Source organism: Populus nigra, chromosome 13 (assembly GCF_951802175.1).
Source record: "Populus nigra chromosome 13, ddPopNigr1.1, whole genome shotgun sequence".
Classification (NCBI taxonomy): Eukaryota; Viridiplantae; Streptophyta; class Magnoliopsida; order Malpighiales; family Salicaceae; genus Populus; species Populus nigra.
In genome coordinates this window covers 8,640,841-8,782,136 of record NC_084864.1, presented here as the reverse complement: position 1 = coordinate 8,782,136, position 141,296 = coordinate 8,640,841, and the positions used below count along the sequence as shown (strand labels likewise).

The following is a 141,296-nucleotide window of genomic DNA, read 5'->3' as shown; positions in this document are numbered from 1 at the left end:
GATTGAGAATTGAACTTTATAATTTGTTCAAATTGATGATTCGAGTCTAATGACCCAGGTCACGGATTTGAAAAGTTGACATAAGTTTTTTTTTTAAAAAAAGGTTGTATAATTGTTTTTATTTTTTTATCTGCTTATTCCAATCTCATGGATTAGACCGCGAGTTTGATGAGGTATCTTGTGTTGGCTTGACTTTGATTACTATGGTTACAAGTTTTTCATAACCATTTTTTTTAATATTATTTTTCTATCTCATTTCGACATCGGAACATTAAATTTTTGCAATGTAAAAAAATAAAATAAAATAATCAGATCATATGGCGAAACGCGGGCGCCGAGGCTACTTAACATCTAATGAAATTAAATTTGTTGGTAGTCATTTTTTTTCTTGTTTCAAATAATAAATAATAAATAAATAAAATCTTGATACTAAATTATAGAGAGTCCTCTCTTGCTCCTATTTTTGAGGCCGAAGGAGTGGTTTAACTTATTATTATATCATGGGTTATAATTTATTTAATAATATCTTATGTTTAACAGGGTAAATAGAGCTCCAGTATAATTTTTTTAAAAAAGAATCAAATAACTTGCGTTGAACACATGATCAATCAACTTTTTTCTTTATTAAAATATAAGAGAAACAATCTTTATTCCAAAATCTAATTCCTAATTTATTCTCTAAACTAATTTGAAATCTTAATTAATCAAATCATGATACACCTTGAATATGTACACATTAGAAGTATCTTAATTAATCTAATTCCTAATTTGAAATCATTGATATCAAATCCTAGAACTAAGACAAACACCAAACAATACATAAGAGTGTAAATTAGAAGCAAATAGTGAAAGACATGAATAAGACAACATTTAAAAATAAAAATAATGAGTTGGCATCTATATTGTTCCTAACCTTTTACTATGCTAACCTATTTTGATTTAACTAGAGTAAAAAAACAGCTAGTCCAATCTAGTTTTTATTAAAAAAAAAAAAGTAAAAACAATCTGCATTTCACTATGTCTCTAGATTCATTGTACTTTGATTGGAATAATACAATAACTATTTTATCATTTTCAAACAAAATTATTTAATTAGCTATTAGGGGCATTTCATATTTTCTTAGGATCCATTTGTCATTCTTATATTGATTGAGAATAAATATATCTTTTAACATTTTAGATGCAAAATAAAATAACTTAAATATCATTTGTCTTAGATTTCACATCAACATTTTTAAAAATTAAATATGTCATGTCAATTTATATTTGTATCAATTTTTATCTTTATTTTTTAATTACTATTTGTTTTGCTTTCAATGCCATTTAAAGTTGATTTTTTTTTTAATTTCATTCCTCAACATTTTATTTCATTTAATATTTTTATCTCATTTGGTCCCCATTATTTTGATTGTTATTTTATTATTTATTTTATTTTTCAATTTAGTCCCTCATTATTTTCTTTCATTTAGTTTTTATAGGTCTTCATTGTTTCTATTGCTATTTGTTTTGTTTTTAATTTTTTTAATGTTTAATAATTTTGCTTCGTGATTTTTTAATGTTTTCCTTCTATGAGATAATCTGGGTCTCATGACCCGTGTCATTGGTCTAAAAAATTAGCCCGGTTTAACTTCAGTCTTTTTTAGGTTCTCTTTTTAAATTGATTTTTTTTTCAATTTTATCATTTGACATTAGGTTACTGGGCCTTGAGTTTTATGATTTTTTTTATTTTTCTTTCTATGAGGTTATCTCGATTTCATGTCATGGGTCATGGGTTAGTCGAGTTAACTTGAGTTTTTTTCTCTCTGGACATTTCTTCTTTTAAAATTAATTTTTTTTAATTTCATCCTTCTACATAAGGTTATTGGGTCTTGAGCTTCATAGATTTTTTTACTTTCTTTTCTTTGGGGTTATCCTGATCTTATATCTTGGGTCGTGAGTTAGTCAAGTTAATCTAGGTTGCTCATGTTTTTTTTTATATTTTTTTAATTGATTTTTTTTCAGTTTCGCATTTCATCATTTAGTTTGCTTGAGAGTTGACATTTATTTTTATTCAATTTTTTTTATACACTATTATCTCGATCTCATGATCAGGCCGTGAACTTGTCATGTTGACTTGAATCAAGCTTTTTTGTTCCTTTTCAAAATTGAATTTTTTTAGTGTGTTCTTCAACGTTTGATTTACTAGTAATTAAATTTTATTTTTTTTATTTTTCACTTTATAAAGTTATTCCATTCTCATTTAATTTTTACTTTGTTATCAAATAAGATCATTGAGGTATTTTTAAAATATTTAGAGTGTATTTTTTTATAATATTGGCAAGCGTTTATTTTTCTCGATTAGTTATTGGTTTTTTTTGTTGTTGTTTATTTTTTTAATCATATTATTTAATTAACTAAAATTATTAAACCTATTTGAATCAATGATAAAGATCTCAAATTTTTCTTACTCATTTAAAAATACTATCATTGCTCCGAGTATCCTTTTAATACATTAGAAAGAATTTGACCTGATTTGTAATGTAGTGAATACAGCCTATTTAGTCATTGACTAAAAAGTTTCCTTGAGGATTTATATGAAAATAGCAATCCTTTAATAATAATATTGTCTATCATCCTTATTCCAAATTAATAACAAATTAAAAACTAAATAAAATATCTATAAACTATAGTATTACATACCCACATTAGATGAGGGCACAAATATCAAATTTCATATGCCCACATCACAAAAAAAAAGTTTGAAACTTTTTTATATATCAAAACAAATCAAGATCACTAAATCAAATTTATTCAATTAAGACTAAAAAACAATTAATCAATTTGAATTTATTAAATCATCCAAACTATATATTAATCACATAATAAATATTAATAGATCGATTATAAAATATAATAAAATTATCATGTAACATATACGACATTTATAAATATTAAACCAAAAATAATAATTTTGTCTCTTTATATTTCTAGAGTTGATAGGTGAATCCAGCTGACATTCTTCAGACGAATATTAATTTCAAAATCAAAGTAAGTTTATAGGGTATTGATTCATGTTTAAATTTGACCTTTGCAATTTTGGCCTTTTAGTTTTCCATGCGTCTGGAGTTATTATTTTAAGCTAACAGATGGAGTTCTTGCTTCTTAATTGTTATATATTATTGTTTTTCTGCTCAACTTGATGTATACTTTCTTGTAATACGATTTGTTAATGTTTTTGAGAGTCAACCAAGCTTATATATCTGCACAAAATAACATGATTTTGTTAAGTGTCTGCTTGAGCCAGACAAATATCTTGGTTTTATAATTGAGTGTGAAGGTTCTTCAAAGAATTGTTAATAACCAGAAATCTTTTGCGTGGGTTTTTAAGTATTTATTCTGTCTGAATCTGGATGTTCAATTGTCTACAATATTTGACTACAGTGCTGGTATATAGTTTTTTCAACTCCTTGGTAATGTTGAAATCCAAAAGAATAGAGGACAGAGTTTGCTCATTGGTGATGTGATTTTCTTTCTACTCTCTATGATCTGAGAGATGGATGGTATTCCTTCAATCATCTTCTTGTTCTGTAACATGCTGCTTCTTACTCGTTATGGTTCTTCATATCCGTTGTGCACTGATTTAAGTGAGTGTTTCTTGTGTCTTATTTACTCTTCTTTTTTCTTTTTTCATTTTGGTTTACTTCTGAATTCCAATGATTTTGCTTGATAATGATTATTTTTATTCTATTCTTTGATTCGGACCTTTTCCTTCTGCTGAATCAGGGTCTCCCTTTATCCCGAAATCACCTCTCGCTTTCTGTCAATACAGTGGAAGCGTTTGCTGTAACTCCACTGAAGATGTAGAATTGCAGAAACAGTTTAAATCATTGAACGTTTCTGGTTATGGCTGTGCTTCTTTTCTGAAATCAACACTCTGCTCAGTAAGTTTGTCAACCTGATAGTTGTTATGTTCTCATCTTTTTTTCGCACTTGATGCGTGAAGAAACCTTGGCTGGTGCCTAATTTTTGTTTTTGTCGAATGAAAGAATGATTGACTAAATGTATTACAAGCTTATCGGACTTTCAATTAATTAGTCAGTTAACAATGTTTGAAAACTGCATCGTATAGAGATATCCAAGTACAGGATTTTTTTTATTCATTGATCTGTTCTTGAAACTCGTAGAGTTGCCCTTATCTTGACACCCCATGTCATTGTCAGCCCGAGGCTGACTAATCTCTTAAGCTCTAGTCATATGAGGCCTGAGATAAAAACCAAACATGTAGCATCTTTGAACTGCCTTTCATGCTTTGAATCATTGATTTTGGCAGAGATGTGATCCGTTTTCAGCTGAGCTTTATAGAATTGTATCGGCTCCTCGAGTAGTTCCTGTCCTTTGCAATTCCACAGTTTCTGTAAACTCATCCCAGTCCCAACTTGCTGCTACAGACTTTTGCTCAAGAGTTTGGGATGAATGCCATAATTTATCCATATCAAATTCTCCTTTCGCAATAGACAAAGGTGGATCTGTGGTTAATTCTTCTTCCAAACTGACGGAATTATGGGAGTCAAAGGGTGCTTTCTGTAATGAGTTTGGAGGAGCTTCTGATGATGGTTCGGTATGTTTCGATGGTGGACCAGTTTCACTAAACAGTTCTGAAAGTCCAAGTCTCCCTAGTGGTATCTGCCTTGAGAAGATTGCGAACGGATCCTACCTTAATATGGTAGCTCATCCGGATGGTTCAAACCGTGTCTTCATAGCAAACCAACCGGGTAAGATTTGGTTGGCTACGGTTCCTGCTGAGGGATCAGGAGAAACTCTAGGGATTGATGAATCAAACCCTTTTCTTGATTTGACCGACGAAGTATATTATGATACTGCATTGGGGATGATGGGAATAGCTTTTCATCCAAAATTTCAACAAAATGGACGTTTCTTTGCTTCTTTTAACTGTGATAAGGTAAAATGGCCGGAATGTTCAGGAAGATGTTCATGTAACTCTGATATGGGATGTGATCCTTCAAAGCTTCCGTCTGAGAATGGAGCGCAACCTTGTCAGTATTACAGCATCATAGCAGAGTTCAGTGCAAATGGCACCTCATCGCAACTTTCCTTGGTAAAGATCTGAAAGGTTTTTTTTTCCCTCTCTCTCTTGGATATCAATTACTACAGTTCACATAATCATTTTGACCTCAATTGCAGGCAACGAGTGTGCAACCACAGGAAGTCAGAAGAATATTTACCATGGGCTTGCCATTTACTGCCCATCATGGTGGTCAGATACTTTTTGGACCTGAAGATGGATATTTGTACTTTATGATGGGAGATGGTGGAAGTATTGGTGATCCTTACAATTTTTCACAAAACAAGAAATCATTGCTTGGAAAAATTATGAGGCTGGACATAGACAACATTCCAAGTAAGTATAAACGCTCATTATTGGGATTATAGCCCCAAATAGTTTTCAACACAATATAGGCTCTTTTTTGGATACGTGAGGAAAAATCTACTCAAAAATCTTTCTATATCTGGTATTCATAACCATAAAGTATTTGTTTTTGTGGAAAAATAAAAACATGCTTGCGAAGAAATATGAGAAGCACTGTCAGTTCAAGGGCGTAGAGGTATTAAACTGCTAGTATATTGACTAATGATAATGGACACGCTGACTTGTGATAATGCCAAATACAAATGAAAAGAAATGGGTTGATTTCTTTCAATGTGCAAACAAACAATCAATTTTTACGATTTGTACAGTTCAGGTGTCAGAACTATATTTTTCTGATGAAAGGGTGCAGGAACTTGACAGAATTAAGTTTATATTAGCTTTTGTTGCTGGAGATTTTCTCCTAGTGGGGTAAGTTGAACAAAGTTGTCATACGGAGGTTTCCCCATGGACACGGGGGAGCTTCAGGTTGAATTTTATGTTAGTGGAAATACTTCATCCACTGGTTTGTTGATTAGAGTTAGGAAGTTGTTTAAACTTTGGAAACCCCAGAAAAACTTAATACCGTACTAGAAGAGCTCAGCACTGCCATTCATGGTTTATCTTCAGTCCTTTCTTGGTTACAAATCTTCTACTCCATGCTCTTGTGAAAACCTTTATGAAAAAGGATTTAAGGCTTCCGAATGGAGATATGTTAATGGTCCATCAAGGGGATATGTCTCTTTATGATCCATTTGGAATTCTGAGCTGATAGGGGGAGATGAGAATAGAGTTGTGGAAACACTTGAGATCCCAACTTGTTCAGCTCTTAAAACAATCTGTTGTCTTGTATGCAGTTTGAACTTGTTCAACATTAGTGGATGCAAGTGACTTCTCTTTCCATGAAAAATTTGGTTTCTTACATTATACTTTTTTCTGCTTCATGTTTGTTTCTGATCATATGACCATGGAAAAATTGTCTGAGCTACTGACAGTACATCTCTTTACTGCTGCAATCATTTCGCATAGATGCATTGCATTTTGATATCTTGGTTGCCATTCCACCATATTTTTCTTATTAATCTACCATCGCATCACCTCCTCTTTTTTTGTAACTTTTCAGGTGGCCAAATGATCACTGACCTAGGCCTGTGGGGAAATTACTCTGTCCCTGGAGATAATGCATTTTCTGAAGACAAGGGATTGGAGCCTGAAATCTGGGCACTAGGATTAAGAAATCCTTGGCGATGCTCTTTTGATGCAGAGAGGCCTTCCTACTTTCTCTGTGCAGATGTTGGCCAGGTTAGCCTGGCCTCCTCCCAGTTAGAATAGGTTTGAAATAAGATTTTTGATGGTTGATAATGCTGCCTACTGGAAGCTGTCTTTCATCTTTATTTTTTCTAATCGTACACTACAAGCTTTCCTGCATTTTTTTTGTTGATATCATTTTCTTTTTCCTGAGATTACTAATGAAGGGAGAAGGGTCTTAATCTTATAGGATCAATATGAAGAGGTAGATCTCATCACCAAGGGTGGTAACTACGGATGGCGTGTTTATGAGGGTCAATTTCTGTACCATCCCCCAACTGCTCCAGGGGGGAATACATCTGTGAGTTCCATAAATCCAATTTTTCCTGTAATGGGATACAACCACTCAGAAGTAAACAATGAAGAAGGATCTGCATCAATTACAGGAGGCTATTTCTATCGATCGATGACTGATCCATGCATGTATGGAAGGTGAGTAAGCTTGATTCTTATTACTTTAGTTTGACCAATTTGGAATCTGGAATTACTTCTTAAACTTGAACTGCTTCTTATCGTTCCGTTTGGCGTCTTGCAAATCAATAGCATTAGCAATTGAATAAAAATGATGGTGATGATGATTATACCATCTCTTCCTTGTAATCTTAATATATAATCTATGCCATATCTGTAGTCACCCTGGAACTCTTTCTGCGAATAAAAGTCAGAACATGGGGATTGATCCAAGTTAATGAGCTCTTTCCTCTTCTCCTCCTGACAAACCATGGTGGGTTTCAGATACCTTTTTTCAGATCTGTACGCTGGAGCAATATGGGCTGGAACGGAGAACCCGAAAGATAGCGGGAACTTCACAAGCACTAAGCTTCCTGTTAGTTGTGCCCATGACACTCCTATCCCATGCACGACGGCAGCAGGGAGTTCTTTCCCTTCACTGGGATTCATATTCTCTTTTGGTCAGGATAACAGGAAGGACATGTTCATTTTAGCCAGCAGTGGTGTATACAGAATAGCTCGTCCTAGCAGATGCAGTTACGTTTGCTCAATGGAGAATGTCACAGCTCCTGTTCCCTCCTCCCCTTCCCCTTCCCCTTCTGCCGGAAAACGTCTCAGAAAGCCACTAACAGTGCTGCTAAATATTCTTTTCTCTGCTTCGTTGTTGATATTATTAAACTTTCAACATATACAATATCTGTAATCAGAGGTGCTTCGTAGATTCATGCATGACATGAAATTATTTATATATAAAAAAACAGAAGCAACTGATAATTATCTCTATTCAAATTTTCTGGCGATGAATAAAGCATGTGTTATGTAACACGGATGTTAATCAGAATTGAGATGAGAAGTTCAATAAATTATTAATATATTTTTTTAATTGTTTAAATGGGGGGCCTAAAGAGAAAGACACATAATCATTGCAAGTCTGAAACCAAAGCCAAAATTCATCAAAATCAGATGGTGTCTGGAGCAAAAGCTCTTTCTGATTAGTAATGTACTGTACAAGGAAATGGGTGCTTTTGGATCCATTATTAAAAGGAGCAATTTTTTTTATTGGAAATATTTTAAAATAATAATATTTTATTTTTTAAAATTTATTTTTAATATTAACATAATATAAAATATGAAAAATAAATTTAAAATAAAAAATACAAATAAATTTTTTTAAAAAATATTTTTAAAACATGAAAATAAATAAATTTTTCTTATAGTGTTGTTTGTCATTGTCCCATTCAAATTAACATATAATTGCATCTTTTTTATTCTCTAAATTTTAAAAGTACCCTTTAGCAACTTCAATTCTTTTTAAAATTAAAGATTTAGAATTTATTTGTTTTTAAGTTTTAAAAATATTTTTGAAAAAAATTGATATTTTTTATTTTAAATTAATTTTTTTATATATTTTTATATTATTTTGATATATTAATGTTAAAAATAACTTTTAAAATATAAAATATTTTAAAAAATAACTATTATTATATTCTCAAACAAGTGAACTCGAGTCAAATTAGGAAATATATTCTCAAACTTGAAGGACTAAGTTTTTAATACATTCAACATGGAAGGAGTAAAGTATAATTTACTGCAACTGCTTTAACTATAAACAGAAACGAAACCACCTTCACTGCATCAAAAAACTCTCACAAATGTCTCCCCTCTCGTTACCTGCTACTTCCATGCAAGTACTAGATCCCCTCCCATCTTCCAACATCTTCCTCCCACTTTTACCCCTAATCAAGATCCATATTTACACCACCATCTCAAGAAAACCCAGAAGAAGAGCCCGCTCTCTCCTCCTGTATGCAGCCAGAAAAGATATCTGGACAAGAAACACAACGACAGTACCTTACCGTAGAAAACAAAGACAAGAACCGGTTTATTTAGACCACAGTGTAGATATGACTGAGCTATTACTCTCAATTAGCCAAACCCAAAACGAGCAACAACTATACTCTTTATTATCGCCTTATAAAGACAGGCAACTCTCAATTCGATTCATGGTTTCAGTTATCTCTCGCGAATCTGACTGGCAAAGATCCCTTGCCCTTCTTGATTGGATTAATGATATCGCACGGTATTCCCCATCTGTGTTTGCATACAATGTTGTTCTGCGTAATGTTTTAAGGGCTAAGCAATGGGACCATGCCCATGGCCTGTTTGACGAAATGCGTAACCGAGCTCTTGCACCGGATAGATATACGTATTCCACTTTGATAACCCATTTTGGGAAAGCGGGCATGTTTGATGCTTCCCTATTTTGGCTTCAACAAATGGAACAAGACCGTGTTTCGGGTGATCTTGTTTTGTATAGTAATTTGATTGAGCTTTCAAGGAAGTTGTGTGATTATTCTAAGGCTATTTCGATATTTATGAGGCTGAAAAGGAGTGGGATCATGCCGGATTTAGTTGCATATAATTCGATGATTAATGTATTTGGAAAAGCTAAGTTGTTTAGAGAGGCAAAGTTGTTGATGAAGGAGATGAGGGAAGTGGGGGTTATGCCTGATACAGTTAGTTATTCTACACTGTTAAGTGTTTATGTTGAGAATGAGAAGTTTGTTGAGGCCTTGTCTGTTTTTGCAGAGATGAATGAGGCCAAGTGCCCGCTTGATCTCACGACGTGTAATGTCATGATTGATGTTTATGGGCAGCTTGATATGGCTAAGGAAGCGGATAGGTTGTTTTGGAGCATGAGAAAGATGGGAATTGAACCAAATGTTGTTAGTTATAATACCCTCTTGAGAGTTTATGGAGAGACCGAGCTTTTTGGTGAAGCTATTCATTTATTTAGGTTGATGCAGAAGAAGGATATTGAGCAGAATGTTGTCACTTATAATACCATGATTAAGGTTTATGGGAAATCACTTGAGCATGAAAAGGCCACAAATCTTATGCAGGAAATGCAGAATAGAGGAATTGAACCAAATGCCATTACATACTCAACAATCATTTCTATTTGGGGTAAGGCAGGGAAATTGGACAGGGCAGCAATGTTGTTTCAAAAGCTGAGAAGTTCAGGGGTTGAGATCGATCAAGTCCTTTATCAGACAATGATTGTGGCTTATGAACGTTCAGGTTTGGTTGCTCATGCTAAGCGACTGCTTCACGAGCTCAAACACCCAGACAGTATCCCTAGGGAAACTGCTATTAAAATTCTTGCCAGAGCTGGTAGAATAGAAGAGGCCACATGGGTTTTTCGTCAGGCTTTTGATGCTGGGGAGGTGAAGGATATATCTGTGTTTGGATGCATGGTTGATCTTTTTTCAAGGAACAGAAAACCTGCAAATGTGATTGAGGTGTTTGAAAAGATGAGGGGAGCTGGATACTTTCCTGATTCTAATGTGATTGCTCTTGTTCTGAATGCTTACGGGAAGTTGCATGAATTTGAGAAGGCGGATGCTTTATATAAAGAAATGCAGGAAGAAGAATGTGTTTTTCCAGATGAAGTTCATTTCCAGATGCTGAGTTTATACGGTGCAAGAAAAGACTTTATGATGATTGAGGCCTTGTTCGAGAGGCTGGATTCTGATCCTAACATTAACAAGAAAGAGTTGCATCTTGTTGTTGCCAGCATTTATGAAAGAAAAAATAGATTAAATGATGCATCACGGATTATGAACAGGATGAGTAAAGGAGGCGTTTTGAGATCACCAGCATAGAAGTAGGAACATGCCCTTGGCCTTGTAGATTTTGCCAACTGTTGTAGATTGCCTTTTGCTGTGCTGATTATTTTGTAAATATTTTATCTGGGCCTCTTGCTTTCCTACCTTCTCAGTTCTCTTATGTGAAGATGGTAATGGTGCCTAAACTTGGCTTTTTCCCTGATGATACATTTACACTTTCGATATCTTTTGCCTTCAGTTTCTAACGCCTAATTGAGACGAGAGGCAGGATCAGGAAGACTTGTTTGCATCTGGATGGAGACGAAGTGACTTGAATGGTTTCCCATTTCTTGGCCTACTGTTGCAATTGGACATAGAAAGATACGGATATCAATTTGAATTCACCATGTTTTTGTTGTTCGAGTCTTCTTGTTTGCCATATCAAATCGTAGAGCTTTGATGAAAGTGGCGATGGTGGAATCCGTTGCCCCACCTAATCTGTTGGAATTTAAAATAACATCAACAGAATATAACGGCAGCAATTTTATATATATATATATATATATATATATATATATATATTCAATTATTTTATTTTATTTTTAATGTATATTGGAAAGAGGTGCCTCTTCGCCACAAGATCAGCCAATTTTTCTTTTGCACAAAAAATTACATTCAACTATTATAAGCGTGTTTTCTTTTAAAAAAATAAATTATTAACCCGACTGGATCAAATAAGTTGGTTTTAATTCAATTAAATTAAAAAAAATATTATAAATCAAATTTAAAAAAGAAGTGATTAGGATTAAACTATTTTTCTTTTGCACAAAAAATAACATTCAACTATTGTAAGCGTGTTTTTTTAAAAAGAAATATATAACTTGAGTTATTGACCCGACTGAATCAAATAAGTTGGCTTTAATTCAATTAGACGAGAAAAAAAACATTATGAATCAAATTTAAAAAGAAAAGTGATTAGGAGAAATAGAGTAATTTATTTTCTCTAAAAAAAAACAAACGATGTATCTCAATTCGTAATCCATTAAATACAAAAGAACAAAAAGGGTTAAAAAAGAACAAAAAAAGCTAGTCTTGGTTAACTCAAGTTAGCATAACAAACTTATAACCTCGATAATCAGGGCTGATCCAACCCGAGATATCCCGCCAAACTCGTAGCCTAGATCATGAGATTGGAATAACCCGATAGAGAAAAAATTTTTAAAAGCTTTTTTAACTTTTCAAGTTAAAATCATGAAGTATTCGATTTGGAAAAATCATGAAGTCCAATTTCTAATCAATCAAATATTAAAAGATGAAATTGAAATTTTTTTAATTATATAAAATGATTTAAAAAATAGCAATTAAAATGATAAAGATTAAAATTCAAATACCAAATAAATTTTATATTTGATTGAAGGGTGAAATTGAAAAGAAAAATTAATTTAGCAAAAGAAAAAAATCAAAAGAATAAGAATCAAAATTGACATAAAAATAAATAAAAATTAAGATTGAATGATGAAATTGAAAAGAATTATAATTTTTTTTAAAAAAAACCAAGAAAACAATTAGAAATATGATCAAATTGAAAAACATAATATCATCAATTTGGATTGAATGATGGAATTAAAAACTAATAAAACTTTTATTAAAGAACTAAGAAAAAACAAATAAGAAATCAAAAGAATAAGTATCAAATTAAAAAATATAATATTTATAAATTTAAATTGAAAGATGAAAATGAAAACAAATAAAACTTCTACAAAAAGATCAAGAATAAAAATTAAAAATTAAAAGAATAAAGATTAAAGTTGAGATACCAATAACAAAAAGGGTTAAACTATAATTTTTAAGCGAGGAGAGAGAAAAAAGTAAAAAAAATAGAAAAAATAAAGCTCATTGGTAACAAACAAAACCACAATAAAAAACATGTGTCACATCAACAAGAAGAGAACACAATAATGCTTCTAATAACATGATAAAAAAGTATTTTTAGACACAGGAAGACACTACACACACTATCCTAAGACGTGTTGTCTATTGTAGTACACAAACACATTTTTTTTATTTAGTTAAATACAAAATTATTCATGAGCTGACTTAATAATAACAGAAAAACCATTGTGATAAGCTGAAATGTTCCTTAATTCAAAGTTTAATTTTTCATTTATTTTAAGGGCATTGTAATTGTTACACTTTATATTTTAATTATTTATTATTTTTTATATTTGAAAAAATATCAAATTGCCTCTTAGTTGATATTATATTGATGAAAAAACCATTTTGTGAGTATTCATGGATGAACGAGGGTAACACTTGTGCTCGAGGAGATTATTAAAATTATTTAATGTTTTTAATGAATTTATATGTTTTTTTGTTTGAATTTTATTATAAATATTAAAAAAATTATCATATAAAATAAAAATGATTTGATGTATTTAGTGAATATCGAGTATTTTACTTTTTAACACAATTTAACAATAATAAAAAATACTACTCAAGTGGTATCTTTTTCATTGGAGGGAGGGAGCTTCTCTACGTATTTGACTTGGCTTCTCATCTTCTACACATTTATCTAAGTGGAAATTCCACTAACTAACATCATCTTCTAAATGTATGTAAGTGGAAAATTCCCTGACCAAATTCATTTGATGGTCCCAACAACATTCAATTTTTTCAATTTATTGAAAACATAAGATCACATCAAATCCCTAAACCATGGACCAAACCCACCAATTTAGCACCTAACACTCATAAATAAATAAATAAAAATATTCATGTACCAACAACATGGAACCAAAACTTAACTACTAAGTGAATGTTTGGAAACGCGATTGTATTTTTTTTTTATAAAATTTATTTATTTTTTGCTAAAAATTATATTTTTTTATATGTTTTGTATCGTTTTGATGCACTGATCTAAAAATTAATTTTTAAATAATAAAAAAATATTATTTTAATATATTTCAGGACAATAAATATTTTAAAAAACAACCGCAGCCAACTTTTTTTTAAAAAATTAAGGTTTATACATGAAAACAAAAAACAAACCTAATTTTTATAGACGGTTTGTACATAGTTAAGTTATACCTAACCTCAAGTGTTTTTTTACTGCCTTTTTTTGAAAAAAAGGTTCTTAGGAAATATTTTGTTGCAAAACAAGTAATTTTAACTTTTTTTTTAAAATAAAAATAAAATAAAAATAAAACGGGTCAACCTACTAGTAGTAAATGAGTAATAAAAACATTAAATATAGCTTCGCCGATGCTCATTAATAATAATAATAATAACAGCAACAACTGCAATGATAAAAAACTCCCCTGGTCATTCTTTTGTCTCTCAGCACCTTACCACAACCAAATTTGGCCTTGTGTCACGGCGAGGATCGAAGTCACCCCTCCTGTCCCTTTCACTCTCCACCTCCCCTCACCTAAAAATAACCCCCCAAACTCCACTCCTCACCAGACAGAAAGCCTCAAGAATCACTGCTCTCAACAAAACCTCCTCTTGCCCGTTTTGTTTTCGATACAACTCAGATTAGGAGAGATGAAGAGATTGAAAAGCTACTACATGCACCTACGCCACCACCAAAACATGGAAAGGAAATGGATCTTTCCGTTAGCTATTGGCTCTATAGTCTCCCTTTTCCTCCTCTTCCTTACAGCAATCACCACCTCAGACGGCATGTCTCTGTTTCCTTTCTACCGTTCCTTCTCTTCTTTCAGCTCTAAATTTGTTGAAACTAAAATCCACCCGATACCCACTTCAAATCTCCCTCCACCCCCTCGATTTGCCTACTTAATCTCTGGCTCTGCCGGTGATGGCAGCATGTTGAAGCGGACCTTACAAGCTCTCTACCATCCCAACAACCAATACGTTGTTCATTTGGACAGGGAATCCTCGGACGAGGAGAGATTAGATCTAAGCAATTTTGTTAAAGACCATCCTGTTTTTCTCAGGTTTGGTAACGTAAGAATGATTACTAAAGCTAATCTTGTTACCTATAGAGGACCCACTATGGTGGCTAATACATTACATGCTGCTGCTATCTTGTTGAGAGAAGGTGGGGATTGGGATTGGTTTATTAATCTTAGTGCATCTGATTATCCACTTGTTACACAGGATGGTAAGTTTAGTGACCGATTTTCTCTTTTGGCTTGTTTTTTAGGTGGGATTTTTTTTTGTTTTTCAAGTTCGGATTTTGATCTTGGTTCTTTATTACTCGTTTTGGTAGATCTGTTGCACACATTTTCATATCTGCCAAGGGATCTTAATTTTATTGATCATACAAGTAACATTGGATGGAAAGAGTGAGTATAGTTTGTTTCTTGTTGAAAATCTTGTTGCTTTGGTGATTTTGGTTTTGGTTTTTAAGTCTTGGGTATAATTGTTAATTGGATGTTGATAATTTTTGTAGGTTTCAAAGGGCAAAGCCGGTAATTATAGATCCGGGGTTGTATATGACAAAGAAGGCTGATGTTTTTTGGATTACGCAGAGGAGGAGTGTCCCAACAGCATTTAAATTATTTACAGGTATGAGCTTTCGAACCTTGAATTTAACGAATGTCAGTTGCTACCTGCTTTGCTTTGATTTCTCAGATGTGGTAAGTGCAAGTTCCATTGTGGAGCCTTGTCTTCCGCGTGTCATTTTTGTTACTTACATCTTGTTGACTATGAACGCCATTATGTCTTGTACCCTTGAATTGCCGTATTTCAAACAAACAAAAGAGTTGACTGAGTCCAATTTGCATTGAGATTCTTGTTCTCATGTTCACAAATTTTGGAAGTTTTCACTCCCTACGTCCTAGATTCAAGATTTCCCTTTATTTTTTCACTGCTTTTCTACCATATTGGCACAACTTAGTTGGAAACGCTGTGTTGTATGATTAGACCAGTCCTAATAACAAGCAATCATGAGATACATGTTCTAAATGCCAGTTTTTGACATGCAATTGCTGACTACTGTATCAATAATGCTATAAATAGATGACCTGCTTGCAATCAGCTTTGTATTAAAATTGAGACTGAGAAATTCTTCTATATGCACCTTGTCATCAATATCTTGGAGTTCACAGGTACAGGGTATGTACATGTTGTGAACTCTGAGTGCAGTGTTTGCCTCTTCTTCCTTCTATATTTTTCTTTCTATCTCACCATTTAGTTGATGTTGTATCAAAATTATATTACTGGAAGAGAGGTCAGGAAGATAATCTATTCAGCACAGGGATCTGAGTTATACGGATACCTGTGAAGCGTTCTAGTGTCTGTTGGCTTAGTTTTTGTTTAGTCAGGTTAAAAGAGAGTGAAATTGGGATCCTGTGGGTTTTCTACAAAATAAATAAATTATAATAATTATAGTAAATAAATAGATGAGGGTCCTGGGTTTATTGAACCCTCCAGCCTGGTTTTGGGATTTCTGTTATCCTGAAATTGTGAAATCATTCTCTCTCCTGTTTGGATCCTGTTAAAATCCAGCTGCATTTCTAATCAGTTCATTGGCTGGAACTTGAGACGGAACATGGGCTGCCTGATGGGTTTTCTGTTTTGGATTTCTTTGGTCCAAAATTATGTCCATTGAAATTTTCCAGAAGTGTTTGATATGCACTTAAGCGAGTATAGAATTCCGAACTAGAACCAGCTTCCTTTGCTTAAGTCGATTTAGTTAGTATTAGGAGGAGCCTTAGCTTGACTAGCTGTACCTATTCCACTTGGTTGGCTGGAGCAACTTCTGGTCTCACTATGCACAGGCTTCTAGGGATCTTTCCATTTCCAAGCAAAGATTGAAACAGGGGTACAGTGGAAAAGGTGCTGTTTATTAAGGGAAAGGGAGCCAAGCCTTACTTTTCTCAAGGTAGATAGAAAGGGGAGAGTAGGCATATTTAGAAAAGTTGACTTCTCTTTAGGTGTAGGCCATCTTTAGCTTTCAATAACAAACAAGAGCAAGGAAGATCTACAATGTTTCGATATTACTACTTTTCATCTGGTATTCTGTTGCACAAAGAAATAATGATACTGACATCTGTAGTGCCTTAACAATGGAAACATTTGTAAGCAGCCAAGGTCAAGTTGTTGCAAAACAAAGTTGATAATAAGCATCTGCTTTTAAATGTCTGGTTTACATATGAGTGAGCACATTTTGCAGTCTAAGTCTAGTGATTTCTTTGAACAGCTCTACTATTCTGTTAAAAATAAATGAACTATTGCAGCCTACAGGAGTTTTGCTGACCTCTTGTTTTCCCCTGCTGCATGGTGGAAAGAATGTGAAGCATGTAGTATACAGGGTTGTAGGCTGTGATGACCACATCAGTTTATTTCTAAACTGTTGGACCACACTGTAACACCAATCTTGACCCTAATTTCTTTAGAAGCACAGCAAACTGTCGTTTGATCTCTTTGGAGTTTTTGGAGTGTGCAAATATTTTTCTTTGAGTGCTTCTGTTTTATATCACACCTGAACCAATCATGCAATTGTTGAAGTTTTCAGATGATTACCTTCAATGAGGTAAATTCCGGCATGTAGTTGTTTCCATGGGCCCCATTATGATTCAGTTTTGGCATTCTGTTTTAGGTTCTGCCTGGATGGCGCTGTCTCGGCCTTTTATTGATTATACCATATGGGGATGGGACAATTTACCTCGAACAGTGCTAATGTACTATGCAAACTTTATATCTTCCCCAGAAGGTTACTTCCACACTGTCATTTGCAATGCTCAAGAATTTCTAAACACCACTGTGAACAGCGACCTGCATTTCATATCTTGGGACAACCCACCGAAGCAGCATCCACATCACCTCAACCTTGCTGACATGCAAAGGATGATTGACAGCAATGCTCCATTTGCTAGAAAGTTCCCCCAAGACGATCCTGTGCTTGACAAGATTGATTCTGAGCTCCTGTCTCGTAGTCCAGGCATGTTTACTCCTGGTGGTTGGTGTGTAGGAAGCAGGGAGAATGGGACCGATCCATGCTCTGCTATCGGTAATACAACTGTCCTGAGACCTGGCCCTGGAGCTAAAAGGTTGGAGACAATGATCAGCACTCTGCTATCAAATGAAAATTTTCGACCAAGGCAGTGCAAATAGCAAACATGTAAAGCAAAGAGATATTTCTGATGCCATTGAGTTGCTTTCTTCAGAAGAGCAGAGAGCCTTAACTCAGGTAATTTGTATTGCTTCTAGCGGGGACGAAAGGCGCTAGTATACACAGTCTATCACTTGTAGAGCGATATTGGAGATGAATTGTGTGGAGGGTATAGAGCTGGGTTTCCTTCACCACAGTAGTATCATGGTATAGATGACACAACTGCTCATCCTTGTGACCAGGCAGCCCAATTTACTTGTTTTTTTATTTTACCCTTTTTCTAATCCCTGTATTTCCCATGGTTGAATCACTCCTCACCTTTCCCAGTATCTCGTGCTGGGGTTGAAGTGCATCTGGCCATATTAATGTTAGATAAAAAGGGAAAAATTCAATGAAATTTCATTGAATGATTTCCTTGTATCGAACTGCTTTATGTGTAACAGCAGCAGCAATTTGGTAAAAGAGTGGCGACTCTCGGGCAAGAAAACTGTTGGATTCATTTTGATGCCTTCATTGATTCATTCTAAGTTATGTCTAGGCAGTTTTTTTGGAAAAAAAAGTACCAATAATTTTATAAGTTTATGAAAATTTCATATTTAATTAATTATACTATCTATGCTATTCTATTTATACATTTAAAAATTACCATTAAAATTCCTGACTCTGGGTTCCATTTAGCAGTATTAACGTTCATGTAGCCTTTTTCATATGCCTTTTCTAGATGTTTGTGACCATGGCCTGCGAAATTAATGCAAGAAAATCCACTCTAACGCTGAACATCTTCTACCTTTTCTAGATGTTTGTTCTCTCTACTCGTTGATTTTTATGCCTGGACTTGCAAATTTTTAATTAAATTTTTTAATTTTAGCCAGGTCATTGAGGTTTCTAGATTGATTTTTGGATGCTTTTAGATAAAAAATTGTTAAAATTAGGGTTTTGACCTATAATATGATTTTCCAGGTGTGATGGCGATATATTATTTGCCCAAGTCTTAAAAACATTACTATATAAATAATTATACATGAACATATTTTTAAATATTACTCATGAATAATGAATGGGAATAAAATATTTACTTTATTATTTTTATAGTAATGTTTTTATATAATTTTTACACTATTTATTTTCTTATTTTCCCCATACATTCACGTAAAAATAATAAAGACATGATGTATTTATTTTTTGTTTTGCTTGAAACTTCTGATAAAGTTTTATTTAAAATATCATGTTTCTAATAAAAAAAGGATATGTTTTGAAAAAAAAATATTTTAATAAGAAAATGCTGTTTGATAGAAGAAATATATTTTTTTATCCATAATTTAATTCATTAAAATTCTTATGAATATTTATTTTAATTGTCTAAGTTTTTTTTATATTAAAAACCTATAATGTTGACAAAACAAATATTTTTTATATAAGAATAAATATAAATAAAAATATGAAAGTTTGATTAAGAAAAAAATATTTTTTTTATAATTTAAATCATTATTTTTTTATATATAAATATCAATGATCATATAATAAAATAAAACTAGAAATTTAAAAGCTAGCGACATCGCACGGTCAAGTGGATACTGTAAAACTAAACAAAAGAGTTGACCCTTTATTGTTATGATCTAAATTCAGCTTTGTTTTTTTTTTTTTTGTTAATAGTTGTTGAATCAATAAAATCATATTAAAATAAATTTTATATAGTTTAAATCCAGGTTAGGTAAGGATTCGAGGTTTTTTAAGTCAATTTTATCATTTTATTTTTTAATTATTTTCATATTTTTTTTACTAATTGAACAGGTTGTTTTTGAACTAGTCAAGTTTACTGAATCACTTTAGGGTAAATTCAAAAATTTAGGGTAGATAAAAAGTTGAATTGAGTTTTTCTATTGATTTTATTATTTTTTTTAATTTTATCAATAAATTTTTATTTACTGGTCGGTCATATTATTTTGAGACCTGGTATATTAACCGAGTCATATAAAAACAATTTTTATATATTTTAATTCTAAATCTGAACGAAATAAAAAATGGAATTAAGAAATTTTAAGATTCATTCGTTCGTTGTGTTAAGTTATGACCTGAATGTTTTTTGTTCTGTTAAAAAAAAATGATCCGATAATGCAGGCCTATAAATTAATACATGCTGAATTTTTATTCTTTATTTTCTTTAAAATGAAATTGTTTTCCCTATTAAAATTAATTTGAAAAGATTCCAAGAAAAACAAAAGAGCCTCCAAGTGTGGAAGCAAGACTAATTTTATATGACACGCGCATAGATACTGGCAGGTGGCTGAGGTGACAGAGAATGCCATTGCCGCCTCTGGCCCCACAGAAATTTCACATGCATTGAGTTGAAGTCTGATTGGTGAAGAGATCCTGGAAGTTTTTGTCAAATCCCAGCCCATTTGTATCTCATGTTATTTAGAGCTCGGAAATCTAAATAATCTTAAACATAATTCAATTAATCAAAATTATAAAATTAAAAGTAGATGTACTTTGACTTGATCATGCTCTAATTGAAAATGTGAAATAAATCTTGTTTTTAAAATTTAAATTAATCAAAATTATAAAATTAAAAGTAGATGTACTTTAGGTCAAATTGAACACTCCAAAATTAAAATTAAACACATCGACTACGTTATCATTAAATTAGGTCAAATTGTACCCTTCTGCACCTTCCACTTCCACCGGCACTTCATCATTTTCTGTGCTACTATTTTCTTGAAAACCTGACAGAAAAGATAAAAAAAAAACAGTAAAAATTAAAAGCCAATATAAGATTTTGAATAAACATTTCTTCATGAAGTGACAATTAAAGACAGAGGCACATTGTTGTTTTGTTAATGGGGTGACATTGAAAAAGAATCAGAAGATGGCGGTGTTGAAAAGAGAGGGTTTGGTTATTGAAGATCATAAGCTCAATTTCATGAAGCTGCAACGATATATATATATATATATATATATATATATATATATATATATATATATATATATATAATTTTTTAAAAACTTTTAAGTTGAAAACACCATGCTAGGGTTCCTAAAAATAATAGAGTCGTTGACCTAACATTAAAATCAAAGTTTAATTAATGCATGATGATAAAAAAACTTATTCACATGTTTTTGAACTTGTTTTAACATTAAAACATTACGCTAGGTCTATATCGGTCCCTAAAAACTCAGAGATACATTGGCGTAACTATTTTAAAACCAAGTTTCGATCAAAACATGATGCAAATTTAACGAAACTCGTTAACATAATTTTTAGTTTTATTTGAATAATAAATATTTACACTCACGTACATGCATTAAAAAGAAACAAAACAATTTTATGAAATGATACTAACATAATTTCAAAGCAAATAAAAGTAAAATAAAATAAAATAAAATAAAATATGCATGAGTGAAAAGTTATTGATTTTCAAAAATGAATTCTTTTCACTCATATGCATACATAGAAAGATGACAAAATGATTTTATGAAGTGATAATAATGTTATTGCAAAGCCATTAAATATAAAATAAAATAAAAATAAAATAAACAATGCATGAGTGAAAAGTTATCGATTTTAAAAAATGAATTTTTTTCACTCATATGCATATGCATATGTAGAAAGATGACAAAATAATTTCATGAAGTGATAATAATGCTATTGCAAAGCTATTAAATAAAAATAAAATAAAAAATGCATGAGTCAAAAGTTGCGATTTTCAAAAACAATTTTTTTTCACACACATGCGTACTTATAAAGATGACAACACAATTTTAAGTGATAATAATGTTATTAAGAAGATACTACAAATAAAATAAAATAAAATAAAAATACATGAGTGAAAAGTTATCAATTTTCAAAAATGAATTTTCCAAACACACATGCATACATAGAAAGATGAAAACATAGTTTTATGAGGTCCTAATAACATTTTTGCAAAGCCATTAAAAATAAAATAAAATAAAATAAAAAATACATGAGTGGTTAGTGATCATGACCAAATCCCACATATCCTAAATTTTAAGGTATGTGCTCTTAAAGTGATGCATGACAATAGGGATGCGTGCTAAAGCAGTAAAGACAAGAAAATAAACAAATAAGGACAACAAATAAGATAGTAATAATAAGTTAAAAATAAAAGTTTTGTCTTAAAATTCCTAGTTGAATCACCATTCTGTCGCACCTAACATCACGACAACCTTAAAATTTCTAGGAAAAGGAACGATACCTGACATCTTGTTTTTTAAGGGAAAAAGGTCTAGTTTAAGAAGTTACCACCTAATATTATGGTCACTAGGAACCCTAATTAGTCAACATAGATTTTAGTATCAATATTCCTAACTCTAACATTAGTGAATACCGAGAGTATTCCTAATTTTGAAATTAATGAATATGAATATTCCTGATTCTAGCACCAGTGAATAAACTAGTAAAATTTGAATTGAAAGTGAAACATATATTTTTTTAATTTTTCTTAAAATAAAAAAGAAGAAGAAAAGACAAATATGTATTGCATACTAGATTTGCATTTCACAATATAAGGCTACAACCTAATACTAAGTAAAGTCATAAAAAAAAAGTTCGAGGGACACATAAATAAATCCAAAGGGTCCCTAATTTTTTTTGAAATTTTATGATATTTTAAAAGGTCTGTTTGGCTAGATATCAAAATAAAGAAGAGTTAAAAAAAAGGCATAAGGGTGTGTTTTTTCAAATACATCCTTTGCTAAAATAAAAAATAAAAAATGAGCTAGCTGGGCCTGAGGTTAGGCTCGACCTGGTTTCAACAATTCTTTTTTTTTTTGGGCTAAATCTGGCCTATCAAGCTTGGTCATTGGCCCAAGCTAGTGATGAAGTCTTACAGTAGTGGGCACGTGTGTAATCCATGCGTGCTTGCATAATGAACATCTAATTAAAATTGCAAAACAGGGGAAATAAGAGCTTACATGCTTCAGTTGCTGTTGGAGATGAAGACGTGAGGCGATGCTCGTTGGACAATGCTCCTTTCTTCCCCTTTGTTTTTGTTTTGTTTTTTTCTCTCTGGTCGTCCTTCTCTCTGGCTTTGAGTTTGTTACTCTTCTACTCTTTGGATCTTCTCTAACTCTCCCTTTATTTTTTATGGCTTTTTTTGTTCGTCTCTCTTGGTTTTGGCCTTTCGTTTGGCTTTTATAAGGCTAGACTCCTATTCTTCTAGGATGATAATCTTGTAGATGAAGATGCCCACTACTTGGGTTTGCTCCATGTTTGGTGGAGCGAAAACACCAACAATCCTGCCATTGTTGGACTATTGGTGATTAAATTTATCCTTGCTTCAGAGGCCTATCGTGGGGATGAAAGGAACTGAAACACCTATGTGATTTATGGTAGACAACCTCATATGTGATTTTGGCTTGGATTTGGTGAGATTGGTGAGGGGATTGGGTCTAGTCGAAGCCATTTTTGGTGGCATCGCCAAACGACCTTCCCTTATTCTCTAGAGAAGAGAATGAATAGTGCTTGGAATGACGATGTTTTAGGCTGTGGGGTCATCTTCAATTTGCCCCATGAAGTTCTGAAATCTTGCAATCAAGCCCTTATCTTTGAAAATATATATTTTTAAATTTTGCCCTTGAATTTTTGCATCATTTACAAAATCATCATTGGCTTCAAATTTAATCAATTCAAACCTTAATTGAGTTCTCAAACTTTTAATTATTTTAAAATTACCCTTGAAAAAATTAATTAACCCCCCTATAGCATCAACGTCTATTCACTTCGGTCCCTGTAATTTAATTTCTTGTAATTTTGACCTAAAATGCCCCTAAACTTTGATATTTCTTCAATTAAGCCCCTTATTACATTAATTAAAACAATTTAAAGTTTAATTAAGTCCATAAACTTATCAATTCTTCTAATTTTTGGCTAAATTGACTTCCAACTTTATAATTTCATCCTTATTAGTTCTCAAACTTTCAATTTGTATTGTTTTGACCCAATTCTCAAATTATGTTTCATTCATTTTTTTATTATATTTTTTAAAAATTCAAAATTGGGTTATGAAAATAGTAACACGTTGAGAGTGATTTTAGGGCTAATTTAGCAACGTATTGAAGTGAGTTTGATATTGTTTTTGGATAGTAACTTGTATGATTTGAGGGTTGTTTGGACAATGTATTGTGGTGAATTGGAGAGTTGGTTTGATAGTGAGTTTGATGGTGATTGGTGGATGTTTTGAACAACATGTTTCGGGTGCATATAAAAGCTTAGTTGACAACACAATTGTTAATGAATTGTGGTTGTTTTAACATCGTACTTGTGAGCAAAAGGATTACTATTATGATAGTGTGCAAATGTGTGAGTATAGGTCGATTCAGGTATTGTATGAATAGGAAATTTAAGGACTATCTCGACAGCTCAATTTGGTAAGAATATGGATATCAATATGGGTAAGTTTATTGATGTACGTGTGTTTCAATGTACACAACGTATTGAAACACAAATGGCTAATGATGCGTTGGCTTATACTAGATTAAGCTAAACCAAATTCTAAAGGATCAATATGGGTAATGGAAATAAATGAAGTTTTGACCATATTTGTATAGAATTGTATACCATAAATCACATAGGTGTTTCAGTTCTTTCCTCATGTGGGGAGCCACTATAGCAATCCACAATGTTTTGTGAGGAAAGCTACAATACTTTCCTCACATGATTTTATTTTATTGTAATTGTAATTCCCAACCAATTCAATATTCAAAAAATAAAATCAACAAAGACAATTTTAAAAATAATCATAACAAAAAAACTATGTGAGGAAACACTATAACAATCTGCAATGTTTTAAATAAAAAAATTACAAAGCTAAATTCTAACCAACTCAATATTAAAAAAATAAAATTGTCAAAGATAATTTTGGAAAAAATCATATAAAAAAGAAAACACAAAAAAACCAAGTGGGGAAACACTATAGCAATCCACAATGTTTTAAGGAAAAAAAATTATAAAGCTAAATTCTCAACCAGTTCATTATTAAAAAAATAAAATCGACAGATACAATTTTGAAAAAAAATCATACAAAAAAGAAAACAAAAAAAAAACAAATCATGTGGGGAAACACTGTAGCAATCCACAATATTTTAAAGAAAAAAATTACAAAGATAAATTCTCAACCAGCTCAATATCAAAAAAATAAAATCGACAAATATAATTTTAGAAAAAATCATAAAAGAACAAAAAAAACCATGTGGTGAAACACTATAGTAACCCATAGTGTTTTATGAGAAAAGTCACAGCTGTAATTCTTAACCAGCTCAATATCAAAAAATTAAAATCAGCAAACAATTTTGAAAAAAATCATAACAAAAAAAAAACTATGTGGGAAAACACTATAGTAATTTACAGTGTTTTAAAGAAAAAAATTATCAAGCTAAATTTTTAACCAGCTCAAAATTAAAAAAATAAAATCGACAAAGATAATTTTGAAAAAAACCAAAAAAAAAAGAAAAAAAAAAGAAAAACACTGTAGCAATCAACAGAAAAATGTAAGGAAAGCTACAATGATTTAAATAAATAGAATTTATATGACAAAGACCAATTAATTCATTATGAAGAGCAAAATAATTTTGAAGTAAATTTATTATTGAACCAAAAGATAATTTTAAAAAATACTATAGATATTAGAAACTAAAGCCACCCTTGAAATAAGCGCGTGTATTACACTGAATGCAAGATAATTGGACATGCTGATAATATGCTGGTACGTGCTAAGGTAAAGCGTGAAAAGCATAGAAGTCTTAAAAGGTCCTTGCTGGGTTTTTGTGGAAATTAATACAGGGTCAAAGTCAAAGAAAGGAGATTTAATTCAATTCGGCAACGCTCTCCCTCCTTGGGAAAAAAAATGAAAAAAAAAAAAAAACAAAGGAAAGCATGGTAGCAATCCACAATAAAATGTGAGGAAAGCTAAAGTGCTTTCCCCATACCTTTTAGTTATATTGTAATATATATATTGAACATGAGTATTTCAAGATCAAGTATATACAAATCTTTCATATATATACAAGATCTATAATAAACATCATTATTATGAAATGAAAAAAAGTTGCCTTCAATAATAAATTTGAATTTATTAAAATTTAAATAAGAATCGGATACAATATTTCTAAAAAATACTAGAATAAAATAACAATTATTAAGTTTTAATATTAGTCCACTTGACAAAGTTAAATAATAAATTTCTACAACTAATATAATAATCCTTGTTCTATTGCTAGCTCATAGGTCCATTTCGTCTTTACACAATTTTCTACTTCTTAGTTCCTTCATATTCTTATAAATATGAAATCCATATTAGATATCTAATGCCAAAGAACTACTATGTGAACTAGAAAGATATTTTCCAATTATAAATAGATCCTTGTCATCTTGTAATGAAACAATTTCCTAGAAGTCACATACCTTTCAACCCTACTAGAGATATCAAACTTTTTGAGATGTATGATTATAGTAACCCTACTAGAGATATCAAACAACTTTTTGAGATGTATGATTATAGTAGGAGCATTTATATTCTCATATTGTCTTTGAAGTGTAAGTGATATGCTAGCTAACATCACACATATATTTTGCTCATTGTCATCAATTTGATATTGATATTTATTCATAACTTCTTCATTAGTGACATCATCAAGGACGAAAAGAATTGGATTTTGAAGAACATATAACCTTCTTTCTTATTTGAGAATAATCCTCACATTTCAATATCGGTCTAAGATGTATGATCTAGTCATTTTGTTAGCATCAAGTATGTTATGTAATGATATATTGCTAGTCATGATGATCTATCAACTTATTTATGGAAAGATAGTGAGTTATTGGTTTCATGCATGCATATTTATAACCAAATCCAGATAAGATCTTTAATTAAAATTTGGTATTCTACTATTTTCTTGCAAATTAATAGTCGTCCCTATAGGAAATCTTGTTTAGATCTTCTAGTGAGTTAGGATCATATTTAATTTATATGACCTTAAGTAACTTAATAAATCAAAATAAATTAAATTAGATAGATAACACAACTTATCAATTACATCTCTATATGGCTTATAGATAAGTTAGATGACAACTCTTTGTCTACATATATTATATATGTTTCTCCTAACTGTTGTTTCTAATCTTATATGATCATAAGTGACTTATCTAAATCATATAAGTTTAGTTAAGTAGGACTCAATTTTATAGTATTAAACATATTTGATTAATGGTAACCTTAATAGCTCAAAAAGTTATAATGTATATAAAATTAGAAGGTAACAAATCATGTTACCAACATGTACTTAATATATTAACGAGGAATTTTTTATATTAATCTAGTCTCATTAATTACATGGCATAATTGATAAATTATATATAACAATTATATATAAACATACACCTCTAGCATGTCATTTTAATTGGATGATTATTGACATATTTAAACTACTTTTCTTAAGCCATTGAAAGGAATTAAATGGTCAAAACCTAGGTAGACACTACAAATCTTTATAAATTTTTGTGAGCACCATAATTGTATGCTTATATGTCATTTTTTTTTGTCTTAGATTATAAAATATTTTTTCATATCTAAATTCCTACATTTCTAAATTACATAAAATTTATATATTTGAATGATAAACCTTAAGTTATATTTGATGGAAATTAGATGAGAAAAGAATCTTACAACTCAAAAGAAAAATGTAGAAAATGCATGACACACGTGCCTTATTTAACATTATAGCCATTTAACCATAAAAAAAACATAATTACATTGGCATTTTAATGTCAATAATCATCCATTATACATAAGAACACATTAATATACATAATAAAATATATTACAAGCTTTAATTTCAATTATTGACTTTATATGTTATTTTTAAAACAATATTTCTAAAAATTAGAAATATTAAATCAAACTCAATTTGATAATTTTACAAACTTTATAAACTTTACTTAATGATAATCATTTACATATTAGTTCTAGATATCTCTTATACCTCACGTTATGAGAACATCTACTTCATTTCATAAAGGAAAGAACATAACATGTACTAGTATCTACAACTAATGTCTAGTATTAATATAACATTGATCTTGAATATTTAAGAACAATGCTCTAATACAATATAAATATCATAATTATAACAACTTTATAATTTGTTTTATAAATTATATTTATCCCAAGAGATTTATATTTATTCTAGACTCATTAATCAAATATAAATAAATATTAAAAATAAAAAAAGCCTTTATTAGTAATAAATATGTTTTACACGAATAAAATCAATGTCACGTGTAATTAACCAATTAGCAACAAGACATATACAATAACATTTTCATGGTATCAAAGCAATATCTAATGGCTTGAATTTATTTTTTTCTTTCTTTCAAGATTTTGTTTTTTTGGCTAATTACATTAGTTATTTGCAACTTTGAGGGTGTTAGGTGCTACCACCCTCACTTAGCATCTTTAGTTTGTACACCTTCTCGATCGTTAGATTCCTTATCTTCCAAAGAACACTTTGGTCAAGTTTTACTTTCATCAAAGTTTCTATGCACCCTTATGCTACATCGAAAGTCTCTACAACAACGCGTGTGATTTGTATGTCTAAGGTATCCTACCTAAGGGAACTTGCTCTGTGCTTCTTCCTTCTTCTTTTTTAATGACAAAGCTACCTATTGTGTCTACATGCTAAAGGTTTGCTTAAATTAGAATATGTATTTGTTATTAAAGGTAAAAGACTATTATAAACTAAGACAATGATTTTGGGATCTAGGTTTTGTAACAAGCCTTAATCTTCACTTTTAAAATACAGGTATTAGATCTAAGAGGATAGTGAATGGTTAATTAGGCTTTGACCCATTATATTTGATTATATCCAAATAAACTTGAATGTTACCACTTATTCTCAATGGGCTTATATGAGATCATGTTAATCTAGCCCATGTTTACTCACTTTAACAGGGAAGAATGTATCTCGAGACCTAATAAATTCACAAGCACTTCACTTATTGAAGAAGTTAAAAAAAATCAAATAATATTTATAATATATTATTAAAAAAATATTTACACGACAATGATCACTTCACTTTTAGAATTTGAAATTAATGTCATGTCGATCATCTTCAATATGTTTCAACTTTTAAGGGACTTGACCTTTTTAAGGATCATACATCCATGGGTTAATAATTTGATAAAAATAAAAAAGATATACTTTTTATTATCTTATAAAAAAATAACAAAGTCTGTAGTTCCAAATAATAGGACTGTTTAAAAATTATACTAATTACAAGTTGATTCTTTGGTACCAAGCAAAAATACTTTTTTTTTATATATGAAAATAACAAAGTCTCAACTTTTAAAGGACAAGACCTGTTTAAGGATCTTGTTGTCCCCATGTTATTTCTTTCACAAAAAAAAAAATTTATTTTTATGGGAGAAATTATTGTGAGTCTTACAAGGTTTTCTCACTATTACACTTTACCTTTGTATGACATTGTAATTTGTGAATCTAAAGAGACAAAGTGTAATTGCGAGTAAATCTTGGGAATCTCAAAGTAATTTTTTTTCCCATATGAATATAAAAAATCTCAAGTTTTATAGGGTAAAACCTGTTTAAAGATTATAATATCCTAAAGTTGATTCTTTAATAAAACAAAAATAAACTTTTTTATTTGTATAAAAATAATCATATTATTTATTTAAGTATAGATTTTATAATAAGCAAACATATAGATTTATACATAACATTCAACTCCTAATTCAATCAATATCATATTATAACTCATCCTTCTAGCTCTATCACCTCCTAACTCTATCACTATACGTAGTGCATTGAATCTAACTTTATCAAATCTCAAAAAATAAATATCAATAGCTTTATATCCTTGAATTACCGAAATTCAAAGTAAAAATGCAAACTCCATCACTTTAAATATTTCATTACAATTCATATAAAAATTAATAATACATCAAAATTTAATCTAAAAAAAAAACAATAAAATACAAAAACTGGTCTTCAAGAGCTCTTAATGTCGGTTGAGGTACAGGAGAGACGTGGGCCCACACGCGACCATGTCGGGTGGCACATGCATCATGAGCCAATGAGGATTGGGGTAGTGTGACCCACTGGATCAGGTGTGCCCTTCTTCTCCCATTCCTTCATATACTAGCGGTGAAGGCCACTGAGACTTGAGGAGAAGGATCGGTGTAGGAGAGGTTCCGGTTTGTTTTCTATGCCGGAGTGAGAAGGGAAGTGCTGTTGCGAGGGGGAGAGAGGTTAGTATCAGGTAGTGATAAGTTGTTGATCTGACCGTGTGGTCTATCGTTGACGTGTGACTGATAAGTGGAAGGCTGGTGAGGCTGGTTGTTCCGTTTCGTATGGAGGGGCTGATTTGGCCGGAAATAGATGTGAAAGAGGAGGTGTAGGCTGCGGGTTTGTTTAGCGGCTAGTGGGAAGATGCCCGCTTCATCCTCTACTAGAACATTCACTGTCTTGATCTACTTTAATATACAAGAAAGGAAGTTCGAAGTGATTTTGGAAAGGGAGCCATATGCTAGTTGCACCCAGAAGGCATCAGTTAAAGGATCTCTCTAATTGCATCCATGCAGTTTACCTTTCTTGTTTCTGGTGTTCTGAATTTCCTTCGGATCTCCCTTTGTATTTCTTCGCCTTGTCAGGTTTTCATAGCCTCTTGGTGTCATTAATCGAGGTCTTTAGCTTGTAAGAAAAACGATGGAGATAGTAAATGAAAGGGAGCAATAATGCCGAGCACTCGGCATAATCAATATATACGACCTTGAAATTAATCGAAAAAGTATTCACCTATCAAGCCAAATTAACTTAATGATATTCGACAGGCATCCTACAAATCTGCAAAACTGAAAAAGATTAGAATCAGCTTTAGGGTTCTTACCTTGCCAAATCACCAAGCGTAATCCTAATAATTCGCTTACAGAACCACAAACCATGAAAAAAGAAACTCGGGTTCCATCAGGGTATGTAGGGACAGGATCTTGCCGGCTTAAGTTCAATTATAGTGAAGAAATGATTAAGGAGATCATGTCATGAGAGTGAGAATGGTACCTGGGACTTTCTTCAACTTTGAGGGCTGATGCTGGAGTTATTCAACCAAAAAAAAGAAGAAGATCTGGGAGACATAATATTTTCAAATTTATTCACAACTCACCTCTTATAAAAAAAGCACAATCTCATATGATCAACTAAATTTATGGCATGGCACAGGAATAACATCATGAGCACTAAATATTGAATGATGAGGGTACCATCATAATTGAAGAACGAAAGAGAAGTTGGTATGTTGACCAAACAATTCCAGCACTAGATGCAGACTGGTAGAGGTTAGAGGGGAGTTCTGTCGCGGAAGATGGTACCTATTGCTTGCTATACACATTAATTTGAGCCCTAGGTACCATCTTTCCAGCGACAGAACTCCCCTCCCCAAACCTTGTCTTTCATTTGCACTCAATATTGTTCTGCACTAAACTATATCACTCTGTGATGCCCACATCTATCTTTGCCAAGGCTCCTACATGTATATATAGGAGATTTACAAGACGAGGATGTATAATTGTCCGAGAGATCAGAGATGATGACTGTCTTTCTGAGTAATAGGGAAACTTGATAGGGTCTTTCGTGGGTCCTCAATCTTCTGTTAATTTTGTTGACCTGGAGAGGGAACTTGCCACTTCTTTTCCAAAACACATAAGAAAAATCATACTAATATAAATTATTTATTATAACTTATCTAGTAATTTAAATGTTAAGGTAAGATAATGCTTAGATACTGATGGTGTCACCTCCTTCTCGAATACATATACGAGACATTTCCTGAAATATTATTGACTATGAACAGGACTAAAGCTAACTTTTTGCATGCTCATGCCGGAAGAGAACCAATACAATCACTTATTCACATGGAAGATGCATGATAGGCTTGTTTTTACCGTCCCGGCCCCTCTTCGTGTGTGTATATATATAAAGAAAAAACAGAAAAGAGAAAAGGAAGTAGAGGATGAACATGCTCTTGCTCTTTTTCTGTGTGGTAGAATTGCATTTTGTTTGGTTTAAACCCATAAGATACCTTCTCGATGTATTTTCCAAGAAATTTAATTATGTGTACATCTGAAAGTTTCAAAACAAGTTCAAAATCATCTGCACAAAATGACTTTTTGAGAGCTGTATGTTAGCTGTGTTGTTTCATGCTTTTTATCTCTTGTGCTAGTGGGGTTGGCTGAAATTATAGCATAAATTTCTCATTGGTGCCATTTGATCAGTGTGATTATTACGATAAAAAAGAAAGAGAAAATCATCTGATTATTAGATTCCATGAGAAAGAGAGGTTAACTGTAACTTGGGCAGGCAAAAATTCAGATTCTAGAGCTTATATGATATTGAGTACCAGCATTACCATCAGGAACACTGTTAGGGTTTCTTGTTGTTGTTGTTGTTGTTTTTTTTTTTTTTTTTTTGGGGGTGGGGGGTGGTAGAAAGGAGCACTTTTGATTAACGAACGAGCATATTTATTAAATCCTTGCTGAATATTAGAGAATTAGTCCCTAAATTTTCAAATCCATTCTATATAGTAAGACTATAGTAGGTTTTTTTGAATGCACAAAAGTGGATATATATTTCATCCATTTTATTTTACGCCAAGTGGAATTTTTTTGTATTCTCCTTCTCTTTAAATGCCCGTATAAAATATTTATATAGTGTTTTTATGTGTCAATATATTTAAGTTTTAACTAATAATATTTTTACATTTTAAGAAAATTAAACTAACAAATGAGGTCCATCTTGTCACGTATATATGTTGATAAAAAACAAAAAATCAAAATATATATTGATATTAAGTTGAAAACAAAGAAAATAGGAGAAATTAAAGTTTTTCAACTTGCAATTTCTTAATATAAGTTTATAGTTATTTTTCAATGAAGTCCTTTTTCTTGATAAAATTACAAAATTAAATGATATATACAGTATTATTTTTAAAAAAAACTAGGAATAATTAAAAATTTAAATTTGATATCCATGGAGAAATAAATATACTATATGGTTCTTAAAAAACTCTAGATCTCATTATCTTTTAATTTTAGTTTATGGATAAAAACTTGCTAAATCGAACGTCAGTCAACAAGAAAGTTAAGAAATTGATATCAAAGCTGAGAGAAATAAAACGCTATAAAAGTCACATAAAGAATAAAACAGGACTACTGTACATGAAATTTCCACGCAATTGCTCTCTTCCTTGAGCACCTGAGCAATGTGAAAACAAAGATTCAAGGAAGTTACGAAGGAGGAAGAACATGTAGTCTGCAGTCAAGATCAAATGGAATACAAGGAGAAAAGTCTTTAGTTCTAGCTAGGGAGCATGCTGGGAAACCCACTAAACACAGTTAAAAACTGGAATAAAGAGACCCAACTTAATTTCATGTTTGATTTCACACATGGAAGCTTGCTGGAAATTTATATGGCTGCTATCAAATTAATATTCCAACGGTTGTTGAGCTTGCCAGGCATGGATGAAGTTTCATGACTTTCGCATCGCTTTTTTAAATATCAGTCAATTTAAGTAAACTTCCAGCCAAGAGAGGTTTCCTTGACAAACGTTTTCAGTATCAGAAAAATAAAAGATTAATCTGCTGCTATATATCTCAGGTATATTCTATCTATAATTAATGATGAGTAATGCTAAAATAAGAAAACAAATATTCAAAATACAATAGATCTTTGGATTAAATTATCATTCAAGGATCTATCCATGTGTATATTCTTAAGGTTTTTACTTTAATATTTAGCATTTCTTGACGATAATAATTGGTATCGCAATAATATGTTTTGGAGATGCTTGAGGGTGTCGTAGCGGTTACAAAGTGTTTTTTGTCTATATAAGTTTATCAAGATAATTTTTTTTTAATTTTTAAAATTTATTTTTGATATTAATACATTAAAATAATTTGAAAAATAAAAAAATATTAATTAATTAAAAATAAAAAATAATAAAAATTTAATTTTTTTTTAAAACTTTTAGCCAGACCCTTCGACGGGAACAGCACCATTAGGTCGGTGTTCAAAGAGGGTTTTTTTTTATATATATTTTTTCTAGTATTTAAAATTTAGGGTTACTATCAACGTTTAGTCATGATTGTTCAGTGTTTAAGGAGAATTTATTAAAGTTTCCTTAATGTATCACATCAACGTGGAAGGTTTGTCTTTGATATTGTTTAGAAAGAAAGTTAAGTCATGATTAACACGCAAATTAATCCGAAAATATCCTCTACTATTGAATAAAAAGAATTATTTGCAAACATGGTCGCACATTGCTCCAAAAATCACTTTCATGGCTTGTCTACAATTTCAAAAAGATTATTATAAAATTAAATTGAAGTAAAAATTAATGCTCAAGACTTAAATAAATAATTGAAGGTCATATATATCCCATAAAAAGAATTATTTACATTTAATATCTAAAGTGTTCCTGAACCCAATAAATAAAAACAATTATTGTTGGGGCTTTTTTTCACAGAATAGTCGTTACTCCCACTTCCAATAATTATAACAATGCCCTACTAACAATTATTTTAGAAATAAAACATCATTTCATTCTCAAAACACCCCCAAAATTAATGAAGCATAATTATAAATTTTCTAATTATCATAAAACTAGGTAATGACTTTCCCCCCCTAATTTTATCCCTATCAATCTTATTAGTTTATCGAGTACCCTTTACATCACCAACTCATAAATCCATGAATTTTGATATTTGAAATGTAAATTTCAAATTGATAATCAGTGTATCATATGTTTAAAGAAATTATTTATCATCTATTATGATTTGATAGGTTGATTATTCAATTACAAATATGATTAATTGGTATCTTAAAATGTTTTTTTTTTTTTGCAATTATAGCTTTCATCTAAAATGCCCTTTGTGGTATTTTGTTGATTCAATATATGTGTAATATGTATTGATAAAAATTAATTGATACCTCCAATTGATAAAAATTAGCCTCTCGAGTCTATTAGAGGTAATTAGGACCTATAAAGTGGCTGAAGAAGCTGGGTTGAGCTTCAAGTAGCTAGGTATAGGTTTCGGAAATTAATTGAATGATTTGTTGTTTAAATGAGTATTAAAATAGATAACATTTACTAAGGTATTTAGTATTGTTTTAAGGTGATTTTATTTTAAAACAACTAAAAATAACTTTTGATGGAGAAAATCTAGTCATCATGACTCTCTAATTTTAAGAAAATCACATAAAATAAAGATGAAATGAATAACATGTTATTTACCTATTATTGTAGACAACTTGTCACCTCATGTTTCTCCTTTTTTTTTTAAAAAAAAAATATAAGTTTGAGTTATTTTGATGTGCTCAAGTGAGGTCCACTTCATCACACTTTGTGTTCTTTAAAAATTATTCTTTTTTATTTTTTAAAACTCTTTCCTTATACTCATATTAAAAAGAATATTTATATTATTTCAAGTATTGATAAAATTAAGTTGTTTTTTAAAAAATAAATCTTAACATTGTGTTTGATAATAAAAAAAATAAAATCAGGCACATTCAAGTTTTATTTGCCTTGATAAACTTTAAATACATAAAAATATGAGATTTTCAAGAGGATTGAAAATTGTATATAATAAATATTTTTTTAATATTAATAATTTTTGTAATGTAACGTGTATTTGTTACTATTTTATTTTATTTTTTCATTACAAATTACTTTATTCTTGAAGAAACTTTACATTTTTTTTAAAAAATTCTAGCCGGAACCAAACCAAATCCAGCTAAAATCGTTCAATTTTAGTTCATTTATATATAAAAAAATTAGTTAAAACCGGCAAAGTATTTTATAGTGCCAATCAAAAAACAAGTTCTCAGGCCCTTGCGGGTACAATGCTGGGAACTGCAGAGTGAAGAAACAACATTATTATCATGGCAGAGATAACTGGTAAATGGCAGGGTGAAAAGGCTGTGAATGCCTCAAAGTTCAAAAGTGTAAAACTTGAGAGGGATAGTTCATCTTATCACTTTTGGATTTAGATATTTTATTTAAAAATTACAGATTTGAATTTTATAAATTTTAAAGTTATTAAAAATTTATATAATTATTTATTTTAAAATTTATAAAATTAATGACGCTTAAATAAACCAGAACATCTACATTAATAATAAAAAAAAATTAAGGCCGAATGCTATATTTTTGTAGAAAAAATAGCAAATCTAAAAGCAAAAGAACCCACCTAATGAAACGACAAAAAGAGAATAACCAAGCATGTGGAGCACACGTGTCTGTGCAGTGGATACAAGCATACAAATGATAAAGGGAATCATGAGATAGATAGTCTCTTGATAATTCCAATCTGGGCATCTCTCAAGTAGCAGTGTCCACTGTCCATGGACTCGTAAAAGTCTTTCAAGAAACTGAAACTGGGAAACAGAAAAATCACTTTCCATCACAGCCTGTAAATTGACAGAGTCATTCTGAGACAGACAGATTGATTTAGATTGAACAAAAAACACGTTGTTGCTCCAGCCAACGTAAATGGTTGGGTCCGGTTATTTTAGTTTTAGCCAGCCTTGTAAAACCGAAATGGAACCAAATCCAGTGAGTTAATTCCTCATACCCTGTCGTCTTTCTTCTCCCTACATCGTTTTTTCCACATCTTTACGCACGAATGTGACAGACAAACATCCCATCTCTCTACCTCACACTCCTTCTGGTCTGCACAATCAAACAAAACACCACAGATCCCTTCACTCTTCTTACACTGCTACGACCTCAGCTTCAAAGGCCTCGTTGCAGACCCACTGAGCCAGCTGCAAAGCTTCGACAAGATACAGCTCACACCACTCCCACCCTCGCCGCTACAAAGAAATCAAGGGAAAAGATTAGAGGATGCAGGTTGAAGGGTTGGGATTTAGCCACAATAGGGAGCTATAGAATTAGAAGTTGAGGTTATAGGTTTAAATATGAAGAGTTAAAAGAGAATCGTGTGTCAAATTGAAATTTACAAGAAGAAGAAGCAGAGAGAGTTCTCTTAGACGTACGTCAATCCACAATCCCATTGTTTAAATCAGGATTAAAGACACAAGCAAGTATGCATCCTGGTTTTTAATCTACGCCCAACTCTTGGCTTGAGAGTAACTGCTAGGAACGCAAAATAGCCCTCTTAATAATATCTAGAAGGGCGGTTAAGGTGCGATTTTTCATATTTTAGAGACTCACGTTCCAATCGCAGTCCTCCCACCACCCGTAATTGTTCCATCAGGAGCTGCTCTTTCTTATAGAAGTAACCGGTGTCGAAACTGGCTTGTGGAGCTTGATAGTTGTAATTTATGTTGTGCTTTCCAGTTGATTATTTCGGAAGTGTTGAGAGTGTCCTGTTTCCTTGCTTAGCTTGCTAAGTGGAGGGTACATGCTTGTTCGATCATGTCTACGTTTTTATGGTTTTCACTACAAGACACGACACCTGTTAGTTAAACATGGGTTAACAGTGTAGCATTACATGGTATAAAAAGAGGAGCTGATTTTTAAAGTCGACGTCCAAATTTATTCGAGAACATCTCTTACCCTCTGAGTAGCAAACATGAAATTAAGGAATTAAAAGAAACCATTGTTGTTCGCAAGGTCAAAAGAGGCTGCTGCAGAGATCCGCCTCGAGTGTCGTTGCCTTCTGCCGTTGCTTAGCTATATAGCTGCATGCTTGTGGTCTTATCTGAAAGAGGAAACAACAAAAAAGGGGATCATACTCCGTCCATATCGATAGAGAAATCAAGAAAAGGGTGCCTATCCGTAACCAAGAAATTAATGAAGAAGTAGTTAATCAAAGTTGAAGGGTAAGGTGTGATATCGTAGCCAAGATCAGGATGGCCAATTGTGATTTTTGTTCTCAGGTGAAACGCCGGCGAGCAAAGAAGTTGCAGGGTGTCGTGTCGCGGGAGGATGGCGTTAGCTGAGCTATCTTTACAGCTTATACAAAGAGCAAGTAATACTTGCCATATGATATGATATGACCATGGTTAGCTAGCGCCATCTCTCCTGCGACAAGAAACCCCCAACCCCTCTAATATTTTGTCTTGCTTTATTCTCCATGCCTTGCATTTATGCCTTCCACGCCCGCTTTTTATAGCTTAGAAAGAGTCCGGCACACCCTTGTCTTAAATTTCATCAAATTTATTGAATTTTCTACGAGCCGAGCCAGTACTATCTTGGAGGGTCTTAAGCTTTCAACACTCGAAGAAATTAAAGTGTAAGCAATTTCTTTGAAGTTTTTTATTTCACACACTTGAACATTCACTAAAGTTCACGTCTAAAATGGCACTCGAAAGTGATCAACTAGTTTTTCATCAATCAGTGTGGACAGTACGTGGTAATTATAAGGGAGATCCAAGCATAATTACCTACCACTAATAAACATGAAAATTAATTATGTTTTAATTTGGGCATGTAAATTAATTAGACGAAGTCCACATCATGTTGGGTCAATGGTCATATGGGGTGTTCTACTTTTAGTTCGAAAGAATTGCAAGCAAGGATTACGTTAGAATTGATTTAAAATTAACTAGAGAGCAAGTAATGAGAAACTATATTATATATGTGAACATAGAACAAAATAATACCGGATCATATAATAATAAAAAATACTTGAGGTCCAAATATTTTTCTACCACACAACTCTTGAATTTAAGATGTGATTAAGAAATTGTATAACGTTTCCAAATGAAAATAATATTCTCATAAATTTATATTTACGAGTGCCAATGTGTCCTAGATCTCATTTAGAAATATATCAAAATAATATATATATTTTTTATTTTTTAAAAATTATTTTTAATATCAGCGCATCAAAATAATATAAAAGCATCAAAAAAATATTAATTTAAATCAAATAAAAAAATAATTTTTTTTTAAAATACTTTTAAAGTATAAAAACAAACAGGAATGATTTCAACACCTTTCTGCTTCTGATTGCAGGTAATAATTAAATTAACAGTGGTGGTAAGTAGCTTGTAGTAATAATATTGGCACCGATATTATCTCTGTCCAAAACGTCTTTGGTTTCATGAAAAAAGAAAGAAGAAAGAGAACTGAAAGGGTCCATGTCTACCGGCAGATGTCGTTGGACAGCAGCGCAGGCAATTATTGTGACTGGTTTCGTTTCGGTCGAGCCTTCCAAATCATTTCATTTCAAGGTCAATTCCCTGCCTTGATACAAAGAAATTTCAATACAAATCCATGGACTGGTTTCCTAGAGTCTTTTTCATCAATAAGTTAAAACGATTTGAAATTATTATTTACATGAAAAATAAATATTCATGGGTAATTAATAATAAAAAAACAATTATTTTTCCCAACAGAACAAAAAGAAGAAGTCAACATCGAGTTTGAGTAATCAATATTGTTTGAGTAAAGTAAAATCAATGCATTAAAAAAATCTTGATTGACTAAGAATTTTAAAAAAGTAATTGATTAAGAGTCATGATCGATTAAAAAAAATGATAAATCATAACAGTTTTAAGCATGCGTAAAAAATCAAACAATTTAATTTTATTTAGAACTAGAGTTCTTAGTATAATAACTAATTAAAATCATAAAACTAACTTTAAATTCACATGTTATTAAGGGAAAATGAGTTTAGTTTGAATTAAAATACAATAAAATTTCACTTGAAATTAACATTTGTATAAAATTAGAATTTATATAAAACTCAAACTTTGCTCTAATCAACAAAGGGCATATATATATTCACTATAAACAATGCTTAGCCTTGCATTTGCAATTTCAATACAATTTTATTTATTTTCCTACACTTTAATTCCTGTAATTTATTTCTCTCCATCTTTATAAACCTGTAATTTTTTTTTAAATGATGTTATTGTAGAGCAAATAACCTTTTTTTAAGGTTCGAGGTCTTAAAGTTTCACACTCTACTTGATTTTGCAAGGTTTTTTTTACCTGCCTCCTCTCAAGTTCTTATTATATAGTTTATTCTTTTTAAAACAATTATAATAATATTCTTGTAATATTTTTAAAACTTTTCATTGACTGACTGGATTCATGCATGTCTAATTCAATATATAAAATGCTATCAACTATATAAATAATATGATGCAAATTCTAATTCTAATTCTAAAAAAAACACAGACACAAAGTGTTGCCGTGATCAAATGGTGGGAGAGTCACAGTAATTTTTCTATAAGAAAATAAAACTCAAGTAAGCCTAATTAAAGAGTAAATTGCAATATTAATCTCTCTGTTTTTTTTATCTTTTTTTTCCATGACATGTGGCATTAGGAAATGGAAAGAAATATAGTTGACATCTCTTCTTTACAAGAAATGGGTGACGAGCATAAAATGAATTGCAAAATATTGGATATAAAAGATATTAAACTATTTTTATTAAGAGTGAATCAGAGGTTGATGTAGAACTATAAATGCGTTATCAACTGTCAATTTAAAAAAAATATAAATTAATTATTCGGAACCTGAATGTTGTTATTAGATAGAGAAATTGTGATAATTTCCTAAAATCAATTGATTTTTTAGTGATTTCAAAATAAAAAAATTATCAATATGTTTGATTACTAATGAATTTTTTATTGAAATTAAATAACCACTCACCAATATGATAAAACAAACTATAAAGCTTAGAATTGAAGAAATTCAAATCATAAAAAATGAGGAATATGTACCGCTCCACAAGAAAAATATTCAAATTTTTGGTAAATTAAAAAAATTTGGTAAATGAGAATTGAAGAATGAAATTACAAACAAATAAAATTTCTACAAAAGGACCAAGAAAAAAAATTAAAAATAAAAAAAAATAAGAACTAAAGTTAAAAAACCCAACAATAAAAAAGGTCAAACTGTAATTTTTTTAGGAATAAGAGAGAAAAGAAGGGAAAACAAAAAAAAAATCTCGCAAACAATAAACCGGATTATTAATGCTGAAATGTACCGCTCCACAAGAAAAATGACATAACGATGCTTCCAATAACATGATATACAAATATTTTTGGATGCCGGAAGGTGCCGCACACGCTACCTAAAATGCACGGAAACCTTCCACGCATCTTCTGGTGTCGTTCACATGTTTGTCTTTTATATATATATATATATATATATATATATATATATATATATAATTACATTTGAGCTGACTTAATAATAACAATAAAAAAATTCATGGTAAAAAGTAAAAAAAAAAGCACCCTAGACTCTAATTTTAAAATTTTGATTTTCAAGGATATTATGATTATTTTACTATAATTTTTAATTATTTATTATATTTTATATTTAATCAAATACTAAATTGCTTATCAGCTAACTTTATAATAATAAAAATATTATTGTGAAAATATAAAAATACAATTTGAGGTTAATTTTAATTTTATTAAATTTTTAAAAGTATTTAATCATTTTACCATGCAACATGTAACTGAGATGAGAAAAAACTTTTTTATTTTTTATTGATTAAATAATAACTAATGATCCTGTTAAAAGAGTTTAATGCCTATGGAAGCTAATATTCAACTTTTTGAGTGGAAAGACAATCATCTTTACATTGTTATAGTAAATATATCATCAGTCTCGAGCTACGGCTAATTAAATTCAATTTAATATTATGAGTTATTTTTTCTTTAATAAAAAAATTCAGGTTTAGAAATTTTTTTGATATTGTCATTCAATCTCAAATACAATATTTTAATTTTTTTTATAAAAATAAAATTTTTTTATTAACATATTTATCTTAACCAACACAATATTTTTAACTAAAATTATTATTTCTATCTAAAAAGGATATTTTATTATTGTTAAAGGAAATTCATAAAAAAATATCAAAATAATATGTCTATATTCTATGTGATTGAAAGTTAAAAAAAACATAAATGTAATAAAATTACGTTCATAATCTATTTAAAAATTTTATCAATAAAAAACTGATTTCAATCTAACTTTCATGAACAATTTGTTATAAGTATTATTATTTTTATATTAGACACATAATAAGTGAAAAAACAATTATTAAAACTCAAATAAAAATTTATAATAGTATTCAAAAATTATATAAAAACTGAAGAGTCGATGAAGTGATGAAACTAATAATTGTTTTTGGAGTGTAAAAAAACCCCAAAAAAATAAAAATAAGAAAAAAAAATAAAAATTCAACAAAGAATCAAGCCAATGCATGATCCATTGTAGTAGGTCAAATACGCGGAGACTTGACTTTGCTTTTTTTTTATTAAAAGGGCAAAAGAAATGTTGTATACCTTTTTTTTTTAATAAAAAAATTGATTGACTTATTATGTCATATTTGAAGAAATAAATATGTTTTTTAGTGCTCAAACTCGTGATCTATAGACTATTATATACACTAAGTGGCTAATCAACTACATAAATTTGTTATAAATAATTAAATAAATATATTAAAGATTTTATTATTTGTATACACAGGAACAGGGACAGAGCAAGAAAAAAAATTAATAAGGGCTAAATTAAAAGAATTATTTTAAAAAAATTAAAATTTCAGTTATTTTACTACTAAAATGATAAACATTAACAAGAAAGGAGTTGAAAAAACATTTTTTTATAAAGGCCGAGCCCCTACAACCCGGCCACTGCACAGTAAAATACCATAAATAATCTTAGTTATTTTAATTTTTAATTACTATTTTTTTTTTCTTCTAAATGCGTCAACCTAAATCTAAACCTAGATTCACCTAAATCTAAAGAACCCTATTTATTTTAAAAAATATATATGTTTCTTTAGACACAACCGGTCAGCTGCCCGTGCTCTACCACGAGACGAAGAACAAAGTATGACAAAGGACGAAAGCAAAATGCGAGACTAAAATATATGTCGAGCAGAAATGGCTTTTTGAAAAGGTCATAGCTACAAATGATCAATTTTAATAACTAATAAATCCAACAGCTCAAGCGTGGATTAATAAACCTTAGGAAAGTTCCAAAGCTCAAGCACGGGAGTCGCTGCTTGACCTGCTCCCTCTCTCCCTCTCTCTCTCTCTCTCTCTCTCTCTCTCTCTCTCTCTCTCTCTCTCTCTCTCTCTCTCTCTTTTCTTTATGGGTTTTATTTCACATTTGAATGATTAATATTCAAAGAAAAGAAGATGGGAAATTAATTTGACTATTTTCAAGATTCATAGGCAAAGACATGTGCGGCGAACTTGCGAAGCATTGCTTAAGTAGTTGATTTTCAAAAAGCAATTAAAGAAGAAAAGCAAGAAACTTGACCATGTTTCTCTCAGTTTCTTCGTCACCTTCCCTGTGAATCTCTCTTAATTTATACTTTCAGGTTCTTCTGCAACCTTGAATATTAGAGACAAATCATTACGTGCTATGGACTCCATTCTTAACAAATCAGTGTGTTAAGATCGAGCAGCCTGGCTATGTTACTTCTTCCTTCCTCTTGATTTTAAGCAGATTGTGTGTGGCTTCAAGCAGTCATTCTTGATTTTCCTTCTTGTGCTCTGGATTTGTCGATTACATGCTCTAACCAGAAGGTTGTTAAGAGTTTACATGCATTCAGTGGTCATCTCTTGCCGAAAATTTGTTTAAAACATGTTCAATGAATTAAAAGTGAAACATTAAATTAAACTCCTTTTTAGAGATAAAACTTTATTAAAATTTAATCTTTAATATAAGTTCTTTAACATTAACATGATTTAAATAAATTATAGGTAAATAAACAAATAATCTCAATGAGCTTTTAGCTAGCATAGAAAAGAAACTAGTTTCATGTCAAAAAAACCATCTTAACCTAGTAATTTTATATACTCTAAAAACTTCTATCACACACATGAAAGAAATAGAGCTTTACTTGTTTATATAGTATGGTAATGACAATAATTAATTCGATATCAATTTTGATTCCAAAATCATCTATAAATAAAAGGATAATAAAAAGTGTTAGGGGTTGCTTTTTTTTCATAAATTTTGCTTAATTTTTTACACTCTTCTACACTTAGTTTTTTAGTACAGTCTCTATATTATAAGTTCTAGTTTTCCTTATTATTTTTCTCATAATCTGAAAATTTACCTTGAGTTATAATTATTATGTTAAATTAAACATTAATGCTCACTTGTCTAATCATCTAGTATAATTTGATTAATAATCTTAAAGCTTTATTTTAATTAGTCTTTATTTAGTTTAGAATTCTTTGTGAAAACTATATTAATGGCTAAAGAGTATATTAGCAATTCTTTTTTTTTTTGAAGTTAAGTTCATCTACTACCTAGTTTATTATATTCATGCATGTATTATTTCTTTTTAACTAAACATTTGAAAACTATGTTTGAATCTATTTTCTTATCTTCGTTTAGATTATATAAGTAATTTTTCAATCTTACATGGCATGTTCATGCTAATTATTTAATTTGTTTGTAAAAATTTATATTGGTATGCTATTTGTTTAAACAAATAGTATGATACATGTTAATAGGATAATACTTTAAAATATTCTTGCTTAATTGGAATATTTTTTTTGTTTTGCTTTTTATAATTGTTATGAAATTTTAAAAAACTCTTGTTTGTTCAAATTTTGATTTTGTCTCATATATTTTTATAATTGTTGGATAACCAATTTTATTTCTATAATTTTGACTATTGTTTTACAAATTTTAATCATGATATCAACTCGAGAATTAGTTGTCCCAACCAATATTGTTTTAGCAACTACCATTTCGATAAGAAGGATTCCACCATCACCTTTAATGGTACATGGTGATAAACTTGAAAAGTTTAATGAGTTGAACTTTAAGATGTTGCAACATAAAATATTATTCTATTTAATCATCTTGAACTTAAATAAGTTCTTATTGGAAAAAAGCATCAAAACTATTAGATATTAAATTTAGTTTCATTATTGTGGTAGCTTTAGACACATGGAATCATAGTAATTTCATATGTAAACTCTTCTAGTATAACTTCTAAAGCAAACTTTCTAGACAAGTGGTGAGATTCCACATTAAAAACAAAAGGTAAAAGATTGCTGGGAAGGGAAAAATATTGCTAAAACATTTAACAAAAAATGCTTTATCTTTAACAAGATAGGCCACTTAGCTAAGGTTTGTAGAAATAGAGCTCAACAATGTAACCTAAGAGAGGGAATGACTATTGAAGCCAATATCAACGAGGTTGATCACTTAATGATAAAGTTTTGAAAATGAATATGTTTGTTGTTATTTTTAAAGTCAATTTAATAAAAAAAATCTTGAGTCATAGTAGGTTGACACTGGTGTAAATGACATATATACAATGAAAAGAGGATGTTCTCTTCTCATAAAAAAATGGACAGTAAATACTTATACATGGATAATTTATCAACCTTTAAGATACTAGGTGTTGGGAAAGTTATATTAAAGATGACTTTTGAAAAACTTTTAACCTTTAATAATGTGCTTTACTGGTATTTGGATGAACTTAATGTTTGATTCATTGTTAAGTGAAAATTGTTTTAAATTGGTATTTGAGAGATAAATTTGCAGTATCTAAAAATAGAATGTCCATAAGAGAAGGGTATATTAGAGATGATTTCTTCAAAATAAATGTTATGAACATTGTAACCATGGATGAGAAGAAAATAATAATATTAATAATAATCCATATTCTTCTTATCTACTTAAGTCTTATGGCATGTGGTGTTGTTACTTATTTTTGGACCCCACGTGCTGAAGATGGTGTGTGCCCCTTTTGAACCAAGTGCAAGAGTGTAGCTCATGTTTGCTGGAAAATTGACCAAAGCGGAGGAGGAAGAAATATTTTTTCGAACCCTGTTTGAGATGTTTTCTACTCTTTTTATCCTTCTCCTTTGCTGCCAAAAACGTCAGGTTTTTTAAGCAGATAAGGAGTTTTCATATAAATCCCTTAGAATTTGCATTTTAAAAAAACTGATTCTGCTGCTGTCGTAATTTTTGTTCCAACTTAGGCTCTGATTCTGACTTAGTTTCATATGATATCTAACCATCCTAACTATATTTTGTCACTCATGACATGTTGAAGAATTGACCTACAGCTTCATTGGGTCCTAGGGGTCACTGTTCTTACGGTAGACTCTCAGTCAGATTTGGATGCTCGACATTGTTAGATTAAGAAAACCTTTTTGACCAACCAAATCCCTGCCAGATTCTGTTATCTAAAAAGATTTTATCTCACTTTGAATCCTTCATCAAAGTTGTAGTCCAGGACACGTAGATGAATTTAGGCTTTTGAATATCTTGATTTTGATATCAGAAACTCAAGATATTCCTGTTTGAAATCTAGCGTGAAAGTATAGAATCTTGCCATGAGAAAGTTTCCAGCCGAGTTTGATTGCAATTCTGTTATTCAAAACGAATTTATCTCATTTTTTATCCTTCATGAAAGTTGTAGCTTTACAAGTGTAGATGAATTTGGGACTTTTGAATCGCTTGATTTCGATATCAAAAGCTCATAATAGTCCCGTTTGAATATCTAACGTGAAATTAGAGAATTCTACCGTCAGAAGGATCCTGGCCCGAATTTTGCACTAAAGACTCTATTTGTGTCACAAATTTTATTGATTTGTTCTTAGGTCATACTCTTAGTCATATCGGGATGCTGGACATTGTCAATTTCTGAATTAGATCAGGAGACCTTTTTTGACCAACCAGATTACTGTCAGATTCTGTTCTCTAAAACGATTTCATCTCACTTCGAATCCTTCATCAAAGTTGTAGTTCTGGATGTGTAGATGAATTTAGGCTTTTGAATCGCATGATTTTGATACCAGAAGCTCAAGATATTCCCATTTGAATGTGTAAGCAGATAATCTTACTACGAGAAGGGTTTAGCCCAAGTTCGCAGGCCTGATTCAAAGGATTTTTTTTGGGACCAAAGATTGAATTGAAAAGTGCTAAAATGAGGGATTTAATTGAAGAAGGATATTGGAAGCTGGAGAGGGGGGCTGGATCATCATAAATGACAGGATTTCTACCACACTGAATAAGGAAAATAAGACTTTGCAGCATGCACCCTTACCCATCTGATTTCTTTCTTTTTTCTTTGAAAATTTCTTACTAGATTGGAGAGCTGCAGACCATATTTTTATTGCCTTATTTTAAAGGAAACAGTTGGTGCCTCATGGTCCGAACTATGGAAGGAAAGAAGGGAGTTGTACCACCTTTTAATCAATGGAAACTAATTATTAAAATCAGAATAGGAATCAGGATATTTCAGTTTCTTTTTTTACTGCAGATCAGCAGGGATTTGCATCCTGAAATTCATGCATTGAATCTTTCTTAATAAAGAGCTCTGATTAGGCTATATAAACCCTTTACTGACTTAGAAAAGAGGGACAGAAAAAAGATGAAAAAAGATAGAAGAAGGACAGAAAAGAGGAGAAAGGAAGGAGGAGTAATGAGAGAGAGAGAGAGAGTCGACAACAACACTGTTGAAAGCAGAAAAAAACATAGAGGCAGGGGCGTGAACTCAACCAGCATAACACGTTCTCATCGCCATCTACCTCATCATCTCCACCGAGAGGCAGGCAATAGGAGAAGGAAAAGAGGGAGCAGCAGAAAAATAAAAAAGAGAAAAGAAGGAGCAGCAGATAAAACACAAAGAACGGAAGGAATTTCTGTTCGTTACTGTGAAAAGAAAAAAAGGAAAAAGAAAGCAGAACAGAGAAGGAGGGAAAGAGAAGAGAAGAAAACAGGAAGAAGAAAGAAAAAGAGGCCAAAACCAGTGTGGCCATTTCAGTGCCATCTCCTTCGCCTGTTTTAGCGCCAGGGAAGTCCATGCATTCTCTTCGCTTTCCATTTTAATTATATATGTTACTGTGTATCCTTTTGTGGTTACTGTTTAAGTGAATTATAATTCACTTGAACAGTTGTTGAAATTTTGTGTCCAGCTAGGTCCCTTGCTGAGACAAGTGACCCGGCTGAACCTATTATTTTTTTCTTAAAAAAAATAAAAGAAAGAGAAAGAGATTTATGATTTTCTAGCATAGTTATTTTAAGGTCTTATTTTTTTTATTTTGTAAAAAAATATCAATCTCGTATTTAGAATACCCAGTTTTCGACGCAATGTGACAAATATACATATATATCAAAAAAATATTTTCTTGTATGTTGCATATGGCCAATACCCTAACATGTTTTGAATGCTCTTTTTTATATAAAAAATATTGCAAGTTTCGAAAATGTGTTTTCGCATGGATTTCTTAAACACAACAACAATTATTTTCTTGCATTTTTGGATTTTACAACATGTTTGTAAAACTCCAAAGGGTATTGGTCAATATTCCAAAAAAATAAAAAAATCTTATTTTGGGGGGAATTCATATATTATTCACCGTTAATGTTTGGATAAAAAAATCCTAAAGGGATGAATATCCAAAATATTTTTAGGAATAACTTGTTATTATTCACTGTTAATATTTAGAAAAAAGAACCCTAAGTGGTAAATATCCAAAATAATTTTCTAGGAGTAATAAGTCATTACACATCCTTTAAAGAAGTCTTGATGATAATCAAGGACATTTCAATTTTTTACTCCATGGTTTACAAGCCGTGAGAGTATGAAATACTAAGGCAAAAATAGGCTTTTAAAGCGCCCTGAATTTCCTTAGATTTTTGTCCCTCCTCCTTACGATTTACGAGTCGCAAACTCTTGAAATACTAAGCGAAAAATGAGCTTTTAAAACACATGGAATCTCCTTGGATTTCTATCTTAATAAATTTAGTTTGAATCAAACTTAGAAAAACTAATGGGATTAGAAAACATTATCACCATAGCAATTATAAGGCAAACCAAACACCAAACAGCTTACATTAGGTAAGGCGTACTAGGGGTGCTAATACTTTCCATTTACGCAACCAGTCCCTTGCTTTAGAACCTCTAAAAGACAAGTTAGGGTTTTTAGTTACCATAATATTAAGTGGCGACTCCCTTTTACACAATAAATAAAAACCCTAAAATCAATTGAGGGTCGCCGCGATGTCATGCACCGCCGCGAGGGTGTGACATGTGGTATGACTGGTTAAGCCATGTGAATCATAATTCTATATAAAAGTTAATAAATCTTGATTTATTACCAAGTATGATTTTTTAGAAAAATTATAAGTATGATGTTTGAGTCATAAAATCTTGTTTTCATCCAGTTGAAAATAGTAGAAAATCTCTAGGTTTAATTTATTCAGATATCAGTGATTTAAAGTTTATGTAGACTAGAGGATAGAAAAAATTTTACATTACTTTTATACATTATTTCACAAGGTATTATTATACCTATCTTAAAGTTTATGCAAACTAGAGGATAGAAAAATTTTTACATTACTTTTATACATTATTTCACAAGGTATTATTATACCTATCTACTTTGAAGCAAATATGAGGCTCTTGAAATATTTAAACATTACAAGAATGAAGTTGAAAATCAACTTGATAAAAAGATAAAAGCAATAAGAAGTAATAAAAGTGGATAACATGAAACACTTTTTGGTAATTTTTATTCTCAAAATAGTATTATTCACCAAACTATCACTCTATATTCACCTCAACAAAATATTATTGTGGAACCTAAGAACCAAACATTAAAAAAATGATGAATGCCATATTGATAAATTTAAGAGCACCTTAGAACTTGTACAAATACCCTATAAAAATAAAACACCATATGAATTATGAAAAATATAGAAGACCTTCCTACAATACCTTAAAGTGTAGGGACGTTTTACAAATATAGGAGTATCTAATCCTAAAAAGCTCAAGATATGACCAAAATTTATGGATTATGTATTTATTAAATATGCTTACAACAGTAGTGGAGATCAATTTCTTATACACAAGTCAAGTATTAAGGATATGCATTATAATACTATAATGGAATAAAAAAACTGCCACATTCATTAGAGATGTGATTTCATTTTAGGAAACACTTGAAAATCATTCATATAAGAGAATGATAGAGACCCATTTAAGCAATCATCATCAATTAGAAGATGATGAAGTTGAGCCAATGACTAAAAGTACCAAAATGACTAAAATATTCAGTCTGGATTTTCTAACATACGTTTTAGAAAATGAACAAGTATGGTTTGTACTTAAAACGTCTTAAAGAGACTTTAGAGGGAAAATCAGGTCACCGAAGTTATAACTCTACCTCCCACTGTTGGATTAGGCTAGTGTTTTAGTATGTTGTGCACCTTGGTAGGATCTACAATTAGACTATTTGGATTTTGATAATCTAATTATGTTTGAGAGATATTATTATTGATATATTACTAGAAAAACTGATTTTACGGTAGCCATAGTCGCGGGATCAGTGCTCCTCTGGTCACCGTTAGGTCTACCCCATATTGCTCGGGGTGGTTCGCTTGGGTATTCTCTTAGTTCTTAATGGTGGAGATCAGATTTGCATAACCCTGGAATCTTGTAATTTTTGTTGAAAGTGTTGCTCAAGCATGAACACCAATGACCTAAAAACTAGTTGATGATACAAAAAAACTAGAAACCGATTAACTGGTTCACCAATTAAACCATTTCCTACACCACCACAACCATTAAATTAGTCACCAACATTGCCCCTAAACCAACACAACACCTTGAGACAGCCATAAACAACCCATTAACAACTCCACAAACACAAAAATTAAACCTCTTCCTAGAACTTGGGCTGAGAGAGTTGGAGTCATTGATGCTAATACTCATTTTACGCTTGACCTCATACCTAAATTGCATGTTAGAAACTGCTTAAAGATCTTTGAGGAGATACCAAGACAAAATTCTCAACAATGGAATCGATGCATGATTGGTTTCTTCCCTTGATTTTAAATTCCATAAATTGTTGTTAACACTATCGCCAACAAAGTATGGTAGAATTATGGTCTAAAGAAAGTAATGACCACTACTAATGGGTTTATGATTTTTTTTTTAGATGGAGACATAGATCCTGGTATTTGAGAAAAGCCCTTAGATGTTTGGAGGCAAAGTCATTATCCTTCAACAATGGCACCCTCATTTTATTTTTGATAAAACAAGATCTAAAAAATATTGTTTGGATATACCTTCATTCTTAACCTTTTCCTCTATGGTACAAGACAAGCTTGAGCTTGACGGCTAATATTGTAAGTAAGCCATTACTTTGCGATGAACAAACATATAGTTGCACTTGCTTGCAATATACAAGAGTTTGTATAGACACAATGAATAATCATCTTCATTTTAAATTTCACTCATTAACATTTATCAGCACCTTGTACATGTCTGTTAACTAACACCTCGACCATTTAAAATCACTAAATCACCTTTCCCTAAATGGTACAATAAAAATTCTAAATGTGAATATCATTAAGGAGTCATGGGTCATTCCACATGAACAAACATATGAAAGGGCTTCAACCACATTGAGAAGATACTATATTATCTTTTTAAGTTAAAGTATTTAAACCAAAAGGTTTTCTTTATCTCACATTGAAAAAACATGGCTTTTTTCACGGGAACATAGAGTATATATACTAATGGGTTTCAAATCCCACATTTAAAAAACATAATTTTTTTCATGGGAACATGGAGTATATATACTAAAGGGTTTCAAATCCCACATTGAAAAGATACTATGTTATCCTTTTAAGTTGAAGTATTTAAACCAAAAGGTTTTTTTATCCCACATTGAAAAAACATGGCTTTTTTCTCGGGAACATAGAGTATATATACTAATGGGTTTCAAATCCCACATTGAAAAAACATAATTTTTTTCATGGGAACATGAAGTATATAAACTAAAGGGCTTCAAATCCCGCATTGAAAAGATACTATGTTATACTTTTAAGTTGAAGTATTTAAACCAAAAGGTTTTTTTATCCCACATTGAAAAGGCATGATTTTTTTCTTGGGAACATAGAGTATATATACTAATGGGTTTCAAATCCCACCTTAAAAAAACATAATTTTTTTCATGTGAATATGGAGTATATATACGAAAGGGCTTCAAATCTCACATTGAAAAGATATTATGTAATCCTTTTAAGTTGAAATATTTAAACCAAAAGGTTTTTTATCCCACATTGAAAAAACATGATTTTTTTCTTTGGACCATAAAGTATATATACTAATGGGTTTCAAATCCCACAATGAAAATACATAATTTTTTTCATGGGAACATAGAGTATATATATATGAAAGGGCTTCAAATCCCACATTGAAAAGATATTATGTTATCCTTTTAAGTTGAAATATTTAAACCAAAAGGTTTTTTTATCCCACATTGAAAATACATAATTTTTTTCATGTGAACATAGAGTATATATATACGAAAGGGCTTCAAATCCGTTTTTTATCCCACATTGAAAAAACATGATTTTTTTCTTGGGAACATAGAGTATATATATGAAAGGGCTTCATATCCCACATTGAAAAGATACTATGTTATCTTTTTATGTTGAAGTATTTAAACCAAAAGATATTTTATCCCATATTGAAAAAACATGACTTTTTTCTTGGAAACATAGAGTATATATACTAATGGTTTCAAATCTCATATTTTTTTTTAAAAAAAAAACCAGGTCTCGTCCGGGTTTGCTGGGGTCGACCGGGTCATAGGTCGACCTGCCAGGTCGCTCGGGTTTGGCCGGGCTATTTCCTCAACTTGTCTTTTATTAAACCCAGACCGGTCCAGCCACCGGGTAGACCGGGTCTCGGGTCAACCCACCAGGCCGGGTCGAATTTAATAACACGAATCCCATCTCTTCTTCTTTGAGGTGAACCTCGTGACCTAATTAAGAATGATTTTAATAAGGCTAAGATTTATCAACCTAATCAAATTTAATTTGAGATAAAGAAAGGCTATCTTTGGTATACCCTTCACATATAAAAATTTATCCCTTAATGTCCTCCTTTATGCCTTAAATATTTTTCTTGGATAATAATCTGAATTAGGATCACCCTTCATAGTAAAGACATGTTTTGGAATTTCTTATACAATTGATGAGATTCTCTAAATAAAAATAAATAAATAAATAAAATGTGAAAGGGATAAAAGTGTTACAAAATAAAGCTAACGAACAAAGAAAGAGATTGAAAAAAAAAGGACAAAAAACTCTCCAAAGCATCCCCAATGATAGTATGAAGTCAAAATTAAAGACAAAAGTTTAATGACAAAGCACAAGATAAAACTTGAAGAATTGAGATTGTAGTAAGATCAATCATGAAAAAGTAAAAATTAAAATGGTAAGCCTAAAAGATCTCTGTAGATGAATAAGTGTTCCTATGTCTTTAAGCCTTTAGACACCTTTTGAACCTTATATATCTCATCTTTTATAAACACAAATCTTATCCTATATTATGTGTTTTCTGAAAACCCTTTTTGATAAAAAAAAATAATTTGACTTGTGTTGTTAAATTTTAGCCTCTAAAATGATAAGAAAAATATTTTCGAACAAAACCATGACTTGCCTATGTGATGTATATCATTTAATCATGGGTATTCATAATTAAAAAAAATGATAGGATCACATAACATAAGTAAGATGCTTTTTAAAAAATATATAAAAAAAGTCAAAACTCTCCTTTTGGAATCCAACCTTTTCTTTCTAAAATTATCATCCATCTATCAAACAATTAATTTAAGCCATTAATAGAGAAAAAAAATTTTGCAATAAACAATCTTTCTAATAATTCAACGACACTCATTTTGCCACATGCCCACAAAAACATCCCAAATTACATCATAAAACTTGAATGACATGTTTTGGCTTTTAATAAATTTTCTATTTGATAAAAAAAAACTTTCAAATTTACATATTAATGATTTTATTTCAATAATTGAACATGAACAAACACCATTATTAAAATTTATGGGTCCCAAACTAAGAAAGATGGTTGCATGAAAACATGTTGTTCATGGAAAGAATGATGATGATGCATGTATATCATTTTATGTCTATTAGAAAGATGAACACAAATAGATTAGCTAGGGGTAATTCTATTTAAAAGAATCCATGGAAATTATGATAATCAAATGATGAGCTGATGAAATCATTCAAAAGTTATGAGTAATAGATCATAACTTATTCATTTATGATGATGAAAAGCAAGTAATGATCAACAAGTACCCTCATACTATATTTGGGGGACAAGTCACAAATTAGAAACAATTAATCATTCACAAGTCATAAATAATATAAGGTTTCTCATAATAGTAGGCAAACAAGGTTATTAAGAGCTAACAATATAACTATCCATAATGCTGGAATGAGATGGTTTTGTAAAGCTATCACAATAACATAAACATCCAATTTGATATTGTAACCAATAAAACTTAAGCATAATAATGAATCAAGTGTCATAATATTAGCAAAAATTAGATAAGTTAGTTTCAATTGTCAATAAAAAAGTTGAACAATGAAAAGAAATATCTATCATAAGTAAGTAACCAATTTCTTTTATGTATAATTGTTGTAATATTTCAACTAATTTAATCCTTTCAAAACCCCTGTAATGTTTATTTTTCTTTGTGAGATTGAGAAGGCTCCATTAAATTTGAGTCTAGCAAGACTCCTATAAGTTTGGATATGGTAAGGTTGCTTTTTTATTTTTGAGCTAAGCAACGCTCCTCCAAACTTTTATTTTTTAGCCTAGTATAGCTCTGGAAAATTTGAGTCTAATGAAACTTCAATTAATATGAGTCCAACAAGACTTTAAAGAATTCAAACCTAGTAAGGTTTGTTTATTTTTTAGTCGCATATAACTTATGTATTTTCTTTTACGATTAAGTTTTAGAGGACTCTCATAAAGCTCTTAATGTTTTAGTCTTAAAGAACTCCCACATCTTCCTTTATGAATAAGTCTCAAAGCACTTTTACAGGGCACTTCAAGTTTGTAACTCTATAAAATAAAATGTTGAAAAACACTTTAAGTTTGTCACTATATTAAATGAGTATTTTGAAAAGCACCTCTAGTTTGTCTCTCTATAAAATGAGAAGCTGAAAATCACTTCGAGTATGTCACTTTATAAAATGACAAGTTGAAAAACACTTTAAGTTCATCACTCAATAAAATGACATGTTACAAAGCATTGTGCTCCTCCCTCTATAAAATGACTATTTTAAAAATAGCTTCAAGTTTGTCACTTTATAAAATGACATGTTAAAAAGCACTTCAAGTTCATCACTCTATAAAATTAGTATTCTAGAAAGTACTTTGAGTTCGTCACTCTATAAAATGACAAGTTAAACATCAATTCAAGTTCATCACTCTAGAAAATGACTATTTTAAAAATCACTTTAAGTTCATCACTCTATAAAATAAGAGGTTGAAATGCACTTTGAGTTCGTAACTCTATAAAGTAACTATTTTGAACATTATTTTGAGTTTGTAACTCTATAAAATGATAGGTTGAAGATCAATTCGAACTAGTCACTCTATAAAATTACTATTTTGAGAATCATTATAAGTTCATCACTTAATAAAATGACAAGTTAAATCTTTTTACGATATTGAGCCTAAAAGGGCTCTCACTAATCTTTTTTATACTTTTGAGCCTTTATGAATATTGCAAATATTTCCGCGATATTGATTTTATGATGGCTATTGCAAATATTTCTTTACTTTTGAGTCTGAGAGAACTCTTGCAAATCTTTCTATGATATTGAGTTGAGAGCTCTAACAAATATTACTTTACCTTTGTGTTATAGAGAACTCTTGCAAATCTTTTTATGATATAGAACCTGTAAAGGCTCTCATGATTATTTTTTTCTTTACTTTTAAGTCTCAAAAGACTCTTGTATTTTTTTTCTTTATTTTTTTTATTCTTAGATGATTCATGCAAATTGAAGCCTCAAGAATCGCTCTTTTAAATTTGGATCTCATATGATTCTTTCAATCTCAATTCTTTTGGGTTTTTTTTTCTCTCTCTAATTCACTATTTTTCAATATTTTTCATGTCAGCTTTATTTTCTTTACAACCTTACTAAACAAAGTGTAGAAAAAAACTTTTTATAGATTTTTTATCATAAGTATTGTAAAGAAATGGCAGTTATTGTAACTCAATTTTGACCTCTTGTTTCGAGCACAATTTCAAAAACAATTATAAAACAAAAACTTTTAAATATGTGTTTTTGATGCAATTTGGATAATTATGCTCATTTCATAAATTTTTACCTTTTTCTTGTCATTTTTATATCAATAAATTTTAAAAAAATCCAAAGAGAAAAGAAAATCAAAGACAAAGAAAGAAAGAGCTTAGTGAGTATGGTGATAACCCTTTCCCTAAACAAATAAAGATAAAGATAAAAGAAAAAAATAATAATCAAAATAAAATATAAAAGAAAGGAAAAAGTTAGTAGAAGATTCTAGAGAATGAAAGGATAAGAAAGAATAAGAAATAAAGAATAAGAGTAGATAAGATAATATGAAAGATAGGTGAATTGTAGAGAAAAAAAATGAGGGGATAAAAAAACCAATATGAAAGAAAAAGGGTTACAAAAAAAAAGACAAGGAGGAGAAACCTTTTAAAATGAGCAAAAGAAATGGAGTGAAAGAAAATATAGAGAATCAAGAGAGAAAAAGGAGTGCAAAATACAGAATAAAGAAAAAAACCAAAAGAAGAACAATTAAAAGAAAACCCTAGCCCGCATATCTCTCTCACCCTCACCAATTACCACTCTCTCCTTCATCACCAATAACACTAGCACCCAACAGACCATACTAGCTCTTTCTCCACCTCAATGACATTGACAATAATCCATCACCTTTCTCTCTTTAAATTGACACCAAGCAACCTTTAAGCTCTTTCACGCCTATGGATGATGACATCTCATCCCTTATTATTGACCATCATAGTAGTCACCAACAATAACAATAGTTGATGCTAAACCTTTAATGGATAAGATGTTGAGAGAGAGGAAAAATAGAGGAACTGGTAAATAGAGAAAGAATAAGAAAAGGGTCAACTTTTTCCTGATGTTTATCTCCTTTCTTAAGTAGCAGTGAAGCTCATTGCATATGTAGGAAGAAAGAGAAAAAAGAGATTCTTTAAATCTAATAAGATATATAGTCCAATAGCAAAGACATGCGGTCCCACATGTTAGCAATAATGGCAACATTTGAATCCACGCGCCAACACTATCTAGAGCTATCACTTATTATTTTTAATATTTTTTAATTGATTGTTCATTTCTTGTGAATGATTATGAAATATTTAAATTCTTAGGGTCCACACCGTTGTCTGGTAACCTCGAGGTATGAAGCCATTGATATTTATTTTTAAGGTGGAATAAGGTTGGAATCAATATCTTGTAAAGGGGTTAGAAGGATTGTAGTTGCCATAGATTTATTTGAGGCATGATGGTTTTGTCTCAAAAGACTCTTACAAATCATTCTTTACCTTTGATTCTAAGAGGACATTTGCAATCGAGTCTTCAAGGATTCTTGTAAAATTTGAGCATAACCTAGCAATCAAGAGGCTCTTGCAATTAAGTCTTAAATAACTCTCACAAATCTCTCTTTTATTTTTTAGCCCTAGAAGAGTAACTCTCACAAATCTCTTTTTTATTTTTGAGCCCTAGAAGAGTCTAGAAAATTTTTCTTTACTTTTGAGTTTCATATGATTTTTGCAAACTTACGTTCAAAGTATCACACATACGAACTTTAATCCCACATGATTCTTTTAAATTTAAATTCTTGAGGTTGTTCACCTCTTGATTTGATCACGTTTCAAAATTTTCTCATGTATGCTATTTTTTCTTTACGAGCTTACTAAAAAAAGACTATGAAAAAGTGTTTTTTGTAGACTTTGTATTGTAAACATTGTAAAAAAAAAAGTAGTTACATAATTCAATTTTGACTCCTCTCAAATATCATAAAAATAGGGGGGGAATATATTTCAATAAAATTGAAAAGAAATGTTGAGAAAAAAATTAAAATTGTTTGAAAATAATATATATATATATATATATATATATATATATATATCAAAATTGAAAGACTTCTTTAAAATAAATAAAATAAATAAATAAATTTAATGAAACAACATTGTTTTATTTTAAGTGAAATGGTGCATGTCACTTTTAATGAAACAGAACATTTCACAGCACACAAGAATAAAAATAAAATGCACAGAAAATGTTATTTTTGCATATAAGCCAAATTTGTCCTTTTTCTTACTCGTATACTGTTTGTAGAAGTCCTATTTCACTCGTTTTTTTTCTATGGTATAGCTGAACTCTAGCCACCATTTTTCTCTCCCCTACAACTCCCTAAGATGCCATGAAACATAATACTCTACTCCGCTACATGTGTGCTATATGCCTTGTAAAAAAACACTTTAAACCATAAATAATTGTTATGAAGATGTCAACACAAGCATGCTTGGATAAAGTGTGCAACAATGATAAAAGGTTGAGATAAACCCAAGAAAATAATGAGCATGATTATTCCATCAAGAAAAGTTCAGGAGTTTTATTATTGCCTATAAGTAGGGGAAGAATGAAACAAAGGGTGCCAAGCTAGAAAAAAAAGATGGTAAGAGATAAAGAAAAAAGAAAAAAAGAGTTTGAGCCAAGAAGAGGGCACGATTGAGCCAGAAAAGGAAACAAAAAGTAGAAGAAGCAAAAGAAAAAAAAAAGAAAAAAAAAGGAACTCGAATGTAATGAAAAAAAAGAAAAAAAGAAGAAGATTGAGTTGAGAGAATGGAGTTAATTGATTAAGGGATAAAAAGAAGAGAGATAAAAAAAGAGATAAAAAAAATACAACAAGAAGAAGTGAATCAAAGAAAACCATAAATAGAGAGAGAAACGATCGAGAGAGCGAAAAAAACCCATCAGCACCGACACCATTACCATCTCCACCACCAGCAACCACCACAATAGCTCCTCCTTAATTTGAAACCAACCCTAAGCTGAGCCAACACCTTCTTCCTTCTCTTTTCTTATTAAAGTAGGGTTTTTTTGCATGTGTTTACTATTCAAGTGAAAAAATAATAAACATGTTAATATTCATACATAGACATTATTCATTCATGTATTTTTATTTTATTTTATTTTAACTGACTTTACATTTGTGCTAGCTTCATTTTGTAAAACTGCATTCTTGCCTTTTACATATGCATGTGTGAAAAGAATATAATTATCCACACATGTATTTTTTTTTATTATATAAAATTATGCTTTCGAATATATATGTGTATGTAAATATTTATTTTTGAAAAAGAATAATAAAAACAATGTTGCAGAATTTTCGTCAAGTTAATGTCATTTTGTCATTTTTTTATTAAGTTTGAGTTTTAACAACTAGGTTAACATGTTTCTCAGTGTTAGGGACTGATATAGACCTAGCAAAATATTTTTAACCCTGAGATGAGTTTAATAATAAGTCAACATGTTTTCATCATGTTAACGTTATGTTTTAAAAACTTGGATTTTAAAGGTTAGGTCGATATCGATCCTAGTTTTAGAGATCAACATAAGCAGAGCATGACATTTTTAAACCAAATATAAGGTTAATAATAAGGTCCACAAGTCTTTTTCGAGTTATGACCAACTTGGAATGAATGTAGCATGCTTTCAAAAAAAATTGTTTGTTTTTAATAAATAAATAATAATGATTAAAATGTCAAGAGATATTCTAAAAGGCGTGGGAAAAGTATTGTAACTTTTCCTATGCCTTTCATTTTCATTGTAAATACATCAGTGTTTCACTGTGTATTGCACAGTTCAGTCCACAGTAAAACTCTGAGCTGTCTTTTTTTTTCATTTTTATTTAATTTTTTTTTCTTTTTTTATGCCTTTATGAGGTTTTTTTTTTTTGCTTTTTTCTTTGTGTTTTTTTCTTTTAATGAATTTTTTTTTTGTTTCATTTAGTTTGTCAATGTTAAAATTTTTTTATTTTTATTTAATTTTTTTTCTTTTTTATGCCTTTATGGGGTTTTTTTTTTGCTTTTTTCTTTGTGTTTTTTTCTTTTAATGAATTTTTTTTTTGTTTCATTTAGTTTGTCAATGTTAAAAAATTTTTATTTAGTTATCAGAATTTATGACACGGATCCTGGGTATGACAGGTAAACCTACTTTAACGAGTTAACTCGGAATTTTTTTTCTTTGTAATTAATTGTTTTCATTTAGTTTAGTTTGTTACTGTTAGATTTCTTTCTATTTAATTATCAGACTTTCATGACACGTATCCCAAACTTGACAGGTTAACCTGGTTTGACGAGTTAACCTCGTTAATTTTAGTTTAACCCGACAATTTTGTTTTTCTATTTAGTTATCAAACTTTCATGACGTGAATCTCAGATTTGACGGGTTAACCTGGTTTGAAGGGTTAAACTAGTTAATTCAGATTTTTTTCTTTTTCTTCATTAGTTTTTTTTTCCTGTTGGTTTTTTTCTTTGTTTTTTATTTTTAATTAATCTATTTAATTATTATACTTTTATAACACAACCTTATAGCCAAACCCACATCCAAGGCTCTTGGGTCCGGTGTTGCAGCCAGACTCACATAAACTTGAGTCATATAAGTTTAATATTATTATTAATATTATAAATATTACTCTTAAGTCAAGCGTTGCTACTAGCCTCAAGACTTTTAGGTATATCTTTATAGAAAGACCTAACACTCTTAGATCTTAACTTTTTTTGATATTTTTTATGCAAGAAAAAAAATTAACATGTGGCATATGCCTTTGTTTTCTTTTCCCTTTTAAGTTTTTTAATGTGGACTGCATCTTGCAGTCCATAGTGAAAAAACTGAAGCCTTTAATTTTTTTTTTCTATAGTTTCTTAATATTAAATTTTTTTTATTTAATTATCAAACTTTCATGACACAGATCTTAGGTTTGACGGGTTAACCTGGTTTGACAGGTTAACCTAGTTGATTCATATTTTTTTTCTTTTTCTTCATTAGTTTTTTTCATCTTGTAGGTTTTTTTTTCTCTTTGCTTTTTCCTTCTTTTTTTTAATTTAGTTCATTAATATTAAATATTTTTTCTATTTAGTTATCACACTTTCATGACACGAATCCCAGGTTTGACCAGTTAAACTGATTTGGCGGGCTAACCCAGTTGATTCAGATTTTTTTTCTTTTTCCTCATTAGTAAAAGGCTAATGCCTTTTGTTTGTTTTTGTTTTTTTTTCCTTTTTAATTAATTTTTTGTTTAATTTAGTTTGTTAATGTTCAATTTTTTTCTATTTAGTTATCGAACTTTCACGACAAGAATCCAAGATTTGACAGGTTAACCCAGTTAATTCAGATTTTTTTTTCTTCATTAGTTTTTTTTATTTCTGTTGGTTTTTTTCTTTTTAATTAATTTATTTGATTATTATACTTTTATAACACGACCTTGCAGTCAGACCCACATCCAAGGATATTGGGTCTGATATTACAGTCAGACCCACTTAAACTTTAGATCATGCAGGTTTCATGTTATTATTAATATTATAAATATTACTCTTGGGTCAGGCGTTATAGTCAAACCCAAGACTCTTGAGTATAGTTTTACAAAAAGACCTAGTACTTTTAGATCTTAGTTTTTTATATATTTTTTATGCAAAAAAAAATTTGACTTTATAATTGAATAACTAAAATAAAAACTATCAAGTTGTGTGACTCTTTATTTAAAGTTTGATGCTAACATAACAAATATCTACTAATAATAAATAACTTGTGAATAAAAACATAAAATAATTTGAATAATTAACGTTATAAGTAAATAAATTTAAGAGAAAAGACAGAAAATATATATGGTAAGGATGATTTGTATTTTCCCTTAGGTATAAACAACTCTTTACTTAAATTTCTACAACTATTTGTAGTATTTTAGAATTTTTAATTTCTTTAATGATCTGGCTCTATTTTCTATTAATTCTAGAGATCCCATTTTTATACTGGGTGTGAAAATTCAAATGTTAAAGCCTTCAGAATACCCAGAATATTATTTCTAGTACCAATGATGACCTAATAAATAAGAAATTATGCTTACTTCTATGTTATTAACATTATTTCTTCATTCTTCAACAAATTAACATGATCTCCTATTAGTTAAAACCAGTCGGTGTACCTTGTGATATCGTAGGGGTACTTTTCAAAAAAAAAAATTTTAATTCAATAAAAATTAAAATAAATACTTTATTTTCATTAAATATTCATAAGTAATTTTAAAAAAACAATTTTACTATTTAGGTTAATATATAATCGTACATAAAATAATTACTAATATTACCCTAAAAAGCTCTAACATATCTTGTTTAAAAATTATGATATATTTAAATAATTTTTAAATATAAATAATGTTATTTAAAACTAACATTATTTTGAAATAAAAAGTACAAAATAAATAAATAAAAACTAAAAGACTACTTAAAAAAGGGCATGCACACTTATCCTTTGAAGAAAGGCCCACATGTTTGTCCTGATAGAAAAATCTCAAGCACGCAAGTAACTTTTTTTTTAACAAAATAAGTGCACATCATATCATTTACCTAGATAGTGATTACAACCACGTGGTTAAAAAATTAAGATTCAAGTTATTAAATATTTAAAATATAAATTTTAATTTTTTTTCATTTAATTCTTTTAAAAAACATTATAGAAACTTTAATAAAATTATTTTCAACTCCAAAATACTTATTATAGGGTTTATAAATAAAACATTAAATAGATAAAAAAAATATTTATTATAGAGTTTATAAATAAAACATTAAATAGATAAAAAAAAAAAAACCCTTCAAATTCAAATTTACTTTTATGAGCATGGTTAAAGGTCAAAACCACATACATCAAGCTCTCCTTTTTAAGAAAAACTCATTAACATTAAGACTAATCTTTTTTATGACTCTAATATTGCCAACCTAAAGCTTTTTCTTTCCTTTTTTTTTTTCATTGATTTTTTCACTCTTTTCCCAACTTATAAGAACATTGATTATGAAAATTTAAAAAAAATATAAGGATCAAAATGTTTCTTTTTTAGTGGTCCAAACAAAAAAATAACTAAAACTACATGAACCAAATGTGAAAAACTTCTACAAAGTAAAGGTCAAAAAGTATTGATTAAAAAGAAATCAGATGTTGTTTATAAAAGAGAATGAACAATGAAATCCCATCCTGTTTTAGTTAAGGGATTTCATTTTTCAAATAATAGTTAAATGCAATCTTGTTTTAGTATAAGCTACTAGATTATTTGTCCATGCTACAATGTGGGTCAGATTATTATTATTTTTAAATAGTTGAAAAAAATATTTAGGAATTGCTAAAATGTTTTCAAAAAGTAAAAAAATTTAAAATGTATAGATATCGATCTAATGTGACACGGTTAACTTGACAAGTTCAAAGGTAACATGGACAACTGGAAAAAAACATAGTTTGACTAAAAAAATTCAATACAATATCTGTTTTTAAATAATATAAAACCTGAGTTAACCCCCCAAACTTGGATCATGAGACTGAGATAACCCAATAGAATACAAATCAAAACAAATTATGGAGTTCAACAATCAATACAACATTGAATGATGAATTTGAAAAAAAAATCAATTTAAAAAGGATAAAACTATTATGAAGTTTATTTCTTAATCAACCCAGGTGGTGAAGGATGAAATTGAAAAAACATCAATTACAAAAAATAACTCTAAAAAATACTCGAGTCAATTAAGTTAACTCTCAAAACTCGTGACTCGGGTTATGAGAATGAAATAACCTCATACAAAGTAAACCGAAATATATTATGGAAGTCAACCCCCACTAAATTTAATGTTAAAGAATAAAATTAAAAAAAAATCAAATTACTATTCTGGGAGATTTCCTGTCCTTGGATAATGTAATATGTAATTAGTTATAATAATCATGTTACAAGCCTATAAAAATAAATATTGAGTGGATTGTAGTCAATAGCAAAAGATATAATCAATTATAGTCAATTACCACTTCATAAACTCCAATAAATGCCATATCAGCATATTCAACCAATAAAAAATATAAAAAAATAGTTAAAATGCAATATTGTTGCTTGCAATTAATGAGAATTAATAGAATGAATATAGAAACTATTCCGTTTTCAAGATATTAACTACAAAAATTGTATCTTCTAATTAATGTATATAATTACTTGAAATAAAATAAAAATAAATGAATTAAACAATCTTCTACTTTAAAATACTTTATTTTTTTAATATTATTTTTAAGGACGGACTAAAATGATGCTTTGATTTTCTTTATATATATAGTTGATCATGGGAGGTTTGAATCTAATTAGACTAGTTTGATCAAATCAATTGGTTTTTTTTATCAAATTTTCTGGGTTGATTGTCTTAACTTCTTGGTTGGGTAAATTTTAAACCTAATTTGCATTAGGTTTTAATTTATATAGTTTTTGGATATTTTACATTACTTTTAACTTAATTTTTTAATGGATATTCTACATGACCTTTCACTGTATAATACAATTTATTCAATGCTTAATGCAATTGATTTTATCTAATGTCATTTTAATACAATTGGATTATAAGTCTATGGAATGTATCTAATTTATTGATTTAACCATCATTTTCTAATTTATTGGTTTTATTTTATATTATTAATGAAAAATGATAAGAAAATGATCTAAACAAGTGGGAATAAAAATCAAGCATAAATCAAATAAATGGAACACCCGTATATATGTGCGCGGATAACACTAGTTAATTATTGAATCAAAGTAACAAAGGATCAATACATCAATTGGGTGTAATTATGCACACAATTTTATATCGAAGAGCGGTCTCCTCCCCATGACGAAGGGCAGAAGGTGACAATATACTCTTTGGATGCACAGTTCACCAGCGGTGCAGGCGAATCAAAAGCATAGCTATAATAATAAGGGCATGCATCTTTAAACATCTTCGAGTACACGCTTGGCTTGCATTTCTCAGGGCTTCCATATTCATTACTGCAGCAAAATGAGTCAAGATTGAAAGCCAAGCAAGCGCTTTTGCACGCCACAATTTCCCCATTTTTGTTGAGGACCTGGAGCTCCATCGGGCACGAATTTTTCAAATTTTTTGAGCACCCTCCGATGGTACATTTAGATGAGATTTGCTTCGTTGTTACCGAAACAGGAAGGTTATATCCATCAACCAAGCTCACATCATAAAAATTTGGCTTGGTTCCATCTGCTTGGAGTGATATTTGCATAAGTGTAACTGGAGGTGTGCCTATTAGACCATTACATGCTAGACGCCCATCGCAATCACCAGTTTCACAGGCAGGTTGCCCATTGGAGGTGAAATTGCAGCCAGTTCGAGCCCAAATTCGGCCTTTCCAATCCCATGGAGCGTAGATGCGTTGAGTTTCACCGGAGGTGAGATGGAATCCACCGTCGGCAATCACTGGATGGCCTGTGTTGGGGGCTGTCGCCGGCCATATGGCAAAGGGGCACTTGTTGTGAACATAAAATGCAACTTGGTGTCCTAATGATCGCCCTGCAATAGTAGCTAGCAATTAGACTCTTATTACAACATTCACGCAAACTCATTACGTATATGGCCACTCATGTTTAGTGCTAAATGCATGTAAGAAACAATATTACTATGAATAAAAAAACAGCAATGCCATCATTGTGATGAATTACCTGATAACAACGAATGGCATATCAAGAAGAGAAAGAAACCATAAGTATTCCACTTTGGCAACTTCATTTTTAATGCAATTGATGAAGGGAAAAGGTTGTAGAAATACTATTTATAGTTCAAGAACTAAGAATTTGATACGGGACCGGCCCTCCCTGCTTCTTCAATTGTACTCCAAGTTATTGATGGAAAACAAACTTTAGAGACAAGAAAGTGATATGTCTGTGATTTTTTTATTATCAATTATCCTCCCTTGAAAGCAAACCAAAGCAAGTATTAGTTAAGTGAGAGTTAGAAGCAGACATCTGTAAAAAAAGTTCAAACACTAAACAATGCGTACTTGCGAGTGGAGAATCATCCCCATGGACCATGCGTAGAACATTTTACATTAATTAATCACTCTTGTTGTACTTGTGAATAATACCTGGATGTTTTGTTTTTTTTTTCCCCTCATGTTTTCGAACTGGTAGAAGGATTTTGGCTTTGGAGAGAGCTCTGTTCTTTTTTTTCTCTTCTCCTTCACTTTCCCTCTTTCTTGTTGTGACCCACCACGAAACACCCACCCATAAAACGCGACACCACCCCTCCCTCTTTCTTCATAGCAAAAAAAGACGAACTCTATCTCCTCTCACCTGCGACCCTTTCTTGGATTTCAGCTGCCACCACCACTTAAATTCAACACTTGGAGGAATATTACACCCGTTTTCTTAATCAATTTCAAAGGGTTTGTTATAATTTGCTATTTATTGATTTTAATTATTTTAGGGTTTGGAATTAAGAATTATGGATTTTTTAATTAGGTTTAAATTATGTTAATTCGTTATAAAATACATTAATTCAAGTTGTTAATTTTGTTATTTATGATGATTTTGGGTTGTTGTCAATTCCGAATTAGATTTAGGGTTAGAATTTTTTAGGTTAAATATGAGATTTAATTGAATTAGGTATAAAATATGATGATTAACTTTGAAATATGTTGGACTTGACATTGCGACAAACCCATAAAAACAAATACTTTTTTGTTTGAAAATGGAGTAATAATAAAAGAAGAAGTTGTCACCTAATATTATGGTAACTAAAAAACACTAATTGGTTTATAAAGTTTTTAGATAAATGACTGGTTATGCTAAAGGGAATATATTACTACCCTAAAACATCCTACTTAAGATATGTTGCATTGCAATTTATATTTATTCCTAATAGTTTGTTGTGTCTAATCTACCAATGATCTTTTACATGGGTCCACTATGATGAGTTGGACCCGAGGTATGTTTTATTATGTCTATCCGTTCTAAAATTCTGGTTATTTTTGTTACTCCCAATTTATTTAGTGAATTGACATTTTTATGATCGTTTACTCCATTTCTTGACTTGTGACTATAAATATTTTATCAAGACATGTCGGTGAATAACTGAATGAGCTTTTATTGAGCTCGTTGAACCTAACCTAGATCCTAAGAGGAGGTGTTCCTAAATATTTTGTTTATGCATGTTGGTAGGATAATGATTTACTATATGATGGAAAAATGTATCGAGAGGGTATTGTTGAGGCATCGTTTAACTCATTGTTTCACATTCATGTTTAAAAAACATAAGTTTTGAAAGCAAAGCCTCAACTAATAAAAATAAACAAATTAATTAAATTTTTTATATATAAAAATGCTCAGACCGTAATTTTTTTGAAAACACATTCATATACCAAATGCATCATGTTGAAAATTAAACACAAGAAAATTCAAATGTTTGCATACAAATTTTATAAGTCACAAAGAAATATTGAGACATTAAAAATTCACACCAAGACCAAACCATTATGTCTCGGATAAACCTTTTGCAACCCAATCCTCCTAACTCCTTTGCGGGATATTGATTTTCATCTTTACTCAACCTCAAAAATAAATTACTTGGTGGCATCATACCCTTGAGGTTATCAAACAACGGGAATGAACCCATAATACTTCAAATATTTGACAATCGTGAAAATTTGCAATCAATTTGAATCAACAAACACTTCATCATAATATAGGAAGCATGTTACTTCAATTATTATATAGGAAGTAGTTTTCAATGTTTTGTGCCACCAAGGAATTCAGGCTTGGATATGAAAAAATTCAAGCTTTTTTACCAGGAAATTTTGTTGTGCTTTTCAGCTAGTGGTGATCAGTATTTAGAGTTAAGGAGTGGTAGAAAATAATGATTTGGTGGTCAAGAAAGAAGAGGAATACCTGGGTTTTAATCTAGGATAACAATCATAAAAGAAAGATGAAGATACAAAAATTATAAAGGGTGTTTTAGATATTAAATCAATTATAATAGCAAACTTGTAACATTTCAAAACTTCAAAACTTTTTGTTGATTGAGTTCAATGGTAATTAACTTTGTCATACATATACGGCATCACGGATCATCCTCCTGAATCATGATTTTAATGGTGTGGAAAGAATAAGAAACTCCTTTTTCTTTTATGGTTTAAAAGACTTGGAGTCATCACCTAATATTTTGATCTCTAAAAACCCTAATTGATCTTTAGAGTCTGAATAAGAAAACTAGTTGTGTAGAGGGAGGACACTATCACTCTTATTACACCCTATTTAAGAAAAGTTGTATTACTCATTTTTCTTATTATTAAGGTTCCATTATGTTTTTCTAACCACCAGTATATTTATTGGTTAAAACACGTCTATTCCAGTAGAGTGGATTATAGCTTTATGGGTCAAGCCTAGCTAGTCTAGAGTCAAAACATATTTTCTTATATTTATTTCTTTTAATAATGAGAATATATTTTACATATGAGTTCATAATCCCTGATATTAAAAATAAACAAATTGATTTTTTTTGTGTTTTTGAAATTTAGAACAAGTCTTCATGGATATAATAAAATTTTTTATTAAATCTATGATGTAAGCAAAAAATAAATATCTCTTCTTCCATATTTTTTGTATTTTCTTCATTAAAAATGAAAACATGATGTTTTTGGAGAAACTTGGCAATATGCAATTTAAAACATAAATATGTTTTTGAAAGATAGAATTTTTTTTGCTTATATATATATATTATATATATATATATATATAACAAAAGAAATGGATTTATTTAATATAAGGAAAGTGCCTTACGTATAAGTTCGCAATCTCAAATATTAAATATGAAAGGATAAAAATGATGTGGAAGATCCAAAATTAATTGCAAAATGATTCGTTAAAAATCTGAAATTGAATTAAGATTTAACTAAGGTTGTGTTTAGCAAAACAAGAAAAAAAAAATATAAGGTTAAAACAAAAATATTAAGATATTTTTTCTTTGGTAAATTTTCATCTTGCTAAATACGATCTTAAGCCTTGAAAGGCTTAGCCCAGCCATATAGACTAGACTTACCAGCTTGGCCCAAGGACTAAAAACATATCCCACACTTAGCAAAGAAAAATCAAAGATTAAAAGGCATGTATTGGTTAAGTCCTCTAAAAAACATGAAGAAGATGGATGAACCTCAGAAATCTAATTAAAGATAAAGATTAGATTAAACCAAATCAAGGACAAAAAGAGATTGAATCTGATAATGATATATCAAATGGGAAAAATAAGCCATAAATTGCATGAATCATACTTGATAGTCCTAATCCAAAACTCGGATATTTAAAGTTACCAAGGATTGATTGATCTAAATCAAACCTTAAATGGGTGAATCAAAAGCAAAAAACAATCGTTAATAGGTTAATGCTTTGATTGAAACCTATGATAGGCTAAAATATTAGTTTGTAAAAAATTGAATATGACAACCTTTGAACATTTAACCAAAACCCAAACAAAAACCTAGAAAATCCTATAATCAGCCTTTAACCCAGAAAATAACCAAAACTCTAGTATAATAGCCCAAACCCAGCAACTCTAACTCAAACATGCCCATCATAACTTACTTGAACCATCAAAGTACTTGAGAAGAAAAATAATACAACAATTAAACCAAATCAATCCATAAGATTTCAAAAATGCATTTCTTCAAATATTGATTTTAACATATGTTTTCAATCAACCTTATCATGAACATAACTTGACCGGCCCTATATGAAATCGAAAATAGATCTAGTGACTAATCTAAGTATCAAAACATTCTTTCTTGTTATTTAAACAAGCTATCATCATCATATTAGTAGTCATAAACATCAAACCATACATCCAATACCATCTTGAACTTACTTTTCAAAACAATGCATATTCCTTTACAATATAATTTGCTATGTAAAAAAATACATACAAGCCTCTAAATTAACAATTAATCACCACAGATGAATAATAAACTTTCAAATAAGAATTTCAAAGGGATTAAAAGAGAGGTGTGCTTATTGAGCTACACCATCTCGTCGAATGAAAATGCATATCTTATAACCGTAATGCTCTCTTTTTTCTAGTATTTCTTGCCTTTTTCTTCTTGTTCCTAACTCCTAATCAATATTTGGTTTGTTTGCTCCTCTTCTTTTCTTCTTCTTTATTTTCTCCAACTTTTTTCACACTATTTTATTAGCATTTCTTTCTTAATCACCTATGGAATTTATCACTTGATTCTCTCTGAAACTTCTCTTGATTTTTCTTCCCCTTGTATCTGTGAAAAGACCCTTTTTATAGGTTGAAACAAAACCTGAGAGGTTATAAAACCATGTTGGTTTTCCAATGGTAGATGATTATAGAAGACTCTCCCTTTATTTGTCTTCTATAACCTTCCCTCAAAAGTTGTGGTTCCTGGTTTCTTTTTGTCACTTTATGAACTAAATCATTGTAAGAGAAAGCAGCCTTAAAGTTAGCTCTTTCATGAGTGATTCTCTTTTTTAGTCTAGGTTGTGGGCAATGTACTTTTGGCAAATTCATCATATAAATTAGGACATCAACATACCATTAGAGAACCTGAAATATGTAGAGGAGATGCATATCTATCATTGAGAATAAACCACGTTTGATTCGAAGGTTTAGAACTTCACATTCATTTATTGGAAGATTGATCCTCAATCTGTTTAAAAATATCAATACAAGATAGGCTGAATGGGAATATGAAATTGCCAAGTTCTTGGAGCCAAATAAGGTATAAGTATTTGATAAGATAGTTGATCTTTGTAAAGAAAATGTTTCTCAGACATTTAATACCAATTGACCCTTAAGGTGGTTGGAGATGCAATATTCATTCATCTAAATATGGTTTCTTGATCAACCTTTTTAGCTAAAGAAAAAGGAAAGGAAGAACAATGACTAAACGACACGTCACCTTTTCTTTTCATTAAAGTTTGAATGACATATCGTTTGTTCTAAACCCTAAAAAGTAGGGTTTTTAATTAACCTGAAAACTTTTCACTTCATGCAATCGCATCATTGAAAATATTGATTAGAATCCTTTAATTCACATACCTTTTACAAATTAGTCATTGGTTTTTAAATTATACAATTTCATCCACAATTGATCCTTTAAACTTCTTCTTTTTTAATTAAGACCATGATTGCACCAATTATGATTTTTAAAGCTTTAATTGGATTTTTGATCTTTCAAACTATGCCTCCAAACTTAATATTTTTTCAATTAAATCCTTAATTAAGTCAATTAAACTATTTAAAAGTTAAATTAATCCCTTAAACTTAATTAATTTTTCTAATTTGGCCAAATCAACTTTTAAACTTAATTTGCTTCAATTAAGTTCTTAATTAAGTTAATTCAACCTGTCAAAAGTTTAATTAAGCCCCTTAAATTTAATTAATTCTTTTAATTTTGGCCAAATCAACTTTCAAACTTGATTTTGCTTCAATTAAATCCTTAATAAAGTCAATTCAACCCATTAAAAGTTTAATTAAACCCTTAAACTTAATTAATTCTTCTAATTTTGGCAAAATCAACTTTCAAACTTAATTTTGCTTCAATTAAGTCCTTAATTAAATTAATTAAACCCATTAAAAGTTTAATTAAGATCTTGAACTTAATTCACTCTTTCAATTTTGTCCAAATCGACTTTAAAACCTATTTTTGCTTCAATTAAGTCCTTAATAAAGTCAATTAAACACATTAAAAGTATAATTGAGCCCTTGAACTTAATTATTTCTTCTAATCTTGGCTTAATTATCTTTCAAACTTAATTTTTCTTCAAATAGGCTCTCCAATGTTGCAGTTGAGTTGCCAACCTTTGCCATTTGATCCAATTTGGTCCTATTACTTTCAATTTATGCGATTAAATCCCTCTTCTGCCTATCTCATCAATAATATCTCAATCTGACTATTATTTTAGCGTCTTGACCTATTGTAGCTCAAAAGCTATCTATTTTCAGATTTTGAATTTATGATTTTTTTATTTTTTTGAATATTTCAAAAAAAATTACATAAAAGAATTTTGAGGAACCCAAAATTGGATTATACTGTTATAGTGAACTTAATATACAAAATGTTATCAACTATATGGTCTCTAGTATGTAAAATGTAATTTTTTAAATGTTGGAGAGAAAAATGTTACCATGCTCAAGCCTTAAAAGGTTTTAGTTAACTTTTTTTAAAATATAATTTTAAAAATAGTTTTTATAATTCCCACATTATTCTCATTAAAAATTAACTCATAATTTATTTTTCAAAAAGAAAAACAATTCAAAAGAAAATAACTTTGATATGAATATTTTGTTTTTGAAGATCATATTTAAAATATGATATCTACTTATAAAGATTAGCCATGAATATATTACAGCTAACTTGGTAATTTATTAATTTATTTCATTAGATGTCATCTGCACAAATTAATAATCTATATCTTATTAGTTATACAATCATATGTTATTTTATTAATTATAAAAGATATAATAAATTAAAATATCAACAAATTAATTATGGATTTTTCTAACGTGTGCCCTAACGGCACACATTACTTGATGGAATTGGAGAGTTTCACTTACATAAGTAAAACTCTCCAAATCAATGAATTAATCTGTGTTCTTAGAATACACTCAAGATAAAATATTATATTATTTGAAAAACAAAACTTAATGTAAATTAATGAAATATATGGGATTAGATTTTTTACTAAGAGATTATAAAAGTTTAACTTCGTACTTGATTTTTTTAAGAAAAGTTTTTAGAACACATGTTTAGAAATATGTTTAGGTTAATTTAAAAACTTAACAGATTCTCTTATTGCTAGGTTCAAATACATTTATACATTTTTTATTGAGTTTTGCCGGGTCAATTTTCTTATAGGTTTTTATTTAGACTCGGTCTAGTTTCATGTCCGGGTCGATCTAATCCTGAGTCGACCCACCAGGTCAGACTGGATTTCAAAACTATGATTTCTAGACTTTGCAAGCTATTTTTTGGTGTTAAAATTATAACTATTAATATTTAATATTTAAAAGAAAGATCTAATTAAAGAGAGAATAAAAACATGAAAGATAAAATCATATCATAATTTATAAATAAAAAAACAAAAATATGAAAATTTATCTTTAATTTATGCTTTTTTTTCTCATGTTTGTCGTTCTCCTAATATTACAAATATTAATACCTTAGAATTTAAGTATTATAAAATTTCTCAGTATTGTATTTCATATAATGTGCATGTAATTGTTCGGGTCACATTTCAAAATAATTTTTTAAATTATCACGGAAATCGAAAAAACAAAGATTTAGATCACCATTACAGGGAAAAAAATATTCAGTGCCTCCTCATAAATGTCCATGTGGCATCTCTGATCTGTCTCAGCATCTCCTCCTGCCAGCTTCAAAACTTTTATTCCGGGAATATCCCAATGGAATCTAAAAATCTTCTTCTCATTAAATTATTACACCCAAAAAGCTACGCTATGAGTATCCTTTACGAATTATGCATGTTAATTATTAAACAAAAAAATTAAAGAGAAGAGAATTTTATTATATTTTTCCTTCTAAAACATTATTTATTGGAATAATTTTTTTTCTTTTGATTTATTTTTTTAATTTTAATTATATTTTTCAACATTAATTTAATAAAGGATTATACTTTATAATTTTTTTAATTTATATTTTTAATTTATTTTAATCTCATGATCTAGACTACAAGTTTAAGGATGGACTCGGTTGACTCTATGTTTTTTTTTCTTTTTCTTATTAACTTCTTTTTCAAACTTTTTCTTTAACATTGGGTTGATTGGAAAATAAACTCTATGATTTGTTTTAGTTTATTTTTTATGATGTTATATTCATTTTATGATTAGGATAACAAGTTTGATTCGAGTCGTTTTTTATGTTCTATTTTAATTGAATTTATTTTCAATTTTATCTTTTAATAATGGGTTAAATTAAAAATTAAGCTTCATAATTTGTTTTAATTATTTTTTCTATTAGGTTATCCTGGTCTCATGACCATTGTTGCGTGTATGACAGGTTGATTCAGGTTATTTTTTATCTTTTTTTAATTTTATTATTTAACACCGAGCTTATTAGAAATTAAATTTCATAATTTATTTTAATTTATTTTCTATGAAGTTATTATAATTTCATGACTTAACATGCAAATTAACAGGTTAACTCAAGCTCATTCGAAATAATCTAACATGTTTCATTCTTAATATTTATATATAAAAAACTCATCTTAAATATTTATTTTATGTCAATTTATGCTTTTATTAGTCAAGTTATTTTTAGACCCGTCAAATCAAATGAGTTGCATTAAATTAATCCCCATGTGATTTAAGTTTTTTTTTTCCTTCAAGACAAAAAACTAGCAACTATTAAACATATTTTTTACATTAAAAAAATAATATGACCATTAGCTGCCAAATATTTTATGGTGTTTTAGCTCATTGAAAAATTATTTATGGTAATTATTCCCAAAACATTTTTTAAATTAAAATGGAATCAGAAAGGCATGATACTGTAGCATTGTCACTTGTGAATCCACAACTCATAGTTGTGCGCCATAATCAATGTAACGGTATTGGCCGAGGCCTGGTTTTTACGATAAGAGTTTGTTAATAAAAAAAAAAGAGTGTGTGTGTGTGTGTGTGTGTGTAATGTATTTAATTAGTACTGGTTTAGTTTATAGAAAATCTGAAAGTCTTTTGTCCTCCTCGTGAAGTGGGACGGACTCTCTCTGAGAGTTACAGCAATCAAGACATGTTACAGCTTGGAGACAAAAACAAGCAGTGTGTGATAGAAGCGAGAAACATTGGGTCTCTCATTGCTAGAATTCAAATTTGAATGCTGCTGTTTTAACTATCCATCTGTGTTTTAAGTTGAGCCCGCGTCTCCCTCTCTCTCGCTCCCTTTGACCACCTCGGTCACTCCCCAACACCAATTTGACTGACCATCCATTTTTAATCATCAGTCCAAGCCCCTTTCTTTCCTCTTCTTGCTATCGCATTCCCTCAAATCATGGACAAACATACAACACAAAAGATGGGAACGTTTGATGCTGAGGCTGAGACTGTGATTACTAGCAGCTTTCAGGATCTCAGTTTCACTAACAGCACTGTTAGTATCGGCTTGTGTAGTTCCGTCTCTGATAATAGTGTTAGTAATAGCAGCAATGTGAGCAATGGTACTGCTGCTAGTGAATCCAAAGAGAGTGAAAAGGCTAGTTTGATTTTTGACCCAAATGAGGCTAGCTTCAGGAGCTCCTACCCTTCGAAACCCCACAAGGGAAATGACTTTAGATGGGATGCTGTACAGTGTGTAAAGGGTAAAGATGGGGATATGGGGATGGGTTTGGGTCATTTTAGGTTATTGAAGAAACTTGGTGTCGGGGATATAGGGAGTGTATATTTGGCTGAGTTGAGAGGGATGGGTTGCTTGTTTGCAATGAAGGTAATGGATAAAGGAATGTTAGCTGGGAGGAAGAAGTTGTTGAGAGCTCGAACTGAGAGAGAGATTTTAGGTTTGTTGGATCATCCATTTTTACCAACCCTTTATTCGCATTTCGAGACCGATAAGTTTTCTTGTTTGTTAATGGAGTTTTGCAGTGGTGGGGATCTTCATATACTAAGACAGCGACAACCTGGCAAGCATTTTAGCGAGCAGGCAGCAAGGTTAGTGTGTGCTTGTTAATATCTTTTGGTTTGTGATTCTTCTTTGTTTCGCTCTCATTCTGGTTTAATTACTTTGACATTAATGTAATACTGCTAAATAACTAGGGGGAAGTGTCAGAAAGGCAGTTATCTTGAGCAGATATGCATTTTGTTGTATGTTTTTGTAAGATTGATCACAATTAAGGTTTTTGCTAATGCTATGAACACCGAGATTGAGTAAAGGCTTGGGAATGAATTTTCAGAAATTAGTTATCATAACCGACGGCATTGTTCTTTCGCTTCAGGATAGCCTCGGAATTTTATTTTATGCACGATGAACAAATTTAAGATTGTTCTCCAATAATTATTTGTTTGTATACAGGTTTTATGCTTCGGAAGTGCTTCTTGCTTTAGAGTACTTGCACATGATGGGCGTTGTATATAGAGATTTGAAGCCTGAAAATGTGTTGGTGAGGGAGGATGGCCATATTATGCTTTCGGACTTTGATTTGTCATTAAGATGCTGTGTGAGTCCTACTCTTGTTCAATCTAGTACTGTGTCTTCTTGTAAGATTTCTTCATACTGTATTGAGCCATCATGTATTGATCCAGCCTGCAAGTTGCCCGTTTGTGTAGAGCCTTCTTGCTTGCAACCATCTTGCCTTAAACCTCGTTTCTTCAACCCCAAGACAGCAAAAGTTAGAAATGAAAAGCCAAACCTAGCAAATTCAAATTCACTTCCTGTACTTGTTGCAGAACCAACCACCGCTCGTTCCATGTCATTTGTCGGTACACATGAGTATTTAGCACCGGAGATAATAAGAGGAGACGGCCATGGAAGTGCTGTTGATTGGTGGACGTTCGGTATCTTCTTGTATGAATTGATACTTGGTAGGACTCCTTTTAAAGGCAATGGAAATCGAGAGACATTGTTTAATGTGGTAGGTCAGCCCCTAAAATTTCCTGAAGGATCTTCTATCAGTTTTGCGGCAAAAGATTTAATCCGTGGTCTGCTCATGAAGGACCCGCAAAAGAGATTAGGGTTCAAAAGAGGTGCTACAGAGATCAAGCAGCATCCTTTCTTTGAGACTGTTAACTGGGCTCTCATTCGCAGCACTCACCCTCCAGAAATTCCAAAACCAGTTGACCTTTTATCTTTGAATCTCGCATTCAAGTCATCCTTGGCTCCCAATGATAACAGAGCTACAGATTCTGACAGATCATCAGGTCCCTTTTTAGATTTTGAATTCTTCTAACGAGTTTTGTTCTACAAGTGGCGAGTTTACGTTATTTTTGTGTATTCATCTTCTCAATGGAATCTCATCTCCTTGGCTTCAAACCCTTGTTATCAGATTATCTGTTGTGGTTGTTACAAGTGCTGAGCGAGCAGCATTCGGGGTTCTAATATAAACTTCTGTCTTAGAACCCCCATGAAAGGTGACACTTTCCCTGGATAGTTTCATTCCCATCCTGCTGTGTAAGCTTCAGCTAGGCGATTTCTCGAGTGGGGGCCTCCAATGGTGGGCATTGAGCCTTTTCATAAGCCGCACTTTATAGCATACATAGCTGCATTGACCCAGTTACTCTCACTTTAGCTGCAGGGAGAGCTTTTGTGAAAGAGATTGAATTGGACTGTAGTAGAAAAGCTGTGGATACTTGTAGCAATGAGATCATGAGGTGTCCGCATCGTATTGATCTTTGGTTCCTTTTATTTGCTTTTTTAACTGTCTGAGTTTCTGCTTCCTTGAATTGTTATCAAGTCGGGGCTCTTCCCGATGAAGTTCTTGCTTTTCTTTTTTATATATGGAAAAGAGTTGGGGAAAGAAACAAAAAAAAAAATACATAAAAAGAGTGCTTTATTCTTTCGCAGTGAACAGTCTTTTCCTTTACAAAGTATATTCTCACTTTAATCATAGCCTTCTTTTATGGCAACTGATCATCAAATTGAGGCTTTTGGTGGTAGAATGATGCCTGACAAAGAAAAACAAATGAATCTGACAACTTTGTGCTTGCAAGTTTCTCCTGCATTATGATGCCTCCACCGCAATCTCTGTGATAGAAAACAGTATTCAGACAAATTGATCAAAGTTAACATAAAACCTCTTGACTCATACTTGGAGCCATATCCATGTTTCTGTTATTATTAATTCGTTTGGTCTTTCTGCTACTTCTATTATTACATGTCTAAAGTGCATCTATCTTTTGATTCTCGAATCAACCATACTAAAGTTTGAATCGCATGGAATAATCCATATAGTATAAGGTAGTGTATGATGTCTGATTTTCCAAAATTTATAACTTAAAAGGAAAAGATAATTTACAAAGGGGTAGAATTTCAAAGTGATTTATGTGTATAGGGCTAACCAAAAGTTATATACAATGAGGATATATAGCTCTTCTTAAATACCAATCTAGTTGTTCATCATGAAAATAGAAGAAATTGACCTATACAAGTCATCCTCGTTAGAGAATCTTTATTTAGAAGAATTTATAAAGTTAAAACTAAATAAGATAACAAAAACCGTAAATCATCAAATCCTTGATGGATATTTAATAAGAAAATCTTGCACATATAAGGAAGAAAGGATTTTGATGCGAAGCTTATGATTATTTGGTCATGTAATCCATTTGCAAACGATACAACTTCTGCTAAGATAAAAAAATCAGGTTTTGAAGCGTGACACAAAAATTACTTTGAACCTAAGCACCAATATTATTGTAATATGAAACCCCCACCCAGTGAATAGCAGCTCGTGAATGAGAAGTATAAAATGATGCCATAAAAAGAGTTCTTTTTTTATAAGTCAGATTTGTTATTTGTCCCAATAAAGAAACATATTGCATCACGCAAAACATAAATTTTATAAATTTATAGCTACTAAAAATTTCAACTTACAAATTATTATTTTTATATAAGTGTAATTGTATTAGAGGGAAAAGTTGTATAAAGATACAAAGACATATCCTAAGAGGTACATCGACTCATAATCCAAATCAAACTGACCTTAGGTAGTAGGAAAAAATCAAAAGCTAAATAAAACTCAAAAAACAACAAAAAACTATGAAACTAGTTGACCGATTCATGGAAAACTTAGAACCAGTTGACTGGTTCTGTAAAAACAGCAGACATGCTAAGTGGAACTTAAAGGACAATATGCTAGAGGTACCTCATGACTCTAAAAGATGTCGTATGTACCTAAAAATTGTTGGAATCTGGTATTTTGGTTCTAGCTCAACCAACCTGGACCCCGCACTAACAACATAATATGAATAGCAAGCTTAGTGAAAAACTCGATTATTCCTCTCATACCAAATAAAGTAAACCATGGCTGAGAGGACTAACCAAGCAAGAAGATTTAAGTTCTTCTTCCTACAGTTCATAAATGTCCACTGAAGCAAAGGTCTCCATGTCATCAAAAGCCAACTCATAACAGTCTCGCTTGTGGTAGCCCCCCAAACAGAAGCAGATAAAAGAAACTAAAAGAACATATGGTTGTGTGTCTTAATATGCGAGCCATAAAGAATACATATTGAAGAGCTAATGATATGGTAAGTATGGAGTATGTCCATAGTGTGTAGGCTACCCATAGAAGCAAGCCATATGATAAAAGAGTGTCTATAGATATGACCTGAAAACCAGAGAAGGTAATGCATAGAATCTACGGATCTTGTGTCTTTAAGAACCTCCCATGTAAAATCAATAAAAAATTCTCCCTAATGGATTCCAAATATAGTGATTTGGTAGTGCAATCTTGTGATGAAAATGCACTAAGTCCCAAATTTACGAAGCTCTTGATTACCGAAGGGAAAAGACCAAGTCCCTTCCTCAATGATATCTAAGACTTTGGCATCCCAGGGAAGCCTACCTAGGATAGCATCTTGGAAGGCAAAAGGTTACAAAACTATTGATCATTCAACAACCAATAATTTAACCATAAGGAAATAGCAATCCCATCACCAATACAAGAGACAAATCTCCTTCTACATGAATCTCTACTGAGTATAATCTTCCTCTAAGACCAAAAGAAAACTGAATGAGGCCTGACACGCCAGAAAGATTTACTACTGAGTAAGACACTATAAACCCATCCCAACCAAACTGAAGACCTCTTCGAAAGAAGTCTAGACGTGCTTAAGAATAGCTATTTTATTCCGAGTCTTAATCCTTTATATCCCCAAACCTCCCTCTTTAAGAGGATAACAAACTAAAGCTCAAGCTACCTTATCCCCTAAATATGAGAGAGAACAACCCTTTTAGAGAAAGGTAGCTAGAGTACTCTTAATCCTCTTAATAACAAAGTAGCCAAGAATAAACTTGGAATACCAGTATACCTTGATGGAAAAGAGAATGAATTTGATCAATTGAAGGCATCCAACATGAGTAAGAGAAGTTGAAGTCCACATATTAATCATAGAGAGAATTCAATCCATTAAAGGCATACGGTCATTATGTTTCAATCTAGTAGAGATTAATGGGACTTGTAGATACCTGACAGGTATGGAACCCAACCTGAAGCCTAAAAGAGTCTGTAGAAAGACACAAAGCTCATCATCGACTATTGATAAGAAAACTTGGATTTTCTTTAGATTTGTAATGAGTCCAGATAACCAAACAAATCATCCAAAGCCTTCCTCACATTCCTAACCAAGTCCATACATGTCCGATATAATATTATAAGGTCATCTGCAAAACATAAGTGAGTAATGGCAGTCTATTGACACTGCTAGTGGTATCAAAAGCTTGAGTTTTATTAAGCCTCTCTAATATGCCTTATAAACCCTTCATGGCCAAAAACAAACAAATAATGGGATAAAAGGTCACCTTGTCGAAGGCTCCTAAAAGATACGAAGAAGCCGTGACTTTCCTTATTCATGAATGTCATAACCCAATTTTTGAATTTAAAAAAAAAATTAAATAAATAATAAAAAAGAAATGAATGAAAAATAATTTGAGAATTGGGTTAAGACAACACAAATTGAAAGTTTAAGGACTAATAAAGATGGAACTATAAATTTAGAAGTCAATTTTGCTAGAAATTAAAAGAATTGATAAATTTGGGGACTTAATTGAACTTGGAATTAGTTTAATTAATAAAATCAGGGGCTTAATTGAAGAAATACTAAAGTTCGGGGCTGATTTGAGTCAAAATTACAAGAAATTAAAGTCCAAGGACCATTTTATAAATGGCATCAATATGCAGGGGTCTAATTGCAATTTATCCAGAGGTGAAATTAAAAAAAAAATTCCTGAATAAGGGACTTGATTACAAAATTTCAAAACTTCAGTGATCAAACTGCAAATGGCCATTTCCATCCTAAAATGACGTTGTTTCAAAGAAAATTGTTCACCACCTTTTTTATTCATGCACCACATCTCTGCCAGCTACCCAATGCCCCCACGATGCATCTATATTACCACCATAACGGTCCTGCAAGTTCGCTTCGTTGTCTGGGTAACCGCATGGCATGCTCTGGATATATATATATATATATATATATATATATATATATATATATATATATATAATGAGGGGTAAAAGGGTCACTAGGAAAAATAAAATCCTTCTTTTAAAGATTGTTACATATGCAAACCTAGCAGCCACAAAAAAAGGCTTATAAAGCCTTCATCTTCTCCCAAAAATTTGAGAGAATCAACCATGATTGAGAGCTTTAGGTGAGAGAGAAAACATATTGAGGGTAGGAACTTCGACAGCCATATCTCTATTATACACCATTGGATTGGCCTTCCATTTGGGTATGTTGTTCATCGTTATGGCTACTACATCCTTGCTAGAGGGATTTGCAATATCAAGTTATGTGTGAGAGATATGGTTGGTAGAATATTTCTGGAGAAAACACTATTTTTTTAAGTCACAGTCGCTGGACATTTTCTCATTCGTCAACCGTTGGATGAGGATGTAATGTTTATAAGTTGTTCTTCCATATGTTTTCTGAAGTCTAAACGATAGAGATCGCAAACATACTCTCCGACCATAAATGGCTCTTCCTGAATAATATGTCTCTAATTTTTAAGGTTTGTTAGGTTATGTTCCAATATAGAGTGATTTAATCGTTGGTTTGATCTGTAACTTAGATATGTTATGCTAAAAATGATGCGATATAACTTCACCGTTGGGATTGATTGAATAAGTTCAGGGGGGAATGAAAATGTGATGTTAAGAGAAACTTGTTATTTGAACAAACATGATGTCTAAGGTTAATGATATGTTGTATGATTATGAATGTAATAGAAAATACATGTAGAGGAATGGAAGAAAGAAAATTATTAAAGCTAGAATTAAAGCTAGAATTATTAAATTAAGGAATTTTACTTTTGCATAGAGATAAGGAAGAACATGGTGCATGCTATACAACATATTTAAAGACTAAAATATAACTTGTAAAATATAATTATGAGATTTGTATTTTGCATGATGCAATACTTATATTGATCGTTTATGATAAAGTTAGCAAATTGGTGTAGTGTTTTTTTAGAGGTGAATAAAGATGGATTGTTCACTTGGTTAATTAGGATATTTTTTTCTCTTATAAATCTAGTGGTTGTCTTGGCATTTGTAAAGTTAGGATAGAGTATAATTCATATAATGATGATTTATTTACTCACAAACATCTGTATGATACTTATGCCTTGTGGAAAGGCATTATCAACGACCTTGAGTTTCTTACGGATGGTGAATGTAGAAAGTTAGTAATGGTGAAACTATTTCATTTTAGTACGATAGTTGGTATGATGATGGTCTTTTTGTTAATTAGGTTAAGCATGTGCTAGATCATTATGGGACAATAAAAGTGAATGAGGTTATCTCAAACTCGAGGATTTAGGATTTGTAATTTTTTGTATTCACTGTTTTCATCTTTGATTGTTGAAATGATTAAATCCATTCATTTATCCATGCATGGTGATATTATAGATACTATAATTTAGGGTTCTTCTGAAATGGGTTTTATAAGGTCAGGTTAAGGTTTCAACATATTAAAGTTATGAACCCGAATAATGCCGAAGAACTATGGTCTTGCATACAGAAGCTTCTAATTGATAAAAAGCAAAGAATGTTTCTTTGGCTTGTGGTATGGAATAGACTTGAGGTGAAGTTCAATATGAATATGATATGTCTCCTTCTCTATGCTTGTAATTTGAAAAACTAGTGTTGCTTGTATTATAAGATTGTGAGAAAGTTGTTGTCTTTTGGAATAACATTATATTTCTATGAATCCTGAGATGCTTTTTTCTTTAGTAACCTATGGACTTAGCTACTAACATGTAGAAACCTTGCTCGTTGTGATCTTTAAAGATTTTTCTATTCTTGTTAGATTATTTAAAAGTCTTGCAATAATGAATTTATTAACTAGGAACTTAAAACTCTTAATCTTCATAGTCTTTTATTTAATGATATATTTTCTTTATGCACCAATTTTCACATTAAATTCTAGCATACTCTTAAGAGGGCAATAATTATATGGATTTTATGGCTTAACTTGGATCTTCTCTTAACTTTGAGAGTCTCCTTCTCTTAAGATTAGATAGCATATTGATATTGATCGAATATACATTGTATTTGTTTACAAGGAGCCTTTTTCTTCTTCATCACATCCATCCAAAGAAAAAGCCCACCATGGCCAACCATGTTAATTTTCTTTATCTTTTGTTATTTATTCATTTTTTACTATTTAAAATTTAAGAGTTTTCTTATTAAGAAGAATTTAAAAATAGTATTTTTAAAAAACATTTTTTTTTATTAAAGTGATGCATGAGGTTTTAAGAAAATGTATTTATTTTTAGTGATTTTTATTTTTTCTTATTTAGTTTAGAATCCATGTAATAATTATATAATTATTTATTAGGATTTTTTTTTTCAGGCTATTAAGCTTGAATTTCAGTAGACTATTTGAAGTGAAATATTCTATAATAAAAAATTGAATCAGAGTTTTTATGTGGTAACCCTATTTGGTATAATTATGTATGGCTTGTGCTTGTTATATTTTTTATGTTGTTTCAATTTGCATTAGTTGATATCAAAATCTAACGATTTCTAGTTGTTAGTGTTGTGTGCTAGAAATAACCATGATTGAATGAGGTCAAAAAACAGAACGTTATCGTATATTAGAGAATAAGGAGGTTTCTCCTCAGGAAAGAGACATTTATGAACTAATTATAAAAGATATGTAGAAGTAAATTACAGAATTAGTCCATCAATTGTCGGTGATAAACTTGAAGACCAAATTGAAGAATTATCTCATTGATTAATGAAGATGAAGAAAAGAAAACTAAATGATCATAAAGAGAATGATCACAAATCCATAATCAATTTTAAAGACTCGTTTCAAAGGTGTGAGCAAAGAAGTAACCTCTTGATAGGGATCTACAAAGAAAATTTCGACAATAAAAAAATAATGTTGAAATTGAAATTTTTTACTATTCTAGTTTCTTTATGGATTAAAATCAACCACCAAAATTTAATGAGAATGACAAAAATATGCTAAATGAGAAAGATTTTGATGTGAAAATCTTGTTCTATGATGACTATGAGTATATAAAAAATATTCGTGCTACCTTAGTTAAGTAGTATCATTACACTAGCACTAGTAGAATAATGAGCAGATAAAATTTGATCTTAATAATAAAATTTTTAATGAGAAGGGAACCGAATTAGATATGGTTCTACAAGTTATTTTTATGAAGCATATTACAGAGGTTGTACCTTACATGTGCTCAATAAAAATTTTAGAATTGATGGAGTAAAAATTGATGTTTTAAAACTTTATATAAAAGTTATGAATAGAAAATCCAAAAGTGTTCTTTTATTTGTGAAACCATTATATATATTATTAGTAATGATATAAAAGATGCGGATAGAGATTGTTTGATCTTTATAGTGTTAAGTCTCTAGTTAAGTTTGAGTTTGAAAAGCTAGGACATTTAGTCTCAAACATCATTTTCATGCTTTTTCTTCTTCTTTTTGAACTTTTAGCTATTAACTTAAAAAAATAATAGTAAGTGATGGCATATAAGGAATGTCTTGGAATCAATGTCACATGAAAATTTAAAATATTTTTTTAATAAAACAAATAATTATAAAAGATTACTTTTAGTTTGATTATATTTTTACTTTATTAATGTATTTTAAAAAATTACATTTTACATCCTAGAATTTATATGTTAAATAACAATTTAGATAATCAACCTTACACGCTAAAAAAGTATCAAAAAATATTTATATTTATAGTTTGTTTATTATATTTATTTTAATGACTAAAAAGTCATTACAATATTAAAATTACATCATTTTTTTGTAAAACTAGTATTATAATTTTCCAAAAATTAAAAAACTAAAACTTAGTATTTCATTAAAGACTTCTTGTGCAATACATATGAAATAATCCTCGAACTCGGATACTTTTCGGATCACATGTGCAAAAACAAGTCGTGATACCCGACTTTGCTCCTTCAACGATGTAATGATGCATCTTGCAAGCTTTACTGTCTTTAAGAGAACAATGCAACATTAGTGGTTTCATAGAGAACTGGGATTCTGCATTACTGGGCATGCCATTTTGCAGGGCTAACCCTTGCTGGGATCGGTAGCCATTAGAGTATACCGGTGCAGAGGAATCTACAAGGCACATCAGGTAGTTGATGAGCAGCAATTATCCTAATGCCCAAGAAAATCTGGGCATATCTTTAGGAAAAAGATTATTTAGGTGTAAACAATTTGTTTTTAATTTTAAATAAGGTAAAATTATATGAATGATGACGACGACGACGGAGTTTCATTAATGTTTTGTAGATTGAATATATATGGAGTGAAAATAACGCGTCCGCTCAATAAAAAGAAAACCGAAATTCGGGCATGCATACATAGAATCTGCGAATGGCACCTCCCACCATGTTATCTCATTAATTGTTAATGATTTGCTTCCAAAAAAAGCCAAAATATTCAGACCCTAATTGATTATTTGTACGACAACCAAATCCAAACCTTCCAAAACCCCTGGGCACAATTAATACATTGTAAGCAAGAGGGAAGATAAATGTTTTGCTAGATGCCCCACAAAATCTTTCACGAGGCCTTCGAAGTTTGAACAGAGAAAGCCAATTGATCTCTCAGGTCTAAGTTTTCATTTCTGTCTCCACAAGTATAAACAAAAGGGAGAAGAGAAATCAATGAAGTCTCCTTATTTTCTCATAGTTTCTCTTTGCTTGCTACCGCTGCTCGTCTTCCCTCCTCTTTCTTATGCTTCTGTAGAAACGTATGTATTGATGAATCTTGCTTTCATATGGAATAGAACTAACTACATGTATGGTGGCTATTTGTTGACTGATTTTCGGTGATAATTAGATCGAAAACAGGTGCATTTACAAAGGCCTTTGATCCGACTCGAGCCGCTCAACTCTCTTGGCAACCCAGGTACATTTTTCTTCTTTTCCACTGCATATATATAGTAGTATGTTATGTGCTTAACTGTTTTGCGTTTGAAACCTGATAAAGGGCCTTCGTTTACAAGGGATTCTTATCAGACGAGGAGTGTGATCATCTTATTAATCTGGTTTGTTAGCATCGACTTGATTTCATTTGGAGAAATAGTATTATGATTTTAAATGTGTAGTTTACTTATAATCGTCTGGCCTGACCTTTCTTTATATATATATATATATATATATATATATATATATATATATAGGCTAAGGGTAAGCTTGTGAAATCAATGGTGGCTAATGATGAAACTGGAGAGAGCATGGAAAGCCAGGAGAGAACCAGTAGCGGCATGTTTATTTTCAAAACTGAGGTGAGAACGTAAACTGCTGCTCTGGGTATCTATCATCCATTGATTTTAGTTTCAGACCTTCAACTGTATGGATTATGTTTTCAACTCTTCAGGATGAAATTGTTAATGGTATTGAGGCCAGGATTGCTGCCTGGACTTTCCTCCCAGAAGGTACGTATACAGAACTAGTTTTTACTAATCTCTTATAAATAGAAAATACAAAACCAGACACACCCATATGTAAACAACATAGTAAAAGATTTGTTTAAGGTATGACAGTATATGTAAACTCAATACATGCGATGGTCTGGAGTATTATGTTTAAGGTTGTCTATGCAAGAGGAAATTAAATCACTTTTGTTGGGTATATAATTAGAAAATGGGGAGCCGATTCAGATACTACGCTATGAGCATGGTCAGAAATACGAAGCACATATTGATTATTTCGTGGACAAGGCTAATCAAGAAGAGGGTGGCCATCGGGCCGCCACCGTACTTATGTACTTGTCTGATGTTAAGAAGGGGGGAGAAACCGTATTTCCCACTTCAGAGGTATGTCTATATAAAATATAACGACGGCTGCTACAACTGACTGCTTTATTTATTTGTTTGTTTTTCTTCTATTTTAATTAATTTGGGGAGTCGCAGGCTAACATATTATATCATATTCTCAATTCATGTGTTGTACAGGCAAAAGGGTCTCAAGCAAAGGATGATAGCTGGTCTGATTGTGCTAAAAAGGGTTATGCAGGTTTTAATTAATATATGATTGATCTTCATTGAATATGTAGGAAAAGCTAGCCTTATATGCACTAGCTCTACTTGCAGTGAAACCCAACAAGGGCGATGCCTTGCTGTTCTTCAGTCTCCATCCTGACGCGACTCCTGACCCTGGTAGCTTGCACGCGAGCTGCCCTGTTATTGAGGGGGAGAAGTGGTCTGCGACCAAGTGGATCCATGTCAGGTCCTTCAGCGAACCCGTGAAGCGAACAAAAATGGGGAAATTGTATTGATGAGTGTGAAAAAAGAACCCTATTTATATGGTGGGCTCTCACATTTGTAACTGTAGGAGTTGTAAGAACTGCTAATCGTAGGAAGTCTTTTTTCCCAGTATCCCCCTGTTCTTTACAAAGGATTCATATTTTAGGGAAATTTCATTGCTACAAATAACTCTTAGTTTTGTGTCAATGGTTTAGTGTAATTTTTCTGATACAGAATAGTTTCAGTATCATCACCTCATTCATAATTTTATGTATCAATTTGACATTAATTATTCACTTAAACCTCGTGTTCTTTATACGTACGGATCCATGCAAATAGAATCATGACCTCTTTCATTCCATGAGGTCAGCGAAAGAAACATGCTGGTTCGCTTAAGTGAAAATTAAACAGCCTGACAACTCTGGTTTTATTTATTTTTGTATTTAAAAATAATATTTTTTTTTTCAGATTAATTTTTTTTATTTTAAAATTATTTTAATGTGCTGATATCAAAATAATTTTTTTAATATATTTATTAAAAAAAAACAATTTAAAAACAACGCTACCACTCCCAGACAGCACCTCCTTAATTTCTAACGGGCTGAGCCAGGTGCAGCAAAGTTGCTGCAGCCGTTGATGCAGATTTGTTTTTGGATTCATTTTTGGTAGATAAAATTTAGTTCTGAAAAAGGTTCCATGCCGTCAGGGAGAGTATAGAAGTTGCTAATGGTATATGAAAAAGACTAAACAATCCACCTATCAGAAAATAAATAAACAATCCCAGGTGACTTTAGACTGAACAGTAATTTGATATCATATTACTTGTCAATGACGCTAAAACTATGAGGGTGAACGTTCATTTACCTGAAAACATTGCAAACCAGCTTCACATGGGCGGGAGAGAGATCAGAATAGCCATGGGGAAAAGGTTTAAATATACTAGCAACATGACCCCAGAGAAGAACAAGTGTCCGCCTAACAAGAACGGATAGGGGGGAAAAACCTTTTACTTGGAGGCGCCAGCTTTTTGCTTCGCCTTCTCAATAAGGGGCTTCAGCTGCTTCTTTTCAGCAAGAATCTTGAGGAAGTTGAACAAAAAAGGAATATAATTGTGCTTCCTGCGGATATTTTCTGTTCTCCACTTCTTGAATTTGTCCTCCTCCATCAAAATCTTTTCTGTAGCACTCTCAATCCCACCATTCACTTCAGAGAGGGATTTGTTCAGAGCTTCATAGTTGCTATTGTCGACCAGTCTTTCTGCCTGGAAGGCAGCAAGCTGCTGCAAAATTCGCTCCCTCTTCTTTTGGAGGTCCTTGAGTTCAGCAGTGTACATTTCTTTCCTGTTTTTGATTATTGCCAAGAGATTAAATCTTATCTCACTATTGGAATGCCTTTCAATGCGTTCCTGGATCACTGGTTGCACCATACGCAGCCAATCCAGATCACCATGCCCTCCAGTGCACTGACCAAGGCTGATGGGTCCCTCTTTCAATCCATCAAGTTCATACAGCACTCCATCAACAGGCAGGTAACTTATAAAATGGTACACATCATCTTCTTGGCTGGCAGCCTTCTGCTCCTCAGGAATAAAAGGCTCAGGTCTTGCAAAACTGTTATGAGCTACACGTATAGCTTCACAGTTATTAATAGCCAAACCTTTGAGCTCAGGTGGAAAATTCTTGGTGAATTCTTTTAACTTTGACAATTCTGGACCAATGTCGATATCTGGACAGTTCAAGAGGATGGACAAAATTGCTTGACTTGCACAAGCATTGTTGATAACCTACAAGAGAGGGGAAACCTTAAGAAAATAAATTAGAGCTTTCAATCCTCCATTGATGGTGGATCTCGTCTAAACATACCTGACGGGCAAAAAAGAGGTTAGGATTTGGATCCGTAATTACAACACGCTCGTCCTTTTCTTCCGGGCGCCATTTGAAAAGAAAGATCAAACCATATACAGGTCTGGAAAAGAGTGGGAAAAAAAGGTCACATGTTAACATAAACAAAACAGCAACCGAGCATGCAAGCTAAAATCATTTATGCCAATGGAATGAGAAACTAACCTCAGGCTGTCAAGAGAATCAAGGTCCAATGAATACAATTCTTCAACCTGTTAAAGACAGATCAAGATATCATATCTGGATGAATGGAAGTTATGTGATGGACCCGTTGAACAATTCATGGACTCTGCATTTCTAACCAGCAAGTAGAGCGATTATGCCTTGAGTAATAGAAACATGTAGTGCTTTTGGTTCCTGTTTCTTGGCTACTTCTATTCCCTTAAGAAGGTCCCATTCGGTAACCGAAAATAGGATACCTTGGTAACAGCCAGAATTAATCATTTAAATTAGCAACAACGAATGAAGAGTATCTGTTGTGCCATTCAGTTAACTCAACGAAATAGGTATCAGGAATGAAAAGTAACCAAAATGGGTAACACAAAACCAGAATGACATTAAATTCATAAGATTGGATTGGGTATAACAGTTAGGAAACAGGATGGAACCTTGAAATGCCAATACCAAGGAAAAAAAAGCAGTGAACTTTATAGTGCTCCACAGAAACTGTAAACTTATGACTAAGCACCAAGACCTTTTACTGGTGCTTCCTGGCAGTCATGGGTGTGGTTGAGGCGGTGGTTGTGGTGATGATTCCTGGTGGTAGTGATGCTAATAATGATGGTTGCAGTAGTCTTAGTAGTAATGGTGATGGTAATAAAAGCGGAGCTTCTTTTTTTTAATAGGTGTGCATTTAAAACTTATTTCCCTAAACAAGGTACTTGAACTCATTTCCCACAATCTTCTGCATAAGCACCAAACTAATGAAGTCACTAATTTAATGCCACATAAGCATATATCAAAAGGAAAAATTCAAAGCTATATGCACAAAAATAAGAGCTAATATGGATTAAGCACTGGACATGAAAAAAGTTGTTCCATCATTGATTTTTAAAACCATAATAGCATGATTCTCAAGAGAAAATAAGATTACTTGATGACAGAATTTTAAAAGAAAATCATACACAAATTAGCTTGCTAATACAAATCATCATTGAATGTGAAAACAGGGAATAATTTATGTTGCTTGTCTGCTCCAACTAATCCTTCATCAGCTACATCAGGAACCCCGTGAAAAGATTCTCTATCCCCTTATCTTTGAATTGCTACCTCTAGTCGAATTAAAGCAGAACCTTGTCTTTCAAAATGCTTTCCTTTTTAAGTAATCAATAGATGCATGCTGATTAGAAGAGCAGGATAATTGAGACGCTTGCATAGCATGATATCCTATGATTGTGTGGCAGGAAGTGCCTTATTTTGGTAAACAATTTAGAAAAAAAGTATTTTTAAGAGAACCCCCATGGGGAAATAAAAAGCCAAATGATGATGGTGCTTTAGTGGTGGGTGGTTGTTTTAGTGATAGCTAAAGTGGTTATTATGGCAGTGGTAGCTACAATAGATGGCAGTGGTGGCTACAAAAGATGGCAGTGGTGGTGGTAGTGATGGTCATATGAATAGGTAATATATGGTTTTTTATTAGCATTGATAATAAATTTGCAATGTTATCTCATATTGCAACAATATCTCATACTTTAACCAAGACAGAAAAAAAAAACAAAACAAAGAAAAGAAAAACCATTCCCTAAGCATTAGCATCCGATTCCAATTCCATTTTTTCCTGTTTCCTTTCCCATTCTTTTTTTTAACTGAATGCCTTAAAAATGAGAGACAAAGAAGATACAAGTACTAAAAAGTAGAGTAAAAACTACAGATAGCTTCCCTGAATTACATCTAAAACTTTGAAAGATGGAAAAAAAATGGAGCATAGCACTTGCATGTCCAGAGAATTAAAAATACTGGATGGCACGAGCACGGAGACAAACTTCACATAACAAGAAAAGCAATGAAAAAATGGCATAAGAAATTTAATAGGTTACCTGTACACCTTTCACTTGCATCTGTTGTATAAGTTCAGTGAACACACCTGGATTACAAACCAAGAATCTTAGCAACGAGGATTCCATTTAAAAAGTACAGATATAGTGTATATTCATGCGTGGGAACTGCAAACTACTCCTTCCTTGACAATTAACAATCCACAAGCTAAAATTGCCAACCATATAGTTAACTAAATTGAAAAAAAGCAGCAAGAATTGTTGTACAGGCAATATGTAAATCTGAAGACAGAAAATTAATACAATTTTAATTCTTTTTATTAGTTGTGAGCAACAGAAATCTATGAAAAACATACCAGAATAGAGAAAACCCTCAAACTGACACAGAAGCAACTCCTCTAACGTATTTCGAAAGACTAATCGAAAGGTTCAAGCAACCACTTGATGCAAAGATTTTAAATAAACCCAAAATACTATCACAAAACCCTAGCAAGATGATGATGATGAGATTAGTAAGTAGAAAGCAATCAAATTTATTACCTGGGTCAGACTCAATAGTGCACCAAGACATGATAAATTAGCCGCAGTAATAATAACTGCAACCAAACAGAAAATGGAGTTCTTTATAATCACAATTTAATTTGAAAGCGAAGTTGATTCTCTATTGAGTATTGAATTAATCAAGTTTTATATTCCTAGAAACAACAAAACCTAACCCTAACTGCTATTGCTCCCTCTTTCTCCCCTAACCAGGGATAATTCTATCTCTTTGTAAAATCAAAAGCTGTAGCTACTAATTTCTCAGATTACTAAGAGGAAGAGATGATGAAGAAGAAATTAGCTCTCGATATTTTAGCAAGTAATAGAGTTTTAGGGTTACCAGTGGAGATCGCAGTGACACAGATGCTTCCTGCTCTTTCAGTTTCACTCTATTTCTCAGTGAAAAGTTTGCTTCTATTTATATTTACTTAATATGATATTATTAAATAAAAAAACTTTTAATTAGTGTCCATAGTTTCATTAAACTAAATAATTGAATATTGAATATGAAAAAAAATATAATTATTATAAATATAATTAAATAACGGAGAAGAATAAGATATTTATTTTATTATTTTTTATTATAAAATTTTTATATCATTTTATCAAATTAATTACAATCTTGTTAAGACATGGTTTTTTTGTTTTTTATTGTAATTTTGCTTGCTTTTTAAATCAAGGTGAGTTTTTATTTTAAAAACCATGCTTCTAATTAAAAAAAACAAGTTTATATCAAAAAGATACAGGAATAAAAAGAAAAAAAGTAGACTAAAATATATTTTTTACTTTAGAATTTAAAGCATTGAATTCTTATGAATATTTATTTTAATTATTATAAAATTAAATAAAAATATATTCTAAATAAGATATTGCGGCATCGTGAGAGCAAAAACTAGCTAATATCTAAAAATATTAAGATATCGACAAGGAAATAGTTTATTAATGTTGTATTTGGTTAGTATTTCAAGATAGAATAAATAAATATAAAAGAGATAAAAATATGTTTAATTAAAAAGACAAAGATATAAAATAAATAAATATATATATATTGATAATTTTAAAGTAAATTTTTATATTTTTAAAACCAAAAAAATAAAGAAACAAGTTCATTTTGTCTTTATCTCTTTTATCTTGATAAAATACCCAAATGCTACTTAAAATTTTTCTTTCATTAATTTCCAATATTTGAATGTAACTATTTGTTAATGTTAATATTCAAACTCAGACTTTTTTATGTTGCAGCTAGGTATAGTTATTAAACCCGGACAGGCTTGGCGAATCGACTCGGTGACTAGACTGGTTCGGGTAAGATAAAAGACTGGAATGAGCAAAAACCCGGCAAATTTGGTTGACCCGCTGGGTTGACCTGTGATCTATGCAACCCGACAAAACTTGGTTAAGACCTTTTTTTTATTTAAGTGTTTTTTCTCATAGTCAGTAATTCATTTTTATATATTTTTAATTGGTTATTAACCCTTTTCAAAGTTTAGTATATAATACCAGAAGAATGTTTTATTTTTTCAATATGAAATTTGAAGCCTTTTAATATATATACTCTATATTCACAAGAAAAAATTTATTTTTTCAATGTGGAATTTGCAGTCCTTTAATATATATACTTTATGTTTACAAAAAAAAAGTTATGTTTTTTCAATATGGAATAAAAAAACATTTTTTGTTTAAATACATCAACTTAAAAGGATAATATACTAACATGGTATATTTTCAATGTGGGATAAAAAATCTTTTGAAATAATCTTTTAAACTTCATTATTTATAACACATATAGTCTATATTCACATAGATTGTTTCTTAATTTTTTTCATATAAAATATTAAAATTTCAATTTTTTTTAATTTTTTCAGGTTGATTCGGATTGACCCGAGTTAACCCGTGTAACCCGGGACCCGGCTCCTTTACCAGATCAACCCCCGGGTCGGATCTGATAACTATGTATTAAGGTAGTGTTTGGGAACACAACCCAAATAATGTTTGGTAAAATTTTAAAAAAAAAATTATTTAAAATTATTTTTTTTGGATTATTTTGATGTGTTGATGTCAAAATAAATTTTAAAAAATAAAAAATATATATTATTTTGATATATTTCCAAGAAAAAAAACAACTTTGAAAAGCAACCGCTATCACAATATCAAACGCTACCTATACTTTTCATCGCATTATTTGATTGTACAATTATCCATATATACAGTATACTAGATAATTGTACAATACCAATTATTTATAAATACAAATCATTAATGCAAATGTCAAGTATTTTTGTGCATATTAAATCTTTTATTCTTCATTTTTTTTTTTTGGCAATTGAAACTCTTCTCCGGCCACATTAAGTATATTATTTATGGCGTTAAAAAAAAGTATATTATTAGCCACAGTTTGGTATTATATTGTGGTTTATATATTTTTTAAGATATTTTTTATCTAAAAAAACATTAAATTTATGTTTTTTTTTAGGATATTAGATATTTTGATATGATCATATTAAAATAATAAAAATAAAAAAATAGTTAAAAAAGCACAAATAAAAGCATTTTCAATCATATTACCAAATACACATTTAATATGTTTAATGCAATTACTCATTAAGCTTAGAAAGTCATCAATATCATATGGTTTCTTCCTAATGATATTATTAATATGTTCGTGCATTATCTTTAGTTACTTCCTATGTCAATAACTTTTATAGAGATGATGTGATGTTAAGAGATTTTTTTGGTGGATAAGAAGGTATGTTTTTTCCTTTAACTTTATAGGTTTAAAATTGTCACATCGTGATAAATACAGGACTCTTCTAAAATTAAAAAGGAAAATAAAAATAAATAGAGTTGTCACCTAGTAATTAAGAAAAAAACTATGAATCCTAAAATAGACGTTGGTTTCAAAGATTCCAATACTGAGTTAGTTATGATTAAGAGAAGGTAGGTATTTGCTATGTGTTTTCTTCAATTTATTTTATACACATTATTGATTATGTAAATCTATTTCTGAAATTTTTTTATGGTATTCATTTTTAAAAGGGGGGTCAAAAATTCATCTTGAAGTTTTAAATTAATCCTTTATAAATGAGATTTTGTCAAGTTTTAACTACAATGAAAGAAGTTGACGTTAATCCCTAAAAATTAGAGATTTCATTAATATGAGGATTTTAATAAAAATATTGATGTTAATCGCTAAAAATAAGAGATTTCATCAAAATAGGATTTTTAATGAAAATTTTTATACATTAATCTCTAAAAATAGAAGATTTTATCGAAATGAGAATTTTAATGAAAGTTTTTACATTAATCCCTAAAAATAGAAGATTTCATCAAAATAGAAGAATTATGATGTCAATCCTTAAAAGAAAATTTTCATCGGTTTAGGATTTTAATATGGGTATTAGAACCATATGGATGATGAAAATTGGGTTTTGAACCCACTCTTTCAAATATGAAAATAATCCTACCATTTATTTTATTAGTTGAAAATTACTATATGAGCACAAATTCTCTTTTTAAAATCAAAAAATGACATATCTTCATATAGAATTTATGCACCTAATTATAAATCAATGATTCTGCATGTTAAAAAATCCACAAATAAAATTACTGGCACATAAAATCAAACACACAGCATCATCTAAATACAAATACCAATCTTTCAATAAAATTATCTCATCCTTCCATATCCATTGCAGGGTATTAATCACCAACCTATCACATCATAAAAAAACAAATCCCTGGTGGCTTTATATGTCACACAATGGACACGAGCTCATAACACTTTAAATATTTCACAATAACACACAATCAATCACAAATCATCACAAACAACCAATAATTTCTTCATAATCATGTTTAAAAATATCTAAACATTTATTTAGGGTTTGGAATTGACTTTTAAGTGGTGGGAATCAATTAGAAGTTACTAGAACAATGAGAGACAATGACGACGCATGTCTAATATGCACAATAGTGGTAGTTGCTAATGGTGCGTTGTTACACACACTAGAGAGGGATAGAGGCATGTGGATGAGCTCATAAGATACACCTTTTCCTCTCATTTCTTCTAGTAATAGTGGTTTTATCCATCGCTACTCGTGGTTACAGATTATGGCCTTCAAAGTTTCAGTTTTTTTCTTCTCTTTTCTTTTTCTCCTTCTCGATTCTCTTTCTACCTTTATTGCTTTCGGTCAACTGGTATTGTGATGTGGTTACTTGGTGAGGTGGTGACTAGAAACTTGACTAATATTGGTGAGTGAGAGGTTGATTCAGTGGTGAAGGGCTAAAAAAGGAATATATTATTTTCATAAAAACATCTCTTGATTTCAAAACAATAATGAGACAAAGAAAAAGGCATACTTTTATTAAAAGAAATGATTTAATCCCAAAACATATTTAAACAAAACAAGGTAATGATATTTCTCAATAAAAATAGAAAATGATAAAGTTCAATAATAAAAGAATTGACAATGCAACATTCTTTCTATTTCATATCAACCTCCTCTAACAAATATTGTGGCTTGTCAATATTCATTAAGTGTTATTTCTATCCTCCTAGCCAGTTATTTCTTATGTTAAATTGGCTTGTTGATGATATGGCATGTACCATTATCATTCATAAATTCAACATGCCCTCTACTTACTAACTTTTAGACTTGATATCTGAAAATTTTGAAGTTTTTTAATTGAGTGGCCTAAGATTTCATCATGATATTGACATTTCTCATTTGGATTATACTATCTAGTATACAGTTGTTGTATAGGATTTGATGAATAATGTGAATCCCATGGATATAAAGATTCAGAAACTCACAATTAAATCAGTTCTTTTCAAGAAAGCTAAATTCAAGTTTGTGATTAAGTTTAACACAACAATAATATGCACCAAAGTACTAAGACTATAAATAATCAACCACTCACCCAACGCATATAATCGAGACATGAATGAGAAGTATAGAAAACGCCACAAAGTTTGGTTAATTCTTTGATAAGCCAGAGCAGTTCAATGAAGAACAAGAGTAAGAGCAAGCTCACACACACAAGTTTTATTTCTGAATAATTAATTCATCTCTTATTAATTTTTTTAAAAATCTAAATATAAGCTAAATACCCCTAGGTAAAAAATGTCTTAATCAATGATGAGAAAATAATAATAAAATTATAAATAAAATAGAAAAAAGAATCTTAAATCAACTAGAAAACTATACAATTCCCGCATAATAGCTTCTAAACTTTATCGCGAGGCCTTTCTGATGTTTGATTGATTTAAAATTTTAACCCAATATAAAATGAGATCTCTGAAAACTTCTGGTAAAATCTGAACCCGATCCAATGGTTAGATAAAAAATATGCTAGTTAGCATTAAACTATGTATTAAAAAAAATAAGTCAAATCCACTTATGAGTAGAAAAATGAGTTGAATCTACAAGTCTTGTAGGGAAAAAATTCAAATATCTTGAACTAACCTATTAAATGTCTTTTAACCTTATTAGATCTTGACCTTATATTAGTTTCAATCAACATATATAATAGATCCTTTGGGTGTAGTTTGGATTGCATCATTACCTTGTTGGGATGTTGACTCGCTTTTAGAAGATATATTAATCTGATTTTGTGATTTTGATCTTTTATATATATATTTCAAAGTAAATGCAACACTAAGTTATTCTAAAGAACAAGCTAAAATTCAATACATAAGAACTAGGATAAAAACAAAATCAAGAGCTAACAAAAAAAAAAACTCAAGACACAAACTAAATTGAATTTAAAGATAAATAGATAAAACCTGATTTTAGAGTTTTTCTTTAATACCAATTGATGTGAACCACGTGGATATAAAAATTCAAAAACCCACAATCAAATTAATCCATCCAAATAAAGCTAAACTCAGGTTTATGATTAAGCTTGACACAACGATAACCTGTACCGAGACATTAAAACTATAAGTAACCAATCCCCCTAAAAAAAGAAGAAGCAATAATCGAGACACTAATGAAAAGTATAGAAGACGCCACAAAACTTGGTTAATCCTTTGATAAGTCAGAGTATTTCAATGAAGAACTAAAAGTCAGAGCAAACTCTCAAATACAAATTTTATTTTTGAATAATCAATCAATCTTTTAATATTTTTGTTAAACCTTTGTTTCTTTGGATAAGTGTGATTGTATTAAAAAGAAAAATTGTACAAAAATACAAAGGGCATACCTTAAGATGCACATTATCCCGTAACCCAGATTAAACTAATCTTAGGCAGTGAGAAAAAAGAAGAAGCAAAAGCCAAATAAAACATAAAAAAAGCTATATGGACAACAACTATTAAAACCAGTCGACCGATTCATGGAAAACTCAGAATTAATTGATCGGTTCTGAAAAAACAACAAACATGCGTAATGGAACTCCAAAGATAACAAACTAGAGGTATCTCATGATTTTAGAAGACGCCATATGGACCTGAAAGTATATGAGATCTAGTATTTTAGTTCTATCTCAAACAACCTGAACTTGATAAGCTCGAATATTTACTTATTAACAATATGATAAGGACAATAAGTTTGGTGTAAAACTCAATTATTCCTTTCATACCAGATGAAGTAAATCGTGGTTAAGAGTACTAATTGAGCAAGTAGATATAAGAACTCCTTCCTATGCCTATAGTGTGTGTATATCCACTGAAGCAAAGGTTGTCATATCATAGAAGGTTAAGTCATAAGAGTCTTGCTCATGGTAGCCCCTCATACTAAAGGAAAGAAATGACACTGAAAGAACAGATGGCCTTATGCCTCGATATACAAGCTATAAATGATACATACTGAGGAGCTGATGATCTGATAAGCATGAAGTCTATCTATAGCATGTAAACGACCTGTAGAAGCAAGCCATAAGATAAAAGAGTGTCTCAGGATATAACCTGGAAACCAGAGGAGGTGATGCATAGAATTTGCGGGTCTCGTGTTTATAAGAACCTCCTATGCCGAATCGATAAAAACTCTTCCTTAGTGATGTTTGAGACTTTGGCATTCCATGAAAGCTCAACCAATTATAGCACCGCCAAAAGGCAAAAGATAACAAAATTGTTGACCATTTGGCAACCAATAGTCTAACCACAGGGAAGTAGTATTGCCATCACCAATACACGACACAAATCTCCATCTGCACCAATCTCTATTAAGTACGATCTTCCTTCAAGATCAAGAGGAAATTGAAGAAAGCCTGACATGCCAGAAAAATCTAACCTTGAGTAAGACACTATGAACTTATCCTAACTAAATTGATGATCTCTTCGAAAGAATATAGACACCGCTCTTATTATATCCTTTCAAATAAAAGATTATATTTGCTATGTCGTTTTCTATATTTATTCCACGCATGTCATTAATTATATAAACCTATTTTTGAGCTTATAATCATCGAAATGTGACCAATCGATGAGTTTTTCTTTTTTTTTTGCTGTAATTTTACAATTTTCTCTCTCTTCTTTTATTTTAAGAAATCGAGAAAAAAATAAAATAAAATTATTTAAAATTCCAAAACTATTGAGTATGAAAAAGCAGAAAAAGAAAAATAGGTGGATTAATTTAGAGATAGACCATTAGACTTCTGCTTATTTTATTATATAATCTTTTTTGTTAGATTTTTTTTTCATTAACAGATTTTTAGAAATCAATCATAAATTTATTATAGAAAGCTATTCTTAAAAAAAAAAAAGGTTTGAAAATAAAATTAAAAAAATAATTGTAAAGTAAATTGCTACAGTGATTTACGTAATCGTTTCAGCATATTTTGTATTAGTGATCGGATGATTATGACCACAATTTAAAGCTAGGTTGCATGCGTCATCACTCCGAGAGGCTCGTAGACTCTTCAGTAGGATGTGACCACTAAATATTAATGCACCGGGGGACTCTTAAAAGATTGAATATACTAGGCTATTTGGAAAATAATTTGTTGATTTGAAATTCGAAGTGGTATTTACTTTCATTAAAAAAATAAATATATTATTTTTTATTCAATCACATGAAACATAACATGAATTTTAAAATCTCTATTTTATATGAAAATAATTTCAAATATCCTATTTTGCAAAAATAAAATAAAATTGATGAACCTCATAAAATTATTAAGGGGTCCAACTAATTACGGATGAACAAAAAAATAAAAAATTGATTAAATTAAGAAAATAAAAAAAATAACGGAGAAAACCGAACAGTAAAAAAAACCGATTAAAATTTTAAAAAAATCGACCGGTTCGGTTTTATAAGCCTGAAACCGAAAAAACCAAACCGAACCCAAAAAAAAACAACCGGAAAAAATCAAGTCAAATTGGAAAAAAACCGAGCCAAACTGCAAAAATCGAGTCAAACCAATTTGAACCGGTTTTTGTCCTAAAAAACAGAACCGAACTGAAACCGGTCAGTTTGAACTAGTTTTGATTTTTTTTTTAATTTCGGTTTGATTATTTTTTTAATAAAAATTGAACCAAATCGAAAATGATTACCTCTTTGAAACACTTGTTAATAATTAATTAAAATTCCTAATTACTTTTTTTTTATAATTCAATTCATTATAAACTGTTATAAACCTTGCATATGAAAGGGGGTTCTCTACTTTCACCTTTTCTTTTTTATTTTGGTTTTCATATTTGTTTTTCATTGGCACTCATTTTTTCACCACTCGTCATGAAATTACAAACACACCAACACCTAATATATTGATGTAACAATAAGGACTAGAAAAAAAATAAAAATAAAAGGTCTATATCTCCAATAAAAAAAATGATATATTTAAGTAGAAAAATAATAATAAATTAAGTACCAAGTATATAATTTTATCTTTTTGGAACCACATCTTAGTATTCAGGATCTGTTTGAAATTATAATAACGGTAGTGATTTAAAATATTTTTTTATTTAGAAATATATCAAAATAAAATTTTTTTATTTTTTAAAAATTATTTTTAACATCAGTGTATCAAAACGATTTAAAATTTTATTTTTTTATTTTAAACAAATAAAAATAATCAAAATTTTTAGAACGCGAACCACGTTTCTAAATACACCCTTAATGAATTGCATTAAATATGGGCGTTGAAATAGTAAAAAATAAAAGATTATCTATTAAAGTATGGAGAATTAAAGGTGAGATGCTTAAATAAAAAACAATAAAATACTGAATATCAAATATAAAGTTCTCTCCATTGTTCCAGTAGCTGCTAAATAATATTTATAGAGTTGGGATACTCGGTATGATGGGTAATTTGATAATAATAATTTTTTAAAATGTTTTTTTATTTAAAAATATATTAAAATAATATTTTTTATTTTTTAAAATATATTTTTAATATTAAAACAATTTAAAAACATAAAAAAAATTAATTTTTTTTTAAAACAGTCGTAATAAGGATTTTAAGCTTTGTGGCTATTGCATTGCTCTCCTTCTAATTCTAACAAGGAGAAGAAAAGGACTTTTCTTCGTTTTTATGGGTTTGGAAAATTGCGGGTCAATTTTCACATTTAAGAAAACAACGAACGGAGAGCAAATCCGGTGGGCGCCCATTAAATATAAAATCTTAAATGAGAAAAGCAGAGTCTCCGGCTACTTCCACCCAAATGACTTAAAAACCGGCAATAAGTCTTCACGTTCAATTCAATTTCTTACCCCAAAAAAAATAAAAAACCTTCCTTCCATATTCTTCTTGAATCCTTTTCTTACAACAATTATTCATTGAGAGAGAAAAAAAGTTCTTGTCAAATGGAATGTCGATTCTTTGTGGCGCTTTGTCTCTGCTCTATGCTTGTTAATTTCCCTCTTTTTTCCTGTTCTACCATTCGATTGCATCCTTACAAGAAAATGTACTTCTCTCCCTGATGTGTACTTTTTCTTTCTTTGTGTAATTTATTTGATTTATGTTTTCTTTTTCTTGTCTTGATGTTTAGATTACAGAAAAAAAGTGTGTTTGATCCAACTCGGGTCACTCAACTTTCCTGGAATCCCAGGTTTTTTTTTTCTCCATCCTTTTCACTTTTTTTATCAGTAAATTTTTTTTTAAATATAATTTTAAATTATTGCCGTGGTTCTTCTTCTTTTTTTATTTCAAACTTAACAGGGCTTTCTTATACAAGGGATTTTTATCAGATGAGGAGTGTGATCATCTTATTAATCTGGTTGGTATTTTGTAGTTTTGCTTGATTGCCCAATTGATTCTTATAGTGATTTAGTTGTTTTTAGTTATTTATAATATAATATAATATGTTGGTGTTATTGATTTGGTACTGGAGTAGGCTAGAGATAAACTCGAGAAATCAATGGTGGCTGATAATGAATCCGGGAAGAGTATAGAGAGTGAAGTGAGAACCAGCTCTGGCATGTTTATTGGAAAAGCCCAGGTCTTTCTTGAATTTTTGAACCATAAACTGTTTGACATTTTGTTTGCTGATTTGATATGACCATGAATTTATATTTTTTCCTGGTTGAGTAGCTTAGCTTAATGTAATGTAATGTTTATAAATCGTGTTTCGCCCCCTTATATCAAATAAAGATAAAGGGTTTTGTGAGTGTGAATATTGATCCCAATAAATTAAGGAATATGATTTTGTTGTGCAGAATATATTTAATTTATATATAAAGGATGATTGAATTAGTAGTGCATGTATTCAATAGGATTATTTCCTGGACATGGACTCGAAAACTAATGAAATCTTGCACTGCTTAAATAATGTACATAGATTTAAATATACTATTATTCTCAATATGGATTGGGAAACCTCATTAGGGCCCTTTTGCCTGCCACTTAATTCGATGCAATTGTAATGAATCTGTTGTTATCTTTGTTCCAATTGAACTTCCAGGTTTTTCTTGAGGCATGCTTTAACTTGATTTTTTCTTGTTTAGCTCTTAATGGCTACTGGCTACCAGCAATTTATTTCTACTTTCACATGTAGGATTTTATCAGCTTCTAGAAATCTTTAATGCTTATGCATGACATGTTACACTCCATTGACATTCTTATGAAAATGAAAGTTTGATCACTCAATGGTGTGCAGTGAAAGTCTTGCATTTGACAGTGTTTTAGGAACTAGGAGATGAGGGTGTTTGGCATAGGATTGTTGAGGACATTTAAAAATATGTTGAGAATAGGATTTGTTTAATATTTCTTTGCTACCAACTGCATAGAAAACTATCACCTCAGAATCCACATGGTTGAGTTCCTGCCTTCTTCCTGCCAAGCTAGATTTTCAAAGCTGTTGCCCTTGCAGAATGCTGTGTGAAGGTAAACATTATCCGATGATGGGAAATGGAATGACTTTGATTTCAAACATATTTCAGTCCCTCAAAATCACCAATGAGATCTTTGAAGTGCAGTTAATCTCATAACCCAACTTAGCCAGATCTGTTCCCGTTACTGTTTGCAGTCGACCAAACCTATTCTAAATGTGAAGCTCTGAGTTAGAATCAAATACTGCTATAGCCATGTTTGCCCCATTACCCAGAGATTATTAAGAAAAGTTCTCCCTTTTTCTGCTTCTCGGTGAATTGGTTGATCCAAAGTTGATTGGTAGTGACTTCAAATATATCTGAACCACACTTTAAAATGTTAAATGCAGTTCCTAGTAAAAGTTGTTTGTGGCCTTGCATGAGTTTTTAGCTTATTAGTTTGTTACCTTTTGATACTGAGGGCAATTTAGATAAAAGATTAGTTTTCCATAAGAACACTCTATATTTCTTAAAAGTTTATGTTGGATGGTGTGCTATATGATTATAATATACTATTGCCACAAATCTACTCATTTTTGAAAGATATTCTATTATGAATGCATTTTTTAGTTTCTGGAATTTGTTAGGCTTAAACGATGTCCTTTGATTCATCATTGAAGGATGAAATTGTTGATAATATTGAGGCCAGAATTGCTGCATGGACTTTTCTTCCTCAAGGTATATTCTTCACACGTGTCTTGGTTTATGATGTTTTAATTTATGCAGAGAATTTTTTATCTTTCTTGTACATGCCTTTGGTAATCAGAAAACGGCGAGTCCATTCAAATACTACACTATGAGCATGGTCAGAAGTATGAACCGCATTTTGATTATTTTCATGACAAGGCTAATCAAGAGCTGGGTGGTCACCGGGTTGTCACTGTGTTAATGTATCTGTCCAATGTTGAAAAGGGTGGAGAAACAGTGTTTCCCAACTCAGAGGTAAACAATTATCCATGAATATGATTCTCCGATGTTCCTCAGTGCTTAGGTCTTTTTGTATCTCTGTTGCCAATTACATATTATGTGCCTTGTACAGGGAAAAACAATTCAACCAAAGGATGATAGCTGGTCTGATTGTGCAAAAAATGGCTATGCAGGTATTATTTTTGAGATGGAGCCTGGCTACTCTGTTATTTGACTATTTGATGTGTATCCTAGCATAAGTAACTCGCACTAATATTCTCCAGATTCATTTTAGTGGAAGAAGGCATCAACATATAATAGGAGTTTCATAAAAGAAAATGGGCACTAGTTTTTAATCACCTTTGGATTTTTTGTACCATTATTAAAGCAGAATGATCTTAGTTTGTCCTTATATTTTAGATGTTGCATCTAATATATTCTCACATGTCTAATTACAACCAATATGTGCATAATTTCTAATATGTCATTCCACATACATTTCCATCCAAACTAAAGGAATTTGACTTGTGACTTGCATATAACTTATAAAATAACGATATTTTGACCTAACTATCTTCATGAAATTATCTTGGAGGTGGTTCTTTTTTTTTTTTTAAAAAAAATTTGGAGTTAAATTGGTTTCTTTTGTGTGCGTGTGTGTATATATATATATATCAAGTAAATAATAACAATTATTTATTAACTTTTCGGAGTTAAATGGTTTTTGTTTGTCAAATATTTTTTAAAATATTTGCAAATAAATAACTATTTATTACTCTTAAAAATAATTATTTGGCTTAACCCTATAGCTTGCCCCTATATTTGTTTTCAGACGCCAATTTTTCCCTTGTGTTTTCAATTTAGTTAATCTAATCTTGTGATATCCAATTTGAGTCAATTAAGGCCAATCACTAAAATACATTAAATCTGTTGTTTTGGCATTAAGTTGATCCAATTAGAAGAGAGAGAAAGTTTACTTTGAGTTCTGCACTTGCAAGAAGAAATGGGAATAAAAATATCAAAACATTTTATCTTTATGTTTTCTTTTTTAAAAAAATAAAACACTTTGTCTCGCACATGCCACCCCTTCCTCCTTTCATGTGGGGCACAAGTAGGACTCAAAGCAAGCTTTCTCCTTTTGAGTGAGCTATATCCATTTAATGCCACTTAACCCATACCTAACATATGATTTTCATAGATTTTTGTAATTGGTCATAAATGACTAAAATTGAATAACAAAAGTTTAGATTGATTGAATTGGAAACATATGAAAAAATTGATGGTTGAAAATAGACATGTGGGCATTTGAAATATTCAAAAAATAATTATTATTTTATGCAATTGGTGATGTGTTAATAGGTAAGCTTTAATTTTGTCAAAAAGTCATTTTTTTTATGTCATGTGCAAATCCAGTATCAAAATCACTTGAATGGAAATTTCAACAGGACCTACTGCGTACTGTTCTTATATTTATGGACAGCTGCAATTAAACATATAATGATTTATTGGAGACAACCCTTGAAATATAAGGACATCCCGAGCTAATTCGCTTTTATTTAGTTAATGGTTGGATTGCACAATTGAGATTGTCTTCTACTTTTCCTAATTCCTCCATCTTAGAGGTGAACTGGATTCAATCCCAAGAATCTTGGCAGATGACTCCAAATGGCTGTAAACTCACTATAGGATTGGTTCTTTTCTGCGTATTCTTTGGTTGAGCATGGTATGTCTCACAAACAGGCTGTTTGCCCCTCAATGGTTTTCCAAACTCATAAGGGTAAAACTTGGAAACCACTTGCCTCATCATATGATCATTTTTGTGCCTGGATTTTTAGCAGAATATTCATGTGATGCTGATGATTGGAAAGTTTTCTATTGATGCTTCTGCCATTTGGTGTATTATATGATTGGAATACTATTTGTGGTGTTGATTATTAATGTTGTGTCTTGATTTCCATTGTAGTTTTTTAAATCCACGCTGACCAAAACTTGACAGCTCCTTGGAAAATTTCTTGTAACCTTATTTTAAAATATCCAGCATAACATTAACACATCTAATCAATCATACACCAAGCAGACTAGTGAGCGATCATTTCAATACCTTTTACGGATTTAGTTATGATGTGATTCATCTGCCATGTAGTATTGGTGTTTTGGCTGTCATTCAGTGAATGCCTTCGATTTCCCTTGTATTGTTACCAGGCATTCCATAAAATTCTACATTATTTCATTGCAGTGAAACCCCAGAAGGGTGATGCATTGCTGTTCTTCAGTCTTCACCCCGACGCAACGACTGACACAAACAGCTTGCACGGGAGTTGTCCAGTTATTGAAGGTGAGAAATGGTCAGCAACCAAGTGGATTCATGTCAGATCCTTTGAGAAATCACTGAAGCATGCAGCAAGCGGGGGTTGTATCGATGAGAATGAGAACTGCCCTTTGTGGGCAAAGGCCGGTGAGTGTGAAAAGAACCCTGTTTATATGGTGGGTTCAGAGGGGTCTTATGGTTCTTGTAGGAAGAGCTGTAAGGTATGCTCGTCCTAGGAAGTCTCTTTGTTTTGAAAATGGAAGGGTTCATGCTTAAACACTGTAGATTACAGTGGGCCGTGCTGTCTTTGTACCTGTATGCGGCATATCTTTATTAAACCTCAAGGAGCTATACTAAACCTTATGGAGCAGTCATTCGACGCTCACACTTAAAACTGTCACAAAATAGAAGTTCTAATCTCAGATTGTTTTCCCCCCCTTTTCACTTTGGGTCGGCATTCATGAAATTCATGGTGTGGATAGGGTGCTTAGGGTTTATTCAAGCAAATGTTTTACCTGGAACGTTGCCCGAGTTCAGGATGTAGCATGCGCTTGCATTAATTTGTCCTAGGGGTGGTATGTAGTTTAGTTTTTAAACACAACCTAGGGTTGACTCGGAGTGCATCTCAGGTCATGGTTGGGCGGGTTAGTCCGAGATAATTTTGGTAAACTTTATATATATATATATATATATATATATATATATTAAATAATAAAAATCATTAGCTTTGACTTTTTAGAACCCAACCTTCATAATTCGAGATGACCAGGTATCAATAACATTAGAAGAATTAATGATGTAGAATGGAATTCTTTTTTCATGGTTATATAAATAAAATAAAATTTTATAACATTCATAAACTTTTAGAAGACAGTAAGAAAAATATTTTAATAAAAGATTTTGAATCAAAATTTGGTACGAGGTATATATATATATATATATATATATATATATATATATATTTTAATTCAATATATCCATTGCATATCTTTTTATTTACATCATAAGATCATAATAAGAAGAAAAAAAAAAGCTAACAAAAGACATTTTACATCTACACGTTTTACTATTTACTAGAATAGTATAATTATTATTTTTTTCAAAATAAAAAAAAACAATAACCTTTAGTGTTGAGGGTATTTTGATGTTTTTGCAAAGTTAAATTGTCATTACTAGGTTGATTAGAGGTAAAATTGTTTTTCAATTTTATAGTGGAATGACTCAAAGCAAAACTTGTAAAACTTGCATTTAAGAACTTTTTAATCATTTTATTTTTTACATGTAATAAAATAACTTAATTACCTTTAAAAATAAAACTTTTAAAACTTGTGTTCTATGTTTTTTTGTTTTTTTATTATAGTTTTTTTTCTATTATCAAGTTAAATGAGAGCAAGTTGATTTTTTTAATAAATATAAAATATTATTTAAATAAAAAAATAGTTGCACAAATTAGCATGCAGGAAATGCATTTATGTGACCTTTTAGTGGTGTTTGCGGGACTTTTTTCCTCCATTTTTTCCCTTTCTTCCCATCGAGAATCGAGCTGATTATTTAAAATTTAGAGTTATCCTCTTAGTTATTAATATTTTAATTTTAGTCTTTATTGTTTTGATTTTTAATTTTTGTTCTTGATCACTTTGTAAAGTTTTTTTTTGTTTTCAATTTCATCATTCAATCCCAATTTGTAATATATTATTTTTTCAATTTAGTTCTCATTCTTTTAATTTTTTTTACTTTTGTTAAATTGATTTTTCTTTTCAATTTCACCATTCAATCAAAAATTTGTAGTTGCACTCTAATTTATCTTTTATTTCAATTTTAATCCTCATTCTTTTAGTTGCTATTTTTTGTTTTGAATCTTTTGTATAATTGAATTTTGTTTTTTAATTTTATTCTTTAACATTTGATCGGTTGAGGATTGAACTTCATGGTTTTTCTAAATATGGTACTTTCGGTCTAATAACATGGGTTGTAAATTTAAAAAATTAACATATGTTAACAACATTTTTTTAAAATAGGCTTTATGGTCTTCTTCGTTTTTTTTTTCTATCAAATTATCATGATCTCATGACTTGGATCGTGGGTTTTACGGGTTAACATGAGTTAACTAGCTTCTTATAACCTAACTACAAGTTTGTCATGCCAACTCGGACTGATTCAAGGCTTTTTTTTTCTTTTTTTTACCTAATTTTATCGTTTCATATTTAATTAGCTAATAATTGAGCTACATCATTTTTTATCTTTTAGGAAAAAAATTTCATTATTTTAAAAAAAGTTATTGTGATCACTTTTTTATTATTTTAATTTCATATTATTGTTATCTATTTTTTTATCCATCTAATTAAAATAAAACTATGTTTTTAAAGCTGGATCTATAACCCAAGTCATAATTTTTTTTTATTATTTAAAAAGTACTTGCGGCACATGAATATTATTTCTAATAAAAAAATAATCAGCCCCCCAGTAAGTTTTCTAATTCTCAATTAATTATGTTATAAGCTCCTTAAATTATTTCAGAATTTATAATAGTATAAAAGCTAAATTATGTCTTTTATATCCATATTAATATTTAATTATAAGATTATGTAATATTTCTTTGAAAAATCAATAGCAATTAGAAATTTGAATTGAACATGGATCAATAATGTACAGTGTTTTGTCTAAATATTTTAAGATTATCATGTTTTAAATTATATTTGTGATTTGATTCATAATATATATATATATATATATATATTTTAAGAACTAGAGCAACCGAGAATTTACATAATTGAATATCTATGTATAATATATTCATATTCTGATTTTTCTTTTTTCATTTTAGTTGAAGATCTGAATTTTGCTAATTTATTTCCAATCGATAAATAGCTTTAGAGATGCTTAATTGGGTTGAATATTGAGTATGTTTGGGTGAATCGGTGCAACGCAAAATAAATAAGTTTATTTGGGAATAGATTTGCAGCTCAAACGAGATAAAAGCCAAGTTAAGCCGTAGACTAACAAGTGTTGCTGCAGTTCTTAAAATGGCAAGAACAGTACGAAAGCTGCTATCTTTTTTTTTTTTTTTAATTATTAATGTGAGTATTTAGATTGACTTGCGTGTACCTTGACTAACTTATATGTATATCAATTAATTTCATGAGCCCTAAAGTTAATGATCATGTAAGTCTCTAATGACTATCATATTAGCAACCACAAGACTCGAATCTAAGACCATAAAATAAACAAATTTTTTAATTTTAAATTCTTACCAGTAAGCCTGATTTTTTCTTTTCTACTTGGATAGGAGACTGAGTGCTATAAGCCCTGGTTTATAAATGGAAACTTCTGTAGCATTAGAAGTTTATGCAGCTGGCTCCTCTCCTAAATTCTCATAGCAACATCTCAATGAATCAAGCAGAGACTACTATCATAATTTTTATATTTATTGATGAAATTTTTTGTCAGTATTTATACTATCATTTTATTAGTAATTAATTTACCAATAAAATCATCAATGAAAATTCTTTGTCGGTAAATCTTTTATCGATAATTTTTTATCTGTCGGTAAGTTCGTTGGTAATAAAAAATATTATTACTGATGGATTTACTGACAAAAAAAAACATAAAAAAAATATCCATTTTATTCTGTTGGTATTTTCCTTAAAAAAATATCAGATATAATTCCGTGAGTAATTATTTAAAAATATTTTAGCAATTCTGGTAGTGTAGCCTGTGCAATGTTCTTGGTACCGTTAGATGCTGAGGACGAGGTCTCACTGTGTCATGAGAATATTCTGCACGCAGCCCAGAGCCAGAGATTTCAGTAAAGAGGAGGCCTGATGCCCTCTGACACAAGAGTCGCATTGCCCCTTCCCCATAGCTTAGAAAATCAATTTGTATTTCTCACGTCAGGCAGGCGTGACCTAATATATAGTATACACAGCATAAGAGAACTGCTTCATACGTATATTATGAGCTCAAGGAAACAAAATGTTAATACTGGAGCCAAGCCAAAGATAAATGGAGAGGGAGGGGGGGATGCCTTGTATGGCGATGGCATGCGTTCGAGAAAAACAGTTAAGAATGAGAAGATGAAAACTGATCATGCAATTGCTGTTCATTGGGAGCCACCATGCTTTTCTTGCCCCTTTCCACTTGTTAAATGCATGCATATTTCGTTAATTCTCTTTAATTTCTTCTTTACCATGTTTTACTTAGCAGTATATGTACAGCAGCAAGGGTTTAGGATTGCCGAGCAGCAAAATCTAGCAGATGATCAAGCAATTATCAGCCTCTTAATTAGTCTCGATCTCGTCTCTTCATTCTTAATTTGCCCACTATTATCCTGGACGTCATACAATGGGGAGACCTCCCTGCTGTGATAAGTCCAACGTGAAGAGGGGCCTTTGGACGCCCGAGGAAGATGCCAAGATACTCGCTTATGTTTCCAATCATGGCATTGGTAACTGGACTTCGGTCCCCAAGAAAGCTGGTATACTTGTGTTAATTTTAAGTAATTCTATGCCTACATATATATATATATATATATATATATATATATATATATATATATATATGATGATGATGATGATCATTTCTCTCCTTAATCTTTGGTTAATGCATATTCATGTGTTCATCTCCACTCAACGCCCATGTACAGGACTGAACAGATGCGGGAAGAGCTGCAGGCTAAGATGGACTAATTACCTGAGGCCTGACCTTAAACATGAGAGATTCGCTCCCGAGGAGGAAGAGCTTATTATTAAGCTGCATAAAGCGATAGGTAGCAGGTGGGTTTTTTCACTCAAGATTCCTTGATCTCGCAAGTGGCCAAAGAATAGTAATGGCAAGAGTAATCCATTAAGAAATCAAGTAATTGAAAACAAAAAATCCCCCCAAAAAAATTTCTTGTTACTATTTACAAAAATCTTAGAATAAAAAGGGCATTTGAAAACCTGAAACAACAGATTCTTCCCCCTTGTCTGTTTACTTTCTGGTGGGTATAAGTTGTAAACTAAAAGAGCATACTCCATGACTTTCAATTGGTTGGCCTATTTTGTCCAGGTGGTCTCTGATTGCAAAGAAACTGCCTGGAAGAACAGACAATGATGTGAAGAACTATTGGAACACTAAGCTCAGGAAGATGCTTCAGAAGATGGGGATTGATCCTGTGACTCACAAACCTTTTTCACAGATTTTCTCTGACTTTGGAAACATCAGTGGCATTTCAAACACTGGAAACCTCAATAAATCCTTAAACACCAGTTTGATGTCCGAACCTGATCATCAATTCTCTTCTGCCATCTTAACCACCCCTGAGCATTCATGTTTCAAGATAACCATGGAAGAGCAAGTGCAGGAATACAATCCTACTGTTACTCACCCCACTTCATGGGACTTTCTGGCTCAGTTTCCAGTCCATGACACCAAACAGTTACCACTTTTCTTCAATGAGGTCAGCTCTTCCTGCCCATCATCAACACCATCTTCATCTTCTACCAGCACTTTCACACAGTCCTATTCCTGCCAAAAATCTCAGGCTCCATTGATCACACCCACTTGTACCTTTACGTGGACTGAATTTCTCCTCAGCGATCCTGTTTCCTCCACTGAATTTCAGCATCAACAAGAGCAATATGACTTTGATGAGATGTTGTCACCAACCAACTCTTCAACTATGGCAATGGCAAAGAATGATGTATCATCTTGCAACATAACTAGTACTGGAAGCGATGATGATTGGTACTTGAACCGATCGGTTGGGCGGTCGACATATGATCATGGAACTGTCAATAATGGACTCGAAGAGAACAACAATGCTGCCGATCATGCAGCCTATTATTCGTCATCTGCAAGTTCATTTGTCGATGGCATCTTGGACAAAGACAGAGAGCTGCATTCACAATTTCCTCCACTTTTGGATCCCTCTTTTGATTGTTACTAATTCAGAAGCTTGACAGCCAATTTGGAGCTTAAAGCAAAATGTTAATGGAGCCTGCGTCAATTCTATTTCATGTAATACAGAGCTACAAACTAAGCTATAGAGTGGGTTTTTTTCCCAGTTAGAGACCATTTTCATTAATCATCATCATGAATAAGTCATTCATCAATTCTAATGCTGAGCCATATAATTATTATACACATGAAGCTGACTAAGAGCATATATAATGTCATATTTGCTCCATAAGTAAAAATAGAGTGCTCGTGGATCAAACATGTGCATGCAATATCTGTGATCATGCTAGCTAAAGGGTGTCATCATCAAAGCTTTGTGTCAAATTTGTTGAATGTACTGTGATCCAGATTAAATATTTCTAGTTTTTTTCTTGCAGCATGCGCTAACATGATCTCAATCGTTATCAGATCAGGAAATTAATCAAGCAGGATAAAAAAAAAAAGACTCGATAAAACCAGCACCACTAAACACATAGAGGGCTTAATTTCTCCTCCCTTTTACACCTTAATTTGACGGGGACTTCGCAGTGTCCTTGGCCATTAATCAGGGTCAATACCCAAATTTAACCTGTTAATCCAAGGGTGGAAGATGAGTGACCTGTGTGTCGCATTTCTATGAATATATGATCATGTAAACATCGATATCTTCTCCAGCATTTCCCGGAGCCAACATCTACAGTTGAGTTGGCTAATCTAGTAAATTCTAGGATTGTATGGGGTCACTATATATTTAGGTTTTTTAATTTGGGAAAATGCTAATTTTATCAAATAATATATTCAAATTCACTTCCTCAAAAATCTCGCACAAGATGAAAATCAAAGGCATTAAATAATTGTACAGAAATCTAAATTCCGGGAGAACTAGCGTTACTCGTCAATAGGTCTCTATGGAATCCATCATTTTGTTATGTTAGTTAAAAGGAAAAGGGGAGAGAGGAATGAAAGGGTCCCAGCAAAACAGAGAGAAGAAATCAGAGAGATAAAAGGAAGATTGCACCATGGCTACTGCACTGCAGAGATCATCTGTTTCATTCCGACGACAAGGCTCCTCCGGCCGTGTTTGGGATAATCTTCAAGTTAATCCAAAAAGAAGCAGAGAACTAGTGGACACGCCAGCCGGTAGAAGCCAAGAGATGAGCCTCGGCAATAACAACATCGATGAGAAAAGCAGAGGGCAGGAATTCCTTGGAGATGAGGCTAACACCACCAGCTCCTACGACCCTCCAACCCCTTGTAAAGAAAAATACAGGGATGAAAGGTGTGGTATTTCAAACTTTTGGAGGTGCTGTACGGGGCCTTCTACAGCCTAGTTTGTAATTTCTTTTACCGTCATGTTTGTATAATCTGCTGGAATAAATTTTAGTTTTCTCTTGAATTCTTCTTCTTCATCTCTATTGCATTCGGGAGCATTGTAATCACATGAACATGCTGTTCTCCAGCTTCATTGACATGAGAGTTCTTCGTTAATATCGCTATGATTTGTAAACAATTTATTGATTGATGAGAATATTGGTCTCTGCATATTCCTCCCGTTTCTTCCATCTTCTCCTTTCGTGCCATTATAACCCTGGCTCATCACGTATAGACTTCCAAGTAAATAATTAACGCAGGAAACACAACCGCAAGTGCATGCGAGTAAGATCAGGCGATAAATGAGTGCTAGAGGAGGGTTATTTATAAGCGATATACGTAGTGGAGGCGATAGCATATACACACACGTATGGTCCCTTTACACTCTTTGCACGGATGATGTCAATGGGACAATGCACTGGCTGCGGGATGCAACTCTGCCACGCGACGCAATCTTGAATGGAGACACCAGGCATGTATGGTGAATGCCCTTCAAGCACCGCCAGCAGGAAAACAGAGTCGGTTTCCAAATATCAAAAAATCATAAGAGAAGGTAAGTGAAGCGGAGAAGAAAGAATTTATTTGCATTCTGTTTCATCAGAACTGTACACTCGAGTTACAATCTATAAAAATCAATGAAGGAGCTTAATAAACTCAACAGAGGAGGATGCATGATCACATTTCAGCTTGCACACATCCTGAATGGAGATGATAACGAGTACTAAAAATAGGATTTTTGGTTATCAGATAAGTTTTTCATTGACTAAAAAATGCTCCAGTATCAAAACCCTAGCTCAGTTTAACACGTGCCTAGTCAACACCCCAGTTGACGGTACTTGGTGTGGTCCACTTTATTCAGACGTATGCAACATAACAAATGTTCAGGCAAGTCTTCTGGCTTGTGGCCCTGTCAGAAAAAGATGACATAATATAAGCCATACATCACGTTGCATTGCAAAACAAATCAGCCTTGACAAGAATCTAATAGATATGTTTACCTGAATTGTCAGGCCAAAATCCAAGACACAAAGCTTCAGCCTGTCTTGTAAGGTTTCAAGACCTTTTCTAGAGATGTAGCTAAATCTATGCATATCCAGATCAATCTCCAAGTAGTTTTCTCCCTGTGATAAAATTCAAAACAAGTTAAGAATGCACTTTCACCGATCATAGTGGAGTTGCATCGCCATGAAACTTTCAATGCTGCAACATTTCAATATAATTCTGCCAACACAACCAATTAAATTATTAATTGTTCAAGATTTTTTTTTTAATGAGCTATCTGAAAGAAAGGAGAGCAATGTGACAACCATAGTTGCAGCCACACATAAAATTTAAACCAGGTTTTTAATTACATTAGATAATAATATCAAAAGAGCAGGCACACCAGCTGCATTTGTTTAGATGAAGGGATGACTAGGAAACTGAGCCCAGTACAATCAGCTAGCTTTAGTGAAAACGTTAAATCCATAAGACCACTGCGTAAACACAAATTTGTTACGTAGAATTGATATGCTCAGGGAGCCTTGAAAGACAACCACATGGAACACTCCAGGTTAGTGTCCTTGAAAGGCAACCACATGGAGCACTCCAGGTTAGTGTCGTAGCAGTGCAGCAGAAAAGTACATTTTTTTGGAGAGAGAGAGAGAGTCATATCCTACTGCTTATGATCACCACATCATACAAAATAATGTAACATAGCAGATTGGAATAAGCAATCTGAAACTTACCAAATAGAATTCATGTTGAGGACGTGAGAGCACAGGTTTCTCATTGTAGGCACTCATAAGCTTCTTTTCAGTAGCGCTTAATTGAAGATCTTCTAGATTTTCTAGTCGGCCAAATATTTTTAATCTTTCCCTAAATGGTGCTATGGTATCTAGAGGGAACCCTCTAACCCTCTCCACTTCATCATTAATCAACCTCTGTAAGGAAAGAAATGCGGTAAAACCCGGTTAATGAATTGTTAGTAATAAATAACCCTGATGAGGAATGGACAAACAAAAACCTTCATAAAGCTACCATGTAATGCTGTTGCATTATTGTGAGACTTCTTAGTGAGACTTAAAAGAAAAGAAAAAAACCTATAAAGCACAAAGGTGAAGATGCCTCCCATCTTACACTGATATTCTCTTGAAAATGAGGGGGGAGCTCTTTTGAGTAACTTTCAGATAGTTTAAAATACAGGACCAAGTTCATTCCTTCTCCATCATTTTCACTTTGAAATATTGTGGCAGGATACAGAGGTATCTGCAGGAAAAATAATTCATCTCATCACTGAAGATACTTGGTTAAAAAACTTCACATCAAATACAGCAATTAGTTACATAAACATGGAATTGGGATCTGCAATTTAGCATGCGACAGCATAAAAACCAACCTTGTTCGCAGCATCTTTAAACTATAAATGGACTTAATTAATGTACTAGAGCGAGATACTAGTGCTTTTGACCCCATTTTTTTCCATCAAGGGGTAATGAGAACTATAAATAGTAAATTTCAGGCAACAAGGAAATTGAAAGATACAAGTACCTGAACATTTACGACAAGAACACTAGGAACTTCATCGGATGTGTTGACATGAGGAAGTTCCACAAATCTAGCAATGTGATGAATTTTCCTCGGAGATAGAAAAATGTCAGCACCAAAAGGATAAAATGCAGCACAGTTTGGAGCACAATCTTTCTTCTTATCCCTGTAAAATATATCACATTTAGAGCTCTACTTGAGGTAGTAGAAATGAATATCACACAAACATGCATACAAGTCCCATTTACAGAAACAAATGCTACCAACAACGGCCAGCCCATTTTTCTCCTATGCTTGTTACTAAATCAAACTGAATCCAATATTTAAAATGTTAAGACAAGGTCACTGCAGAGTAAGAGTGATCCTGTGTGTAGTAGCAGATTCAAATAGTAGTTAACTACTTGTGTGACATTTAAATTCATAGTTCTACCAATAGTGGGTGGTTCTTGCATCCCTAACACCTTGTTAATGAAATTACTAAAAGCAAGATAAAGTTCAGATCAAAGATTTCTCAAGTCAAGAAGATCAAAGATAACGATAAAAACAAAGCATTTAGTACAGATTGAATTGAGGTAGTTGGAAAGGATAAACAAAGCCAACGATTGAGCTTTCTATGCTGGACTAAACATGATAACATATTGATGGAGCAGAAACATTATAATAATCTCACCTAAAATAGTTCTTTCCCCGAACTTTGAAAGTACTTGGCTCAATGGGTGACCAACAATCAGTCATCTTCTTATCTGTGGGGCAGTAAGGGATTGAGGAACCAGCAATAGGTCTTCGCACAAATGCCTTGGGTGAAACTGAAATAAAAGGAGGATGGTGACATGAGATGCAAGTCTAAGACATATAGCAGATGATATAAGGGGATGAGAAAAAAAGGGGAGAGCATCAAAGTATCAAGTAAAGAAAATGAGATAATAAGTTTCATAAATTCAGAACACGGCAAGTATTATATATTGGAAAAGCAAAAGCTTTTTCACCCCAACTTCTGCAATTTGGTCACAACCGATTGTGCGGAGATATATTTATAAAGAGAATTGAATTTAAGATAATTGTTCATTACTTCGAGAGCTATACAGCAGACACTCCAGTAAATTTATTTCCCAGAACAAATTCATACAATAAAAACATTAGTAAAGCATTAGCGGGATGCAATGCCACTACAAAAAAGGTACATAAAACATACGTTTTTCAAGTCCTTAATCAAGGTCAAGATTAACTAAACCAGAGCTCACAGGAACTCAAATTGAGTTTAAACAACAATGAACATTCAAAACCATAAGAACAATGAGATATAAGAAAAGAAGGCATGGAAATATAGCCACTCACCTAAGGTCGGATTGGTAACATTCCCTTCTCTCCGTTTGAAAGAAAGTTTAAGAGAAGGCTTTCTCTTGGAACTCGGTGTGCCTGGACTCAATGGTCTTTTCTTGTCAATGGAAGCGACAGTTGAAGCAAGGAAAGGCAAGCAATTATTTGGAAGAATCCCACTGTGATTGTTCTCCTCTTGACCTCCAACGCTCACATTAGAAACTTCATCCGCATATACAGGAGTCACTTGATCATTACTCCGGGAATCATTGGCTTTAGACTGCATAATATTTGAATCTCTCGGCGACGAAACAGACGCATTCTCTGGTTCGGTAACAGATACAACATCTACAATTAAATCAAATAAAACATTATTATCATTACCAATCACCAATGGAAATAAATTTAGAATGAAGGAAACTACGCCAAAAAAAAAAGGACATACCATCATAGACACTATAAAATTCATCATCAAATTCAGATTCAAGCACTGAAATAGCATCAGACCAGGCACCATCCATGCTTCCTGTATTTTGAACCAAAGAAATTTTTTTTTTAAAAAAAAAAACAGAGAGAGAGAGAACTTGCACGCGAGTTGCCATGTCCAAAACAAAGAGATGAAAAAAACCTTGAAAAGCAGGATTAGAGTAAGAGCGATCTGGTTGACCGGGAACATTGAGTTTGTCAGCCTTAAGAGAAGAAACACGCCTTGAGATTATTCTTCTTCTTCTTCTTCTTCTTCTTTGCTTCCCGTTTTTCTTCTTATTTGATGATGGTAAACAAACACAGCTATCTGGCCTTGATGCACACCCTCCCATTCTCTTTCTTTCCTCCCTCCTCTAAAAATCACTCTTCCCTTCCTCCTACTAATCACCGATCTGATTTTTCGAGGATACAATACCTACCTACCTATATATATATATATATATATATATATATATATATATATATATATTATCTTTTAATTAAAATCGACTAATCTCCTCGGTGGGTCCACAACGCGCTCTTATTTTGTTGCAACGTGGACAAGAGGCCTTCATTTTCGTCCGAGTAACAACAGTGTTTGTGTTTGGAATTATTAAGAAAGAAATTTATTTTTCCGATCATACATTAAAAATCAACTACTGGTCTTTCCTTTTCACTGATAATATCACCTTCGTCGAGCTCTGAACCCTAATCGTTAAAAAATTAAACCCAATTATATTCTTAAAAAAATAAATAATATTAGATTAATAAACCCTAAAAAAATAGAATAAAATGAACGGATGGAGAGGTTGGTTTCACGACCGCGGTTGGCTGCCTTGGACGGTAAGCTCTGACTTGTATCTTGGTGGGAAGAAAGATGTCAGTACGTACACATACGAGTGTTTACCATCCGACACAGAGCACGTGTTTTTTTTTCTTTTCCTTTTTCTCGTTTTATTGGATTTGCACTCACTTGGAAGCGATGCTTCCTCCGATCCGATGGTGTGCTCCGTATAATCTCTCAGTCAATCAATACTAAGATACATTTTTCTAGGGTGAAGAATTTTTATTTTTATTATTTTTATAGTTTATATTATATTTAATATATAACAATTCCTTCCATTTTATTATTTTTTAGAGTTATTCCATAGTCATTTTTTTAATATCAAAAATACATTTATGTATAAGTTTGTACTTCTTGACAAATAAAATAACTTTTTTTAATATTTTTAAAATACAGATCTAGTTTCATAGTTTTAATAAAATAATTATTAAATTAAAAAATGTATATAGAAATAAAAAGACTATTTTTGTAGATTTTTAATATGCTAAAATGTGCAAATATAATTTATTTTTGAGAGACTTGACCATATACAAATTAAAATAAAAATTGTATTTTTAAAAGAAAAGATTTTTTGTTATTGTTTTCATAGAAGGGAATCGATTCATTTAATATTAAAAAGTGTCTTGCGTATAAGTCACAATTCCAAATATTAAATATGTGAGAGTAGAAAAAAGTGGGGAATTCAAATTAATTGCAAAATAATCTTTCATAAATTAAAAATTTATAAAAAACTAGACGGAGACCATGTTTGGCAAGATGCAAATAAAATATTTTTATCAAGACTATTTTAACTACGATATCAATTCAAAACAAATTATTGTTCATCAACTCAGAACTGAATAACGCCAAATATCCATATAAAATTTATTAATTTCACCCACTTCATTCCAATTTTATACTAATTCAAATAAATCAAAACATAACTCATGCACCACACGCCACCAACACTACCAGTGTTTGGATTCACGCGCCGCAGCTGAAGGAGGGCAAACTGGTGGATATGATGTTCCTCAACCTCCTCTTTGCTCTTGTACTGAAGGTGACACCCACCGCTGCTCGAGGAAGGAGAATTGGACACCTCAAGGTTCAGATTTCTCTCCTTCTCCTTTCTTGTTGGTTTCTTTTTATGTTTTCCTCTACTGTTGTAGATTGTTGCAGGTTCGTTGTGAGGGTTGTCCAGTGTTACAGTGGTTATCGTGGGTTGCTGGTGAAAGAGGTTGAAGGCGTTGAGTTTGTTGCTTCTAGTCTCGTTGAAGCTGGGGAAGATGAGGAGTATGGGTGAGCATTTTCGATTTGGTTCGGTTTTTACTTAAAAAACCAACCAAACCGATTTTTTTTAATTCAGAACCGAAATTGGTTCAAACTAACCATTTTTTGTTTGTTTCGGTTTGGTTAATTGAGAAAAAAATTTAGAAAAACTGATACTATCTAGTGGAAGTGTTAAGCACAAAAAGTGAAGAAACTTTGAAGTCAATCGAAGACAACAAGAGTAGAAGCTAATCTTCTACCTGATTTATCTACCATATTGATTGATGTACTAGAGAGACCAAATTCCTACAAGGAAAGAAAAGATTCACCAGCTCAAATCTTTGTACCTTTGTGAAAGACATCGCATGGAATAGCTTACACAGGAACAGGGAAAGATAGAAACTCAAATTCAAAATAGAAGTTCCTGAGCTAGAAGGAATGGGGTCAGGGGTGGAGACTGACTGCCAAGGAGCGTAGCATCTACTAAAGAATCAAAGAATAATGAGAGAATTAGAGAAGAATTGTGAACTGTGAAGGATTGAAAGACATTTGGGGGAGGGACACCTTGAAAGAAATTTGGGAGAGGGGGGTGGCTGAGAGCTAAAGGATTGTGAACTGTGAAGTTTAGTTTTAAGGTTTCCTTTTATAGTGGGTTTAAATGTTAGTTAAATCGGTGCGATTCGGTTTGAGCTTTTTTGCATTACAAAACTGAAACTGAATTGAACCAAAATTTTTTCTAAATATTTTAATCGGTTTAATCAATTTTTTTCTCAATTCAGTTTTTTCAGTTTTCTCGGTTTAATCCGTTTATCAATTTTTTTACTCACTCCTAATAAGAAGAGAGGAGACTGATGTTGGGGCTGCTAGTGGTGGTTGGTAGTTTAGGTCACGGTGGTGAAGGATATGGGTCAACAGTCAGAATTTCTAGTGTTGGTGGGCTTGTTTTGTTTGGAAGAGCTTAAACTATGAGGAAGAAAGAGGATGCTGACGTGAATAAGGAGTTGTAAGTGTCTAGTAGAGTGTGGATTGGGAGTGTGGATTGGTTGTGTGGAGGAGACAGTAGTGTTTATGGAAGAAGGTTGGCGGTAATGGTAAACAAGAAAGAAAATCTGAGGAGGCTGATTGGTATGGTGGCTAGCCAGGAGGGAGAAAAGTCTACTGGTGTGGTGTTAGAAAATGAAAAAGGTAGTTGTGTTGTAAGATGGAGGTTTTCACAATAGGGGATACTCATGACTAAGTGAATAAGGTGGCTTCTAATGGATTTGTTGGCAAGATGAACTGGTGAAGATGAGTTGTCGAGAGAGGTGTTTGGTATGGATGACAACTGGTGTGTAGGGATATTTTTTAGAGAATAAGAGTTTTTTTTATTAGGTGTGGGTCAGGCCATTTTTATGTGTGTCTTCTCTAACTAATTTTACTTTTTTTTTTGGGTTAATGACTCCTAAAAAATCTTCATCTTTTTTTGTATGTGGTACAATCATCTATTTATAGGTAAAATAATTTGTCATTTTCCTTTCAATTGCTTGGTTCCAAGAAACTACAAAATTACTTTAGTCCCTCATTTTCTTCATTTGCATTTTTGGTCCCCTTGTCCGAATATTTTTTATTTTTATTTTTATTTTTTTGTATTTTGATATTTTTGAAATAAGCCACATCAACATCGACTTAATAAGAAAAATTGATCAATGATTTTGAAATGAGCATGTTAAAAACTAAATGTATAGAAAGAAATTTTTTAATTTTTAATTCTTTTGAAAAGATACTGAAAATACCAAAAACAATGTATATACGTCAAAAATATATATATTTTTTGTTTTTTGTTAATTTTTATTTTAGAAAAAGCATAAAAGGGGTCAAGTTATGACATATATAATACCTTATTGATCTTAAATCAAAAAATAATACACATAATTATCAAGTGAGTTTTTTCATAGACATATGTGATCTCTCTATATGAAATTCTCATATAGGTCAATGTAATATACTTGTCATTTGATAGGTATTTACATATTATTTCCAAATATCTATCATACCTTAATTTATGAGAACAACTGTTTCATTTTTATAATGAAAAAAAGTATAATATGTATCAATCTTAACAATTCTAATTAATGTTCAGTCTTAATAGAGCATTGACCATAAGCATTTAAGAACAACACTTTAATTCAATATGAACATCATAATTATAACAACTTTATAGTTTTATTTGCAAAGCATTTTTGTCCCAAAAACTTTATATTTATTCTAGATTCATTTATAAAAATATTAAATTCATTAATCAAACACAAATCAATGTTAAAGATAAAAAAAATCTTTCTTAATAATAAATATATTTTTACATGAAAAAAATCAAATTTACATATAACCAACCAATTAACTACATGATATATATACTAACACTTTATTAGAATAATTATTTTTTAAACAACAACTTATTGGAACCATAAAAGCAAGTTTCAATAAAAATAGAAAAAAAAATTCTTTGATATTTTTCCATGAATGTATTAGGAAAAAAAAAAAATATACCACTCATGTGTTATAGTTGGAAACTTTTCCAAATCTAGTTTTTAACTAATTATATAATTATAAAAAAAATATTAACAAGAAAGACAATAAATAAAATCATAAAGAAAATATATATATATATATATATATATATATATATATATATATATATATATATATATATATATATATTCAAAACCTTATTATTTACAATTTAAAAAACAAAACTTATAAAAAGAACATTTTATTGAACAAAAAGTGAAAGAAATTCAATGAATTTGTTTTGCAATAATTATAATTATAGTGACCTTAACTTTATTTTCATATGACATACCACAAACATAAAAAAAAATATGCACAATATATTTCTAAATAATTACTAACGAAATGAATGCTAACATCATAAAAGAAAAGAATCTCATTTAAAAATAAATGTTAGATTGACTAAAATATAAAGAAATAATATTTCAAATTTAATAATATTTATTTAATTATAATTAATTTTGATAAAACTTTATGAAAAAATAAAAACAATCATGAAGGGCATAATAAAAAGAGTGTCTGCTAATATTATAAAACAAATATCATAATCTCACTTGAAAATAAATTCAAAAATATGTTTTTTTATTTTATTTAAAATAAATTAGAGTAAAAATAAAAACATAAATAAAGGTCTTAAAAAGAGCCTAGAAGTTTGGGTTTAGTAGGTCCTTTTCTAACCCAAAAAAATGGGTAGACACTTAGGGGCCAGCATGGGTAAACCCATGTGCTCGACCTATTTTTTAGTGATTTGTTTAACTTTTTTTTGTAAAAAAAATAGATGATGCATTGTCTACACTAGCTCAATTTGTACTACCTTACGTTATTGAAAAATTAGGTTTCTAAATTCTTGGATTAAAAAATCCATTTACACCCATTTTTTATTGGAAAACAAATTAGAATAAAACTTGAAAACAAATTCTATTTTATAAAAAGAGAGTCTGTTAATAATATATAAAAAAATCATAATCTCACTTGAAATCAAATTAAAAAACAATTTTTTCTATTTTATTTAATATAAATTAGAGTATAACTAAAAAAATAGATAAGGGCCTTAAAAACAGTCTAAGAGTTTGGGTCTAATAGATCCTTTTCTGGCTTGAAATAAGATGGGTAGGTGTTTAGGGGCCTACCATATACTCGACCCATTTTTTTAGTGGTCCGCCTAACTTTTGTTTTTGTTTTTTAAAAAACTAGATAATGCATTATCTACACTAGCTTAATTTTAACTACCTTATATTATTGAAAAATCAGGTTTCTAACTTCTTGGATAAAAACACCCATTTACAACTATTTCTTATTGGAAAACACTTAAAAAATATTATTATTGACCATGGTAAACTTATTTTTGCCTTAAATTAACCAAAATTTGGTGAAAAAAAATAAAAAATTAACTCAAATTCAAAAAACTTTCTAATACCTATTCTACTTTGTTTCATTTCCTTGTTTCTTTTTTTCTTCACTTTCAATCAAACCTATGACAATCAAATCAATATTTCTCAGCCAATTCTTGAAGAAATTGTTTAAGCATTTAGAAGTTGACTTATATTACTTCATAACCTATCACCGTTAGTCTGATGGCTAGAAAGAGGTAGGCAACAATTCCTTAAAAACCTATCTACAATGCATGACCACTGATAACCCTACTAATTTCCCCTTGTTGAATGGTGGTGTAGCATCAATTTTCATTTTTCCACTAAACCCACTCCCTATAAGGTTCTATATGGATTCCCTCCTCCACCAATTCACATTCCTTATCTCTTTAAAAAAAACTCCATAATAGCAGCAACTGATAATTTTCTTACTAAGCGAGAAAAGATGATTAAAAAGATTAAAGATAATCTATATAAAGCACGGAACATAATGGTACAAACTGCAAATCACAAACATAGTGAGAGGGTGTTAATTTTTTTACACTAAGTGCAGAACATGAACATAAATAATAGTGGAGTGAAGGAAAAATAAGGGAGATAATTTTATTGATTTCAGAACACTCTTAAATTGAACTAGAGTTTTAGTTTGAAACAAAGACTATTAAATTTGAAAATTACATAACAAATAAATCAAATACAGTTAGATTTATTCTTAAAGAATCAGTCTTCAAGTAGTAACCTTCAACAACAAAATCTCTTGATCTTCTGCAGCTTTTAAGGCATTATTTTAACACTCCTCCTTGTCTTAACTGCTGCAGACACTTAGCTTGCTTCTTAGTTCTTCAAAACTTGCTTTTGAAAGAGCTTTAGTCAAAACGTCTACAATCTGGTCATTAGTTCTGCAATAAAGCAAAGTAACTTCTCTTTCTTTTTGAACTTCTCTTAAAAAATATAACTTGATTTTAAAGTGTTTATTCCTGCCACGAGAAACAAGATTATTTGTAATAGAAATTACAGCTTGATTGTCAACATAAATCTGTATTGGCTCAAGTTGACCCATATGCAAATCTGCAAGTATTTTTCTTATCCAAATTGCTTGATTTACAACAGCAGTAACTGATATATATTTGGCCTCAGCTATGCTTTAAGCAATCACGTCTTGCTTCCTTGAACATCGAGATAACATGCCTGATTCGAAGCTAAAACAATAGCCTGAAGTGTTTTTCATATCATCTACAGGTCCTGCCCTAGTCACTGTCAGAGTAGTCATGAAGCACAAAATTTTAAGAATAAGAGAACTTTATGTCGCAGTTTATTGTACCCTTGATATATCTTACTATTCTTTTTTCGCCTTGAAGATGTGATTCACTTGCATAATGCATGAATCGTGAGAGCAAACTTACATTAAATGCAATATCAGATCTTGTTGTTGTAAGATACATCAAACATCCAATGAGACTTCTGTACTGACCTTCATCCACTTTGTTTGTTTCATCATTCTTGTTGAATTTTTCCTTCAGATTCATAAGAGTGCTTGTGCTTTTGTAGTTCTCTATGTGAAAATTTTTCAGGATCTCCTTAACATACTTTTTTTCATAAAGATTTCACCATTGCTTTGTTTCACCTCCATTCCAAGGAAGTAAGACATCAGACCAAGATTTGTCATCTTAAATTTATTAAGCATTTCAGCCTTGAACTCTTCTATTAGTGTCTTATCACTTTCTGTTACAAGTAAGTCATCAACATAAATAGATACAATAATTAATTTTGCATTTGTTCCTTTTACATATAATGTTGCCTCACTCAGACTTTTAACAAAACCAAGTTCATGTAGATGCTTATCAGTTTTGCTAAACAATGTTCTAGGAGCCTATTTAAGGCCATAAAAAGCCTTTTTCAACAAGTAGACCTTCTCCTCTTGTCCCTTGACTTCAAAACCTCTTGATTGTTCTATGTAAATCTTCTCCTGTAGATATCCATTCAGAAACACAGATTTTTACATTTAACCGATAAGCTTTCCAATCCTTTAGTGCAGACAATACAAATAACAATCTAATTGTATCAAGTCGTGTTACCGGTACAAAGGTTTCTAAAAAATCCTCTTCAAACACTTGAGCATAGTCTTTTACAACTAATCTAGCTTTGTATTTATTTATAGAACTATCTTTTTCTTTTGTTCTATAAATCTATTTTACTCCTATGGATTTTTTATATAAAGGCTTGTCCATCATCACCTAAGTATCATTCTTTTCGATCATTCTGAATTTCTTTTTCTTTGCTTCAATCCATTTGTTGTTCTTCACCTCCTCTTCAAATTCTACAAGCTTACAAATAACTATATTGCTACTTTCATAAATCTCAGATAAGGATCTTGTACCTCTAATCGACTCATCATCAATATTATCATTAATAATCTCCCGAGTTAAAGATTCCTACTTCTTTGTTAACGATTCCTGCTTCTTTTCTGGTTCCTCCCATTTTCATTGTTAATCTTCCATGAAGTTAACATCTCTGTTTACTAGAATTTTCCCATTTTGAGGTTGGAAGATTATGTAAGCTTTTGATGGACTGTTGTATCCAATGAACATTCATGGTTTAGCCTTTTTATCCAACTTGTCTTTTTTAACCTGTGGCACATAAGTGCAACCAAAGATTTTCAAATGTTGCAAGTCTGGTTTGTATCCAAACCAAAATTCAAATAAAGTTCTTATCTGCAACACACTAGTTGGCATTATATTCAGCAAATATATTGATGTGTTTGTAGCTTCAACTCATAGTTTTTTTGGCAACTCTTTTTCATGCAGTATGCATCTAGTCATTTCCATAATGCTCCTATTTGTTTTTCACTCACATCATTTTATTGTGGAGTGTAAGGTGTTGTAAGTTGGTGTTCAATCCTGGATTCATCACAAAATTGTTGAAATCCTCCACTGATATATTCCTTTTCATTGTCAGACCTTAATGTCTAAATCCTACATCCACTTTGGTTTTCACCTATGTTTTATACTTCCAGAATACATTAGCAATGTCAAATTTGAATTTTAAAAAAAAATCCAACAAAATCTAGAATAATCATCAATAAAGATTATGTAGTATCTGCTACCATTTAGTGAAGCTGTTCTCTAGGGACCTTCAACATCTGTATGTACCAATTGAAGTTTATGTTTTGCTCTCCATGTAGTTTGAAGGAAATGTTTCCTAGCTTGCTTTCCATAGTGACACGCTACACAGTTGATTGATTTGTTCTCCAGTTGTGGAACACTTCTTACAAGATTATGTTTTTGCATATACATTAGCACAACATGATGAAAATGCCCAAGACTTCTATGCCACAATTCATCATTGCATGTTTTTATGGAAAAACACTTTGCTCCTCCTCTATAATATTTAAAGTAAAACCTTTTACTTTCATTTTCACTCTGAAGACGTTGCCTATATTGTCTTTGATCAAGCACCATTTGTCTTCAAATATCACTTTGAAACCTTTCTTCATAAGCTATCCAACACTAAGAAAATTCTGATAAATGTCAGACATATATAATAAATCTGAAATGTACTTCAAACCCAGCAAACTATCTATAGTAACAATTCCTTTACCTTTGACAACAATATAATCACCATTTTTAATTTTAACTTTGGAAATAACAGTTATATTAAGTTTCTTGAACAATTCCTAATTATTTGTCATGTGGTTTGTGCAACCACTATCAATTAACCGGGAATCACTCGAGCTGTTGCTTGTTGAAAAACATGATGCAATAAACAACTGCTCATCTTCATATTGTTGAGCAACAATTTTTGCTTTTTCTTCATGTTGTTATGATCTACAGATTCTTTTAATATGTCTAGTCTGACCATATTTTTTACACTTAATATCTGGTCTCCACCAAAATTTTCTCTACTGGTGATTTGTTTTTTTACAGTATGGACATGATGGATATGTCTCCACCTTGTTTTTGTAATTTTTAGCCCTTTTTTTTGTTGAATTTCTTGTCTTTGCCTCCTCCTGAGTATTGAGCACTTGTTTGAAAGCCCCTGCATTAATTCCTCATGTCTCATCGATCTCCTATGCTTTTGTGCCTGCAAAGCATTTACTAATTCTCTAAGAGATATATTGGTTAAGTTTTTTTTGTCTCTTTTAATGAAGAAATCTTAGACTTATATTTTTCAAGCATGGTTATCAGTATTTTTTGCACAATTCAATTATTAGAAAATTCATTTCTAAGCAATCTTACTTTGTTTATTATGCTTAGTAATTTGTTAGCATAATTTTTGATGTTTTCTGTCTCCTTCATCTTCTGCATTTTAAATTCTCTGATTAAGTTAAGAGCCTGCATATTTTTAGTACTTTTGTTGCCCTGATATTCTTTTTTAAGATAGTCCTAAATACCTTTTGCAAACTTCAAATTCATGATTCTTGTGAATATTGTATTTGACACTGCAATATAGAAGCAAGCTTTAGCTTTGAATTTCCTTGTTTTTTTTTCCTTGAGGATCTTTAGTTGAGTTATTATTGGATTTACTGGTAAATCAAGAATAACATAGTTTTCTTTTACAACTTCCTAGAGATCTAATGCTTCTAGATGAATTGTCATTCTAATGACCTAAATTTCATAGTTATTACCATTAAAGACAGGTGGTGAATTGTGTAAAATGATTGAGTCGGTTTCCATTTCTAGTGTTTTTTTTTTGGTTTTGTATTTGTGATTTGGTTTGTGTTTTGATTCTTTTAACTCACAAGTCTCTCAATATAAATATGTTTTAATATCAATTTATTAATTATTTTAGACTAAATACAGAACTGGATATAAATAATACAAATAAATTAAATACAATAAATTTATTCCTAAAGAATTAGTCTTCAAATAGTAACCTTCAACAGCAAAATCTCCAGCTTTTAAGGCATTCTTTCAACAGAGGGCATTCAACATTGGTGACCTAGTCTATCTCAAACTACAACCTTGCTGGCATAAATCAGTAGTGCACATTATGGCCATTACTTGATTCTGGAGAAGATTAGAACTGTGGCTTATGAGTTGCAAACTTGTAACTACCTTCTTCAGCAACCATCGTCTCTCAGTTGAAGAAGCATGTTGGTTATAAGATTGTTTATAAGGAGTTGCCAATTAACCTCACGAGCACTCCTTTCTTTTTCACAGAAATCATCCCTGGATCCTATCCAGGTAGGCTCAATTAATATATCCCTTGTACCATAATCACTCTTATCACAACCTTCTTCTTCTTCTAAGGCAATACGGTTTTCCTTTCTACCTCTCTTTTCATGTTTTTTTGTTTTTTTTTAAAGACAGAGGAGAAGGGAAATGCAAAACCCAGGTAGAGGAAACCATGTCCATAAAGAGGAGGGGAAGCCACTGAGGGTCACTCATAGGTATGAATTTTCTTGAGATTTGTAATTTGTTGATTATTTTAATTCAATTAGAGAGAGAACTATTATGAGGTCAGTTAAAAAACAGAGAAAAAACTTGGGGTGTTGAAGGAGCTTGGAGGAAAGGCTAAAAAAAGAAGAAGTTGCGCTCTCCCAATGCTATGGATGTACGGCCAGTGATGGAAGTTGTAAAAGGTCCAGCCTTTGATATATTGCAGGTGCTGACACTTCTTTTTGTTCATCTGTAGGCAGCAAGCACTTTAACCACTACTTTTTTCAGTGATTCATTCCGTACTGTTTTCCTTTTCATTATTAATTTTGTTTCTATTGGCAGCTGGTCGGTGGCTGGACTTGTTAAGTGGCACTGGTTCTGTTGGTATTGAAGCTATCAGTCGAGGATGCTCTCAGGTATTTTACTTATTTATTTGTGTACTATGCTGCTAGTATTTGCAGTTATGAGTTTAATTACTTTAGATCTTCATTTCTGATGTCGCATGGTGGTCTACATGCTAAGGGGAGATCCTATAATCTAGATAAATACATAATTTCTCTCTATAGTTTAGGTTAATAGGCTTGTGCGTAAGAAGGTCCTTGCTTTCTGTAGTGCTTATAAAGAGCCATAGCCCAAAGGGTTTTGAAGGGATAGAAGAATGGAAGAAAAGGTGGTGGCCATTCTTTCAGGCACTTTACTCATGAACATGCAGCTTTGCTAGAAGCAACTAGTCACCTCCTTTCCTCAGCTAAAGACGATCCATCTGTTATTAGAAGTTGAAAAGTATTTCTCCTGAATATTCTTACGAATCAAGTTACATTGTTTGTAATTTCATTAGTGTCATGCCTCCATATACACGAGTTGATTATGGAATATTGATGGATCGAATTTCAAAAGTATCCATGGTTAGATAAGACACATTTATTGTAAGTGCTAATTTTGTTAATTATTTAACTTGGTTTATGTTCTTATTGACAAACTTCTTGCACAGTTTTTCTTAACATCAAGAATTTTCCTAGTCTAGCCCCCCTCCCCCATCTATCAAGTTTAAAGTACTCCCGTTTGCACCCTTCTTTTGTTACCATAAACCATTATCTACACCACAAATCACTGTGAAATCTTTGAGATGATATTATGTTTAGCACATTAAGGCCAACTAGCTTGGTTACTAGCACAATCTCAACCCAATAGCTTAAGCTGTTAGGTGAGGTCTCAAGATATGATTTATATTATTCTCTAACACATCCCCACAACCTTTTGAACTTGAAACTTGCACAGACCCCCACTACCTTGTGCTTAATTTTTATCAAATAAATGAGAATACTGAAATTTGAACTCGTGACCGCTTAGTCATCAAGGCTCTAATACCATGCCAAAGAACCATCTCAACCTAATAGCTTAACTTGTTAGTTAAGGTCCCAAGATATGATTTATATTATTCTCTAACACAGTAGTATATAATTTCTTATCCACGAATTATTTACTGTTGGTCAACATGGTGACAAATAATTTTGTTTTTAATACATCAACGAAAGTGATTATGTATGAAACTGCACATAAATGACTGGCGATTTGGTCGGACTCATTTGGCAATTTATGGACCTGACTAGGCTCAGAAGAAGAGAAAGAAATAATAGTATGTCGGTGGTAGAACTTATACTAGAAGTCTACAAGTGGAAAGTGGAGAGCGAGATGTGGGCTTATAAAGCTTTTTCTGCATGAATCATCTCCTAATGTTGACTGCTAAAATATATGTTGTATCGTTCATCCTTGTTATGTTCAGACAATTTGAAACCTGCCCTGGTTGATCTTTATGGTAAAAATATCTGTTATTAGGAAACTACAAATTTGTTATGACTAGCTTTTAATTCATTCAATTGTCTTCTTTTCCCATTTAAGATTAGAAGTTGGATTTTATTTCACAGGCTCATGTCTTCATGGTTTCTTGGTATTTCCTTGGCTGCTTATTGAGCTTGAGAATATTGAGAGAGCCTTCTTCTGTCATGCTGATATTTCATGATTGTAAGGACTTTATAAACCAATTCTGTATTTGATAAACAGATCTTATTTTAGTTGTTGAAGTCAAATACAGATATTAGAAATCGTTGACTACATAATGTTTGCTTTTTCTTGCCAATTTTAGCTTCAAGGAAATATGTACTCTCCTGTATTTTATCCTTTTGATGCCATTAGAGTCCATATCAGGCATACTGTTAAGAATGCGTATCTCTAGACTCATGCTTTGAACTTATATTGCATTACTACTCTGTTTTAGTTTGGAAGTCCAGTAAATTGTGCTTCTTAGTGCAATATGCTTGAACCTGCCCTTGATTTATTTTTATGCATCGAGCAATCAGACATACTGTTCAGGATGTATATCGTGATTTATGCTTGCCTTAGTCTTAGACATTAACTTTGTCATGTATCCCCACTTCCTTTTGTATTATTTAAGTTATAAACTGTCTCAGTTCTTGAATGCTATACTAATAGTTAAAGATATTAGTATCTCCACCTATTGATTTTAATTCAGAGAGAACGTTTTTCAGACTTTGAAGAGAAGAGAAAGATCCTGAAATTTCAGATTCCCTCAGTGACTTGAGGATACTGAGCTGCTTGACCTCTGCTCTGATGGGAAGTTTTTGATGTATTAGGAAAGATCAGAGATTATTTTTCAGACTTCCAAGGGAGCCTCTGTGTTCTGATGGATAGCTTTAGATGTTTTAGGTAGGAGGGTTGGGGGGTGGGGGGGGATCATATAACACAGTAGATAGGATAAGTAATCTCAAATGTCAATATTCATTCCATGACCATCATATCACAGTAAAGAAGCGTCTCTGTCATAAGCACTAAACTCTTAGGGAAGCCCTTTAATCAAAATCTGAAATAGAACAAAGTCCTAAACAAGATAGAGCTTGTAATTGCTAGATTCGGAAGAAAATTATATAATAAAATAGAATCTATATTTATCATAGAGTTGATAGTTTTGAATATCTTCATTTCATCCCATGGTTTTATGTGCCTGTATGGTATCGATGTGTTGTGTCATCGCTGTTGTGTAATGTTTAGTAGCTTACTGTAGTGCTTTGATAAAAATGTATTATTACTTAAGAAAATAATGGCTAAAGCAGGTGGTACCATACTCTTGGTTCGAAGACGTCATTTTCCTTTTAAAGGGTGTTCCTTTTGATCTAAAACCAGCCAAACCCTGCTTTGCTTTAAGAGCATAACATTTTCGAAGAGCCACTGCATTGTAAGCACTTCGCATTTTCATGGACCTGCTAAGCTCCTTGTTGCTAATAGTCTTCTGAAATATTAAGCAGAGGAACTTATAGGAGAGAAAACAAGGCAAATTGGGTGAGATGGTGGTACTTGTGAAGTTAAAAGTTTTTGGATAGGAGCATACACTTAGTCTGGGTTACAATATAGATTGCTTAGCTACTCTTTCTAGAAAATGTTTGCATGTATTGCTTTATCTTTAGAAGGTGATGTTGGAGTGTAGAATGCAACCACCTTATTTGATGAGTAGTTTCTAAGGAGAGAAGAATAGTAGATTACTTTGAGTTTTTCACGCTTGATTTTTTGACTCCATAGTTCTGCTTCTTGTTGATGTAGACATGCTTGACAATGCAGTTCAAGTGACCACAGACCACAATGCTCCATAGGTGTGGTTGGCCAAAGTATTCATAGCTGCAGTCACACAATTTGCGTTGTGGTTCTCTTCATTGCAGTAGTGCATGTTTGGCATTGCAGTCTGAAGGGATCACAATGTGTTTTAGCATGGGTGGCAAAAGCATCCTAGTTGATACTCTGGCCAGGTACTGCTGCAGCTGCACAACTAGTGTTGCCATCTAAGGAACCATTTAGCATTAGTCTCTCTCTCTCTCTTAATTAATATCATGAGGTGGGGTATGTTTTCTGGTCTTTTTTCATACCAAAATTCTTTTTTCGTGATACAGAAACTTATTGATGAAAAGAAAAACTCAATCACTCGAGTTTAATATACCAGTCAGCTGTTGAAATGAGAGTTGTTACCTTCTTTGGCAATCGGATTCTCGAAGATGATCATGACAGTACTCTTCTGGGAAATAATAGTTATAGTGGCATCACTTGGGATTTTATCCACCAAATGGGTCGATTCAGTAAGACTAGTTATAATTCAGTCTCTTAGCCATCAATGACCATCGCCTGGGTGGAAATCCTCAAGGCAGGCAGGCAGGCAGACAAAAGTATTTTTACATATTAGTTGCTTCCTTGTCAAGTACATTGGTCTTGTTGATTAATAATCAGTGTCGGGTAATTGTTTTTCATGTTGTTGGCACTCTGTGGTAACTAAGAAGAAATGCTAGTCAGTTTAAGTTGGAAGGACTTTATAAGAGCAAGCTCAGCTTTCGGGTGAAAGTCTGGAGAGAGTTCTGTCTTTACCTGTACGATAAGAATGCCAAAGTCCTGGTGAAAGTAGTAATTTGCTTCTGCCTTTTTTCTTTTTACTCTCTCTCTCTCTGCTTCTTCTCTCTTCTTTTTTCATTTTTGAGAAAGGAGGAGTGGAGGATCCTTGATGGACTTCCTTCTTTTTAGCTTCTATGCACCTAATTAGACGCCTTTTCCTTCCTTTATGTGGGATTTGTTTGAGCCACTTCCTGTGTTAGTTTTTCATCTTGAGAGAGGGACGCACTCTAACCGTTCGATCAAGCAATTTAAGTGGTGGGATGGTAACCAGTAATGGTAATTTCCCATCCTCGTTGTGGATCTATAAGGGACATGAGGTGCTATTTCTAATTTTATGCTAATAAAAACGTAAGAGCTAGGGGAAACAGTGAGGTCCCCTTTTTCGCTGCATGGAAACGCACAAATCAAAGAAAATATAACAGAGCTCGCATGGTCTCATTCTATATAAAGCACCAAGGTTAACCAACTCTTTGTTTTATTATTTTGCACTCCCATACACACAGTAGCGCACGCACACTCCCCACCCCAGCATTGCTTACAGATTCTCCACCTTTAAATAAAACCAATCACTTCTTACCCGCCAAGCTAACTTTCTACCAAAGAACTTGTCAAATTGCCCTGCTTTGCCTCCTTCACTCTTCAGCCTACCCATCTAAGAGAAGAGCTCCATGCGCACATTGCTCCTCAAGATAACAACATGTCTGTCCTGAGTTCTTTTCACATCTCCATTTTGAATGGCCAGCTATTATTCTTTATTGAAAAGTAGTGGGAGCAGAGAGGATAAAACATGGGGAGGGGTGGTAGGATTTTGAGGGCCCTATTAGGAGCTGTTATATTTTGGGGGGTGATTTGGTTCTTGTATGTTGGAATCCTACCAAACCATGCAACGACACTAATGGCAAGAATTAGAGTTCCAGCAGCCGGGACTTTCCAGCATCTGAAGCTATCTGGAAGAGAGAGTCATCTTATTCGTCATGACATGGATCTCAATTATGTGAGCAAGAGAAGAGTGCCCAATGGACCCGATCCTATTCACAACAGGTACATACTTCTCTACTCAATGTTCTTAGAGATATTTTTGCTAGAGTCAGCTTGTGACGAGTCGAACTTGCATGAACATAAGCTCAATTGACTGATGATGATTGCACATCCAATCATTATAATGGTGTTATGTTGTAGCATGAGAATAAACAAGGCAGATGCTAGAGTACACTAGACATTATGTGAACATACAGTTTCTTCTAGGTGAGGGAGGTTGTAAGAGTAAAGTTAAAAATCGATCCTTTTTTTTTAATATAATTTGATTTGTGAATGCGGTGAAAGGGGAACAAGCTGGTATTTGTTATCTAGGAAACGCTGATGGTGGTTTTACCCTTTAACTAAAGCTTCTTTACATATCAGTCTTTCTCTTATTTTTATGTGCAACAAGCAAAGACTTTGGGGGAAGAACTGGATCACTTTAGATGCGTGGAGGAAACACAAATAGCTTCTTTTAGAATCTCAAACAAAAAATCTTTTAGCCATTTTTGCTCCATTTGGACTCCATAACCTCCCATATTTTCAGTTTAATACAACAAGGAGATGGATAGCATCATTTAGATGGGTGTGATCTCACACTGTAATTTGTTGTTGTGAATTCTTTGTTCTTATGATTTGGAATTCTGGGTGCTGAATGCTCTAATGTGTTTTGTGCTACATAATTTGTTGCATGAAAAATCCGAGGGATGCTGGAATTATATTGTATAGGTTTTTTTTTTTTGATAAATGAGAATTGCATTTGATCAAGGGAATGAAGAAGTAGTTCATCCTTCTACAAAGTAATAACACAACATAGAATAGAACTATCTGATAACAACCAGTTCACAGTAAATTCCATTTTCTACACATCGATCTGAACATATTTTGTATGTATATATTATCATAATGCAGGTTTGCCTCTGTATTCTCTTCTTTATTCTCATAATTGATATTTCCTCTACTTAAACCATGTTATTCAGGAAAACAGTCCAGTCTAGACAACCACCTGGTCAATCCTAAGTTTGAAGCGACCAAGAACCTTTAAACTTGCGAGGAAGAATCACATCCATTGAGTTTTAGGGTTGCATGGAGTACTGCTAGATTTCAGTGGAAAAATCACTCTTGTATTCAACTAAAACATTGTCATTGCTAGGGGCTGTGAGTGCACAGATATGTTATGCTTGGATTTCCTGCAGTTTATATATTTGGAGTTTGTTGAGTGATTACCGTAATTATTAGTGCTATAGAATTTGGAGACTATCCCATGATTTTTGTTCAAATGAGCATCCTTCCATATCATGAATCTTGTGCATTCTGCCGGACGATTGGAACAGACTAGGAGGGATACCATATCATCTCAAATATCTGGAACCGTTCGTACACCAACTTTGAGAGAGGAAGATTGAGCTTTTGAAACATATGCGTGTTACCTGTTCAACAATTTATTTTTTCCCCTTTCTTTTAAAAGCAACAAGGGATCATGGATAGGTTTTTTTTATTTTATTTTACATGAAAAGAATGGAACACTGTCCAAGAAAGTTTTCTAGTCTCCGTACATGATTACTGGGACTGTAACATGAATTATATACTGCTTACTATTCAGCTAATTTAGCTTTTTGTTGGATTGGATTTCTCCTTTCAAAGTTGCTTCGTGTTCCCCAACTAAAGCGTTACCCATTATCTAAAGTTGCTCTTTTCTCAAAACATTTTTTCCTTAAATGGTGCCACTGTTACGTGTATCGGCGAGCAATAATTGCAGGCTTATCAAGATGCGAACAGTAGAATTTATCTCGCCAATATTTCCCACTAATCTCACCATGGAAACAGGCATTTGTCAATGGGGCTGTCATGCTAAGTTGAAGTGTGTGTATGCATGTCTTGCGAATAGCGATGCCTACAGGAAGAGATAAACAAGCCCTCTACTTCCATTGTTAGGAATAAGGAGCGCAGACACCAAATCTCATGTTCTTCACCAACGAATCTTAAGATCCCACACACAAATTCTAAGAACATTTTTACCAAAAAGATGTTTGGTTTTAAACACTTGAGTAAGATGTTGTAGTTATCTTTTTGTCGAGTACAAAACAAGGAAAGGAGCCATCTCTCTTCACTGCTTTTTCTTTCACTTTGTTTACTATTATTCTTGATATATCTCCCTCTTTCTCTTGCTTTTTCCCCCTCTGGTTCGGTTTTGAATGGTTCGAGAAGCGAAGACCCAGTCCACCTCCAATACAAAGCAACTGGGGTTCAAAATTAGAGGTTCTTTTTGGTTGCATGGGGGACAGATTCCTATCCCGTGCAGTTCTTTTTATTAAAAGTTAATGCCCTAATGGAAAGAGACCCCAGGGAGTCCCGCATGATTTAAGTGAAAAATATACTTTTGTCGATCTCACATCTTTTTTTGGCCCAATTATATGGTTTTTTTATGGATTTTACAAACTCCAAAGCTGGCTAAGCAGCAGGCATCTCTCCTCTATTTGATATTTGCCTTTCTTTTTTACACATCATTTTAATGTGGAATGATCAACTATTGCATTTACATCGTTTTTTATTTATTTATTTAAATATCAAAGTTGGTAGTGTGGAATTGTTTTTCCCTCCTACAAGAAATTGAAATATTTAGTGTGGGGAAAAAAAACGTTTACTTTATATAGCAATATTTTTCTATTTTTTTTTTTACATTTTGGTTTTTTTTTTTTGCTTTAGTTAATGAATTTTTCTTTATTTATTTTTAATCTAGTCCTAATATTATATAGTTATTGAAAATTATAATTAATAATTTATTTTAATTTGCTTTTTATATGGTTATTGAAAAAATATCTCGACTTCACATGGCATTCGAAAAATATCTCGACATTGCGATATTGTCTTTTTTTTTACATTTCATTAAATAAAAATAGTTTTAAAAAATCAAGTTATTAAACTTTATATAGTCAATGACCCGTTTTGTGAGTTTGATGGGGTAACCCTGGTTGCCCTAGCTTGCAAGTTTGGCAAGGTATGTTTTTTTTTTTTTTTAACTTAACTTGATTTTGTGATCATTTATTTTTTTAATTATATAGTTAAAAAAAATAGTTTTGGAAAAAAATCATATTACTAAACATTAGAAAATTCATTGACCTGTTTACGGGTTTGATATATTTAACTTTTCTTTTTATTTTTTTTTTCATACTTCGATATTGGGTTGATTAGGAACTGAGTATTATAATTTTTTTTATTTTTTTCTATGAGATTATTGCGTTCTAAAAAAAATATCACAGTATTGGGCCAATGCTTGATTTTACGATCGTTTATTTTTATCATCATATAGTTAAATAAAAAATAGTTTTAAATAAATGTTATTAAATCTAGTAGAATCCATGATCTTAATCACGAGTTTGACATGTTAATACAAATTACCTGATTCAATGGTTTGGCGGGTTTACCCTCTAAACCTGATATATATATATATATATATATATATAGTTTTTGGTCTAAAAAAATTTTTTAATTGATTTTTTAATTGTTTCATACTTCAATATTGCATTGGCTGAGAAATAGACTTCATGACTTATATTTATTTGCTTTTTACAAGGTTATCATAGTCTCAAATAAATGTTTATTTAGAGTTGGTTCTTGATTTAGCGAGCATCTATCATGTAATTAAATAAAAATAGTTTATAAAATTAATAAAGTTATTAAACCCAGTGAAGTCCATGACTCATGTCACTGGGTGACCTAGGTTAATCAAATTTGGCATCGTCTTAATATATATATATATTTTTAAAGTTGTTATATTGAAGTTTTGTTTTTTTTTAATTGAAGTCATATTTTTACTAGTTATCCAAGTTGTTTTTGGACCCGTGAAATTGATTGATTCACGTTGAGTTAGCTTCCACGTGATTTATTTGGAAACTCGAGTTAGACAAAAAATTAAATCGGGAGGTTTCAAGACTCACCCATTTGGTTGCGTTAAATGAAACTACCAAAGAATTTCTCGCACTCTTGACATTTTTCTTGCAATAAAAAAAGGTAGGCTGACTTGTGGTGGAGCGCGAATCAATATACTAGTTAATGCTACTAGGGTTAATTGAAAAATATTTCCTCCCTGTAAAAACATTTTCCACTTGATTATCAATGTTTGTTTTTCACAATTTTTTTTTTACAAAAGAAACAAACTCATATTATCATTTTTTTATTAATACATAACATTGCATTTATATAATTCTTGTCCAAGCATATTACATACTTGCTGATAATTCCATGTATCTTATTTGACATAATTATTCTTGATTGCATTTTACATATCCATCGTATTATCATATATGGTGAACATCATTTTCATGGGTTCTTTTTCATAATATCAAATGTTGCATCTTCCACCTGGAGTTGCTAACTATATACTATCCTTATTTTCTTGGATATTTTTTTTGGAAACTTGAATGAGACTTTTGATGGAAATTTTAAGTTGTTTTTGTGGTTGTAAATGGTGGTGATTTCATGTTATAAACATGTTTTAATGCTTTTATATATATATATATTAATGCTGGTGGTATTTTTATAATTTTAACAATTGATCATTTGTTTTTGTTTATTTCAAGGCTTCAAGGGCTTTTTAGTCATTAAATTAAATATAATAACAAACCTAAAAGATTTAAGATTTTTTGTTTTTGATTTTTTTTGTGCCAAATGTTAAGGATGTAAATTCTTATTAAGTATGTAAAATTTAGGATGTAAAGTATAATTTATAAAGGTATAGAAAAAAAATAAATTTTAAAAAAAATTATATGATGTTTTTTATAATTATTTTTAAGTTTAAAATAATTAAAGGATAAATTAATTTGAGTATTTTATTGTTTGATTATCTTTTCACTTTACAATTAAGTTTTTAAATATTATATTTTGTAATTTAAACTTTAAAGATTATTTTTATTTTATACTTTTAATAATTGATGTGGTATAAAAATAAAATAAAATATATTTATTTATAAAATTATCATTATATTTAAAATAATAACTAAAAAAATTATTTTTTTAAAAAACTAGATCTTGCATAAGCAAAAACAAAAAAGAAATATAATAAACAAGATAAAAAACCAGAAAACCCTAGCCCCCTTATTTTCCATCTTCTTCCCTTCTCTCTTACATAACCGCTAGCCCACCTAGCAAGCTCTCTTTAAGGCGGCAACCACAGAGTTACCCTAACCCTTCATTCTCGCTCAATTGACAGCCATCAAGCTTTAACCGAGACCCACACCATTATCTCCTTCACCAACCAAACAAAATTGAAGCCACAATTGTCGATCTAGATTTTCCAGTCCCGATTCAGCGGCCATCATCTACATCCAGTAAAAAACAAGGCTTGTTGCAGTCACAATTATATGGTGCTGACAATCATAAAAACCATAAAGTTATACTCATTGTCTTCAATTATTTTCTAAAAAAGAGACAAGGCTTGCAAAAGAAAATATTTTTTTTCTGTGCTTTTTGCGGAAGCTTTGGTTATTGAGATGCAAATTATTCTGTACTGTCTGAATTTTTTTCGTGATGCTTCTGGCCAATGTGTTAACAAATTCAAGAAAACATATTTTCATAATTGTCAGACTCAAAATTGAATTTATTAGATCTGTACAAGACCTGAAATTTTATTCAAATATTGTTTCTTCATAATTAGTAAGCTTGTTGCAGTGTATTAGTATTATCTTATTGTCTCTGGGCTCTACATTCATAATTTCAAATTTTGAAAAACTGCAGTCACAATTCCTACACTTTTTGACGTGCCTTTTGGGTTTGTTTTGATGGGAGAGAATAATTGTTGCCATGAGTCGCAAAAGATGAGGTTGGTTGATTATCGGTACGAGAATAAATTATCAGGAGGGAGGCTATGATTTTGATAGAGAGGTCAGAGAGAAGAGAAGGTTAACAGAGAAGATAAGGTTAGGAGGGAGGCGCTATGATTTTGATAGAGAAGAGAAGAGAAGAGAAGGTTAACAGAGAATGAGTTGTGGGGGTAATGAATTATATTTTATGCTTCAATCAATATATATGGTGGGAGTATTATTATCTTTTCATTTATTTTTAAAATGAACGTTTCAAATTGTGATATTTGAAAACTTTGCAAAGTGAAAAAATAATCAAATTGATTCCAACAATTCCAACCAAAAAAAAAAATAGTTTGTAAGTTGAGAAATCTAATAAACTATAATGTTTTTCTTGGTTGAAAAATATAATAAGATTTGTGTAAATTAAATAAATAATTAATTATTATAATTATAAATTACTCTATAAAATAGAACATAAAGCTTAGATGGTTATGGAACTCTTGGTCGTTGTATGCTTTAAGAGACAAGTTTTATTAGCTTTAAGAAAAGATGATGATGTCTCAAAAAATTCAAGTAGCTTAGAAATAAGACTTATGTGTTGAATAATTGGTTAATCCCTTAGTTATAACAATCTACTCCACTATCTATAGCCAAAATAGCTATAATAAGTGTAACTTGATGTGAGAAGCTAAGTACCCGTAAAAGATCCTCTATGGTAGGTTAGGGGACTCAGATTTTTAAGTAAATATCTTTATAGTGAAAGAGATTATAATGATATTTTAAAGAAATATGCTTTGAAAATATATATGTAGTAAATAATAGAGAGATTTAAAACCCTTGACTTGAGTGGTTCAAATGGTATTTTTATTAAACCTTGTCCTTTTATTAGGGTAAAGGGACTAGAGAGTAATTTCCATTATAGTAAACTACATGTTGTGTTTTACTCAGCC

General features: G+C 31.3%; 10 protein-coding genes and 1 long non-coding RNA gene across 11 annotated transcripts; 8 read left to right on the top strand and 3 right to left on the bottom strand.

Moving 5' to 3' along the window:
* The first annotated feature begins 3,259 nt into the window (after positions 1–3,259).
* LOC133671050 (HIPL1 protein) lies at positions 3,260–8,043 on the top strand. The gene is made up of 7 exons (XM_062091671.1): positions 3,260–3,623; positions 3,763–3,920; positions 4,310–5,095; positions 5,182–5,398; positions 6,528–6,706; positions 6,903–7,144; positions 7,448–8,043. Exons 1-7 carry the CDS (start codon positions 3,533–3,535, stop codon positions 7,863–7,865), a joined length of 2,091 nt encoding a protein of 696 aa, XP_061947655.1. The 5' UTR covers positions 3,260–3,532; the 3' UTR covers positions 7,866–8,043.
* A 745-nt stretch (positions 8,044–8,788) lies between these two features.
* Positions 8,789–11,193, top strand: LOC133671007 (pentatricopeptide repeat-containing protein At5g39980, chloroplastic). The gene has a single exon (XM_062091624.1). The coding sequence runs from the start codon at positions 8,815–8,817 to the stop codon at positions 10,825–10,827; it is 2,013 nt and encodes a 670-aa protein (XP_061947608.1). The 5' UTR covers positions 8,789–8,814; the 3' UTR covers positions 10,828–11,193.
* Positions 11,194–14,055: 2,862 nt separating this feature from the next.
* Positions 14,056–18,347, top strand: LOC133671231 (beta-glucuronosyltransferase GlcAT14B-like). Its single transcript, XM_062091918.1, has 4 exons — positions 14,056–14,893; positions 15,002–15,077; positions 15,185–15,300; positions 17,336–18,347. The coding sequence occupies exons 1-4, from the start codon at positions 14,314–14,316 to the stop codon at positions 17,848–17,850; spliced, it is 1,287 nt and encodes a 428-aa protein (XP_061947902.1). The 5' UTR covers positions 14,056–14,313; the 3' UTR covers positions 17,851–18,347.
* A 46,126-nt stretch (positions 18,348–64,473) lies between these two features.
* On the bottom strand, positions 64,474–65,574 carry LOC133671017 (thaumatin-like protein). Its single transcript, XM_062091632.1, has 2 exons — positions 65,446–65,574; positions 64,474–65,296 (listed from the first exon to the last, which is right to left on the bottom strand). The coding sequence occupies exons 1-2, from the start codon at positions 65,510–65,512 to the stop codon at positions 64,581–64,583; spliced, it is 783 nt and encodes a 260-aa protein (XP_061947616.1). The 5' UTR covers positions 65,513–65,574; the 3' UTR covers positions 64,474–64,580.
* An 8,941-nt stretch (positions 65,575–74,515) lies between these two features.
* On the top strand, positions 74,516–77,305 carry LOC133671100 (serine/threonine-protein kinase D6PKL2). The gene is made up of 2 exons (XM_062091742.1): positions 74,516–75,457; positions 75,819–77,305. The coding sequence occupies exons 1-2, from the start codon at positions 74,805–74,807 to the stop codon at positions 76,690–76,692; spliced, it is 1,527 nt and encodes a 508-aa protein (XP_061947726.1). The 5' UTR covers positions 74,516–74,804; the 3' UTR covers positions 76,693–77,305.
* An 8,137-nt stretch (positions 77,306–85,442) lies between these two features.
* Positions 85,443–87,373, top strand: LOC133670410 (probable prolyl 4-hydroxylase 7). The gene is made up of 8 exons (XM_062090895.1): positions 85,443–85,705; positions 85,795–85,863; positions 85,945–86,002; positions 86,138–86,242; positions 86,335–86,392; positions 86,598–86,773; positions 86,912–86,972; positions 87,050–87,373. The coding sequence occupies exons 1-8, from the start codon at positions 85,620–85,622 to the stop codon at positions 87,232–87,234; spliced, it is 798 nt and encodes a 265-aa protein (XP_061946879.1). The 5' UTR covers positions 85,443–85,619; the 3' UTR covers positions 87,235–87,373.
* A 561-nt stretch (positions 87,374–87,934) lies between these two features.
* Positions 87,935–92,059, bottom strand: LOC133671389 (ubiquitin carboxyl-terminal hydrolase 2-like). The gene is made up of 6 exons (XM_062092150.1): positions 91,978–92,059; positions 91,638–91,693; positions 91,140–91,186; positions 89,269–89,315; positions 89,065–89,167; positions 87,935–88,985 (listed from the first exon to the last, which is right to left on the bottom strand). Exons 2-6 carry the CDS (start codon positions 91,666–91,668, stop codon positions 88,209–88,211), a joined length of 1,005 nt encoding a protein of 334 aa, XP_061948134.1. The 5' UTR covers positions 91,669–91,693; positions 91,978–92,059; the 3' UTR covers positions 87,935–88,208.
* Positions 92,060–101,132: 9,073 nt separating this feature from the next.
* Positions 101,133–106,522, top strand: LOC133671581 (probable prolyl 4-hydroxylase 7). Its single transcript, XM_062092370.1, has 8 exons — positions 101,133–101,484; positions 101,569–101,628; positions 101,739–101,796; positions 101,914–102,018; positions 103,507–103,564; positions 103,653–103,828; positions 103,926–103,986; positions 106,029–106,522. Exons 1-8 carry the CDS (start codon positions 101,384–101,386, stop codon positions 106,334–106,336), a joined length of 927 nt encoding a protein of 308 aa, XP_061948354.1. The 5' UTR covers positions 101,133–101,383; the 3' UTR covers positions 106,337–106,522.
* A 3,626-nt stretch (positions 106,523–110,148) lies between these two features.
* On the top strand, positions 110,149–112,175 carry LOC133670436 (transcription factor MYB35). The gene is made up of 3 exons (XM_062090933.1): positions 110,149–110,574; positions 110,743–110,872; positions 111,147–112,175. Exons 1-3 carry the CDS (start codon positions 110,442–110,444, stop codon positions 112,024–112,026), a joined length of 1,143 nt encoding a protein of 380 aa, XP_061946917.1. The 5' UTR covers positions 110,149–110,441; the 3' UTR covers positions 112,027–112,175.
* Positions 112,176–113,945: 1,770 nt separating this feature from the next.
* Positions 113,946–118,137, bottom strand: LOC133670446 (uncharacterized). The gene is made up of 9 exons (XM_062090943.1): positions 117,859–118,137; positions 117,676–117,756; positions 117,249–117,578; positions 116,584–116,719; positions 115,917–116,079; positions 115,506–115,634; positions 115,115–115,309; positions 114,386–114,508; positions 113,946–114,294 (listed from the first exon to the last, which is right to left on the bottom strand). Exons 1-9 carry the CDS (start codon positions 118,046–118,048, stop codon positions 114,202–114,204), a joined length of 1,440 nt encoding a protein of 479 aa, XP_061946927.1. The 5' UTR covers positions 118,049–118,137; the 3' UTR covers positions 113,946–114,201.
* A 15,604-nt stretch (positions 118,138–133,741) lies between these two features.
* On the top strand, positions 133,742–135,805 carry LOC133671142 (uncharacterized). Its single transcript, XR_009834212.1, has 2 exons — positions 133,742–134,569; positions 135,526–135,805. It is a non-coding gene; the product is annotated as an uncharacterized LOC133671142 (long non-coding RNA).
* The last annotated feature ends 5,491 nt before the right edge of the window (positions 135,806–141,296 follow it).

Bases quoted from the DNA above. Each gene is read 5' to 3' on its own strand.
- LOC133671050 (XM_062091671.1), top strand. From the start codon at position 3,533: ATGGATGGTATTCCTTCAATCATCTTCTTGTTCTGTAACATGCTGCTT. The intron at 3,921-4,309 runs GTAAGTTTGTCA...TGATTTTGGCAG, and splicing joins TGAAATCAACACTCTGCTCA to AGATGTGATCCGTTTTCAGC. The intron at 5,096-5,181 runs GTAAAGATCTGA...CCTCAATTGCAG, and splicing joins CCTCATCGCAACTTTCCTTG to GCAACGAGTGTGCAACCACA.
- LOC133671007 (XM_062091624.1), top strand. From the start codon at position 8,815: ATGTCTCCCCTCTCGTTACCTGCTACTTCCATGCAAGTACTAGATCCC.
- LOC133671231 (XM_062091918.1), top strand. From the start codon at position 14,314: ATGAAGAGATTGAAAAGCTACTACATGCACCTACGCCACCACCAAAAC. The intron at 14,894-15,001 runs GTAAGTTTAGTG...TCGTTTTGGTAG, and splicing joins TCCACTTGTTACACAGGATG to ATCTGTTGCACACATTTTCA. The intron at 15,078-15,184 runs GTGAGTATAGTT...TAATTTTTGTAG, and splicing joins AGTAACATTGGATGGAAAGA to GTTTCAAAGGGCAAAGCCGG.
- LOC133671017 (XM_062091632.1), bottom strand. From the start codon at position 65,512: ATGAAGTTGCCAAAGTGGAATACTTATGGTTTCTTTCTCTTCTTGATA. The intron at 65,297-65,445 runs GTAATTCATCAC...CTACTATTGCAG, and splicing joins ATGCCATTCGTTGTTATCAG to GGCGATCATTAGGACACCAA.
- LOC133671100 (XM_062091742.1), top strand. From the start codon at position 74,805: ATGGACAAACATACAACACAAAAGATGGGAACGTTTGATGCTGAGGCT. The intron at 75,458-75,818 runs GTTAGTGTGTGC...GTTTGTATACAG, and splicing joins TTTAGCGAGCAGGCAGCAAG to GTTTTATGCTTCGGAAGTGC.
- LOC133670410 (XM_062090895.1), top strand. From the start codon at position 85,620: ATGAAGTCTCCTTATTTTCTCATAGTTTCTCTTTGCTTGCTACCGCTG. The intron at 85,864-85,944 runs GTACATTTTTCT...AACCTGATAAAG, and splicing joins CAACTCTCTTGGCAACCCAG to GGCCTTCGTTTACAAGGGAT. The intron at 86,003-86,137 runs GTTTGTTAGCAT...ATATATATATAG, and splicing joins GTGATCATCTTATTAATCTG to GCTAAGGGTAAGCTTGTGAA.
- LOC133671389 (XM_062092150.1), bottom strand. From the start codon at position 91,668: ATGTCTTGGTGCACTATTGAGTCTGACCCAG. The intron at 91,187-91,637 runs GTAATAAATTTG...TTTGTAATCCAG, and splicing joins CACTATTGAGTCTGACCCAG to GTGTGTTCACTGAACTTATA. The intron at 88,986-89,064 runs GTATGTTTAGAC...CCTCTCTTGTAG, and splicing joins ACCTCTTTTTTGCCCGTCAG to GTTATCAACAATGCTTGTGC.
- LOC133671581 (XM_062092370.1), top strand. From the start codon at position 101,384: ATGGAATGTCGATTCTTTGTGGCGCTTTGTCTCTGCTCTATGCTTGTT. The intron at 101,485-101,568 runs GTACTTCTCTCC...CTTGATGTTTAG, and splicing joins TTGCATCCTTACAAGAAAAT to ATTACAGAAAAAAAGTGTGT. The intron at 103,829-103,925 runs GTAAACAATTAT...TGCCTTGTACAG, and splicing joins CAGTGTTTCCCAACTCAGAG to GGAAAAACAATTCAACCAAA.
- LOC133670436 (XM_062090933.1), top strand. From the start codon at position 110,442: ATGGGGAGACCTCCCTGCTGTGATAAGTCCAACGTGAAGAGGGGCCTT. The intron at 110,575-110,742 runs GTATACTTGTGT...GCCCATGTACAG, and splicing joins TTCGGTCCCCAAGAAAGCTG to GACTGAACAGATGCGGGAAG. The intron at 110,873-111,146 runs GTGGGTTTTTTC...TATTTTGTCCAG, and splicing joins CATAAAGCGATAGGTAGCAG to GTGGTCTCTGATTGCAAAGA.
- LOC133670446 (XM_062090943.1), bottom strand. From the start codon at position 118,048: ATGGGAGGGTGTGCATCAAGGCCAGATAGCTGTGTTTGTTTACCATCA. The intron at 116,720-117,248 runs GTGAGTGGCTAT...CTTTTATTTCAG, and splicing joins TGTTACCAATCCGACCTTAG to TTTCACCCAAGGCATTTGTG. The intron at 115,310-115,505 runs GTAAGATGGGAG...CTTTCCTTACAG, and splicing joins ATTTTCAAGAGAATATCAGT to AGGTTGATTAATGATGAAGT.